The following is a 123,623-nucleotide window of genomic DNA, read 5'->3' on the forward strand; positions in this document are numbered from 1 at the left end:
AGAGATGCTGCTCAAAGCTACATGAGGCGGCTGACAGCTATGTATTTAGATTCCTGCTTAGTACATTGCTTTTAACAGGCGCTGCAGTTTAAACCTACCTCAGCTCTGAACAGAGTTGGCTCACAGGCTCTTTCAGTGGTGAATAGACTAAATCTGTTCTTACAGGCTAATTGGCATATGTTTTGAATGACCTGTTTGGCTTTACCTGGATGGGGTCCTAACCTCTGCTAGGACCCTGCTTCTGCCTCCACACCCACCCTGGGTGCCCGACAGTAGATTGCACTCTGGGATCAGAGGTGAACGATTACAGCCAATGTCCCCGAGGCAGGCGCAGCCACGTCTCCATCAAGGTGAAACATTCCTTGGTGTGGGGGGAAAAAAATTCAAATGCAATTTCACTGATCAGATCCCACGTTTTCTCCCTGCCTCTGATACAATATTGCAATAGTCTCTTAGAAACTTCAGCCCAATGTTCAGCACAGTGGATGAGACTAACCCGTGTGTGAGAGGAGCTGCTCAGTTTTAGCTACGTTTAACTCCATGACCATTCTGCAGAGGATAATCCCTTTGCTCCACTCACTGAAGAACAGGGGGCAGGGAGCTCTGTTCCCCATCTCCTCTCACTTCGCAGGAAGAAATAGTTTCAAGTTACCATGGGAACTTTAATGGTCATTGCTACCTACAGATGAAAAGTCATATTAATAGAAATAAATGAGCTTAGAAGCAGACTAATGCAGCTATAGCCAAGAAACTGATGGGAAGCAAAAAAGGGGAAAAAGTAGCAAGAATAATTCTTTATATTGCTCAGATACATTTCCCTACACTCTGGAAGTCTGACCAAAGTTTTTACTGAATCCAAAGTGAACTCTTCTGTCATCTTGGGAGGGATTTGGTTTCTGGCAGGCAATTTAACATCCCTGCAATCCTAACCTCAGATACAGGCAATAGTTCTGTCCTCCTCCAACAGCTAGTTGTGGGCTGTGTAGCTCACATTCCGTAACTGTCAGGGAAAGAAATGATACACTGATGGGTTTATTTACATTTTTGTTGCTATTGATGTTAATTACCTGTATGACATCCCTTTTTCACCTCAGGAAATAACTAGTCCCCCGACTCAAATACCTTCTTCCTAAATTTGTTTATACTGGGGAGGGCAGGGCTGTGTGTATTCAGCCTGGATTTGCAACCAAGTGACACTGTAACAAAAACATGTAGTTGGGGCTGTTATCACTGCAGTTATTTCCTACAGTGAAATAGGAGGTAAAAAACATTGCTGAGACTCCACCTGAAAAACTCAGTACAGCATTTAGGGAAGAGGAGTTCAAACTGGAACAGACCCACAAAAGGGTTACTGGGAGGACTGGGGAGTGGTGAATATTACCAAGCAAGAGCAGACTAGAAAAGTTCAGTTTGTTTAGTCTAGCAAAATGAAGACTGAGAGGGGATATGGCTGTTTATGCTTCCTTTTGGACAAATTAAAAGCATGGTGCTGCTCAAGTTCAAGGAAAACACTAGCGCAAGAACAAATGGGTGTAAACTGTCTTTCATGCAGCCCTTTTATTCTGGGCTGCGTAGGAGGAGAGCTGCCAGCAAGCCGAGGGATGTGGCCCTTCCCCTCTACTCAGCACTGGTGAGGCCCCCTCTGCAGTACTGTGTCCAGTTCTGGGCTCCCCAGTAGAAGAAAGACTTGGGCTTACTGGAGTGACACCAGTGCAGGGCGACGAAGATGATTAAGGGACAGGAACATCTCTCCTATGAAGAAAGGCTGAGAGAGGAGGGGCTGTTCAGCCTGGAGAAGAGAAGGCTCGGGGGGGATCTCATCAATGTATATAAATACCTGAAGGGAGGGTGCAAAGAGGACGGAGACAGGCTCTTTTCAGTGGTGTCCAGTAACAGGGCCAGAGGCAGTGGGCGCAAACTGGAAGACAGCAGGTTCCCTCTGAACATCAGGAAACACTTTTTCACTGTGAGGGTGACCAAGCACTGGCACAGCTTGCCTGGGGAGGTGGTGGAGGCTCCAACCTCAGAGATACATAAAAGCCACATGGACATGGTCCTGGGCAACTGGCTCTAGGTAGCCCTGCTTGAGCAGGGGGGTTGGACCAGATGACCTCCAGAGGTCCCTGCCAACCTCAGCCCTTCTGTGACTCTGTCTTGGAACACACTCAGGCTGGAAATGAGTTGACTTCTACCCCCAGAGGAATGAATGGCCTTTTACACAGAAGGCCAGAGGACTAAACCTAGCTAATTTTAAGAGTGAGCTTGATTGTATTAGATACCATGACAGCAGGGAGCCTGTCCTGCTGACCCTACCAAACACATGCCACCATACAGTTTTTAAACATCATGGTGATAATAATAGTTTATGTTAGTGGAAAGCGAAGGAAAAGGAAACAAGTTTTGTACTGTTAAAAAAGTAAGATCTCAGGGTCCCAAAGGAGCTGACATCACCTACCTGTGGTTAATATAACTATTAAGTTATGAAAAGGGATTGATGTTAAATTGGTAGAGATTTATAATTTTTCTTTTTTTTTCCCCCTTTTCTACTATATATTAGTAGAAATCAGATGCTTCTCCTAAGAAATAACAAACTGCCGCAGCTGGTTTGTAACATTATTTACAATTTAAATCACTAGGCAGGCCCCAGCAAACTGAAGGAAAGGACAACCCTCCCATTATTCCCCCCACCCGGAAAGCTCTCACCCCTCTTCATCTTTATGATAAGGAATGTCTGGCATGCGAGCGTCAGTCCAGCACACATCCCTGCAGTTCTCTTGTGACTATGAGTCCCAAATCGAGACTAAGGGTACTTGTGAGTGAGCAGGGAGCCAGTTCACAAACACTGTCCAGAGCATCACTAATTATTAAGTATTTGCTAAGGGCAGGTGTGTGCCTTACCACAGGTAGAAAAAGTGAGTCTGCGGCCTCTTTGGTTAGCAATCAGATACTACATGCAGTCTGTCTAACACAAAGCAATGCTCAGGCTCTGTTTTCAGAGGCGTGCTTTTTGCTCAGTAGGGATGAATGGGAAAGCTGTAAATATAAACAGCCTGATTAGAGGCAGCAGCCTCTTGGAACAAAAGTGCAGCATTCCTACTAACCCTTTTGCACGCAGTCACAGTCCCCTTGTTGGTTTACTTGCTGCTTTCAGAGAGAAGCTGAACTTTACTGGATAGCTTGCGTGAGACTTGGAACTTGGGCTCTGCCCCTGGGAGGAGGAGGAGGGTGGGGAGGGAGGAGTGCATCCACCAAGCTTGCTAACTAAGTAAGCTGAGCTAGTAACCATGCTGGCCAAGCCAAAATTTCTTCTTACGCAATTATTTTTTAGTGATGCCTGCAAATACGTGCTCTAGCCAAACATGCATTATCTTTCTGAAGTGTGGAGAAGAAAAGAAGTTCTTGCTTGAAATAGGTCAGAAAGGAGAACAGTACACACTGGGAGGTCAGCATGTAATGAAGCTGCGTGAGACAAAGCCTTGAGAGAGGAGGTGGAATTGTGTTTGTTAAAACATATGGAAGTCAGCTCAGCACAGATCTTGGGTCCGTCTGCTGCTTATTGAAGTCAACAGGAAGATTCGCATTAAGTTCAACAGGTTTCATCAGTTCCTGTATAAGGCAGAAACCTGAAGGTGCTAATTAAGGTGCATAACAAGACTCGTGATCTTTTATTTAGAAAACAAAACACCCAATAATTCCCCCTCCCAGTTCTTCCCAGCCTGAAGAAGACATGCCAAATATAATCATGTCATAATCAACAACAAAATTATCAGCAACGGATCATACTCTCATTTTCAGATTGAAGACTGTAAAATAGTGCAGCCACTGGGTATCCTTTGTTGTCATGTCACTTCAAGTTTCACCCTCTTTGATTCATGGCAAAAAGGCTTGCTCTTTACCCGTGAAAAAATTAGAGGAACAGATGACCGGTGCATGATTCCAAGCTTCTTGTAGTTTGTCTACACCAGCATTTGACAGGGAAACTCAGACCAGTTATAGGAGTCATCCACAAAATTCAATACAGGAGGACCTTTGGATCACTGGGACCAGTCTGCTGCTATTGCAGAGAACCACAAAAAAAGCCAGTGACTTGTAAGTTAGTGACTTCTGATTTAATTTTTTCCCACAGTCACTATTACAAACAGAGCTGCACAGGGGGAGCTGGAGTAGAAGGTTCCTAGAACTGTTAGTCCACACACAGTTCAAATTGTACAGTCCTTCACCCTTTTCTCTCCTGTAATAAAGCTTGCATGCCTGTCTCCCAGCGCATTCCCTGCATGACTTAAGTCCTTTCCCACCATTCATATTATGATCTGAGGCTTCCTCCCTTTAATCTGACAGTAAAGATGAAAGGCTGCTTTAGAAAAGAAACACGACAACACCAAAACATGGACAGAACCTCTGGGGGAATTAATCCTTCTTCTGAAACAAAAGCGGAGTGAACACACATACACACCACACAGTGTGACTAAACAATGGCTACTGAGAAATATAGCTCTGGAAGGCACTTCAAGGGACCAACCCACCAACTGGGATGAATGGGTGAGGGCTGTGCAAAAGGCACAAATTGGAACAACATGGTTGAATCTCAGAAATCAAAAATGTAGGCTTATCGTCAAGAAAAAAGACTTGAGATTCAAGTTCAACACAAGTGAGAGGGTGAAAGTCCACTGCTCGATACAGATGTTTGAAAATAATTCAGTTGCATGGCTTTTATTTCTCCAGTGAAAGAGATACAAGAAAGAGAAGATTTCTTCTGCCTTCAAGGTACACTTTTTCTAAGTGGGTATTTTTGGTTTTTATCTCAGTAACACTGACACTGTGGAAATATGAGAAGAATAATATCAGCTGCATTTTAATGATAACACCATCCAAATACTGAACAGCTTTATGAACATCACAAAATAAATGATATATAGGCCCGCAGCTCTAATCCTGGGCCTGGGGCAACTTCAATTTCACTTTGCCATACCAGGGAAAAATTGATGCACTTTTCACCTGGTCTTTGAAAGCCAGCATTCCTCCATCTGAAATGAAACAAGAAGTGGCTAACTACCCTGCAAGCTTAGAAATCCTTTTGCATAGTCTTCTTGGGACCTAGAACCTACAGTGAGTCTCTACCACAATGAAAACCTCATAACTTTCCTAAACTGCTAGCTAAGACCAATAACCTCCTCTTCAGGATCTGCAAGAGCTATTCAGGTATAAGGTCTCCACTGATGCCAGTCCAGAGTGAGTCTTGCCCCATATTGCTGCTTACTGAGCAACTGCACGTCCCAAAAGGGAGGTGTGATACCGATCCACTTAGTCTGTTGGACTGTTAGGAACCAGGCAAGAGTTCGGTATGTTACGAAGAAATAAATAAGAAAAGAAAATAATAAATGTTTTTCACAAAAGATTTCTGACATTGAAAGAAAGTCATAATTATTTACAATATATTCTAAACATGGGTAGGGCTTTCAGCACATAAAAAAAACCAAAGCAGCATTCCCAGAAACTGTCATAATAAACTCTGCTGCAAAGACTTCTCCAGGGCAAACCTCTGCACTAGCCTGAATCTACCTGACTTCAAGCCCAGTCCTGCAGCATTTATTTATGTGGACAATTCCATTTGCAGTACTCATGACTGCACAGATCAACTATTTATGACAGAGCAAGCCTCAACTCAAACAAGTCACTTTAAGGAATAATAAGAATAGAAAAAGACTAATATACGTATTTGAAATACTTCTGGCTCCATAATGTCATGCTGTAAGTTGAGTGGAAGTTGGTGCAGAACTCACTGAAGAGCCCTATTTCCTACTTAATTGAGGACAATGACAAATAAGGGAGCCAGGGACATCCTTTTCATATGAAGATGATTATAAATTTTTAATACTTAATCTGTCTGACTCTTTTTGATAGATTTCTTACAAGGCATATCTTTAATGACATTATATTTCTTTTCATGTTAGCTCCTTAGTCTGTGATAGTAAAAGACACATTGTTCTTTGTTTCTTACTTTCAGTACAGGTCAGTAGTTACCAAGTACTGGTTAATACTGGTTAAATTCCATAGTCCATATTATTCAGGAAATCATGCTAGGTAAGCATTAATACTTTCATATGGGTTTTATCTTTTATCTATTTATATTTGGAACAAAAAACAGTAAATAAGTTACTTCCTGTGATTACGTGTGATGGTTCTTTCAAGATCATCTTCTTTGTATTAGAAGTTTTAAAAGCAAGCTTTGGTAAAAGGCCATCTTTTTTCTTTTTTTTTTTTTTTTCATCTTCACAGTTTTCTCCAAATAAATTATTTCATTTTCCCAGCTACAGTTTTATCTCTCTAATCCTATATCCTCCTTAAAATTGCCTACCCTTTATTCATTATGAAGCATATAACTAGAGTATTTAAAATGGTTTACAGAATCTTCTGACTAGCAATATTTTTCTGATTTAAAAACCAATACATTCCATGAAAGCAGGATTTGTTCTCACCTCAACTCACTGCCCATATAGTGCTCACCTGTGAACAAAGAACGAAAATTGCCTACATTAAGAAGAATCTTTAGAAAAATGCTATATATGTATTTATTCAATTATAGGGAACATGCTTCCCTAAAATGCTTAGTTTGCTCCAAATCTTCATTTCCCACTGATTTTTGCTACAAACACAGAGCCGAAAGTAAGAGATAGCTCTCCTAAGGATTACTGTCTGAAAAGTGCCCATTGTGGCTGGGAAATCTGTTCAAATGTAGATTATTCCCCTGCCAGAGGTCAACACGAATCAAGAGGCAACAATTCTTATCGTCTTGCCCATTTCCCAGGCTGAAATGCTTCACCTCTTAAGAATGCACTCCCTTTACTGCAACGATGGGTGTGCTCTGTGCTCTGCCTTGGTGGAGTTCGCCCTCTGCTTAAACCACAGACACCTTCCATTATTTTTTTCTACTTTTCAGAGTCAATCTCTTCTCCTCCTTTCTATCCTCAACATGAAATAACTTGATCACTGCAGTGGGGCTTTGCAGCAGTACACCTCCTTACAGAGCATTTCAAAACTCTGAAACCACACACCTTTGTGGAGCACGCTGGAAGCAATTATCTAGGAATACATTGTGGTTTAGAAAAGTATTAATTTCCATGATTTGTAGGAAACACCAAAGGAATTAGTAACAAGAAGATCATCAGTAAAATGTCAAAACTTCTTCCAAAATCAGGAAGGCAACTCCCAGACAAGAGGATAATTAAACACAGACTCTCCCTGCTTTATTAAGGCACCAACCTTGTAGCAGGAAGTCCGAGATCTAGTCTCCAGTCTGCCAAAGGCTTCCCTTGATTCCCAGCTCTCCTGTCTGCAGCTGTACGGCCAGGACATTTATATCGTGTTTGCCTCAAAGAGAGGTTGGATCGCCAAGTTAAAAAATAGCTGTAAATCTCCTGGAAAGCAGTGGTGAGAAAAAGGTGTAAGTGCAATGTATTACCTGCTCACTGAGATCCTCTCCAGTATTAGATAGCTTTAAAGCTGTCCAGGAGAATCAGACAGGTTATACTATGGAAGCACTCTAGAGAAAGCCTCTACGTTTATGTAACAGTATCAAATATAAAACTGTTATTATTAGCAGATTTAGTTGAGATAATGAAGTTGAAAATGCAGTGTGGAATGGAGGCATGGTCAATGCCCACTTCAACAGAGAAACACAGAACTGGTTAAGTATTCCTTCCCCCTGGACTGATGTATGACCCGCAGCAGTATATGGCGAAGGGGAAAATGCTGAGTGGGTCTTTGGTTTAATGTATTTCAAGTTTAAAGATACAGGTTTTGTACATTTGGAATTTTTATATGCAGGTAATGATAATAATACCCCATCACATTCAGTAGCATAAAGAATTTGCTGAAGAGGACTCAAGCAGACAGTACATGCTCTCAGCTCGTCTCCAGTGGGGCTGAGCCAACCTTCTGCCCAGCGATAGTTGGGCATTGCATAGAGAGGCGGACCGATACCTTATTTCAGGTCTGCCTGGCCTGTTCCTCTTTACAGTCAGTGACTGCCTATGTGATATGATGAACTTTGAATTCTTTTGGTGATTTCGAACTCTGTACATACCTATTTCAGATGGTAATCTCTGCTTTGTTTCCAGAGCCACGTTTGTGCCTTTGTGCTGGCTCTGCAGCCTTCACATGAAGTTAAAACAAGTAGGCAAGGTCAGGAGAAAGCCCCCCTATTTCTGGGGGCTATACATTCCATCTGGAAGATCCTCCGTTCAGATGGAAGCACTTTTGGACAGAGGCAGCCAAACCAAGAGGGCCTGCTGCATCAGATGAGCTGGCAACTCAAACAGCAATTGTTGGGACTGGGGCTGGACAGGGTTGATGAAGACACTGCATGATAGACCTGACAAGAAGGTTACAAAAGTCAATGTCTTATGAGCCATTTCCCACCAGACTTTTCTAGAGCAGGACAGTGGATTCTATATAGAGGCTTCTGGTGTACTCATAGGGGAACTGAAGGTAACAAGGGGAGAAAATTCTATTATCAGTAAATTTAAACTGTCTACACAGGGGCTAGGCCTCAGGCACCTGCTGCTCTCTGAATGATCTGTCACTTCTCCTGAGATGTCTGAACAAAGTCTGAGGTTTAGAACTCATTTGCAAATTCTGTATATTTTTGCTTTCGTTATATTATACTCCTATGGAGGCAAGTTGTGACTCACAGGTGACTTGTAAACTGTAAGGATGGGCTTCTGAGAAGAGTCAGAAAAAAACCCCAAATGTTGAAGAGAAAGAAATGAAGGCAAATTTCTCCTGTGCAGGGTGCAACAGCACCATGGTCCCTGGGGAGAAAACTGCTTTTTTACCTCTGTAAATCCTCCCAGAAAGGAAAGGTCTCCTGTATTCAAGGCCATCATTTTGATGGACCCTGCTCTATAAAACGCTTAGTGGTTTGGGGGCTGGACACTACAGGAGGTCCCTTCTTCACCTGAAATCAGTCCATGTTAAAAAAATGCTATGGTGGTGGTACATCTACACTTTGTGAAAATATAAACCTCAAACTGATGTGCACAGCAACGTGGCTGGAGGGAACGGACAGATGGTCAGACGGACAATGGCCAAAATGAAGTAAATTTTACCTTTTTTTTTTTTTTCTGTATTTCTTCTTTTTATTCATCAATCTGGAAAATTGATTACATTCTTTATCTAAAATTATTTTGTTCACAGGCAAACAAAAAAAAATATATATGTTACAGAACACAATTTTAATACACATTTCTGAAACTCCCCTGCCTCCTTTACTTCTGAACACTGTAAACATATCCTGGTATGTTTATATGCAACGATAGCAACCTGACATCAGTGCTTAAAAATAAACCAAATAGGAATGGCAGTGTATGTGTGTGCAACAGACATACTAATCTATAGTAGGGGCTGAAGAGGTGATATTAGGGGACTACTGTCCATTATATTTGTTTGGTTTCAACCCAAATCGTTAAAGCATGAGGTGCAGAGGGTTAGGCAAAGTTTAGTTCAGGTTGTTGTTTTTTTTTTTAAATAAATGTAACAGTAATCATCGCTGAAGCGACTAGATACAGTCCCACGTCACTTTCTAGATGAAATGGCCACTGCTCTTTTCCAAAGGTAAGCACACCTCTAGCTATCGCCATTTTGAGCACATCCAGTCAGATCCCAAAAGCATCACCTACCTAATGATATCTGTTCAAGTATGGGCCCCTCGCCCTCTGCCATCCCTCTCTCAGAACACAAGTTTCTGTTCTGTTGAGATCTGTGACTAAATTGTAACAGATTTGCAGATGGACGGGGCAGTACACGTCCCCTGGGCCTTTGAAAAGCAGATGGCATAAAAGTATCATCCTGAAGGCAACAGATATCTACAGTAGCTATAGGGGAAATGTGCATATATGCATAAAGGAAGAGGCAAGAGTAAGTAAAAATGTCAATGGCTTTGTAGTTTGTTGTCAGCGTAGTGGTTGATCTCTGTCTTCCGTTCTCTCTTAAAATCTCTTGCATGACAAAAGAAAGATGTCAGGTTTACTGCTGCATTTTCCCTTACATGATAAAGAACTCGTAATTTTTAACATGTGGTTTTATACAGTTCTTTATGGCTTCTCAGTTTAGGCACCTGTATCAAGTGAATTAAGACAGAATGTAATGGTTTCTTTGATGCAGTGTTGTACAACACTAAGCACCAAGCTTTATAGTAAAAGGAAAACAGATGCATTGTTCACAGAAAAAGGCTACATTTGCTTTCAGTAGGTAGGAAAAGCAGAGACTGCAGGAGATGGCAAACAGCAAACCAGGCAGAATAAAGGCACAAAGTTTATTTTGCTTACAAACCTGAACATCAGGTGATTTCTAGTCATATACCAAAGGAGATAGGAGCAGAGTGGGCAACAATGGGAGTTTTTGTAGATTTTAAAACAGCATGAGTCAAATACTTAAAAATCCCAGCGTTTCAGCTGCTGGGAAGTTGCCTACATGGCAGTAGGCACTAGGAAATCTGCCTGTCCATGAGTTCAGTAGCAAAACCAAGCTCCTGGTACACACGAAGGTTTGAGGAGATAAAAGCTTGCAGCCCACGGTTCACAGGAAGTGCTATTGCGATAAACTATTAATTATGTATGAATACAGCATTGATGGTACTGCATGCATTTTGAAACATAGCAGCTCCCCAGAGAAGTGTCATCTAATGGTTTTTATATCCCTCAAAGACAGATGTCTCCTTGGCACCCCGAAAAGGAATATATAATCCAGGGGGCTGCTCCTCTGAGTAAATTCCATTCCTGAGCCCTCAAGATGGCCCCTGCTCAGGGCCATACAACTCCTACAGCAGAATAGCAAGGGAGTACTTCTGGTCCCACCAAAGGCACTTACTGTGTGGCCTGGCAGTAGAGAAGGCTGGAAAAGACCAAATGTGCAGGTCCACATATTTTTCAATAGAAACAAATGACTCTACAACAACTTTAGCAGGGTATCTCCAAATAAAACAAGAAACCATCTACAGGGCAACCATGACAGACAAATTGGGATTGTAACTGAAAAACCCACGATGACAAGATAGAAGGAGTTTTCACTAAATTATTTCATATAAGAGTAAGCAAATCACACTTTATTGGCAGGTCACTGTTCAATTAACCTTTACAAATGGCTGCATTTAATAGATTTGTTTTGTTTATATAAATGTTAACATAAGGCAGATTAATACACTGTCTGAATTAAGAGGGCTAAACTGCTCCAGCTTAAAGTAAGTATTTGGTAAATCACTGGTGCAGCAATACATGCAGTTATTAAATGCCCTAAAGTCAAACTAAAAGCCAGATTAAAAATTTACCAATAGAAAGATCGCCTGTGAATTTCAAATTACATTAGGTAATATTAATGATTTCAGTGACAAAAAAAAGAAATGACCCCAAAAGTTTTATGCTATTTTAACCTACTTGTCTCTAACTTTGATAGCATTTACATTTATATCTAACTTCCTTTGAATGCTGAACTGCCTAAGTAATCATTTTAGCAGCAGGTAAATGTCTAAAAATGCAGCACTGACTTCTAGTGGGGATGTTAAATCCTTCTCAAAATAATTCAGATATACCTTAACTTCCACTGTGCAATAAGGCAACAGAACTCATGTCCCCAGTGAAACTGTCTTCAAGAAAATATAAACTGATCTATACCTGCTGTGTATTCACAATCAACAAAACCCCATTAGGAAGCTAGGAAAAACCAATGAGCCTTACAGCCCCCTTTCTCTATTATTTCTCACCAACATTTTAATTTTCAGTTGAATCTTGGGAGTTTGGGGTGCAAAAGTACCATATTAATGACAAGACAGAGGCAGGCAGTATTGGAAACCTCCCAGGCATAGCTGTGTTAGCAGCACAGCCAACTCAATTTTATATATGCAGAAGTATTTGTGGTCTGAACACAAATACTTAAAGGAACTTTTAGGGAAAGCTGCCCATGCTGGTAACCACATCCCAAATTATCTCTAGGTAAACACAGAGACTCGTACGTTATACAGAAAGACCAGGTGCTCTAGTACAGCCCTAATAAAGGTGGGAATAAACTAGTACAGAGAAGAGTGCTCCCAGAAGTGCGTTTCCCCGGTATGGAAAGAATAGGCTTTGAGCATCAATTCACTTCACATAACTCACTCATCAGTGGTAGCTCCTCCATTGCAATGATCTTAGCTGGATTCAGGTGACCTTGAACTGAAGCTTCCATTTCTCCTATCATTTCATCAAGCCAGTCTCCCTTCTCGTGCCGAAATCCTGGAAACAGAAACTCTGTCACTCTCATGAGTGAATCTGCGCTTAACAAAGAATAATGAAAACTACGCTCTGGGAAATGTAAACAAACGATGCATCACTTTCTCTCCCAGGTGCCAGTCTTTGATTACTCCATTCCAAGGGTCCTTGTTATTACTTGTCAAAAAGCACCAAAAACGTTTGGCTGTCAAGGTATGGAACAGTTCTAAAATGCCAAATTATTTGTTTGGTTGATTCATTGTTTACTATGGCCTGCAACAGCCAGGTCTCCCCCTGCGGATAGGCAAAAAATTCGATGTAAGCTTTCCAGGAAGCACAGCGCATTGCTCAAAGAGGGCAATTTTGCTTAACGTACAGCCCAAACAATGCTTCCTCCCTACACGCCTACTAACAGCAGAACTTTGCGTGCTTTATGGCCAAAAGCAGCTTGAACCTATAGCAGTAAGCATCTAAACTCATTCAGGTGGAGCTATATATTTTTACTGAATGATCACCGCTGTCTAAAACAACGAGGGAATCGTTTGCCGTGTAAGTCAGTCCTACAGGATAAGAAAGCCCGTGGCTAATTAGAGGGTTGAAGATGGGAAACTCCTTGGGATTCCCTAAGCATATCACGGCCTGGCTACAGACATCCGTTACTATAACACGACCCTCTTTGTCAAAGGCCACAGCTGTAGCACATATTCTGGAGGGGAAAACGAGGTTCAGACCGAAGCTATCCACCTGGCCGATGAGATCCATCTCTGCACTGAATATCTTCACTCGAGTGCTGCTGCCGTTCGGCCCCTGAGCTTTCAGGTGCTCTATGACCGCGATAGCACCCGAGGTCTGGCAGACGGCAACCCCTCTTGGGCTGACGAGCTGAGACCGGATCATCCCACACTTCTTTAATCTCCCCATCTTGAAGTCGGCCGTCAAGCGGTAGAGAGCACCTGCCTCCGAGTCCGTCAGGATTACTTCGCCCTCGGGGGTGGCATCCAGGCCCCAGGGCAAACAGAAGCCTTCTCGGACAGCCAGGACCCCCCTTCCCTCAAAATCAAAGGCCTTCACGGAGCGGTCCCCACCGTCGGTGACCACCACGTGCCCGTCCGACGTGACCGTCACGTCAAGCGGGTACTTGATGTCGTTGCCGGCGTCCCCCCGTTCCCCGAACCGCCACAGGCATCCCCCGCTCGGCCCGAAGACGTGGATCCTCTTCTTGCCGTCGTGAGCCACCGCCAGACGCCCCGACCTCCTGCAGGCCGCTACCCCGGTGGGGTTCACCAACGACCCCCAGCCCCCCAGGGCCAGCCGGAGCCCCAGGCCCGCGGGGAGCGGCCCTTCTGCCCCTCCGCTCCTCCCCAAGGCCGAGGGGACGCCACCGCCGGCGGCTGGGCCCAGCACCTCCAGCAGCTGCAGCAGCGGCAGGCAGTCGCTGGTCTCGGCGGCGCGGCAGGCCCGCCGGCAGAAAGGACACTCCAGCCCCCGGCTCCCCGAACCGCTCAGGGCCCCAACGCAAGCCTGGCAGAGGACGTGACCGCAGGGCAGGTTCCGAGGCCGCCGTTGCCCTCCGGGCCCGTACCGCTCGAAGCACACCCGGCACTCTAAAAGGCTCAGCTCCGCCTCGTTCTCCGCCGCCATTCCCCGTCGCGCTGAGGCGGGCTGAGGCGAACCGGGGGCGGAGCGGTGCTGCCGGGCGGGCGGGTGCTGGCGGACGCCAGCACCCGCCCGCCCGGCAGCACCGCTCCGCCCCCGGTTCGCCCTCCCGGTTAAAACATCCCCCCCCCACAGACCCTTCCGAAACATCCAGCCACCGAGCTGCCATCGCCCAGCCAGGGTCCCGTTCTGCCGGGTGTACTCACCGGGTCTTCTCGGAGACACCGCGCGGCCTAAAATGGCTCCTCCGGCATCGCCCTCGCCGGGTTGTCACGTACCTGGGAAGGTCGCTGAAAAAAATTTCTGGACGGAGAGGAAGGATGTGCTTTCGCCTGGTAGATGCAGTACCGGCCAGAAGTTAAAATATAGGAAAAGAGCTGCTCCCTGCTTGCGCCGGCCCACGGGCTGCAGCCTTTCTTCTGTCAACCCGCGCCTGTAGCTACAAGCAGTATCGAGAGTTGCAATGGGCTGTAGCTTGCTGGGCTAAAATCACCAGACCCTCTTGCCGCTCTAGGACTGCGGCAGTCTAAAAAGCCCCAACGGCTTTTACTCGCCTTCAGGTCTCGGTGAATTGTAATACACTACATTGCGATCGTACCTTTCCAGCGTTTTTTTAAAATAAGCTCCCAGGGGGAGGAGGACAGGGCAAGAAAGGGCTTTGAGAGCCCCAGATCTTGTTAACTGTTAAAAACTGCCCTAGTGTCCATAAGGGAATGGCAGAAGACCCGCAAAGGAAGGTTTGTGTTGGGATGAACGCGCAGCAGCTCCGCAGGCTTTCTTCGAACCCTCTCCCCCTGCAAGCCCTGTGCCGGTTTGCCTGCTGGTAGCTGCGCTCTTGAGGGAGGGAGCAACACGCTCGCAAGCAACCGCGGGGACCTTTTCTCCCCGTACTCTCTTCTTTATTGTCATCCGGTTCGCTTCCCTCTTCTCTTTCCTGCTCAATGGTAGTTCCCCCTTGGTGGCCGCTGCCAAGCGTTCTTCTTGCCCGCTCACCGCCAGCTCGTCACTTGACTTGTAATCATGACTGAGAAGGATGGAGAGAAGCAACTTGTGCCAGCTTCCCACCTCTCTCGCCCAGCTGCCCGGTCTGGCGCAAGGCCCGTGTCGCAGGAAACAGTATTTGAACAGCAGCTGCCATTGCTCCCAGGGCTGCCAGCCGACAAGGCTGACCTGCGAAGCACCAGGCAGACAGCATCTAATGGCAACGGCCAAAAAGAAACAGGAACGTTTCTTCTTCCCATCTCTGATGATTTGAATTGATATAGAAGAAAAAGACACACTTTAAAAATGCTTGCTTGTGCGTGGAGTTTAAGGTATGCGCATCTGAAGATAGTGCAGGCAGTTATGAAGGAGAGCTGACTTGGTAAGCAAAATGGACAAAAATGTTCCACAGGCATTTTTCTGTATGCTGAAGCTTGCTTTAAGAGTGTCCCATTTTAAAAGATGAGATAAAAATAAAAGCAAGATGGGAGGTAAGTTATTTTAATTAATTCGAATCAAGCTACAAACTTTAGTATATATAGCACCTCCAGAAAATAATCTAGTCCCCATTGTCTGTGTCTGTCTGAGAAGTCATCAACTTTTTGAAGACACTTAATCTCACAGTGGTTGCCTGAAAAGGAAGAAAGAGTAACAAATTACTGAATGATCAGTCACTGAAAAATGCAAACTGTCAAGAAAGAAAAAAAAATAAAAATCTTACCCACAGGTTTCCTCACAGTCCCTAATGCAGTGACACAAATGCACTGGGGAAAACCCACCTGTCTCTTTTGCATTGGGATACAACTGTCCATGCCAGTGACTCACTGCACACAGACATTGCAGGGATCTCAGAAAGTTGTAAATTTAAAAGAAGTGCAATATCAAAGCATATTGGCAGGATCTTTTAAAATCAAGTCCCTGCCATAATTCCGAGTTTCATTATTTTGATGGATTTGAGTTGTACGTTTAGCATTTTCTTTGTGTGGCATGTTACTTTTCTTCTTTGGCTACAGAAGTACAGAAGAAACTGTAGAACTGGTATGCAAAGGCCTTGTATTAAAACCAGGGTAGCTGGTGACGAGGTCCAGAGAAAGACAGAATGGTCAAATTGGACTAAGACTGCAGCTACGAGATCACTGAGTGCAGTATGAATCCTGGGAGAAAGAGAAGATGCCAAGGGGAGGAAAGAGACAGTATCTGTCTCTTGGGTTTTCTTCCTATCTTTTGAAGAGCTGAGAATTTTCCTTGACAGCAAAATCCCTCTGGCTAAATGGTATTTATTTTCCCTGTTACTTTTCCATGACTCCACCCCTTAGATAAGAAGCAAATGACTCTCTATCACTTGTCACAGGGTGAGGCAGAAGCATACAAACATATTTATGTGTTTTGGAAAAAAATCCAAAGGGTTAGCTGAAATATTACTTACCAAACAAGCTTTTAATTTCAGATTCAGGAACATAAAACGGTGGGCCTGAAAGAAAATGGGTGAAGCTAATCAGAGAGAAGACAGGGGAGGGAGACAAACATTTACACTGCAGCAGGAAAGCCAGCCCCATCACTCTCAGCACCCTGCCGGCAATCGGGCCCCAGTGTGTAGCACCATCTGCAGGAACCAGAAAACACCACGTCCAAGAACTGGTGGCACCTTGGGTGGGCCACCAGACAGCTTCAGGTGTTGCTGCTGCATCATCTGCAGGCCGCAGCCAGGGTAGCCACGTTGTCAGAAGTCACAAACATGCCGTGGATCCAACCGCTCTCAGTGCGCTGTGTGAATCTGGCCTACAATCTCTTTATACTATAATGGCAGAGTTAAAGCTAAAAGCCAAATAATGTGAGAGGGAGAACAAAGAATTAAACTATTGTTGCTTAGCGTAACAAGACCTATTTTTTCAAGGATAATTATGCTGAAGAGCCCAAAAGCAGCAAGAAATCTCCTTCTTTGGAGTGTTAATGATTAACAACAACAAAAAATCTTTTAAAATACCTCAGACTTCGGTATGTAACAAAAGTCATAAAAGGAAAAAACACTTTATGATTTTACAGAATTTCACCCCTTCCAAGCATAGTCAGACCATGGTAGTGCCTGGGAGAGAGGCACAAGATGGGCAACACATTGGGTTGCAAGTACTGGGTAAACAATGCGAAGCCAATATTCTTGGGAGTGCTTCAAGCTCCCTAGGCCAGACAGGATGTTAGTCTAAGCATTCACTCTTCCAGCTTCATTGTCATAGCCACACTTCCAGTTTAATTTCATTGTTAATATACCATGTCTGTCCTCCACTTACCCTTAGCATGTCTGAATGCTAGAGAGAAAGCAAATTTAGTCTCAAGCTTGGTCAACATCTAAAATTTTTAACACACAGTTGTATTGGTGTGACCAGCTGACAAAGCTATGCTGATAAAACCCTGGGGAAGATGCTAATGTATCTACCACATCAATATACGATTTGTATTAAAGTGTGCAAAATCAAAACATGATCAGTGCAAAGTTCTCACCTTTGTGTTTGTTTGGATCATATGAAACGGTCACGAGGAGATAAGAAGAATTTTTCTCCATTAGGGTGATCATCAAACTGACATAGCTAAAAGGAGAAAGTTATACTTTATTATTTTGGAACTGTACAAATATTTGAGCATAGCATTCAAAATACTCAGCGAAAGTGGTAATATATTTCTCTGCAGAGACAACTTGAACTGAACTGCGCAGAAACTAAGCAAAGCTTAGGCTGAATTTCATGAGCATGAAATTCATGCTACACGTGAAACACCTCAAAGGTTACTGTTTACTCCTCATAAACTAGCATTTATTTTTTTTGCATATTCATCTCAACACTAACAGACAAAACATAGTATTCATCTGCCACAGTCTAGAATACAGCACACAATACAGTACTGGCCTTTTAAAATTATTGTGAATTCAAGATTATGTATCTAATTAAAAATCCTGTGGGTAGGGTCAAACTACATTTGGGTTAGCTATAGGCAAGAACGAAAAATTGGAGTAAAGGGAAGTGAGGGAAAAAAGAACAGAGAGGAGAAGCAGATGGGGTGAAAAGGGAATAATAAAATTCAGATGAGACTTGCAGCTCTGCTTCTGCTGGGTTGGAACAAACCACATATTTTCCCACCAAGAGGCAGGGCGGCTTCCTGAAGGAAGCTCACAAATGTAGAATACAGCACTCTGTGACTGCAGCTGATGCTTGCGGTAGAGAAGAACTTGTGTAGGTTAATCTTTTAAATGAAAGACGACTCATCGACAAGTGGCAGGAGGAAAAACCTGTCACTGCATACATGAGAGAAAAGACAGTAACAAAACAGATTTACTAACCGTTGTCTGTCGCATGGATTCACAGCTACTAGAGCTCCTCTGTCCCAAACCCCATCAAACTTGCCAACTATTGAGCTAAAGGGAGATGAGCAAAAAGCTTAAAAATACTAAAAAGGCACCTTCATCTTTATTCAGATACTTCTGTGAAGTCACAAGGATTCTACAGCTAGCTCCGCAGATTCCCCACTACCTTTTTGTTACAGTCCAGCATTTTCATGATCCAAAATGATATCACCTGGAATCCAAGAAACCTCCCCGGTACATGGGTCCACCGTGATAGCAAAGAAGTGCTGGAACTGCTCAGCATTTCCCCATCATTAGGGGATGCTGAGACAAGGCGTGGAAGAAGGAAAGCAGCTTAAACACATTTGGGCTGCATTAAAATAAGGGCTGCAAGTCTCAGTTTTCAGCAATCGTACGCGGCAGTGACCCTTGAGGCAGCACTAACATGCACTCAGCACGTCAATAGTTCTTGGCCACCTTCTAAAACCCACACATGATTTCACATGCGGGTTAAGGAAGGTGCCTTGTTGCTTTACTATCATTACACTATCGGTACACCCAGTAATTTTTAGACACCTCAACTCCCAGCTACATGCCCAGGACAGTTAGCTTCAGCTTGCAATTTGTTCAATGTTAGAAAAGCTAAGTTACACTGCCGCTTGCCTCAGTCTAACACTACCACAGACATTATTTTTGCTCCTGGATATGCTGGCAGATGGCTTCAGTGACCTCCCAAAACCTGCAAATGGCCAGACTATTGGGAAGTGCCTTTGTGGTAAGAGCAGTCAGGGTGATACTAGAGATGAGGATATGTGAGGGGGAAGGAAGAGCCTTGTTTCTGGTAATTATTAAAACAGGAGTTTAGAGAATAAGGTAGTAGTAATATAAATTGCATAATTTTAAAGAAAGTCTGAAATAAGTTCACTTAGCAAGAAAAATATGGTATGGAATTGTGCAATACCTTTCTGCCTACTGGGAGGGTGTCAGAGTCCAATTGCATCATCTCTTTCTTCACTTCTGTACTGGTTTTGGCTGGGGTAGAGTTGTATTTCTTCACAGTAGCTAGTATGGGGCTATGTTTTGGATTTGTGCCGAAAATAGTGTTGAGAACACACTGATGTTTTCGTTACTGCTGAGCAGTGCTTACACGGTGTCAAGGCCTTTTCTGCTTCTCATGCCCTGCAACCAGTGAGGAGGCTGGTGGTGGTGGTGGTGGGGGGCACAAGGAGTTGGGAGGGGACACAGCTGGGACAGCTGATCCTGGCTGACCTAAGGGATATTCCAGACCATATGATGTCATGCTCAGCAATAAAATTGGGTTGGAGGTTGGGGGGGGGGGGGGGGGCTGCTGCCTGGGGACTTGCTGGGAATCAGTTGGCTGGTGGTGAGCAATTGTTTTCATTTTCATCACTTGTCTTTCTTGGGTTTTATTTTCCTCTCTCTTTTGTTGTTTTATTTTTCCTTACAATTTTTTAAAATTTCTTTTTAATTATTAAGCTGTTTTTATCTCAACCTACAAGTTTCTTTCTCACTTTTACCCTTCTGATTGCTCCCACCATCCCATGGGGTGGGGGGTGGGGGTGAGGAGTGGATGAGCAGCTGTGTGGTGTTTAGTTGCCAGCTGGGGTTAAACCACAATTTCTTCTGCCTGCTCACTGCTCATTTCATTGTAACAGCATGGCTAAGCCTCTGGCATCTAACCTAGAAACTCATCCTATATTTCCCACTCTACTGTGATGAGACATGATAACACTTCTAAGTCCTGACTTCTTTTAAAGTTTGCCAAGACCAAGCATCTAATTTAAATAACCAGGCTCTTAAATGAAAGGAGATTTTTAAAGAGACAGTTAAATGTGCAGTGGGCACGAGGGGGTGCAAAGTCTAGCAGGGCAGGTAACAAACTTGATCTTCTGAGGCTTTGAGGCTGTTCTCTCTGCATAGCTGAGTCTGCTGCGTGACCTTAGGCAAGCCCCTCAAGTTTTCTGCGCTTGTTTCTTCCTCCCAATTTTAATCTGGTCTAACTGGAATGGTGGCGGTGGCTCCATACAGGCATTTCATGTATTTTACTGCCCACCAATTTCATCAGGGCCTACAGACATCGCAGGCTGCAGGCAGCTTCATGCTGTGGCCTTCCCCCAGTCCCGGTCTCCTGGTTGCGCAGACCTCAGGACCTGCCGAGTGTCTGGGTGCTCCCTGCCCGTCTGCACATCCAATTTCCTTCTGAGGAGAACCAAGCCATAAGGAAAATGTCAAAAAAGGTACACAGCTGTCTTTCATCCTGATGTGGAGTCAGGATGAAGCTAAGGTGTTAGGAAGTGCTCCTGTTGGTGTACCTTTCACTGTATCACTCACTACCCAACCTTTTAGCCCTACATTATCTCCTGCTATGTGTTTATATGGCATGTAGCATGAGAGATCACAATCTAAGTACCACTACAACTAATAAAAATTGAAGTGTCAAGCAGAAATTCACATATCTGCAGAAATCCCACTGGATTTAAGCAGTAAAGCTTTGAATTTCTATCTCTGCACATGTTTAGTAGTTTCAGTTAATGCAACTGTAGGGTTTTTTTTTTAAAGTCTTACAGCCGTAACTGTATTAGGAGGTACAATGGTTGTATAATGTAACTGTTTTACATATGTCCCAGAGTTCCCACAAAGAGCAGTAATTCCTGTTACTCTTTAACTAGCAAGAGTCTTTGAAATATCTCATTCTGACAAAGGTCAGGAGTACATTTGAGTTCTCCTCTAATGACTGCTAGGCTAATGGAGATCAAAAGGATTTGTTAGCAGGCCAGCCTCAGCAAGAGAGAAATAAGTTTTACTTCCATAATTACTGGGTAATTAATCAAATTGTCTGTACATAGAAACTAGAAGAGTGTGTGCATTTTTCTAGTCATAGGTATCTGCTGACTGCCGTAGGGAATGCAGTTCACACTTTCACAATTACTGCACCAGTACAGAACCATGCATCCAGAACATGTATCTGCCAATTTATTTTGTGGATGACAAACTAGGTAGTGGACCCAGTAATATGCACTGAAAATGTCATTATTTACCTATTTTGGGTTTATTTCATAGTATTATTCCACCATGTTATGACAGAAGTTACAGGTTTCACCATGCTACTTGCTACACAACTTAGAGCAGAATTTTTAAAAAATTGCTGACAAGAAGCTTAAGCAATCCCTGGGCAACTTGTCAACTCACAGCAAGAAGGATTTATAGGGATCTACACAGCAAGTAGCTACACTGCAGGGGCAAGGCGGGGAAGAAACGAGGCAGTATCTACAAAGTCACGTTCATATACAGCCCATCTGTTCCAAGGCACTCACGCTGCAGGACTAGTTATATATACACTATTCAAACTAACCGGAGTCAGCTGCACCAGCAGAAGTCTTCACAACGGTCTATTGTCTAAAAGACTTTAGACTCTAGTAATGAATATTCTTTTTTTTTCCCAGTTTACGCAGATTAAAAAAAAAAAAAAAAAATGGATCATATAGTGAACACCTCATTCTGGTGTCCTTAGCTATTGCATCTGTATATGTAGTAGCTCTGAAAAGCCCATCCAAGTAAACATTAAGACTTGCCCTCCTTCTTCTTACTGAACAGCCACGGAACAAATTCTTGTTCCTGATAGTTGTTTCTAAGAAAAGCAAACACACACACAAAGCTTCACCAAAACCTTATAATCTAGGGAAAATCATGTCTGAGTAAGAACTGCAACAGGAGGGAACTATAGTGCAGGATTCTGGGCACCTTCAGCTTCCTACAAGACACAAAACCAGAAACACCACCACTTTCTTGCTCCAGCTACCTCGGCACCAGTGTAGGCGTGAGGACATTTTAGGACAGATTTAAATATGCTTATTGCCAACACCACTAGGAAACTTCTGAGGACAAATAAATATACCAGATGCATTACTGTCCAAGACAGAGTCTTCTATGCTAGAGGCTGGAGAGAGCGCTAAGTCCTCCTGTAGTCTCTGAACAACTCAGTGATTTTCAAAATTCCCCTACCAGCTGATACTTGAGCTGAAGGTCAGGTGCAAAGCCACCACAAAATATGAGAAGCAATGCTTGAGGCCACAGAGCACGCTGGGTTGAAATATTTTTCAGGAGACAATAGAGCAGACTGTATTGAAGTATTTTGCATTTTCTGTTGTGTCTTTTAACTAAGAAATAAGGGCATTTTAGCACTAAAAATCCTTCAGAATACATTAGTAAGTTGAGCCATGCTTGTCAAGACACTTGCAGAGTCAGTGTTTGACAACATATTATGTGGTCACATACACTGGAGTGATGTAATGTACTTTAAGTCCATCGAGAAAAGTATGTTAAATAAAGCATGGGACATATATGATGAATGGGTACAGCTTACCTATGCATATGTTAATCGATAGTTTGGGGAAAAAAATATATTTAGTACTTAGTTAAATGAAAAGCTGACTAAGAAGACACCTCTGGGTATATTCTCTTTACTTTTACTGAGCTACTCTGAGTAAGGGATTATGCTAAGGTTTGGCTTTGTAGAAGCCATCAATAATGTTAATTTGTTTTTACTGTAAAAGCAAACATGTTTTTCTATAAATTTCATGGGATGGCTTAGAACAAGAAGCCAATTTAAAGATACTTAGTTGGCATCTTTATCTAATGGTCAACTACACAGTTTTTGTTGGATATTGGTTATTCACATTTCTCATACAAGTTAATAAGAGTTTTCTTGGGAGGACCCATTCCAAATCTTTATGGCTGATTCAAATAAAATAATATGACAGTATTATGACAGAATTAATACATGTTTGATCATAGAGAATTGTAAAACACACTGTGTATTCCTACCTGGACAAATCATAAATACTGCAGCAGTACAGAGAAATGTTCCCAGAGGCACTCTACAGTAAAAAGCAAAGGAAACAACACTCATCAGCAAACTATCTTTAAATATGCTCTTGTAAGTGTATATTTATACTTTATACCCCTAAATATAGACATATACTATTTTTAAATATACACTTAGGTGTAACAGGGAAAAACTGTGAGAAACACTTTTAGTTTTAATTTACTGAGGTACCTCTCCTGATCCCCTCCAGAGAGGTTCTGATCTATCAAGGCATGCAAGTGTCCATTTTTAAAATACATTGACTTTACATTCAGGTGCTTCAATATCATAAGAAAAGAAGGTCAAAGTAATAAGCTCAAACGAAGAATTTCTTGGTCCAAAATTACAACTCAGAGCTTCCTTTCAGACCTCTTCAGGAGAGGTGAACCATTACCAGTAAGACAGAGGCATAAAAGCAGAATGACTCGTTTGCTCAGTTATTACCTGCACTGCATGATTAACCACACCATTTGACAACACAGTAAACATACCTGCAACTTTTTTGCTCCCGAAATCTCTGGGACTGGCTCCTCGCAATAAGGCAGATTGTGTTCTGCAAAAAATTCCTTCAGCGCTTGCTCACTGACTTCCACACCAACCACGCTGTGTCCCATATCCGCCAGCCTGCACACAGCAGAGAGAGGTCCCAAGTTCACACGAGGCCCGCAGGTTGGGCCATTACCAAACGTGTATCTCCCATGCAGCATTTATTCATTAGGGAAACCCCGGTTTTATGACGCACTGGTACATCTACTCCTGACTTTCTGGAGCACCCACATTTTATTGAACACCTCCCCTCCGTGATCTGAGCTTAAATTAGCACCACTCAGCATACAGTTGACAAGGACTTACAGGCTTTATTTGGATTCAATGGATTATTCATTTATTTCTAGGGACTTGATGAAAACAAAGGTGATTACACTGAGTAACTGTCCATTTCAGTTTACAGAAATATGTTCTGCTCTGGGCTGCAGCGCCTGAGGCACGCTGGCCACCCAGCTGCCCCTGCAGCTTGGCAGTTAGCAGGCAGCAGGGTGCAGTAACCTCTTCACTGCGGCAGCTCAGTAAGCAGTTACCATGATAAAACCTGGGTTCCTGGAGGATGCAGTTCAGTCAGGGTTTTTTGGGTGGTGTCCCCTGCCTCCAAAAAAAAACCACTGGCTTGTACAGCCCCTAATTATAAATACAATCCACCCAAAAAAGTAAAAGTAAAATAACAAATGTAAAAAAGAGGAAGTTGTATTTAGCCCAAATCATTTAAGTTCCCAGTGTGACATGCCACACAATCCCTTGAAAATGTGCTCCGGCGCAACCAACCTCATTGTGGGCACTTTAAGCTGGCATTGCCACCACAAATTCAGCATTCCCCAAGCTGAACTCGGGACAGTCAGGAGGACTTTCAGGTTTGTCCTTATCCATCCCATTTACGCTACTATACAAAATGCCAGCAAGCGACACCAAACTTCCTCCTCCCTTCAGCCTCCAGTGACGCTGCTTTCCTACCAGCGGAGATGCGGCATGTTTCCATTGGCCCATGTAAGGTTCAGAATTCCCCCTCTCTCTCCCTCCCTCCCCACATCAAATAAGATTTTTGCTCTTATAATCTCTACTTTACCATTTCATCTCTACTGCTTTACCACAAAGTGGGAAAAATACCCTCAGTCCACTCCTGCCATTTAAAAGAACATCCAGATACTTCTGGAAGAGCCTGCAGATGAAGAACAGACATGTTTTACTTAACACTGCAAGTATTTGTGCCGGCATATTAGAAGCCAAGTGCTACACACTATGCCAGGTAGCACACAAACTCCATGATGGAACATAGGTTCTTAGTTCAACCTGATTCACAGCATTAGAAATAAAAACATAAAATAAAAACATTCACCTTCCATTTACTTAGCAAGAAAGTAAATTTAATTTCTGTTAGAAATGAACACATTTCTGTTTGTTCTGTTTTCTCTTTGCCTTTTCAAGTAAACAAACAAACCAACCAACCCACTTCTAAGAGGGCCACAACAGACAGCTTAAACAGAACGATTATTAAACTTCTGTACCAATCAAATCACTTCTACTCATCTTAAATCTAAGTTTCCTTGGTTGAAAGACTTCATAATCAGGTTTGGTCTCTCAGGTCCCTGTTTTCCGGTGCACAATAACTGCTCCGATGCCATCGGCATTATTTTTTGAGGCCTCAGTTTCATAGCTTGGGAGCAGCAAGACAGAGCTTCTGCATCAGAAAATTTAAGAGTTTTTAGCCAAGCTATCCAGGCTTGACAGTTTAAAACCTGATTCATCAGTAGAAGTTCTAAGTTCACTTCAATGCTTTCTTTTCTCTGCCTTTCTTTGACAAATGTAGGTCACAAAAATACGTATATTTATTTTAGTTTCAAGCTGTGCCTGTGTAAAATAACTTTCCTTTTGCAAATGCTCCATTTTCTATCAAGAGCTTTTTGAATGAGTCAAGTCATTCATCTCACGGTGTTTCTTTAAGCAGCTAAGGCAGAAGAGTGAAGTCACGTACGGATGCCCTTGCTCCTTGTGAAACCCGATGTTACCCGTTTCCCATTTTTGCAGCCATTCCTCCTCGGTCACCACTCTGTCTTTCTGTGACCCAATATCAGAGCCTTCCAGCACCCCATCTGCCGAGCGCTCCATCGTCCCCAGGGAGTGCTAGGAGCTGTGAAAAATTAAAAGAGAAAAAAATTCCCCCCACCCGATGAGTAGTTTGGAAGCGGCTCTTGCTTCCTAGAACGGCATAAAAATTCAGCGCAGTTTAGGAGATTGTTCATTTGGCGGCTGCTGAGGCGTAGCTGTACCGAAGGCGACCGAGCCTACTCTTGCTGTCGGCTAGGCTTCTCCCCCCGGAGGGAAGCCGCCTCAAACGCGCCCCGTTCCGCACCCGGCTGGAAGCCACCCCCGGGGGGGTGGGAAACGGCGGACCCAGGCCCGGGGCCGGGAACCGAGCAGGTAGATGCCGACACTTCTCTCTCTCTCCCCCACGCGAAACCCGTGGGCAAACCGGGGTGGGGGCGAGAAGCGGCTGGTTGCGAAGGGGACCCGTAAGGAGCCGTCGGTGCTCGGCGCCCCTCTCCCCGTTCCCACCCGCCCCCCGCCCGGCTGGCGGCGGGTACCTGCACGGCGGCGGCGGCGGCGGCGGCTCCGGCGGGGGCTGCGGGGCCGGGGCGGCTCCTCCCCGCCCTCCCCCTCGCTACGCACCGCGGAGAGCGGAAGCGGCGGCAGGAGGAGGCGGGCTGAGGGTGCACGGCACCGGGGAGGAGGAGGAGGATGGCGGTGGGGATGGCGGCGGCGGCGGTGGTGAGTGACCCCCTTTCCCTCAGCTGCAGCGCCCGCCGCGGCTGGGGGGGCGCCTGCTCCCTCCTCCCGGGGCGGCGGGGCAGGTGCGAGCGCTGCCCCCGTCCTCACCTCCCCGCTTCTCCCTTCCTTCCCTCTCCCTTCTCCTCCCTTTTCTCCCCCCCCCCCCGCTGCAGCTCTAGCAGGAGGCGGCGCGGACACGCGTGAATGTGGTCTCCGGCCCCCCAGTGACCCGGCCCCGAGGTGAGTGCCAGGCGCCTCCGCCCCGAGGGAACCTCCCTCCGGTAACATCCCCTCCGGGGGGACACACACACGACACAGCCTTTCCCCGGGGAACCCACCCCCCCCCACCCCAGCTCCGGGGACCCCACTGCCGGCCGCCAGCTGTCACGGCCGCGGCGCTGCCGAGCGCCGGCCCGGGGCCGGGGCGGGGGCGGGCGGCTGTCAGCCTGGGCCGGGTTGGGGGGGGGGGGGGGGGACGAGTTTTAAAGCTGGGAGCACTTCGTGGTCCTACCTCCCCTTGTTTGTCAGGCTGCGCTCGTTTCCTTCTTTCTCTCTGTCGGTGTGTGCGTGTGGTTTCTTTCTTTTATTTTTTTTTTTTTTATTCTCCCCCGCCCCCCGCAAGACAAACTTGCTGTCAGCTGCACAGGTAAACCCTACAGACGGATGAAATGTTATAGAAGGTGACAGTGTGTTAGGCATCTCTCTCTCCCCCCTTTTAAAGGGCTTGTTTTCTCAGCCAGTAAGATAATGTTTATAGGATGCAGAGTCATATAAAGCTTAGGAAAGTAAGTGATGTTTGCTTGTTCTTTAAAAATTTGTGGGGTTTTGGGAGGGTGTTGCTTGTTTGGGGAGGGGAAGTGGGGACAAAGTGGCATACAACTGAAAGCAATGGCCTTGCTTACAGTTACATGCATAAGCCGATCTATTTTTCTTTCTCTTTCTTCCCACCTCCCTCCTCCCCCTCCCGTAGTGCTTACAGCAAAAATGTTTATGATTCTCTATGCCTGGCCTTGGCCTTTCAAAACAGGAGGCCTCTCTGAATCTTAAATATTTTCACCAACCTTCTCAGTGAATGATAACTGCTGCCTTTTATTTTCTAACCCCGTACACGCAATGGAACAGATGTGTGTCCTTTTACCTTCACGGATAAAGGGCCTTGCAGCAGCAGCAGACTGTGATCACCTGGTAGTCACCAAAATGAGTCGCCCGGTGCCTTGCTCACCACCAAGGTAGTTCGTAGCCTCCGCCTGTAAGGGCAACACCACAATGATTATCTGGCGTCAGAAGTTAAGGTGACAGAAAGAGATACTGTTGTGTCGCTGATCCAGAAGGAAAGCTCCTGGGGAAAAAAGCCACCATTTCCTGGGGGGTTACACAGTAGTTAGGGAAATCTCATGTAAACGAAACTGGTTGGTTTTCTTTTCTCTACTCTGCAACCTTACCCACCCCCATGCATTGGTAAGTTATGGTGGAGTCATGCTTTTGTTTTTTAGGTAATAAAGACTGACTTAATTATTTTTTTCCTCTAATTAGTTATAATTGGGGGGGCGCATATGAAAAAGAAAGTTATTTTTTTGTATTGGGTTATCTGAACTAGTTTTTCACTTACGTGGATATCATGTGACTTCCCTTCCCCTCCCAAATCAATTTCTTCTATCTTTAGAGGAGAATAAAGCACCAGTTTACTTGATTTGCATCAGCTTCGTTTGAAACTTTGTAAAAATGTCCATTCTGTCTTCCTGTTACCTTTACTTTTAGCAGAATTCCTGAACGAAGCTACTGCTGCCATGTCCATCACTGTCAGCTTGAACAAGGAAGATGCAGCCTGGAACAGAGATAATTGAGAAGTCTCAAATATTAAAAAATAAATAAATTACAAACTGATCCCTACTACAACAGGATAACATTCATGATGCAGTGCTGTTGTATAAGGGTTTTATTTCCACTTCCTTTCTGTGTGTGGTGGAGCACGTTTAGATTTAATTCTTCCTCTAGGCTCTCTTTATTTGTGTTTTACTCCCTGTGAAAAGAATGCCTTTGATAATACCATTTTAAATATGCTTTCATATTTCTGTGGCATACTTTCTCACACTCCATGCTTTCCAGCTTACATGATAAAACTGTGGTCTCTTCCATGTTCCCACCGATGTAGTCAAGGACAGCTATAGAGCTCTCTTATGGCATAAACCTTTTCTTCTATCCTGTAGTATGCTTAACAACAAAGTCTGTAATATTCTGATCACCTATAATTGCAGTGCAACTGCAGTTTAGACTTTAAATTCTGATGTACTTTCATAGGAGGGTGTGCAAGTCTTGGAACGGGTTGTTCACCTGGTATTAAACATCTCTTCAGTACGCTGCTTGGAATGGTGCTTTATAGTGCAAATCTCTTGCTACCAATAAATCAGTAGTTAGCAGGACGAGCGTTACGCAGAGTGGTATTTCAGTGGTTGCATTATGAGCTGATATCTGTTCACTTTGCCAAGCCAAACTCCAGTCCAGGTCTTCACGTAATGCAAATCAGATTATTGAAATCCAGGGTATGCTGATCTGGAACAGCCTGTCAAGATGTACTCAAGGATCTAATCTTAACTCCGAACTTGGTTTAAAATAGTAGTATTGTTCCTTTCCTGTAATGCCTCTTTCTCTGATTTCCTCCTGAATTGATAGTCAAGCTAAACAGATTCTTACCTAGGTAACTCTGACAAAAGTAGTGGCTGTACTGCCCAGGTGATTAGACGGCTCTACAAAGTCAAGCAATTTAATTTTTTTTCTTAACTACTGCCTACCTTTTTTTGCAGATCCAATAATACAATGTCAACTGGAAGGGTACGAACGAAAAAAAAGGCATGTTCTTCAGACCAGTCTCCAGACAACCTTCCTCTGAGGAGTTCTGGAAGACAGGTATTTATAATAATTTAAAAACACTGGGTTTGTACTCTGGTGTTTTTTATTTTCTGTCAACATTTATAAAGAAAGCAGGCTTCATTGTTGGTAGGTTAGGACTTAAGAGTATTTAGCCAGAGAGAGGGAGATTTAGTTAATTCCATGAATAAGTAGGCAAAGTGTCTCATTTGTGAACAATGTTCAGAAAAGATAAATGCTCTATATAACCTGTAAATACTTGATGTGTTAAAAATACAATCACAGATTTCTGCCCATCCAGACAAAGCTGTCTGCCCATCCAGACAGAGGCCTAAACCAACATAATACACAGTGCCTTTGAGGCCCAGAAGAGACATTTGGTATACAGCTTTGTATGTGGAGTCCAAAAAAAGCCCCAAGCTTATCCTAATATTTTATTTGAGACGCAGATAAGGTTGCCACTAATTAGTATCAGTAAGTATGTGAAGAAGAGAATTTCTTTTTCTGAAGAAATAGAATGAATGCATGAAGCTTGACTCATTAGCATGTGATGGAGCTTAAAATATGATTTAAACTGGAAGCTCTGCTTATAGTTTCTTCAATGGCATCAGTTAGACTAAGGCAAGACATTTTTAGCTTTAAATGATATTTCCAGCCTTACTGTTGGTTTTCTTTTTTTTGTTTGGTTTTTTTTTTAGAAAAACTGACCTACTTTGACAGCTGTTTCATGCTGCAGCTATTTCACAATGGGTACAAAAATTTTCATTAGTACCATTTTAACCATTTGATGCTACCCACAAGCTGCAGAACTGTTTGAATGCCATTTTGTAGAAGATGCATTTGTGTCATTTCTGGTCAGATTTCAGCTATTCTTTATTAGGTGAAGAAGAAAGCAGCTGAAGCAGCAGATGATGATGATGAAGCATCAGAGAAGAAATACAGAAAATGTGAAAAAGCTGGATGCACTGCAACGTGTCCCGTTTGCTTTGCCAGTGCAGCTGAAAGGTTTGTTTCTTTTTATTTGCATTTTCCATGGACTTCTCTAATCTTGCAGTTGAAGTTTATGATCCTAACTATATTCTGCAAAATCCCTTCATTTCTAAATGTAGAGGGAGAATCGAAAGGTACTAACACAAGTCTTAAGATGCCAGGAAAGTGTCACAAGTTATTCCTGTTGTGAATACCTTTCTACTGTGCAAGTTGCTAATTCAGGTATAGAATATCTTTAGAATACACTTATTTATGTTATTAATGGTGTCTTCTGGAACACGCCTTGCTTCTGTGAAACTGAGAGCATATTAGTGTAATATGAGGAAGCTAAACTTGCTTTCAAGATAGAAAAATGAAACCGTCATTTACTGCAGAAAGTATCACACTTTTGTTGGCACACTTTGCAGTCCGAGGTGAGATTCTGACCTTGAAATTTTAGGTCTTGGGAGACAGTTGTACTTATTTGAACTCTTTGTTGTCAGCTTTCTGCGTACTTGCACAAGTCCTTTTGCATTCTGACCCTGGCGGTACTGAATGCATGATACTGGCCAGGTGTATCTATAATAAGCAACACATTAGACCTCATTATGCAGCAGGCAGACTGTAATTATATACCATGCCTACCTCCCTGGTTAACTGAGACAAACTTCCCTTGTTTTATTTTTTTTCCAATGATATAAAATAATTCAGTGCTTCATTTAGTTACCTGTGTGGATTGTTCTTTGGTGGCAGGAGGTCAATGTGTTCTGGATGTTGCCATAGGAAAACCAGGTGTTTTGGCAGTTGCGCAAGAGACTCATAGGGGAAATGAGCACCTGAGAGATCAGCATTGGTGATGCTATGTTTTTTATTTAGGAAACAATAGATAGTGCTTAGTCATCTTTTCGAATTGTTATTTTAGTATTTTGATTTCCACCCCTCCCACCCCCCCAAGTACATACTTTCAACATTATTTGTTTGAGATGAGATCATTTAATGGCTAGCTATTTCAGTTAGTAGCTTAGGTTACTGCTTTTCTCTTGTGCTTTTTACCTCATGCATTTATCTTGAACCATTTCATTGAGTTTAATGAGAGTTTTCTAAGTGAAGAGCAGTTGCTTTGATGAATATAATCTTTGCTAATGGATATTTCTTTCTGAGAGTAATAAAGAATAAATATCCAGAATGTGTAACTGCTTCCTCAAGGTTTTCTCTCATTGGGTTAAAATCGCAGCCAACTCGGTCATGTGAAAAAAATAGGCAACATCTGTTTTGTGTTCAGATTTGCCTTTATAGCTTTGTCAGTTGTTCTGGGGACGAGATGTTGTAATGATTTATGAATCAACTGATCACACATACAAGAAAAATACTGATTTAAATGAACCCTCCCACCCTTGCACTAATATCAGAACAAAATGGAACAAAGTAAAAGGAACTGTAAGTTCCTATGGAGAGGACTTTGCCTTCTTATACATTTGCAGAACGCTTAGTGGGTCACAGCACATATTGTAAGAGCAAATCTATTTCATGTTCAGGAAACGTCCGCTTAAAGGGTACTAAAGACAGGCTCAGTTGACCATTGTTAGTGGGAGGTTGCTGGAAGCCAGACCAACTATAAAACTGCACATTGTGTGCATTTTGCCTCCTTTGCATCTGGTGTTGCTTAGTTTGGAAACTGGAAATGTTTGAGACAATTGAAATGATCTTATTGTTATTTGTATGACTGTAACGCCTTGTGCAAGTCAGCCTTCGTGAATGTAACGTAAAGCCCTGGCTTGTCCTGAATGTTTTGTTCACGTTCTAGAATGTGCTACTGTCAACAGAAAGATTTTTTCTAAATGTATCTTAAAACTATTTCTATGTCTCCTGCATTACAGATGTGCTAAAAATGGGTATACGTCTAGATGGTATCATCTTTCCTGTGGGGAACACTTCTGCAATGAATGTTTTGACCACTATTACCGAAGGTAGATTTGCCAGTCAAGGTTGTGCTTTTTCAGTGCTTATTAAAATTTGGCAGACGTTACAACTGTTGAAACATCATGGACATAAACATGACACAAAGACTTGTCCTCTGTGCTTGCTTTGTTCAAAGCGAGGCTTAGATATTGGTGCCAAAACTGCAGGTGTTGTATGGACTAATCATCAGCCTAAACACAGCAGTGTGAACAAAACTGGTTACTTCGGGCAGGCTGGTTTGTGTGTACAGTTATTCTGAAGCTTTTGTCTTTTTTAAAACAACAACAGAGAATTTTAAATGATGAGAACAGTTTTAAGTAAATCCATTTTCCTCTATAAAGCAAATTCACTTTACAATGTGAGTTCAGGAGACCTTGCCTCTCTGTAATATTGAATCAGTGAGCAGATTTAACTCTTGTGGTTCAGTGACTCTGAAGACTCTGGTCAGGCTCACAGAGTGCTTTCAGCTCCAAGCTCCTTCCCGTTTCAGTGAGAGCTGAATCCAGTCAGCTCTACTAAGACTTCTGGGTGCTTATGTGCTCAGCAATACCTGTGACTCAGTCCAGGCCTTAGCTACTGGGAAGTGTGCTCATGATCAAGAGGACATAGCGGTCAGGGTGCAATTTATTGTTATTGTAATAACCGTGATGTTCTCCTTTCTTAATACGAAAAATACAGTACTCTCTACAGCCTTATTTCTCTGTCCTTGTATAAAATGTTTAATTTTAGAATAACTGCTGTTGCTTGAAATGAACTAGATATTCAATTTTCTGACTGCTTGCTGTTTTCTTTTCTCTCTCTTCTTAGCCATAAAGATGGTTATGAGAAATATACTGCCTGGAAAAGGATTTGGACAAGTAATGGTAAAAGTGAGCCCAGTCCAAAAGCCTTCATGGCTGATCAACAGCTTCCTTACTGGGTAAGATGGAGAGTGATTCATTTAATAGGGTATATTTCAATGTGATATTTTGATGTGAGTTTCTGGTATTATATGTTTAAGAAGCAGGTCAGCTGAGGTTTTTTGGAGGGGTTCTAGTATTAGAGGACTGTGGAAAAGCTCAAGATAATAATTCTGATGAGCTTCTCCATTGTTGGAGACCTTCTCCACGCCTCACAAAGAACAACCTTCTGTTGATTTTTCAGTGAAGTAGCAGCTAAGATGTGTGATGTTCAGGTAGAATAAGACTTTTTAGGGAAAAGGCAGCATGCAAGGGAAAGGCAGGGAAAAGGCAAGTATGAATGTGAAAGACTTCCAAAACAGATTTTGTATTTCCCTGGTAAAGAGAGCAAAAGAAGAGAGACTGGAATGGAAGGAAGTTTATTGTTAGTGGTGGTGGTTTTGTTTTGTTGTTGGTTTTGAAGTGGTGAACAATATGTTTTTGCAGTAATGCTTGCAAAACCCACTAAGACCATAGTAACGGGGTGTTGAATTGATTTTGAAGTTAGGTTCTGTGGAGAAATTCAGTCTTACAGGAGATGGGCAAAGGGTTTCTGTATACCAAATGTCTGAGGATTACATGAGAATGAATTTAACTATTATATTTGACAAGTTCCTCACATCTCCCTGCTTTCTAATTGGTTAGTTATGCTTCATTAATCTTATCTGTAACCAGACAGCAACAAGTAAAAACATGTTTGTTTTTTGACTTGTAGGTGCAGTGCACAAAGCCAGACTGTGGTAAGTGGCGTCAGCTGACAAAGGAAATCCAGCTGACACCACAAATAGCTAAAACTTACAGATGTGGTATGAAACTGAACAATTCCACCAAGGTAACACAGAAGAGTTTTGCTCATATTGAAACTAACAACAACTTGGTATTTCTTGTTTGCAGACATTAATTTCTTCTTGTTTGCTGCTTAATGTTTCTAATGTCAAAATGATTGTCTGATGGCCTGGAGAGCTGCACAGTGACAGGCCTACATGCTGTTTGGACTTCTTGTTTCCCGACTGGAAACATCAATACAGAAGTATCTGGAATGTCTTTGCCCAGCCAATTGTGAAATCCTTCATTCTGAAGCTATGGAAAGGTTATCAGCATGTACAAAATAGACATACACCAAAATGTTTATTTTGGTTTTGTTCGGCCATACTTTGTTATTGAGGAAAGCATCTGGAAAGCTCAATGAGCTTTTATTAATTTCTAGCAAGTCTGTCATGGGGCTTTACAGCAAAACTTTCAGCTTTGGCATGAAGACAACTCCTGAAATTTGGAAGAGTACTTATACTGCCATAGAATCTATATAGTTAAAAACATAACATGAAAATACTGACCATATGAAAATCAGAAGGGTCAGCATTTAATCTTGAAAGTTTATGATGAAGATACTCTTAAAATACACGAGAAACTTTCTTTCATAGTGGACTGGAAGAGTCTTTCTGGAAAATGTGGGATATTTCCAGAATTTTTCTACAAAATTCCGTTGTTTTTTTTCTTAATTTGTTTGTTCCAGTGTTCCACTCCACTTCTTGGAATAGAATGTATATTTTAATATCTGATCAGCAGAAACTAACTTAACAAATGAGAAACATTTTCTGGGGTGTTTTTACTTTATGATGTGTTATGGTTTTTAACTATGCATTACTCTGCTATTTATTTTTACTAACATAATCGTCTCTGCTACAGAAGGCTAACACTAACACATTTTTGGCTTGTTTTTTAAGTTTAAAGAGCTATGCCATAGACAAATTACTTTGTATTATATTCAATTTTTGTTGTACAGCTTAAGAATAGCTCTGATACCATTCACTTTTCTTTCAGACTGAGGGCTCAGACCAGTGTTCCATGCCTGAGGACTTGGTGAGTAGTGGCTGTTCCTCCTCATTTGTCCTAGAATATGAAAACAGTCTTAAAGCACAGCATATTTCTTTTCTTTTCTTGGTCCTTTGGCCAATTATGGCGGTATTTATGCGTTTTGCTCAGGAAACTCAGACACTATTTGCAACAGAGCCTAAGGCCTTCTACTTTTTCATCTTTTTCCTCTTTTCCCTCTTTTGCCTTACCATACCAATTAGCTTTCAGGTGGTTCATGGTGTCTTTGAATTGTGGCCTGTGATTCAAGGTTTACTCCTAATTCTTATTTTTGATCAGGCAAAACAGCATTCAGTTGCCACCTTTCAAACAGAATTCCCCATCCTAAAATTTCCCTGTCTTTCAGGTGGTTTCTATCTTTAGTCAAGCTAGTCTCCTCTTTCTGAAGACTGCAGGAGAACATCAAAACATGTTTTCTCTCTCCTCTCCCTCGTAATACAGAACTAGACTTGATGTATGTTGGTGTTTCAATGGGTTTATGATCATGTAACCCTGTATTTCAGATTTAGTATGATCTGATGTTCAGTAAGCCAATGTTGACAAGTGTACCTGAGGTACCTCTGTCCCAGGAAACATGCTCAAGCTTATTGTTGACTCTTGTAGAAGCTTTGTGGTTTTGTTTCCTTAATGCATGTTTGATTTGTAAAATAAGGCTGAATCACCAGTGTTTGAGGGTCATAGAAGGTCTTTGATGGGGACAGCAGAATCTAAATTAAATTGATCAGTTAGTGTAGACTTTTCTAAGTTCAGATTTCTGGATGCATAAATGACTGTAAATGTTTTATAAAGGGCCTGATAAGGCATAGATGTGTTGTCATGGCATGTTTCATCTGTTTGCTTTCCACATGGGTGTGGAGTTTGTGAAGTTTCAGCTCCATTTCTCAGGAAGAGATGAATGCTACAGGTTTTCTGTGTCAGGCTGAGGTAGGGGAAAGAGGGAGAGAAAATGTCTTTATGACTTGCAATTCTGAGATTGGTACTTCTAGTGCTCTTTGGTCTCAGTTTTGGAGGGAGGGGGGGAATTGGTTCATTTTCCAACGTTTTCAAAGTACTGACGTGTTCTCTTCTCCCCTCTTTCCTTCACTTTCCGCTTGGCCAGAGAGTGGCTGAAGTTTCAGACCATTGGTGGTACTCCATGCTCATACTCCCTCCTTTGCTGAAAGACAGTGTGGCAGCTCCCTTTCTAGCTGCATATTATCCAGACTGCGTGGGCATGAGTCCATCCTGTACCAGCACTAATCGGTTACCTGGTGAATCCAACCTTGTGAAGTTAGAGCACTTAAAGAGCGTGCCTAATTTGACTGGTAAGGGCCATCTGCAGGGCTCTGTTGCTTAAATAGGTGTGATAAATTTTGTCTTACGAGTTTATAAGGCACATAATGCTCCTGATTCAGAAATACCGGTCCTGTTCTCAGCACTAATACGCATTCTCTGTGTGACTGCCTCTGTACTTCTTTGATGCAATTTATTCGTTTGTAAGATAAAGGTAATATGTTTTGTATGGCATTTTTTTAGGGAGTAAGCACAGACTGCATAGGCTTTTTGTTTACCACCTGTCATTTGTTTATAGAAATGGGAAATTAACATGCAGGTACTGAAAGATTGCATTTTTGAGGAAATGAAGTTTCATCAAAACAAAACATGATTCTGCTAGTTTCAATACTGTGGATCTCTGGGGCTTTGGAGAAAAGGATTTGATTTCTTAAGGCACTCGGATTCTGTTTAGATTAATTTTTTTGCTAATGACAGCTCTGATGCTGACAGCCTGGGAGTGTGCATCTGCAGAATAAGTCAGGTATGGAGAAAGGTAATTCAGGATTCCCATACTCATCTCAGAGAGAACACTTTGAGAAAAGTTCAGCTTCTGTGTTGTCTTAGCAGGCTTTGCGCTCCTTAGGTGCTGAAAATAAATCTGTTCATCTATTCAACAGATGTTTATCTGCTTAACAAATAGAAAACTTCATTACACAGAGCTACCAATACTGCACGTGGAAGATGATTACTTTTAGTTACTACCCACTCTGGGCAGTATTGGGAGTTGAAGATGAAAGGGGTTCAGAGTACTGCATGAGTCTGCACAGTGATGCTAGACCTTAGACTTGAGTTTAGATCCTGTTCCTTGTTGGACTCATTGTGGCATCTGAGGGCACATACTGTTTCTCTGACAAACTTAAGCTCCGATAGGTCCAAGATGTACCCATCAGGTGGCAGGACAGTAATTATTAATATTGCACAGCCTAGAGAGTAGGAGAGGGGAGAGCAAAAAAACTGAAATCATTCTGAGGGTGGCTAGAGGCTGCAAAGCTTCGTTACTTGTTTATCTGTGTGAGGTCAATGGATCGTCTTAGAGGGAAAAGGACGTGATGAAGATGTGATGGAATACGACTAGTTCTTCGTGTGTCTTTATTCAGTTGCAGGCATGAACAAGTATTTCCAGCCTTTTTACCAGCCCAATGAATGTGGGAAAGCACTTTGCGTGAGGCCAGATGTCATGGAACTGGATGAACTCTATGAGTTCCCAGAATATTCACGAGACCCTACCATGTACTTGGCTTTGAGAAACCTGATTTTGGCTCTGTGGTACACGAACTGCAAGGTAAGAGATGCTAATAGCCAATTTGTTTATTTACAAATAAGAGCTACTTTTTGGGGATGTGGATTCTCTTCTTAAGTATTGGACTCTTAGACATCTCCTTATGCACCAGAAAAATTGCTCCCAACCTTTTGAAAATCACTTCTAAGTTTGGCTGTTTTTTTGTTTTTTTTGTTGGGGGCGGGGCAGTGTTGAGTTTTAATGCCTACGAGCTTCTTTTGCAGTAAAATACAAAAGTTTTAAAAGTATTAAAACTCTACTGAGTCTCCCCAGCTATTAACTTCTAAAGTGATGCTTGAACATTTCTAAACAGTGTTTGTGGGTGCTTTATGATATTTTTTTTTCATATGACTGTTGGACAGGGAAGTGATTTTCTTTTTACTTATGCTAACTCTATGGCACTGCCTTCAGTGGAATTGCTGGAATTTCACATACTGGAAGCTTTCAGATACTGATGTCTGTATTTATGTGAAGGTTTTGGATATTAATCTATTTTTTATTTGGAATGCCATTTTGGAATGGATTTTACTGGAATGTCATTGTGAGCATTGCTACCAGGTACATTCATTTTGCAATCAGGGATGCATTTCAATACCATTCCTGTACTAATGGAGCACACCATGGAGTTTGCAAGAGTATCTTGTAGACTTATTTGCGTTTATTCCATGTTAATCTAGTTTAATAAATTGTTACCTTGCTGTGTAAAGCTGGCTAGCAAGAAACTTCCAGAAGAAGAAACTTGCTTTTAAACTTCCAAGAAACTTGCTTTTAAACTTCCAAGAAACTTGCTTTTAAAATGCTCTCAGAAGCCTAATTCGTGATTAATTTTACCATCTAGTTTAAAGTTTAAATATGATGTAAATGCATGAAAAAATTGAATATTAGAAAATCAACACTTTCTATTCTTTGTTTCTCCTTTGCAGGAGGCTCTTACCCCTCAAAAATGTATCCATCACATCATTGTTCGGGGGCTTGTGCGTATTCGCTGTGTACAGGAAATGGAGAGGATACTTTATTTTATGACAAGGAAAGGGCTAATTAATACAGGGATTTTATCAGTTAGTCCTGACCAGTATCTTCTTCCTAAAGAATACCACAATGTAAGTTGCTGTAATAATCCCTATGTTATTAGTACTATAAAACTGCATGGCACATGTAAATTTTTTTTGGTTCTGGATTTTTTGCTCATTATCTATCATTGCAACCATTTATGTAAAAATTACATCTAAAAGCAAACACATTGCATGTTTTTCACATGGTTCTCATCTGCCTTCAATGGCTATGGAAACTACAGACACGGGACTCTTCCCAGCAAGGTTTTTGTTCCCACTAAAATCTATGGACTTCAGTTCTATGGATTCATGCTTCTTATGAGCTCTTCAGATGGATGGGAACTGTGTGAAAAAATACACAATACACTTAGGTTCTTCTCATGGCTTAACCTTGTAATACAACTCTGCTTTCATAGGTGAGGAAACTTCTATTCCATATTGGTTTGCCAGATTAAAGGGTACATATTTATGACTAGCAATCTGCTTGACAGCATGCAGAAACTTATCAAATTAATGTATTCTGTAATGGAATATCTCCTAGAAATTGTAAGTTGATTTATGTTTGGAAAGTGTATTTGTACATGTTTTTAATTATTAACTAGTTTTTACTGATCAACCCAATCTGTGATTGAAATCATTACAAGGTAAGTGTGTTTCTTGTCTGATAACTTCTGTTAGATTTTGTTACTTGACTGATAACTTCAGCTGGTTCCATTAAAATAAACTGAAACACTGAACCATCTGCTTTTAAAGTCCTTAAAAATCGTAACTATTTTAAAAGCTACAGTTGATCTCTTCTTTATATTAAATGCACTATCATCTTTAAAAGTTATCACTGATTACCTTAGAGGACAAGAGAGCCTAGACTTCTGAAACCTACAGGTATTTTTAACTTGAGCAAGAAGAAAAATAAGTGTGTGATGATAATTTCTATTTTGGTGCAAACTATTTTTATTTATTTAAATCTTTTATCTTTTTTTTTTAATTTTTTTTTTTTTTTTTTAGAAATCTGTCATTATTGTTGGGGCTGGTGCAGCAGGATTAGCAGCAGCCAGACAACTGCACAACTTTGGAATTAAGGTAAGAAACTATAGAGTACCTTACTTAAAAAAATCAGACACTCTCTGCGTTGTAAGTGTTCTTCATCCAAATGAAAAAAATTACATTCTTGTTACAAACTTTTATGTATAGGGCACCCTAATTCATTTGTAAAATCTGGGGTTTTACTGAGTGAATCTGCTGTTTAAAAACAGCACTTATTTGTATCTAAAATTCAGCAAAGGATGCAGTGAATATTTTACATAGACTTGGGTTGGGAGGATAGGGGAGACATGGATATTCATGTCCGAATAATGGGACTGTAGATGATGGCTGTTTAAATGAGGTGAAATTTTCTTTCATTTGTGCACTCTACTGTACTTGTTGCTTATTAAAAACAAGCAAATCACATGTATTTCCCTTTTCCCTCATATTTATCATTGACAGTGAAATCTATGGGACTTTACCCATGAAGTGTTTGCAGGGCTGACGTTTAAGGAAATGAAAAAGCATCTGACTTTCTGGATTTATATTTTCATATATGTGTATATTTATATAAAACCCTGAATGCTATATGCCCATTTTCTCATTCTTTGGTGGTTAAATAGTATATTGCAGTGCAGCCTTTCTGTACATCAAGTCCTGTGGAAAGCTGTTCTGCAGTAAAATACCAACTGGCAGGAAGGTTTTTTTTAATATATAAAATATATTATATATATTTTTATATATAGACACTGTTGCTTTCTACTGTTCTGGAGAGATGGAGTTTCTCTAAAAAGACTTTCTCTAAAAATAAAAAGATAACGTAAGTAAGTAAGGGTAAACATATTCAGTCAGATATCCGTCTCGTCCTCCAATATCCTGTGTCTGTCTGTGACAAGTAGTGGATGCTGAAGGAGGTATGTATGAATGGTGGAAATACATGAGAAAGGAGTTTTCTTGGAACATCCCAGGAATAAATTTCTCCAAAAGGTATATGGACTTTCTTAGATGGACACTGCACCCAGATCATTGTGTTCAATAGCCTGTAGCATGCCTTAAACTCCAATTTTGAGATTTCCTGAATAGGTCTTCAGCTTTTTTAAAAAGAAGGCTTACTTTTGTTAGGGTTGTTTCTTAAAGCAACATCTATTTTATAGGTGTATACCCCAAAAGGTAACCTTTAAAAGACAATTTAAATGCATAAATGAACTATATCCACAAACAAAAATAAAGTGTTAAGATTGTTAGCATTGCTGGATTGTTTGGGGGTTTTTTTGTGTGTTTTGTTTTCTCCTTTGCTCTGGAGTTGAACAGATATGTTTAATATAATCAAACCTTACAATTTACTAAGCTGCATTGTGTCACAGGTCATTGTCTTAGAAGCTAAAGACAGAATTGGTGGCCGAGTTTGGGACGATAAGACCTTCAAAGGAGTCACTGTTGGAAGAGGTGCACAAATCGTCAATGGATGTGTCAACAACCCAATGGCACTAATGTGTGAGCAAGTGGGTTCCCTGCAGTGGTCATGCGTTATCACGACTGAAAAACTGTCATTAAAGCCAGGTTCAGGTGGCTGGGGAAGGGTGGGGTTCCTTTTTCATGACATGATTAAAACACCACTGTGTTGCTATTCTATCTTTGGTAATGGCTGGGGACAGAGAAGGGCTGTACAATCATTTCGGAGACATTATATAAAGAAAAAGAAGGCAGCTCCACCTTCAGAACCAGAAGAAACCCCCTTTTTTTCTGGAGACAGTAATGTAAAAGGTCCCCAGTAGACTTCCTCAGAGTTAAGAAAGGCTTTACTGTGGGAAGCTATGCTATGTTTTCATAATACATACTTCTGTGACTCACCTGGCTTTGCTCAGCCTCTATATTTCTAGTTCAATTCCGCACAAGTTACGATGAATGTGTCTAACAACTACTGATGCAAACACACTGCATTTCAATTTTTTTTTTTTTTTTTTTTTTTTTATCTGTTGGGTTGGTTTGGGGTTTTATGGGTGGGAAGCTGAATTTCTCTCAAGTGGAACCCGAGTATGGATTTGGTTCAGAGAGGCATGCAAATCCAGCCCATGCTATTTTAACTGTTTAGTGCTCTATAGTGTCATGAGGAAACTTTTTTTTAATCATGTTTTAGTTATGAGGTGAGGAGTAATGACTTCTTAATACACCTTGAGTGCCCATCCCTTTGTAGTCATTTGATGTCATCTTTCATTCAAAGTACAACTCTATCTTGAGAAAAGATCTGCAGTGGTGACCAGCAGCCTAGAGAGATGTGAGGATATGTGAAAAACACCAGAGCACACCCTAAGTAACAAGGCCCTGGGAAGAAATTAGCGCTGTATTTGTGCTACTTTCTCTAGACTGACTGTAGAACATAGAAACATCTTTATTCTGATTTAGGTCTGTTGCATGTTCGATACAAGATGGACAAGCAGAGGAACATACTAGGTTTAATTCCAAACAATTTCTTTGCTTGTTTCTTAATAAAATTGGTGGTAATTGGCAAGCAACATCCTGTCAATTCCTGAACGCAGCAAACCGTTTGGGCATCAGGCACCAGAAAGTTGTAGAAAAGAACTAATTTTAATGGCAATTCAGAGAATAAGGTGAGGTAGAAAAGAAGAGGAGATTGGTTCATCATGTTTAATTACCAGACCCAACAACTCTGTACTAGGCCCTGGCCTCACAGGACAGTTGGAGATAAGGTTTCTGGGAATCCCCCATAAAGATGGAAGAGTGGGTTAAAACACTTTGTGGACAATTAACAGATAGAAGGATTGTTGGTATTCCAGTTTTAGGATAACAAGTGTTTATCTGACTAATTATTTAAAGTCATGGATGTTTTTTAAGTGGCATTACTTTAAATAACTTTGAGCAGGCTAGGCACTGTAGTTTTTCCATACTTAAAAAGCAATAAAATGTCTTTTTCTTAAGCTTGGCATTAAAATGCACAAACTAGGGGAGAAATGTGACTTGATCCAGGAAGGTGGAAGGATAACAGATCCCACTATTGATAAACGTATGGACTTTCATTTCAATGCCATCCTAGATGTCGTCTCTGAGTGGAGAAAAGATAAAACCCAACATCAAGATGTTCCTCTTGGTGGTAAGTGGGAGATGTATTGCAAAGCAAAGATGTTGGCTGTGTTCATAGAGTTTTATATTAAATTGGCTTTTACATCAGACATTTTTAGAAGTGTATGGCTGTACATCTGACCTTAAATCCAACAGTGATAACCTGTCTCTAAGCAAGACAAAGGGAGATTGACTATCGTATACACACAGACCAAAATGTCACTTGTAACTTTTAAGGAAGCCTAATTTGATGGCTTTTGTAATACTGTACAACTCCTGATGTAGTATCTTGTTTTCATGAGGTAGCTTTTTCAGTATAACTAGTGGCACTAGCAGTTCAAAGCTTCTTGCTGAAGCAGGCCATAGCTAGCCATAACTTTTACACTTTTTGACTAATTGTCTAAAAAAGAGCCGATCAAAGCCTTCTGCTGGCAAGAATAGTCCCATCTCCATTGGTAATGCCTCCCACCACACTTACAGCATGCAAGCACATTCAACAACAAAAAATAAACTTGCTTAGAAATGTTTGCCTCCCAAATCTTTTCAACATGGATTCTGTAAGGCAGAATTAGCAACTCCTATGTTCTTCAGTGAACTCTGGATCATATTTCTCAGCTCTTTTGGTTTTGTAAAAATTAAGCGGGGTTTATTTGCAAGGATTCTCCCATTATCTTAAAGTGTATTTATTTTCCTTGAAGTATCTTCAACTATATATTGATGATAGCTAAACAATTAATTTCTCTTCTGTGTCAGTTGGCTAGCCCAGCTGTGCTGTTGCACGGTGTGGGTTTTTTTTTTTTATTTGAAATGATTGTAACTTCTTTTTTTCCTGAAGCTATGTATGTTTCCTTTTTTGAAGAAGATTTTACTAGGGAAACCTATGATTAGGTTAAATACAATGGATAAATACAATTAGGATAAAATACAATGAAGTTGTATTTTATCACCTGAGAGATCTTGCGTTTTTTTCTATGAGAAGAAAAACATCGTAGTGCAAATCAGCAATAAGCTTGAAAATCTTGTGATCCAGAGAATAGCATGTTGAAATGCAGTAAGACTTCTGATGAGTTGCGATATATTCTTATTTTAAACATGTTCTTTCACAGAAAAAATACAAGAGATCTATAAAGCCTTTATTCAGGAGTCTGGTATCCAGTTCAGTGAGCTGGAAGAAAAAGTACTACAGTTCCATCTCAGTAATTTGGAGTATGCCTGTGGCAGCAATCTCTCTCAGGTGAGTTTTGACAGCTGTGTTCTGAAGTGGTTGAGCTTTGTAGAAAATAGGGTTGGAAGTAACATTGAGAAGTCATCTGATCCATCCCATGGCCCCAAAGGAAGAATCAGCTATCCCTAAACTGTTCCTACATCCCTAACCTGTTCTTTGAAAGCACTGAGACACAGACTCCAGCACTGCCTTAGGTAATCTGATGGGAGTTCATGACATGCCTCCAGGAAGATCCTCTTTAATGTAGAAGTTGAGAATAGATGGTGCAGTGGAGTAGGGCATTTTGCCGAGATGCTGGGTGGTAGGATTCACAGGAGAGTTACTTTTCCTCAGATGTTGTGTGTGACTTCTGCTTCTCAGTTCTGTGTTTAAAAACTGAGGTATTTCTCTACCTTGCTAGGTATCTTGAGAATAAATGCATTTAACTTCTGAAGTGTTCCAACACCCTGATGGTGGGCCCCAGTTCACCACTCCTAGGTATTCTGTTGACTATGTGATACTTGGTTTTCCTTGTGACTTCAGTTTTAACTAAGCAGGTTCAGGAAATACCAAAGTACAATGTTGTTTGCAGTGCATTACTTACTCAGCCCTGTTACTTGGGTTAAAGATGTTTAGGGTCAATTGGACTACAGTAGTGGGACAGCTGATTGATATGTGCAGATGCACAAATCTGATCTGAACTGAGAAGCACATAAGAACATAACAAAAATCTGCAAGACAATGCTATACCAGGGCAGTCAATGGAAAATATCTTGATATGTCAAGCTTTCACACTTCATGACCACCCAGGGGAAGTAAGAAAGATGTTAAAATCTATCTTGCCTTCTATTTAAAGATCAAAATATGAAGTAAATGTAACTGCAGTGATAGGAACTTGCATGTGAATAGCAGTTTGAGAAGTGCTTCAGATTTTTCACTGGTAAGTGGTGATTGTTTAGTACAACTATCACTGTTGTACTAACTATGAGTTTGCAGGGGTTGGGGGAGAAGGTTAATGAAAGATATCATGAAAGAACCTCCAAGGTGACAGAAAAATTCCATTGAGATTTTTTTGTATCTTATCTTCCCCTTCATATTGGGAAATAAAATATTTCCATTTCTATTTGAAGTCTTAAGGCTGTAAAATCTGATTTCTTTGCTAGAGACAAGAAACTGAAATAAATACACTGCAATCCACCTGGATTTTTGTACTACTTTCCTTGTTTTCTTTACCAAGCAGAAGTATAAATTACCTGCTAGTGACCAGCCCATACTACAACATTTCTTAATCTAGCAATTCATATGTTGTATGGTGGCCTTAGGTAAATAAGCTGTCTGCTTTTCTCAGCATTGCCATACATTCTGGTGATACACTTTTTTTCTCCAGTTGTGACAGGAACTAGGGTGGCTTCCTCTAAACTGTGGGACTTTTGCTAGTACCCATGTCACCTCACCAGTAGAGACGGCTAGTTATGTTCTGTCCACAGGTATCTGCACGCTCATGGGACCACAATGAATTTTTTGCCCAGTTTGCTGGAGATCACACTCTTCTAACTGTGGGATATTCTACTGTGATTGATAAATTGGCAGAAGGGCTGGACATCCGGCTGAATTTCCCAGTGAGTCTGGAAAATGTTGATGCAGTGCCTGTCTTGGATTGCTCTGAAGCTCCCAATCATCTCTTTGTATTCTTTTGGACCAGGCAAATCTGTGCCTGTGATTATATCGACTTGTCTTTAAGAAAAGAGAGGACGATTTCAGTATTTCTGGAAATCCTCTTTGAGGAGTATCAGTACTTAAATATTATAATATGATAAGCGTATATGTTAGACTCATGATCTTTCTTTTTCAGCTTCCATGGAGGCTTTTTTTTATCTTTCACTATTTCTCTGGAAACTTGTGTTCTTCAATTTCTGGTTTGCAGACTGGTGCTATATTAGCTATTCTTGTCTGAACTTGCATTGCATATGTAGATTTTGTAGTATAATATTCTTCAATTTGACTTTCAATAGGTACAGAGTATTGACTATTCTGGTGAAGAAGTACAGGTCACTACTGCAGATGGAACAGTATGGACAACACAAAAGGTACCTACCTAATATGCTTCAGGATTAAGGATTTTAGGGTACACAAGAACAATACTGACCACAGTACATGTCCTTTTTGTCTCTCTTTTTTTTTCTTCCCCCACACAAAGATGAAAACTCATATATTCTAGTGACCTGTATTTGGATGTCCTAGAGTCATCCTGAGCATGCTTGAGTTTTGAGTACTAGTTGATTTGAAGAACTAAGCACTATAAAGGTAGTAATAAAAACATGAAGCAAATAGATTTTTATCTGGTCTTTGAAGTGACAGTTATGTTTCCTGGTTCCATTCCCTGCTCAGCTTTACCCCATTTAGCATGTGAATCTGCCCTGTTAAAATTTTTCCCTTTGGTATGCAGGGCTTGACAACCCATATTTCTCAGTCTCCCTTAATCCCTGTATCACCACCTGCTTCATGCTGTATAATTTAGCTTTTAGTAATTTTTAAAATGATACGTAAACTTGGCCAAGATTGGATTTTTAAAGAGAAAGGTTCTGTGAAGGAAATAAAACCAAACCAAACCAGCGACCATCTTCTCTCCTTTCAAAACGACAGTTTTGTTAATCTGAGAGCCATTGACTATAATTTACAGGAGGTATTAAAATTAGTAGCATGGTTAGCCGCTCTGATACAAGCAATTCAACAGACTACAACTTAAAACCAGTGAACTGCAGGATCTGTTCTCACCTGAACGTAAGGCATGTGTCTCCCATTAACAGGGAATAAAACCAGACACTAATCTAGAGATGTCTGGTGAGTATTATGCTGCATCCTACAAGAATAATCCAAGATAGTTAAGAGGATGCTGTGAGGCTTAAGTGCAGTACTGAGCTTTTTCTACTGTTGTGACTATAATTATTTTTCAGGTATTAGTGACTGTACCACTGGCCCTTCTTCAGAAAAATGCCATTCAGTTTAATCCTCCATTGTCAGAAAAAAAAATTAAAGCCATTAATAGTTTGGGAGCAGGAGTCATCGAGAAGGTAAGTAATTTCAGATTTCATTTTCTTTTCATAGAAACATTGGCTGCTTTGTCCCTGTTGCTTTTGGTGTGCATTTCTCAGGATTTATTATGCATTTACTTTTACTTGTATACAGTAGCCCAGAAGAGCAAAATGCTATCGGGGATCACATGTATTTCTGTTTCTTAGATTTCCCAACTTAATGGTGTTTTTAAAGAAATTGTTTGCAGAATCACTTCACAGTTTAAGTTCTGTGCCTAATTTTGAGCAAGCCTTCATGATGGTCTTAGATCTTCCAAAATTCTAATAATATTCTTATTCTAGGTCCTTTCAACCTAATAAATACATAAACTATTTCAGAATATTGAAAGTTGTGTATTTGACCAGTGTAAAATCTCCTACCCTTTCCCAGTGCAAAAAGACAGCCTCTCCTGAAAAGATCCCTAGTAAGATCTGCTTAGAACAAAACAGTAACAGAAGTAATGCCAGAAACGGGATTATAACAGTGTTGAAATTTAAAGGCAAGATTCAGACACCACCACCCCCACCCCCCAACATGGAGATCACTAACTTCTATGTTAGGTTTGTAAAAATACTGCTCAATTTCTTGAGTGTTTTCTATAGTGAATTCCATTGTGAATTTGATAATCTGTGCATTTGCAATTTTTGAGACTAGCATTTTTTTTCTTTCCCTGTCCCCCTTGGGAGAACAGGCCCATATATTCTCTGTTGACACCCTCTCATAGAACTGGGTGTCTCTAATTGAGTAGAAAAGGGAAAAAGGATTAGAAGAACAACATATACCATATCCAGTTATGAGTTTTGTGGTATGAAATGCTTTAATTCCATATCTCTCTCTTACTCTCTCTCTAGATTGCCTTGCAGTTTCCTTACAGATTTTGGGACAGTAAAATTCAAGGAGCTGATTTTTTTGGTCATGTTCCACCCAATTCCAGCCAACGTGGGCTCTTCAGTGTTTTCTATGACATGGATCCAGAGGTATCATATGCTAGCTGTATTTTCTGTTGGCCCTTCAGAAATTCAGTTTGGAATCTAGGTGCAATAATTACTGAACAATGAAAGTTTTCTTCTTCTCCCTACCCCCGCAACTGTTAAAAGAAGTGGAAGCAGTGTTATTTATCAAGAAAAAGCTGATTGATACTTCATTGTAATAAATGGGAATGTTTTCCTACACTTGGATACAAAATAATATACAAGCAAGTTAATGCTTTTATTCTCAAACTATCCTGAAAATGAGTCTGTAATACCTGACTATAGATCTACTAATGTGGGAAAAAGTCTACCAGTCACTTCCAGTTTAGGATTTCTTTTCCCTTATTTATATCAGCTAAAAATCCTGTTAAAAAGATCATGCTGGCTTATTAACACTTAATGGCTTGCACTAGCCTCAATAGCTATGTGGAATGGCAGAAGAAAAGAAAACCACTAGGTTTTCTATGAAACTGAGGTCTGTAGGGTCAGTCCCAAACTCATGAATTTCAAAAGAAATTCAAACTAGTGCATTGACATCATGTTTCTCTTCTCCACCAGTTCCAAGCACACACACTACACATTTATATCTTACCTTTTCATGCTTTTACAACAACTGCTGCTTATTACTTGGCAGCAATTAAAAGGCCGTTTTGTAACCTTATGGCTTACTCCAAAAGGAAACCATCCTGTGAAGACTGTGCTGTGTTACTACACTATCTGTACCTGTATATGACTTTCTTTAAACAAGGTTTCTCTTCAATACTTTTAAGCTCATTCTACATAAGGTTCAGTGTGCTCATGCTGTCCAGAGACACTAGATGTAATTCTTAATTTGCTTGATAGCTATTCTCTGCTAGCTATCAAGTTTAATAACAGAAGAATTGCCTTATCTAAACAAGAGAGGGAGAGTTCTTTAAAGTAGTTGAGAGCCTGTGTGCTGTTCTCTAGTTACCACTTCATCTTTGAAACTTCTGTATGGTAGCAGATTTCTTGAAGTGGAAGGGAACATCAGCAGAACTGAGCTTTCATTTCTTGAGACAAAATCTGCTGGTAAGAACTTAGTATTGGCCTAATCCAAACCATAAGTATTTAAATAGATTCTCTTTGTTACCGCCTTTTGAAATTGGAGTACAGTTGAGGTGGAATTTTGGTACGGAACTGGAGCTTAAGAAGTCTGTCACAAAGAATAACACTATAAACGTCAAATCTTTTGGTGTAGCCTTTAAATAGGTAGATAGAAAGTTTTCAGCTAATTCAGCAAGTTGTAGAAGGGGCTGACTGTAACACAGATCTGTGAACAAGACATCAGGGCATGGTAGTAATTTGAGCATAAATACTGTAGAATTTGCATCCTTTATTCTAAGGAATCAAACCCACTTTCCTCTAGAATAAAAGTTGCTTTGCAGCTGAAAATCTCTTTGTCAATGCCAATTAAAAGGCACTCTTCAAGAAATACTTAATAACCTAATAATTTCTAAATGATCTTATATGGTAATGCCTTGTTTTTAGGGCAAACAAAGCATTTTAATGTCAGTAGTCACTGGAGATGCTGTGACAACCATTAAGAATTTAGATGATAAACAAGTACTGCAACAGTGTATGACTGTACTTCGAGAGCTATTTAAGGAGCAGGTAAGAGAAGCCGCTTCTACTAAAAGATGAATTAACCTGCCAACAAATGTAAAGCTTTTGATTGTATTATTTCATGGTGTATAAAAAAACCTTTGACATATAAAACTTTTTCTTTTCTTGTCAGTTTGAGGGAATGTGCTTCCTTTGAGAGACACTAAAACCACGTTTGGTCTTGTGTGAAAAATGTGAATTATCTTAGATCTGTCTGAAGGAAAATGGTAATGAATTGAAAAACACAAATGAACAATCATCCTTTAAAGTGCTTTTAGAAAGGAAAATTAATTAAAAGCAGTACTTTAGGCAGGTAACACAAATACACTTCTTACTTAGCTGTCACTTTTTCCAAAGTTTTTTTTTTTTTTTGGTCATCACTGCTTCCAATACATGATCAAAGCTTTAAGCTAGATGAATTTGATTATGATCATCCCCCTCCCCGTAAAAAGCAACTGAAATTACAACACTCCCAAACCAAACCAATCTCTTAACTCTTCTAATAAGAAACAACCCTTCCTGAACTGTCTTGGGATGGAGGTACAGCCAAAATGAGGTATCAAGGGCCCTATATCCTGACCGTAAAAAAAATTAGATAAAAATTTCTACCTTTTTCCTTCCCCCAGCTCATTGTTAGGATAAAAACTGATAGGAAGATCAGAGAAATCTGGGGCAAGCAGAAAACGATCACTTAGCAATGTTATTTGCATTCCACTCTATAGACAGTAATGCCTTAGTTAAAAATTCCTTAGAGCAGGTAGATCCCAAGGAATGCTTGCATTACTGTTCATGGGTGATCTCTCAAGTTTTAGTGATGGTTCAGATGTTAGGATTAATGATCTTGGAAAAACTTTGGCATCTGAAAGCTTGACTTTTCCTAGAAAACATACTTTTAGGAATGGCTTTATAGATATCAGTCATGTGCAATGTAAGTCCACATACCTGCTATTTTGATCTCATGAGAATGTAGAGGTAGCAAACAGGTCTTTGGTTTTGGTGCCACTCTAGTCTAGAAGAGTGATTTTCGTGCCTGTCTCCATGGTTTATAGCAGTTGTGAATTTCAGTCATCTGTCCACAATGCAGCAGGAGTTTCAAAGACAAGACAGCTTCCAGGGGTGTACCAGAACTTCTTCTGGGATGTCCATGAAACTTGCCATACTTCACTAGCCACTGTCTTGATTGCATGAGCTTTAGTCTCTCACGTGCTACCTGAATGGAATAGTCTATTTGTGGATACCAGATGACGTGTAAGAAGCAACCAGGGGTGCTTCTGTTTACTTGTCACAAGCTCCTCAAGAGTAAGACACAGCTGTAGTTGACTAAGCCTTCATACAGTTGATATCCAGACTCTTTTTGGTAGATTGTGTGGAATTTGCATGCTGCAATGTGACAAAGAATACACAGTATTACTGTCATGGCTTAGCTACAGACACTCTGACTTCCTGGTTTTTGTTTTCTCCCTGAACCCGGTTTTCAAGCCAGCTCATTTTCTGATCTTAGACAAGTAATGTTATTTATCCATTGGAATAAAATTATCTCCAAAACGAAGATTACAGTTGAGATTTAACAAGCTAGAAGTAGCAAAGCATCATGCCTTACCACAATAAAAAGTGCTTACGTTATACATACAAACATGTTGAATGATGTTGATATTGGTATTTTATCTGTTTGCAAGAGTATCTATGTATTTTGAAGGGAATTTTTTTTCCCTCATGTGTAGTTCTAGGTATATTACAATATCCAGATTTGTTGCATTCAAAACGGTGCAGGTGTGATATTTCAGGCATCAGGCAAGTCTAGCAAACAAAGTCATCATTGTGGTCAGTAGTATAATAAAGAAAATTGCAATTTAATTCTGGAATGTAATCAAATCTGTATTTTAATACTACTACATACTCTAAAGATTACAAGAAACTGTTTATGAGAAAAAGCTATGCAATTAGGAGCTTTTCTTCACAGTGCATAACTTTTATTTTGATTTACAGGAGGTTCCTGACCCAGTGAAGTTTTTTGTTACTCGATGGAGCAAAGACCCTTGGCTCCAGATGGCATATAGTTTTGTGAAAACAGGGGGCAGTGGTGAAGCTTATGACATTATAGCTGAAGACATACAAGGGAAAATTTTCTTTGCTGGTGAGGTAAGTATCTTTGTTACTGTTGACTGGGGAACTATTTCTTATGAAAGATCATTTTTTGCTAACCAACACCATTAATCTAGAGATGGCATATAAATACTGTTACACAAATATGCTAATGTTTCTTGATTTTTGACACAGAACCCTTTTTATTCATATTATTATTGGGCATGGAGAGTCTGCTAGATATTTCAGGTCAGGAGTGAACTGCATAACCAATAAGTGCAGAACATGACAAGACTATACAATCCACTTTTATTTTTAGCCAAATTGTCTGCCTGTTACTCCATTTGTGGGTAACATAACAAAAGCACGCTGCTGATGGTACAGGTGCATTCTATACTGGAACAGAACTTACCTGCCCCACTAAAGTGCAGATGGCAAAACAGACTACTAATTTTGCTAGTTGACTTGCTTGCAAATTTTGAAGTTGCTAAAAATCTTAAATATTTCCTCCTAAATTCTTTCTAAGTTTTCCATGGCTTTTAAAAATGTTGGTATATACTTAAAGAAAACAAAAAGGATCTTACTGAAATTCTATCTGTTCTAATAGTTTTAGAAACAATTCACTTCTTTTTTTTCTCCTTTCTTTTTTTTTCTTTTTTTTAAATACAGGCCACAAATAGGCACTTTCCTCAGACCGTTACAGGAGCTTACTTGAGTGGGGTTCGAGAAGCGAGCAAAATAGCAGCATTTTAAGTACTGAAAGTTTGTGTTTATAGATATATTTTTAATTGTTTTCTGTGGGTAAAACTATCTTCAAGTTTCCTATTGCTGCCTTTTTCTTAAGTGGTACTTAAATAGTATATGGTACCTGGAGATAAAATCTTCATCTTCTTTTTCTTCTTTCTCCCCTACCCTCCTTTTAAGCCCTGATGATACACATTGTTGGGGTTTTTTTTCCAGCTAAGATATTATTAGCAAGAGTGACATTAGAGTCCCTGACCACAGCTTAACTAATGGAACTTTTTTTGAGAGTCCTCTTCTGTATGGCTCAAGTCATGCTATTGTAAACCTTCATTTCAGAAGGTCAGATTAAAGCAAGACTAAGTTAACATACAGCATTAAAAATGCTGGCAGTTAGTAGTAACGATGGGAATTTTCCACTAACTGTGTTTCTCAGGTTGATTATGCTTATAGGAGTTCAAACTTGCTCCCAAAAGCCTGAATAGCCTAGACAAATTCTAGAATTATTGTAGGAAGGAACTCAACTATCATTCTTTCCACTTGCAATCAATAACCTTTTCTATAATATTTTTCATATTCTTAGCCTCCACTAAGTGGGCTTTGGAATATCAAGTTTGTTCCTTTAAATCAGATGGCTGGAACAGTTTACAGTGCAATCATAGAAAGGTTATTGTAGATAATAAAAACTTGAAAAAAGTAACTTTTACATTACTTTAAGAAACTTTGGAATATTCTCTCTGCTACTTATTCAGAGAAATTCTTGTTACAATAATAGGCTAAGTTTAGATTTGCTTACTGCTTGTGATCATGGAGAAACAGGACAGCTTAAAAATACTATATTTCTATGAATATTTTGAAAACAACTTCCAAATTCATTTGGGCTGAGTAGAGGCACTATCTACTGATATGAGTATTCAGTGGGGAGGTGAAGGACTGTAAGTTCCTAATGGCTCATTCAGCTTTTATATTTAAAAAAATAAGTGAAGATGAATGAGGAAAAATATTAACACTTTTATGAAGGGCTGAAACAAGGTGGCTTGCACTTTGACTTGAAGTTTTTTATTTCTTTTACTATTAAAGTATTATTAAAAACAACTTGAGGGAGTAATTCAGTAAGGGCTAAGCGTCTATCTAATAGCTTTTCTGTGGGACAGGGAAGAAAATGAAATACTTTTCAACACACAACAACAAGTGTATCTGTTGTAATACTGTTCCACTAAAATGGTATTAATGAAAAAAAAACTAAAACCAACTTTTAGATTTCTTCCCCCACACCTTCCCTATAACTTTACTGCATAGACCTCATGATTTCTGGAAGGAAAGTAAGCACTTACTCTTTTACCCCCTGCATTCTCATGTATAGGCTCTTTTCTTTTTTTAATCTCTTCATTTTAAAAATGACGCAGCAAACTTTTTTTGAGTTACAGTGCTTATTTCCATAAAGCTGTATCCTTGGAAAAAAAAAAAAAACAACAAGCAACTTTAAGAAAAATCCTACTGAATAAATGCAATTCTTCTTTTTAAATACCTAATATTTTGTTTTTAGAGTAGCTATGATATTGTTAAATACCTTTATTTAATCTCTAATTTACAAGGTGAAGATGTTTATATAACTAGATGTTTTTCAGATATATATTCTGTTCTGCTTCTTAAAGCTGAATTATATGGATTAACAGGAAAAGTGTAACTTCATAATTTTCCTCCACATAAATGCTATTATGTACAGTTTTAAAGTATTTCCAAGTATTAAATTGTAATTTAAAGGCTATAAGAAGCAAGACAAAATCCTCTGATGATAAAAGATAATCAGACATCAGATTTTGCTTTTGGTGATCATTTGCACTTTGTTAATTTCATGTAGTAATTTCAGGTCAACTTAGAGCATAACTAGGAAAGATTAAGCAGTGCATACGTTTCAGTTCCAAGTTTCTTTCCCAGTTGATCATATATGACAAAATTATTAGGAGAGGAGCTTCTGAAGGTGGGAAAAAAAGCTTATTACTACAAGCCCAAAACATTATATTCAATAGCTGCTTCAGCTGACCTTGGTCAAAACTTAAGTCAGCTTAATAACAACATATAAACACATTACAATTTAGGTAGGAACTGTCTGGGAAGTTGAGCTCAGCATCCATTTCTGCAGTCGAAAGTTTGTGTGAACATGCTTGATTTTAAGCATATGCTTCCATCATGTTAATTTGTACTTGGGGTTTTAAATTTATCTACAACTTTGCAGATAGATAAATGCTGTATTCTAAAGAATAGAGATGGACATGAAAAAAATACTGTCACGTTTGGCTTTAGCTGCTGCACACTTCTTATAGCATTAAAAAAAGTATAACAAATGATAAATTTACCAATGGTCTAGTCTATTAATTATTTGTATATTATTTTGGTGCCAAGGCACTTAAACTGTGTTGTGCTGCACTTAAGTTTGAGAAGTAAATAAAATAAGTATGTTCCATTTTAATTTACGTTCATTTGAAATGTATAAGAACATCAGGCTGGTTCTGAGACTTCATTCTTTAATTAATGTTCCCCCAAATTTTTTTTAATATCTATGTTAAAATTTATTTCAAGCATGTATGTGTTATTTCTTTTGTGTTTAATTTATTCCCTGCAAATAAAGAACTGGGGAATGTTTTCTTTGAGTATATTTGTTTAAATGTTATAAAAAATATTTGAATGCAGAGCATGATCTGTTACACTTCAACTCTTCTGTGTGACTATGTTATGGCAGCAGAATAAAACTGGAAAGTATCCACAGGATGCTCATGTTTTGTTTTTGGTTTTTCCCCTTTAACTAGTAACTAAGCCTACTTTTTTGTTACATTCGATATTGATTTAAGATTTCATTTTAGTTTATTCCTACAGCTAGACAATTCCTCAGAAGAGCTGCTCTACAGCCTTCTCTGTACTATAAGTACTAACTTTGCTGTTATTTGGACAATACCATACATAATAGCCAGTGTCTTTTGCCTCAAAAGTTTACAAAGCAATTCATAAACTTGTGTCAGATTACTTTCCTTAGCCAGAGGATATTTAAGCTAAAATTGTAATTGTTTAGAAGCACTGCCCATAATTTTAAAATAGCCAGAAAAATCACCAGAGAACCACTTAGTGCTTTTCACTGAATAATTGTAGTATGAACACTTTGTAGGATCATGTTCCTGAAAGGTTCCTCCTAGCACAGATCATTATAAGGATGTGCAAGCCGGACTACATACCCAAAACATTTAAAATACGAACAGTGACAAATTCTGATAACACTTATCTACATTGTTCTTCTTGAATGGGACGCTAGATGTTCATTTAGTGCAAGTCTGACTGCAGGTAACTTACTTAAAAAAAATACTCCTAGTCCCTTTGAAAGTTTATTTAAACCAGTAACACATGTAGGTCTGAACCAGTGAAAGCATTACCATGTAGAAGATTCACCGCTTGCCCCTTCAAAGTTTGCATCCTGACGACATGCTTTGTTCACCTAATGCTAACTCGCTGCAGGAAATTATTTTTGTTACATCTGACACTGGTCTTGAAAAATGTTAACTTCATTCTGAGAATAATGATCTTTAAAATGGAAATAAAATACTAATGCTGCTTTTAAAATAAAGTACAAATCAGTAGATTTCATCACACTCCCCCAAAGAATGACAGTCCTTCAGAAAATAGTTGGTGTGAGGGAATTTTTTAGCCCAGCTGTCTAAAACTTAGATCAGAAATAAAAGTGAAGTAGCAAGTCTGCAACTGAGTGCAGTCCAGTGAACAAGGTCAGGTGAAAAGGCAGGGAAAGTTACATAATATTGCCATCCCCTTATCCCCAGGACCTCTGGAGATCATCTGGTTTAAGCCGCTACACAGAACAGGGCCAACGTGGAGCTGGTCGCTTGGGGCCCTGCCAGGTTGAGTTCTGAACAGCTCCAACAACGGGGATTCCACAACTCCTCCAGGCCCCGTTTCTGTGACCATCCTCACGGTGAAGCTTTTCTTCCCCTAACGTGTAATTGCAACCTCCCTGGCGTCAGCTTGTGCCTGTTGCCTCCCGTCCTCTCACTGTGCACCTCCAAGCAGAGCGTGGCCCTGCCTTCCCCATCCTCTCTCATTTGGTAGTTGCAGACTGCAGTATGATCCCCCTTTACCTGTCTCTTCTTAAGGCTGAACAAGCCCAGCTCTCTCTGCCTCCCCTCCTACATCGTGTGCTCCAGCCCCCTGGCCACACTGGTGACCCTCCACTGCATTCGCTCCGGTATGTCCTCAGCTGTCTTGCACCAGGGAACCCAACGCTGGACATGGCACTCCCGAGGCAGGCTCACAAGTGCGGAATAGGGGGTCCTAATCACTTCCCTCAACCTGCTGGTTACACGCTTGCAGAAAGAACGCAGAGTGCCATCAGTGTTCCTTATCACAAGGGCACACTGCTGAACTGGGTTCAACTCATTGTCTGTGAGAAACATCTGCTCCTGCTCAGGTCCTTCTCTGCAAAGCTGCTTAGAAAGAAGCCACTGTCCCCACCCACGCTGTTGTACAGGGTTATTCCATCCCAGAAGCAGGATGATGCATTTGCTTTTGTTGACCTTTATGAGGTTCCTGTCAGCCCATTCCTCCTAAAAGTCAAGGACCATCTGAATAAACTGTTAGACCTACAACTTCCAGCTACTTGCTTTAATAAATATTTCTGAAATCAAATGCAGGAGAGACATTTTTTTCCAGAAGGAAAATAACACATTTTTCAGCATTCAAGATGTTTCCTAACTTTTTTCAGCAAGTGAAACACTGATTTTACTAATTTTCTTACTACAAGTTTTCAGATGGTATTCTGGTGCCTTACAGACTTTCCCACTGTTCTCCCTAAATAATGGGAACTAAAATAACAACCACCACCACCACAAGTCATTTCAGGAATGCTTTCATCTAGCTTAGTCGAAGCTACTTGATTATAGTCAACTTTCTGATTTGGAAACAGGAATAATTAGATCTACCCAAGTGGTCACGAGCCACCCTCTCTCTGTAATAACAAGAGCTGATAAACCTTTTTGGTATCACCATGCTGACCACCAGGGGCATTATCTGGCCAGATGAAGCACTGGCCTCCAGAAGGGTTATTTTTAAGTCCAGCTTAGTGGTGGCTAATCTAAACCCAGACATTCATAGATCTTACTTTGTCATGTGCCTTGTAACAGGATAATGCAGAAAGAACACAGATGCTGTAAGCAGCCTGCTCAGGTCCAAGAAGGGTATTAGAGCTTCCGGAAAAAAGTGGGAGGGCACTTAAAAGCTGTGTCTTCCTAATTTCATCTTGGTTAGACATGCCTGAGCAGTATTCCATGGGCTACCACATAAGTCCAACTCAGCTGTTTTCCTAAAGACATGTAACCTCTCTTCATTCAAAATTTCTACTCTTCCCTTTCCCCACCTAGCCCTCTCCACCTTTTTTCTCCTACAGGGCCCATACACTGTTACCTCAAGTGCCAAGCTCACTCATAACAATAGCTGTTTATATAAGCATGTAATTCAGGTTAATTTGTGTGGTTTTGCAGGTCCCTGACCAAAATACTGAATACCAAAGACTTAACAGAGGAACCAATACATTGGACTGTAGGAATTATGCTCTAAGCGGTCAAATCAAGATGTTAGGACTTTTTTTCTAGAATACAATGGTCAGGACATAATCTTAAGTATCTGGAAGGTATATGCCTGAGCACTTTATTCAGTTACCTTTTATCCAGTTAGCCAGCTTCTGTTTTTTATGAGCATCTCGATACAGGATTTAGAGCCCTGATCAGCTGTGGTTTTAATCCAATAGCATCAGGATAAGCAGGTCATTTTATTTACCTTTTAGTATTGTCTTGCAGCTTTTCCCCCAGTTGTAGAAAGAACTGGAATCTTTTATCAGCTGCAGCCAGACTGGTACGGATTAGCAGGGAAACAGCTCAGACATTTCTTCTCTGTTGAGGACTGCACTGAGTTGTAGTTAAGACATTTAAACAGAGTACTTGAAGGATGCTGAGTTCATTTCCATTCCATCTGTGCAATTCCAAAGTGGCAAGTAATAGATATATACAATAAATAGAAGTACACTATCCTTTTGTAAGTTTTCATTAGAATTTACACTATTAAAAATGTTTATACTTGGGAGTCACTCATCTTTAAAAACACTTCTCGGCCCACATAATAAAAGCCAACGGGTATATTTACATAAAAATCACAAGGCAGTTCAAGTATTTGTAGAATATCCATCCAAAACCCCAACAAAACTTGACACAGGTAACTTTCTGCTTTTAAGCAGGACTTGGAAACTTTCAATGTTTTAATTGCAAATTAAAATGCTAATCTAGTTCGGAGGGGGGAAAAAAACCAAACCCAAAACCAAACCAACCTTACAGAAGACACATAATCTTATCGTGGTGCAAGGACATAAATTTTCAGCAACAGTATCTTTAAATCAGAGAAGACTGCTGAATCAGGCTTGAATAGTTTCTACCAGATAAGATAAAGACAACAACCTTGTTTCTGTATAGATATTTTTTTTACTATACATTTAAGCAAATGTTAGATCATCAAAACTGATTTACATTTTTGTGAAAGACATTTATTGAATACAAAAAACCCCCATTACATTCAGCCTTATTATAAATGATTACACGCAAAGAAATTCAAAGTGTGTGAAGATTAATAGTCTAACTGGCTGAACATTTTCAGAATTTAGATCATTTATGAACCCTTATTTCTCAACTGTACAATAATAAAATTCAAAAAATATGCTTTGTCTTTCCAGCAATACTACAGTCAGAGGGATTCTGTGCTCATGGCGTTAATGGCAGCCCACACTTTGGCAACTATTAGTTTAATGATTTGAAGTGTAGGACTTCCCATATTAGCAACAAGGTGTACCAAGAACAGGAACCTAAACAACAAAAATTTATGCAAAGAGTTCACTTTGATCCGAAAAGCTGTGGGCCAAAGTTCAAGACTGCAGGCTTAAAAGTACCATTGTCCATGTTGAGGCACCAAGGCTCAGGTTCAGAAGAGCTTTCCCATACAGAAGACAGCTTAACCACTCACATCAGTGCTGCCCGATTCAGAGGCCCCACTGTGGATTTCCAAAGCTATCGAGCCTCCCAGCTGTACATCTTGGCTACCCACTTCTGAGATGCTAGGCCATCAAGTCAAGACACTAAAAGATTTTCTGCAAAGTGAACTTCAGAAATTTTCCTATAGCCTTTGGAGGGATTTTATTTACTGTCAAGCCATTGAAACAAATGTATCTGTAGTCTTTTGTACAAAGTTAAATGCTGAAAAGCTTAAGTATAAAAACTACAGTTTAGTTTCTGTACAACGTTAAGATGGGACAAACATCGTAAAACCTCAACTCATTTGTAGTTTCATTAAACTTCTGCATACCATCATCACAGCCTCACTGCTGAACACTGACATTTCATGTCCTAAAACCTAAGATAACAAGATTAAAAAACTGATTTGCACAAAAGAAATCTGAAATAACTTTATATACACAACAGAAAGCCTTTTAAAAGTACAAAAATAACATCTATATGCCAATTAGTTACCATGCTTTGACAGTTCTCTCAGTGCCTACACATGCAAGACAGTAATCTAGATTTAGAATAATTCTGCATCTGTAGAATGTATCAGAATATAAAAGACATTAACATATGACTAACTCTTTGTTATTTTCAGAATGGATATGTATTCAAAATATCTTTATAACCAATACTGCAATATTCCAGTCTCTGCATGTATATGTGCAGATAAGCAGCTTTCATCTTACTTGATTTTAAAACCTCCTGCAAGCTAGTAATCCACACTAAAAAGCTACGATGGTTCTAATGAATCTAGTTATACAAAGCAATTCAAAATGTACAAAAACTATAAAAAAGGGAACATTTATTGCCATGCACGAAACTTATGTTCAACTAAAACCTGCATCAAATGCAGTTTTGTTTTGTTTTTTTTTTTTTTAAAAAAAAAAGATACACAAAGCAATTTACATCAACATTCTTAACATTAGATCAGCAGAATCAGCTCTGACTAAATACCACAAGGGTAAGACACATCCCTTTTGCTGGTGCCTATCAGATCTTCAAATCCATGGGAACATAAAACCAGGAATCTTCATTTCCCACAGTCAAATCAGATCATGAAATCAACTGAAAAGAGAAGCGTATTAGTTTTCTCCTTTCTCTCAATCCAATTACATACAGCCTCTCCTCTTGCATCAGACTATCAAGAAAATACACTCTACTTTTGCTATCACAAAAAACCAAGAACATCCCTACAGCAGACAAATTGCTCTCTTATGCCTTTGCTGATAGAGACACATGTATGCACAGGACAGACACAACTATTTCTAGATAGCCATATATCAACATCTGCAAATGCAGCCACAAGAGAAAGAAAAGTTACTTTATTAACTCCACTAAGTGAACCTCACTTCTCTAGTTCCATTTTTAGTTTTGGGGCAAGCAAAAGTAGTTGAACTTGAAATTTTTTTTACAAATTACCAACCGCAGACTGGACAATAAACCCTTTGTCATGAGTACATTAGATTAGGCCTAATCTTCAGTGCAGCAAACTCAAAGGCAACATTGTAACTGTGCTATAAGGAGCGCATACAGAGAAAAGCTATCCATCTCTGTCCTCTTTCCCTTCTTTCGTTGCCAGAGCTTGCAGGTCTGCAGAGCTTATACAACCTCATGCGTTGTTACCTATGAATGTATGTGGTCAGTGCATCAATTACAGTGCACCTTGCAGCCAACGCTGTAATTTAAAGCCAATGCACAGCTTTCAGAGACTAAAAGTCATCATAAATGATGATAGCTTTAATTTTAGTTTTGCTTACCAAAGAAATTCATAAGAGTAGTAGTGGCATGCTAAAAAATAAGAGTCTGAAGCAGTTATTTTTGAAAGAGGTATACAAAAGACAAAAAAAATTCAGAGCCAGAGTTCAGGTTTATCAGAAAACTAAACTTCCAATATACAGGAGTCTATTAAAACTAGTGTAAGAAGATGCCATGCCACTTTCTAATAGGCTGCAGGAAAAAAAAACCCAACCCAGAATGTTTTCTAAATGATAAAGTCTTTACCTCTTTGACTGTTTTTTTAATGAAGTCTTTCCTGTCAGATAAATCATAACTAGGATAGTTTTCATACACCTAAAAAAAAAAAAAAGAAAAAAAAAAGTAAAAAACCAAACCAAAACAAACCTCAAATTATTTTCATTCAATGTATTGTATGAATAGGAGGAGCTTAAATGAAGTTAGGGCAAGAATTGGTGTGGTACTTTGTATTCAAAACAGTCAGTATTACAACTGCCAAAATGCCCTCTGTTAATTATGGAAAGTGACAATCTTATTTTCCTGTCCTTATTTTGACCACGTAAATATTTAAATACATGTACTTTTTAATGTTTGGTCACTGACTAAACTGGTACTATAATTTTTCACATCAACAAATTGGAATGTCTATCTTGGCATGTCCAGCAAATAAGAATTCTCCCATCTTTGTCTTATGTGCTCTCTAAGTAGTCAGATACCCCTGCACTAGTGTAGGAAACTAAACAAATATCAAATCCCAAGGCTTATTTATTTTTTGGTAATATGTACAATTGTGATCCTTTCAAGTGACTAATAGGGGAGTCAACATATTTGAGTGCTATTCTACAACTGTTCTTTGGTTAACTGGGTGGGAGAGGACCAAACAAACAAAAAACAGATGCCAACACTGACAACCAATGCAAGAGTATTTTATTTCAGTATACCAAATTTCAGACTTCTAGGATGACTAAACACGTGACAAAAAGTTTGTACAGAATATAAACGTGCATTTTTCTCATAAGAATAACTTCTGGTTTAATTTTCTCAAGACAACTTCTTGGAAGTACCAGGAAAACAAACATGAGTTAACTGACAATAGAAAATACCAAGGTAACAGTATTGTCTGTGTTTTGGTCACTTTTCCATTTTCCAGCCACATAGTCCCTTCCTGGCACCTGTCCTGACAATTAATGGATTCCTTGCTGAATTGATTCAACTCACTAACTCAGCTGAGTCCTATTCATTTTTTGCTGATAGAATAGAGTTGAATGGACTCCTAAAGAGAACATATGAAGAGTGAGAGCAAGGTGAGCCGGAAAATGTACAGACACCAGGATACAGCCCTTTTGATAACAGCAAGCTGCTGCACCGACTCAACATCTCAAATATTTTCACTTCAAGACATGGCAGTTGTTTTGGAGGTATTACTGCTACTTTCCATGTAGCTGATTTTTCTTTGGAGATTTCCCTTCTAATATTGGGTATCGTTGTTGCATATCTTAAGATTAAAGCTCTCCTTGTTACAGCTATTAGCAAGTAAATAAATCAATGCAAAACTACTTTGTTTCTGAACCACTGTGCAGAGTGCAAGCCTCTGTTTCTGAAATGAAGACAAAAGTCAGTTCACAGAAAAAACACTGCCTAAAGAGACTGCAAAATCATATTTGCTTACCTCCTTGCAAATTTGTTTCATTGTGACCTCCTCCAAGTTTGCATTGGCCAACAAGTTCTTGACAGTTTCCTTAAGTTCTTCATCTGTGGGTGGTTTCTTCAGCTTTTTAATTAAAGGTTCATCATCCGAACTATCCTCAGACTCACTTTCTAAATATGAAGAATAATTTGAATTGTAATAAAAGATTTTCTATTTGTCTGCTTTCTTCCTCCAAAACAGAAGCCATCAGAACCTTCCCCAAACATCTGATACAGATGTTCTCACTTAAAATAGACATCTTGCCAGACCTTCCATTTAAAAACAAAGCTAATGCTATCAGTACCACATTTGTTTATGAATCTGCATCACTGTTGATGAACCATCAGTTTACAAATCAATATGTACCCTAGAAACTATGGGACAGATTAATCTATCAAACTAAAAAAAAGGCTTATTACAACAATTCTAAATTGAGGTATTATGGCCCTAAAAAAAGTACTTATCTGCTTTTTAAAAGGAGTTCAGAATTTTTTTTCCCCCAGCAGCGCTGTGCACTAGGATCTTGTAATTTTGCAGTGCTGTATTAATGAACATGCTATCAGAACACCATGACAGCAAATAAGAGAATCATAAAGGAAGTTAAGTGAAGAGGCACAGGACACTCCTACAGTCTTTTCCAGCAGCAAAAAAATTAGTCTGAATGACTCCAACATCCACTCAGTACCTCTACTGCCGACAAGACAAAATTCAGAGCAGATGCCAAACAATCTAGATGATGAACTTGCAGAAAGACCTACTTAACATTTTGATTTGTGTACTGTGAACATACACTCAAAACAGAAATGCAGGAGGGGTAAATTATGAACATATTACATAACATATATGCAAAACACATAGGTAATTTTTTTTTTATATATATATGTTGATGACAAAATAAAGCATACACACACACACACACACACACACACAGTGTCAGCCACATCAGTACTGCCAGCAGCCAACCTGAAAATACACTGAGTTCAGCACAGGTGAGTTTACTCTGCTGAGAAATAAGGATATGAAAGAAGTTTAGCATAATTCCATGCCTAAGAGTTTAACCATTCCTTTTCTTAATATGCTGACAAGCAGAGTAATTAATCTGATGTCTGTGCTATAGTATACGTGTGCCAATGCTGGCATTAAGTGAAGTATGTTTACAGCATGGATACATGCTGCATTAATAACTGATACTGCAATTGTAACAGAGACATGGCTGTTAGAGAGTGCCAGAGAATTTAAGGTGGGAAAGGACCTCTGGAGATCATCTGGTTTAAGCCACTACAGAACAGGGCCAACGTGGAGCTGGTCACTCGGGGCCCTGCCAGGTTGAGTTCTGAACAGCTTCAACAACGGGGATTCCACAACTCCTCCAGGCCCCGTTTCTGTGACCATCCTCACGGTGAAGCTTTTCTTCCCCTAACGTGTAATTGCAACCTCCCTGGCGTCAGCTTGTGCCTGTTGCCTCCCGTCCTCTCACTGTGCACCTCCAAGCAGAGCGTGGCCCTGCCTTCCCCATCCTCTCTCATTTGGTAGTTGCAGACTGCAGTATGATCCCCCTTTACCTGTCTCTTCTTAAGGCTGAACAAGCCCAGCTCTCTCTGCCTCCCCTCCTACATCGTGTGCTCCAGCCCCCTGGCCACACTGGTGACCCTCCACTGTATTTGCTCCGGTATGTCCTCATCTGTCTTGTACCAGGGAGCCCAACGCTGGACATGGCACTCCCGAGGCAGGCTCACAAGTGCGGAATAGGGGGTCCTAATCACTTCCCTCAACCTGCTGGTTACACGCTTGCAGAAAGAACGCAGAGTGCCATCAGTGTTCCTTATCACAAGGGCACACTGCTGAATTGGGTTCAACTCATTGTCTGTGAGAACCCCTACTCGGGTCCTTCTCTGCAAAGCTGCTTAGAAAGAAACTACTGTCCCCACCTGCACTGCTGTGATCTTTGCACAGGTAATAAGAAACTCATTGTATGTATACTTTTATGCATATCGTCAGATATGAGAAAACCAATAGCAACAGGATGCATGTAGAACCCATATCTATGTTAACAAAAACCACATTAAGCTGCTGAACAAAGATACACAGTATGATATATACTACCGGATCAATTGTAAGATTCACATGAAATCACTACAGAGGCACCAACAGAATTTTGCTAACGTTCTTCCAGCAGAATGAAGAACTAGGCTGATACTTTCAGTTTATATGCAAATATATGTAGACAATAGAAATTACATAAACTATACCCAAACTAAGAACTTTTTTTTTTTTTAATTACTGTTGCAAGGAAAGAAATAGTAAGCCAACAATTCAACAAATTCTATTTTCTTTCACAATTAGGTGCAAAAGCTTCCTTTCTAATAAGCATGCCAGTTAAGCTACAAGACAATGTATGATGAAAGATTTAAGGCATTTACCTTTTCTAGAACTGTTCTGATTTTTTTTAGTAGTGCTGCTATCTGCCTTCTTGACATTCGCACCCTTCACAGCTTTCTTGGTTTTGGAAGTCACCTTTTTAGATTTTTCTCTTTTAGATGCTTTTCTAGGGGGCTATAAAGAAGAAAAACAGAAGATTAAAATGATGATTTCTATCCTAACAGTCCATACATCTTTTCCACAATGGAAATTATCCCTTCTGTCAATACAAACTAAATCAGCAAATTTAATTACTATATATTACTAGCAATTTCTACTCCTATACCATAGGGGGAATATGTCCACAAAGAGTATTCCTACATTCTTTTAAATTTCACATTGTCCTTCTACATGGACTCTTAAGCTCAAACAGCTAGAACTTTTTGATTATACCAGTAGTTTGGTTGTGCTACAACTTTCCATTCATAATTACTTATAATTAGCTTATAAAGTCACTTTAAAGATGTTCCTTTAAACAAGGACATGGTATGTTGTATTCAATTACTTCTAGATGCTATAGCTCTCTAAGACTACACATGGCTAATTCTTTTTGCACTAGCTGAGGAGAACTACATTAGCTAATCCATAATTTGGCCAATTATTGTGACTAGTAAACCCCCAAAATCATTGCATTAAGTTAACATCAACAGAAGAAATTGGGAACATAAATACATACAGTATACACATATCAGTGCACTGCATTTTTGGCACAATTAAATGTGTCCTCAACACGCAGAATCTTTAGACAGTACTTCTGACAAGGCTGAAAACTTTCCTCACAGAAGCAAACATGGAACATTGACCAGGAATAAACCATACTTCAGAGAAAAACCATCATGAAACAAAAGAAATTAATTAACAGTAGTTACTAAATTCATAATTCTAATTTATATTTTAAATGGCAGTGTAGTCAACTGAGCAAACTATCAACATCTAAACACTTAAGATTAGCTCATATAACTTTTAACTGCTTCTGCCATTAGTACCTGGTGCAACTCATGAAACTAATATTTAATAAATCAGATTATATTTATTTATATTGGCTTGCTCAGTTACAGTTGCACTTGCTCTGCAGTGTTAAATGAAGGATGAAGACTTTCACTATTGAAATTCAGAAAATACACTCAAGATGGCTCCATTTCTCAATAAATGTTTGTAGTTTGTAACTTTTCAGCTTTCAATTTTCTGCTAAAGCTTCACCACCAGCTACAAAGTCAGAAATTAAACCTGGCACTCACGTTTCAGTTTTTTATAAAATTACACTCCCCCAGCACACAAAAATATTTCAGGTATCATTTGCTTCCAGGTAACTGTAAGATTTTTTTTCTTTGTTTGTATTGTTTAAGGAAAGAGTTGCAATTAAGAGAGACATGCAACTCTGAGGACAATCTACTCCAGCCACTCCATACCTAAGATTCCAACGGAGCTGGGGCAACAAACTAGATTTGCTGCCTATGTCCTTCCACCTGTAGTACGTTAAAGAGTGTCATAAACCTTACTTTTTTTTTTAAATACTGCAATCTTAAAGCTGTGCAAATGCAGACATTTTCCATTTCACCATTTCCTAAAATTCAAACTAATTTGACATACTAGTGTTTTTGTAATAATTAAGCTTTTACTCCATGCAAGTCAACTTCAGTTTCCAAAGACTGCAGACTACTCAACTATTGCCTGGCAGACATATCTAACTCCTACCTTCTGAAAGAAGGCAAAGAAAACCCAGTTAGATCAATGGGGTTTACTATGAGGTTTTTCTGTTTGTTGGATTTTTTTTGTTTCTTTGGGGGGGGTTAGGTTTGGGTTTTTTTAGATAACCAAGTTCTTGAAAAATTTTCTAAAAGACAACTCCTGCCTCTGAAAGTGACAGGAGTCCTCTCCCTCCTCTCCTCACAGTAGGGAGACTGTTCTGCTGAAGAGATGAACAAATATAAAATTAACTTTTAGTATTTCAGCCCTCTTTCAATTTGCCTTCTGTGGGGAAAGAAAAAGGCAAACCAAGAATTAAGTTTGTTTCATGGAGGCATAGGGAATTTCCTTGAACCATCTTTTAAAATTAAAACCAGCACCTATCAAAATGACAGTGACAAAACAAACTGTTAAAGTTACATAAATTGGCTTTTCAACAGAAGATTTTTGTTACTATTTTCTATAGTTCAGACTATTTACTTAACAGCCTGTCACACTTCCACTGCATACACAGAATTTAACCCAAGTAAATAATGGTCTTACATTACAGCCAAAGGTTCCATAATTTATATAAAGAATTTCCACTGACACCATCAGTCAACTAACCGCTGTTTGTTGCAGTGGTCTGATTAAGGCTAAGGTGGCAGTACCATCTATATCAAAATATAGGATAAGATGGAGCCTGTAGCTCCTTTTAATTTCTTTTTTCCAGGCTTCAGGCATATGGACAAATCTGTATATGCTTTGTACACAAATCACCTGTACACTTGTACTGGCCCTCCATGTTTTGTGTCTATTCTGTGACAAAGTACAGGGCTGAAAGTGAATGCACAGGGAAAGGTATTTTGCATTTATTTAAATATAAAGATCATCTAATTTCTCTCCTACTATGCAAGGCTAAAAGAAGCTTCAAAGAAAACAGAAGAACAGAAAACACAGCGAGATGAGAACACTTTGGAGATTGCAGAGATCTCTGTAAGGCTGCTTACTATGTTGCTCACTTTATCTTTGCGATCCAAGACACAGAACCCTAAAAGAGCGATTAGGACATAAAATCCAGGAGAAATATGGAACCAAGATCCAAACACAATGCAGCCAGGTAGGTCAGGGACCTCTACTGAATTCAACGTTAAGCCCTAGGCATCCAATCAAACCCTACAGAGAAAAAAAAAATATAGATATTGGGAGTTTTTATGAAATTACAATAAAGTCACCACAAGACGTTTGAAATCCTGGCTGCCCCAAAATGACATATAGCAAATGGTTTTATAAGGTGCATATATGCATCCAAGAATCAGAATCTTTGCCTTTTAGCTTACTGATTCTCTAACTTTAATGCACTAAGAAATTATGAAAATCTCTTATAAATTGCAGAGGTTTCCCTTTTCTTTCAAACCATTCATTCAGTTAAACATCACTAACCCCCAGCTCCGCGTGTTCCAAGAATTACCAATCAATAACAACCACATAATGACAAATTACAGACAAATGTTTTTAGCCCTATGTTGAAAAACAAACAAAACCCCTCATTACCTCATCTTCACTTTCTTTTTCTTCTGAAGAGTCATCTTTTTCCTTCTTCTCATCTTCTTCGCTACTGGATTCATCCGACAAGATCTCTGGGCACTTGGTGCGTTTTGCTTTTCTTGTTGTTCCAGTGCTACTGCGTTCCTTTTTGCCACCTTTGCTTGGTGTTTTTTTGGACTTTGGCAATGGCTGAGAGACAGGGATCCAAGTAGGAATACAAAAGTGAATTTAAAAAATATCCTTCAAATCACATGAAAGAACAGTAAACAAATATAGAGGTCTCTAAGTCTTGATAACAAAACCCAGGACTATTTTATGTACTACACTTAAGCCCTAACATTTTGCAGTAAGCAGAAATTAATTCCAGAGATGGAGCTGAGTAAAATGAAATTTCAGTCTAAGCCAAGCACCCCTTCCACTCCCCTAACCAAATAAAATTTCAAGGCTTGTGGGTTAAGGAAGGAAGCAAGAAAGGACAATCTAGAAGGAACCTTTACCTGCCTATGCCCTCCCAACTCATAAAAGCAAGCTTTTTCTTCTGATAACAAATTAGCTGACAACTCTTCAGAAGACTTAAAGGTAGGAATTCTGTCACGTCTTATGCAAAACTGCATTTTGTTGTCACTCAGTGCCAGTGTCCCTAAGATAACATGCAGACTCCTTCTTTACATCACCTACCAGTGTTTGCTGGGAATAAATTTAATTTCCTGAGCAACAGTCCAACTATTTAAGTATTGCTTTTAGATCAAAAATGGAAGGTCCAAGATTAGTAATAGAGTTTAGCAGTCTTGGCAGCTTCATCTAGCGTACTAGCATATACTAGTTAAAGCAAGTTTTCCTAGCCTTGCAACAAATTCTGTTTTGTGATGACCAAGTGTGATCACACTTGCCAACTTGTAGCATACCCACATAACATCTGACAGCTTATTTTCCTGTTCTTTCATGTTTTATTTCCTTGCTCTGACACCTTTTTTTCTTCTTTTTCTTTCCTGCTCACATACTATGTCTCCTCCCCTCCATTCACCCACAAAGCAGAAGCTACTTAGGGTATTTGGGTATGGATACCTCTAATTGGCTTCATGTATTCACCTCACTTTTGTGTGCTAACAGTGTGTAACAGGTGCACTTATGTGTAAGCATATAGTCTAAGTCCTCACTGCATTATGGATGTCTGCAGAAGTAGAACTACTCTCTTTCAAGAAGCCATTGCTACTTCACTAAGTTAGAACGGTAACTCTATCACCACTGATAACAAGCAAATAATAAGCAATACAGACAGCTGCATAACAGAGCTATAAAAACAAGGATAACAACCTGCATCTCACCTTGCCTGAAGATTTTGGGTGCATTAAGAAGTTTAAGATTCTGGTTACCAGCTCACTATTAACTCCTGATCTTTCCAAGTCGAGAACTTCACAGATACTTTTCAACATTGCATTTCTAAATCTGGAGAGAAAAATAAAAGAAAAAAAGATTCAGTATCATATCCTAAACAATCAGTCAACATTTGACTGATAGAAGCTGCTATCTGGTTTGCATTTTCAACCTGACAATAGGCATGAATATATACACTTAGCTATGTTTCCAGTCTTATCCATAGTTAAGCAAAGAACCACCACCACATTACATAAAGCAAAATAAAACAAAATTCCCAAATCCACATGTGTGTAAAGTAGGATATATATAAAAAAGTTATAGAATCTTAATAAAAAATATTCCCCAGAATCTCTCCCAATTTACCACACTGGAAAGAATCAATCTTGGAAAATAAACCTAGTGGGTACAAGACTTGAACTCAAAGGGGGCAGGGGGCCTCCCTTTTTTTTCTCTGGTTCCTTACCCCTTTATGGAAGTACCTCTGATGAAGATAGAAGGTTAAGAGAAACTCTGACATCCACCCCCTTTACTCCACTTTAACATTTGTCCCACCGGTATTGAAAAAAGTGGAAAGAAAGAGTCAAATCCTGTGAAGGTACGACATCAGAATGCAAGCTTCATGAGAGTTTAAAAACAGAACAAAAAGCCCCCTACTTATTCTACCTGTTACCTCCCTTTGCATGCTTATGCTTTCCTCTTCATTCATTTTGTACGATGTTGCCCGAAAACTGGATTTCATTGTCCAACCACTTTTCACAAGTTTAATAGCTATTCCTGGTAATCAACGTCAAAGGAAACTTATTCTTCATTGTTCATTTAAAAGTCAGTGCAACTATTTCATGGTGGCCTACAACTTCTCTAAAGTAGCATTTAATTTCAGACTGTCCCTTTAGACCTACAGACTTTCCAAGGGGCAGAACAACTTTGTTCTCCCATGTTTTAGGGCATGGGAACAAAAAATCCTAACTGGTTTGGCGCATCTCCCTGCCTCAAAGTATAGTTCATCTACCATCCTTCCAACAATGAACTAAAATCTTTCAATCATTTTTCTAGACAAGGTTATAAAAAAATCTGTACAATCTTAACATGCATAAGGCCTTCCTGTTTAGCTTTTGGGGATACACTGAATACTTGTAAGGTACTCCTGCAAAATCAAAAGTCAGTCTCTTGCATTTTAAGAGACAATAATACTATAGAGTTAAAACTCACCTAACTTGTTAATGGATTTAAAAACTACATAGCATCAAAGTTAGTTTCAGACTTTCAAGACCTTATATACCGAATTAAGGATTTTATGGTTCTGTTGCTGCTTTAACTAAAATTCCTTATGATTTATCTTACACATGGCATTTGTCCTTGTATTTTAACTTAAGTTAGAACTGGTATATATAAAGAATAAGTACCACTCCCCAAATCCTTTCTTACTTTTAATGCTTTGAAGGTACATCTGCAGGTAACAGCAAACATAATGTACCAAGTATTAAAATGCAGTTCAAGTGTGGAATAAACACGTGCACACAAGTTTTGAGTCAATAACTTCCATAGCAAGTAGTTTCAACTTAGAAAATCCATGAACTCTAATCCACACAGCAACCTCAAACCTCATTCTTTGTAGTTTATAACCTGAGCAGTAAGATTCTGCAAAGTAAATTTTGTCCTTTATCTTGTTCAATGCTGTTAAAACATGATGACATGCAAGTGTACAGTGTGGGCAGAAATCAACCACGCAGTCAGAGTAAATTAATAATCTAATCAGCAGTGTTTCGTACATAGCTATGAACAGCAGCAGAACTTGCCACAGTAACACAAGTACACAGCACCTAGTACCTTGATACAAGAGCGACAATGCAACCAGTTTTCAGAATATTTGCTGAAGACTGAAGGGTAACAAAACTTAACCAGCAGTTCTTTCATATGGAAAATATGAAAAAAATGTGCAAAAATACTTCATTTTGTCACGTTTTGCAGATAAGGGGAAACATTATCCCATTAAATCAGTGGGAAGCGGTCAAAACTCCCATCCTGAGAGAGTTTGTCTCGTAGACTTGTGTATTTGACAAAGCCTACTCCTAGAAAAGTGCGTATCTGAGGAAGATTTGCAAATTCCAGATTCTGGAAGCCTTTCTACTATCAACAAACTGACACTAAAAAAACCAATTTAGAATCAATTGTGTAGAAGTTATTAGCTCTTTCATTTGTTACAACTAGCTACATAAATATGCAAGGACATTTTTAAACCCTTTCAGTCCAGTCAAAACCAAGCTAAAAAAAAAAAAAAATTGCTAGACTAGTTGCTAGACCAATTTTAGGAATAAGACTGTATGTTTAACATACAATAAGCAGAAGTGGCTTTGATTGTGAAGGAGGTTTTGAGGGATAGAAGGATGCAAGTTTGCACCATGAATAGAGCACGATATATTCCCAACACTATGCTTGCCCTGGAGAAATAACATCTTCCTCTCACTTGGCAGAAGAATCTGATAGTTAGCATGCAACAGTTAAAGCCAGGACTGTAGGAATTGTGAATAAAGTGTTCACAATTTAACTCTTTTTAACACATTTCAAGTTGTCTTAAGAGACCAATTTGTGTGATTAAAATGAGCTCAGAAACAGATCATAGAGCTCCAGGAAACAGCCACTCAGCTTAAAGTTTAAATTTAATCTGAAGTAAAATTTTGAAAATAAAAGGAGTGTATAGCATGAGTCAAGCTATGTTAAGTAGCAATAAAGATCATTACTTTTTTAACATTTCTTCCTTCTTTTTGTATTGGTCACTTCCTTTTTCAAATGGGAACCCGCTGAACTGACCCACATTCTTCTTTAGGGAAGCAACCTAGAACAGAACACACAGATTACTTTCCATTGCAAGAAGTTTAAAAGATTTCATCCAATTACATTTGTTAACTTTTCATACAATAAAAATCTATTCTAGCATTTAGCTTTCTGTTGACAAAAAGTCATACCCTTTAAGTTATAACCTACATGGATTATGCCTTTATTTATCTCATGACAGCATAACTACAACAACGAAGTTCTTGTCATCTTGATACTTTTAATTCCTTCTAATAACTTGCTAGGTAAAATCACCTGCCATTTCAAGCTTGTTTAGAACATACTGCATGATTATTTACAGGTTTACACAACTGTGATCATATGAAGCCTGTTGCATGCTTTGTACCATGTGAATTGTTATAGAACAGTGAATTTTATTTTTACTATATAATCTGCTAAAGCACATTTGCTTTACTTGCTTTTCTAAAGTCTTACACAAGATCATGATTGTACTTTTGAACCTTTTATTTAGCATGATCGATTTTTGCATTTATATACCACCCAATTTACAACTTTTGCCATTATACCTGCAGTCTGAACAGGGTTGAACTTTCATTGCAACAGCCGCTATAATGGGAAAATTGCTCCCATCAAGATCCCAAATATATTCTTTGTTTTTGCTCCATCTCCTTTTACAAAAATAAAAGTTAAAAACCATCCCCAAATCTTTCGTTCTTCTGAATTCTTTTTAACACTAGCAAGAATAATTTGAACTCACTTTCTAGTTCTACAAATTTTGTTCCTGGTCTTTCTCCGTTAGTTTATAATTTTACCAAAGCTAAGCTCCTTTTCCAAAGAGAATTATCTTTGTCCAGCACCTAGAGAAAATTTGCAGATGGTATTGGCATGTTTTATTAAAAATGTTAACTACGATCCAAAGCACATACAGAATGTGCATACAAGACAACATCTGATCTTCACTATATTAAACAGCATTCTGAGTTCCCTACAATTCTGATTAAGTATAGTTTTGGATGAAACCATATCAATATATATGTCCAAGCAAATAAACATATTGTCGTATCTTTGCACTCAAACCACTGGGACACTGCAGCAATCCAGCTGGACTTTCCAACAAGTCTATGTCCAAAAGACTAAATGTGGGAGGACAAAGTGGGGGTAGAATTGCAACGAAGTAAGTGGTGTAGGAGGGAAGGGCAAGAGCTTTATTTCAACAGCAGTTGTGTCTAGTTAGTATTATTTAGGAGTGTTAAGTATCAATTTACAATTACATCATGTGCACGTAATTATGAAACTGTGAATAGTTATGTGTCTATTAGTTTATTAGATTATTTATTATTGATCACTAAATCAATTATTAAAAGCAGTGTAATTGAGTTGTTAGTTTCTTAGTAGTGTGTTGCATAATCAATAAACAATACAGTCTCTTAATCAGTTATGTCTCAGATCTCCAATCTAAAGTGGGAAAGATGGATTCTGAGGTAATGATATCCCAGTACCTCCACCCAAATACAGTAGTAAAGCATTACCAGTTTCATGAAGGGTAAATGGATGCAGTTTGACGACTTTCACAGTAAAGCCAGTTAAATCAGAAAGTTACATGGTTCTGGTTTTGTACCTTTCCTATCCAACAATTAAATTCTACGTCAGGACAATCCAAAAGTTTGCAAAACTCTGCATGCACCGAGTCAGAAATTCTCTAGTCTGGTTTATTGCCATACTGAAAAAAATAGCATAATTCACAGAAGTAAGTTTTAATGAATATATACTGTTCTTTTTCTGAATACTGGAGGCAACAGATCTTCCTCTGCCATTTAAACAACCATTGCATTTGCAGCAGTGGTCTGAGATGTTACAGCTAGCATGCATCTGCACTAGTACTATTCGGTTCCTGGTTTCTGTGCTAGTTGTTCAAGTTTCCAAATACACAAAGAGACTAAAAACAAATTCCTATAAATATGGTAAGTGTATTGAAATAGTAAAATTTAATATGCCTTATTTCCTCTACATCTGTTTTACCTCTATTAGCAAGGAAAATGGGTCATATTTACTCTGAAATCTAAGGCACAATCACTGATACATAAAGGGCTCCAAGAAAGACTTGCTATTATATTTTCTTCAAGTTTCATTCTTAAATACAAAAGCGAGCATACCAGTTTTTAACTAATATTTTAATTGTCTTAGATAAATGTGACAAAAATCACTATTAAGATTTTACATATAATGTAGTTTTACTTTTTACTGCTTAGTGCAAACTAAAGGAGAAAGCAACTAGGTAAGTAGCAATGTATTAAAACCCAATATGTTTCAAACATAAAAGAAACAGAAGGACTAAGAAAAAGCTATGTTGAACAAAATAACTACATGGAGTATTTTGACTATAATCCACATGTCAGCAGCTTTTAGCACCTCAACCATAAATTATTTCCAACTCATCCTCATAAGTTAAACTATCCCTCTCTCCCATTAAAAGAACAAACAAACAAATCTATATTCAAGCAGACTTACAATTCACCTTTCCATAGGATTTTTACAGGGAGAGTAGTTTACAGGAGTTAGAAAAATTATGAGCTTGCTTAATTGGTCCTGTAATATTCATTTTTTTTAAGTAGCTTGTAATAAATGACACTTGAAATAGATCCACATGTGCAAATGTAAAAAAACTATACTACGAACATTTTCACTATGCATGAGAACTAGTAGATATACAAGTTTGATTTTAAATTCTTACAGTGCCTGGCCTGTTGTAGAGGAGTTTGTGCAGGTTCCTAAGTTCATCTGTCTTCTTTTTACTCAGAAAGAATTGTATCCTTTCAATTTCACAGAGTTTTTGTCCTTTTCCTGAAACAGTTAAAATGAATTACGCTATTTATCACATTCATATTTACCGATGTTTGTAACTTCAAAACATCTAGTGGTTTTTAAAAAAGCAAAAAAGTTATTTCAGAATAGCATCAGACATTATAATATATCAAACATTAAGCAGGCCTTTTCCTATCAATTAGGCATCCTGACAGTCTCTTTATCTTCCTTACTCGATACCACCTAGACCAGGGTACATTTCTTTTTATTCTAGCTGCTTCTGCCTTTTTTAGTGGTGGCTAGGTACTGAAGATCCTATTCCAGGAAAGTTTAAACATTATAGAACTTTTATGATTTAAATTGATGCTACAGAATAAAAGAGGGTTTTCATATAATTAAATAGCCTTACTATTTAAAAATGGATCACAACTCTTAAATGAGGTCTTATCTACAACAAATTAATAATTTGATCTTTTAAGAGGTTTAATTATCATTCCCGACAGTCAAAATTCTTACATGAGAGTACAAGCTTACCCGGTGTAATTGTAAAAGGTTCCTTTTGCAATGAGGACACCTGCATGGTCAGTCGGTCTACCTTCTTCTTCTCTCTTTTTCCTTCAACAATGAGACTCTTTTCTGCAAAAGACAGCTTCCTTAAAAACAGTATTTTTTCATTATACGAGCAGATTCAACTGTAATGACATGCAATACAACACTGAATCTTTGAATTGCAAACCAAAAATGGGTGATGATATAACCAGGTACTATGACATTTTCAAACCTTTGGCTAATAGGTCAACGGGATTCTATGGAGCTGTATATATATAACTAGGAGTCTAGTTCTTAACCACAATCCTGTACCCAACTTAACCCTGAAGACAAGACTGGGCATTTCCTAAAGAGGACTTTACCCCACAATGGAGCACTATGCATTTTCAGAAACCCATCCTTCTCTCCCTTCACTGCCTTTCTGAGGTACAGAACTGACATTGTTTGTGTAGTCTCTTTCCTGGACGCTGCAGCCCCTACACGCACAGCTCCACTTGAGCTCTCTCAGGGAGAATACTACCCCCAGATGGGCAAAAGAAGAGTCCAGCATGCCTGCAGATGTTTTCTTTTCCCACTACTGGACTGGAGGACCCACACTTATCAGCAGGAAAGGCAGAAGCACAAGCACAGTGGGACTGTACTACACCTCCCAGGGCTACGGAGTGTGGCACTCTGCAGGGCACAATACGAGTGTCACAAATACTACAACAGCATTCCCAGTAATTCTGGTACTGCTTAGTAATGAATACGTTTAAATTGTTTTATGTATACATTGCACATCACTACTTTAATGATACCACATCTCCTGGTTTCAGCTGGGACAGAGTTAATTTCTTTCTAGTAGCTGATATAGTGTTGTGTTTTGGGTTCAGTATAAGAAGAATGTTGATAACATACTGATGTTTTCAGTTGTGGTGTGCAGTGTTTATACTAAGTCAAGGATTTTTCATCTTCTCATGCTCAGCTAGCAAGAAGGCTGGAGGGGCTCAAGAGGTTGGAAGGGGACACAGCCAGGCCAGCTGACCCAAACTGGCCAAAGGGGTATGCCATACCATGTGATGTCATGCCCAGTATATAAACTGGGGGGAGTTGGCCCAGGGGGTGGATTGCTGCTTGGGAACTAACTGGGCATCAGTCAGCAAGTGGTGAGCAACTGCATTGTGCGTCACTTGTCTTGTATATTCCAATTCTTTTATTATTATTATTGTCATTTTATTATTGTTGTTATTATCATTATTATTTTCTTCCTTTCTGTTCTCTTAAACTGTTCTTATCTCAACCTACAAGTTTTACTTCTTTTTCCCCCGATTCTCTCCCCCATCCCACTGGGTGGGGGGGAAGTGAGTGAGCAGCTGCGTGGTGCTTAATTGCTGGCTGGGGTTAAACATGACACCATGTCAGAAGGAAAACCCAAACCTTCACCTAAACACTTCATACTAAAACACTTGACCTCAAATCAAGCTATCCTTAGCGCTAAACAGATGGGCTATCCTGGCTTTAACATACGAAAGCACCTTCAAAATCTGTATGAACATAATCAAAACTTGACATGTATCTGCTGAAAACAGAGCAAACCATACTTGTGTGTGCTCAAGAAAGTTATTTCTAAAAATCTAATTCTAATTGCTCTATTGTTTCCCAAACAGCATAATCTCTTTTCTTTCTACTACCTTTTCTAAAGACAGACTTCAGCTCTTTTAAGAATCCAAGACCATCAGTGACTTGGTTTTCGCTGTGCCATACTGCAGCTCTACTTCCATGGATGCTTTCATTTGCAAAACCAGTGCCTAGAGACTTCAGGATGGCAATTAACATTTTTGTATAGTAGTTCCTTCATCACACCTTGTATACCTTGGCTACCCTCTTCAATTACATGCCACAACATAGAACCTGCCTTGCTTGCTCATCCTATGATATCGCCATGATTTTTGACAAAATTAGTGAGACAGAATATCCCTCCTCCAATATAATTAAATTCTGGTACCCAGTAATTTAGTTCACAGTAGTTAAGCAAAGACATCTGTATTGTTTCCAAAGCTACAGCACAGATTTCTCAAGTTTCTCTCTTTTGCAAACATGGATCACTTCAGAGTGTTACTGGCAAAAAAGGATTCTCTTTTGGATATGCTTTTTTATACAAATAATTTGATAAAGGATGCTATCTCTTATAATCATCTAGAAGTTTATACAACACCACCAACAACACCACCCTAGCATAGGAATCCAAGATGCCAGAAATTCCTTCAATCTTTCCTGAGGAACACCATCATCGCTGTTTCTAGTGTTGTCTATTATAGACTACTGGGAAGCGATTTATGACCTATGAGATAGATGTACCATGGAATCTCCTAAACAATAATTGTACAATTAGCTGAGATTACAGGAGACTGCATTCAGTAAGCTTGGCATTTTTTAAAGGACAACTTATTCAGTGGGAAAACAAGTACCCTTTTCTTCCTCCTCCTCCTCCTCCTCTTCTTCATCTTCATCACTTTCCTCAGCTTTGTTTTCAGTTTCAGGTTTTTTCTCATCTGCTTTTTCAGATGACATTGTGTCTTCTTTTGATGAAACAACAGAAGACATGGTGTAGAGTTCTGTAAAAAGCAGTCAGGGAAACCATCATCAATATAGCATTATACATGAAAAACTGAGGATTCTTGCTTTTTAAAAAATCTTCTTGTATGGTAGAATTAATGTCACAGTGCTCATATTGTGATTATTCACATTCTTTAAGACACTAATGTATTTTGCATACACACAATACATAATATTTTTCAGGAGGAGTTGCCATCCATTCTGCAACTAGCCTGGTTAAAAAGAGTTTAAAAGGTTATAAATTCTTTCCACACACAAGCCTTCAAGCTTGCTTTGTGAAGTATTTGGAAACACCCGCTCAAAGCAGCTGATGCTGCTATCCATTAAGAACTGTAATGTTTAAAGATATCACAACTTTAGTGCACCATATTATAAACTGAATAGTTATTTCTGATCATGGTTAACCATGCATACAAGTTTCCTAGTAAGTTAAACAAGCTACATATTTAGATGGGAAATAGGAACAGAAAAATGAAAAATAAAAGTTATGAGCAATTTGGAAAAAATTAACACTGCTTCCAGAATTCAAATAGTTGTGACATCTTAGGGCTTGAAAATGCTTTTTGGTTTTAATCTGCAGACCTACAACAAAAAAAAGGAATAAATGGTTCATACTTAGCATATTTAAGAGGAGTCTTTTCTTAGCATTTGAAGCGGCTTAAATGTTAGCTTGAGAATATCTCACTTTGGCGAGTACCACTTCCCTACTGACAGAGAATGTCTATCTAACAAAGGAAGATAGCCATATCTGTTCACTTTAGAAAAATTCTAGCTTTCAAAATCTTTCACTGTTTACAGATCCGGAACAAAATACAGCTGCAGTTGTATAAGCCCTTGTGGAAAAAAAAAATAATCACATGATTAACCACTTTCTTTTTCTGATATTAAAGCTAACATTATCTGCAAGAGGTCAGACTCAATAAACAAAATGAAATCAACTGCTTATATGCAACATTAGCAGGTGCCAGAGAACAGCAGCACTCCAAATGACAGAAAACACGAGTTACATTACCAAGAGTCAGGGAAAAAAGAAAGTTTACTCCTCTTTGCTAAATCACCGGGGGAAAAAAAATTTTGCCCTCAGGGTATTACTAACAGTATTGCACTTGACACAGAAAAGTAGTCCGGCTTTTTCACGATACTACTCTCTGAATTTTCCTTGTCTGCACAAGTGAAAAAGCAAGCAAAGTACTTCCCCTTTCAGCAGGAGCAGAAGTGGAATAGGAAAGTAAGAGACTTTTTTAGCTTTTCAACAACCAGGTCCGTGAGAATGACTTGCTTCGAGAAAGAGGGTACTGGGACCCACCTTTAGGAAGGCTGAAGCCGGGGGTATTTTCGGCCAGGAGAAATATCTCGCAAGCCGCCCCGAGGAGGGTACTGTGCACAACAGCACCTCCCACCCTCGCCCAGGACTTTTCCGACACGGACTCGCCACCTGTCCCCTTCCCGGCTTAGCGAGCCGAAGGCCGGGGAAAGGGACGACGCCGGGTAGCGCCCGGAGGAGCCGGCGGCCAAGGAGAAGGGCGGCGGGGGCAGCGGCGAGCGCTGTCCCCCTCCCCGAACTAACAGGCGGCCAGACCGTTCCGCCCGCCTGCCGCCGCAGGGCAGGACGGAGCGCCCAGGAAACACCTCGGGCGGAAAACGCAGCCCGCCGCCCGGCGGAGGCCTGAGAGGGAAAGAGGGAAGGAGGGAGGGAAGGAGGGAGGGAGGGAGGGAGGGAGGGAGGCGGCCCCCCGCGGCCGCCGGTGGGTCGGCCGGCGACAAGCGCTCCCGGCACACTGCGTGTGTCCCCCCCGCCCCCCCTTCATCTCGCCTCGTCACCCGCCGGCCCGGCCCGAGGGCGGCGGGGCGGGAAGGCGCTCTCGGGCGCCGTTAACGGCCATGGCGGCAGGACCCACCTCAGCTCGAACCCCGGCTTCTGGCTCCTTCCTCGGGCGCGGCTGCGGCAGCAACGGCAGCCGGAGGCGACAGTTACCGGAGGAAGGAGAGGGCGGGGGGAGGGGGCGGGGCCGGGCGCCCTGGCGCACAGCGACACGCGCGCGCTCCGCGTCCCGCCGTCCGTCGGTCGGTCGGTCGGTCACTCTCTCTCTCTCTCTCCCGGAATCAACAAGGTTTTCAAAATGGCGGGTTCTCGGACGGGGAGAAGGAAGCGGGAAGGCGGCGGCCAATCAGCGCCCGCAGCCCGGCCGGCGCGGGGAGGCGGCCGCCGGGGCGGGGCGGGTGCGCGCGCAGGGAGGGGTTGTTGTGGCGGGGTGTGTGGATGTGCGTGACGTGCGCTCGGCCGGCCGGGTCCGCCCCTGCCGGGTGACGTCGGGGGGGCGCCCGCGGCGGGTAGGCGGGGCCGCCGCCTCCGCTGAGGAGGGGAAAGGGAGGGGCGGGGCCGCCCCGCCCCGCCTCGCGCCGTTCCCGCCGGTTGGTTGCGCTCCGCGGGTGCTGCCTCAAAGCGCCGTTTCCCGCCTCGTCCTGAGGGCCGCGTTTCCCTCCGGCTGCGGGGGCCGGGGAAGCGCAGGGCGGCGGTGGCGCTGACAGGCCGAGGCCGGCCGAGGAGAAGTGGCCGTAGAAACAGGAGCCGGGGCTGAAAGAGCGAGGTCTCCTCCTTAACCCCTGTGAAATGTGGGGGTCGCAGGCGGCCCCTGAAAGGGCAAAGGCCCGCTCCCCGTGCTGTGGCCTGCTAGAGTTGAAGACATCATCCTCAAACCAGAGAGGAGGCCCGGCTGGCCTTAACATGCCTTCGACAAATAGGTTGGAGAAGAAGGTACCCCGAAGTAGCCAGTGCCGGCGGCTGCCTCGAAGCCACACGGTACTGAGGGCAGCTTTTTGGCTAGTGTGAGTAGCTTCGGTAGGTCGCCCTTACTTTGGGAAGGACCAGGTAAAGGGGTGAGAAGAGAGAGGGAATGAGAAGAATGTCACGCTGATGCAAATGGTTAATCTTAGGCACGTGTGAAGCACAGTCCTGTAGAATTGGTAATGAAGTTAGAAAACACGTGTAGTATAAGTACTACAAAATAGTAGAATATGGAATAGCAAAATACTTAGGAAGTACTACAATTTGTATACTGTGTACAAAAGGAAAGTCTGGGGAGTGTATGTTAATCACTGCCCAATTTAGGCAACGGAGATGCAGATTCCCTTTTTTGAAGTTTTTAAGGCTGGTGCAGCCACAGATGGTGGTGGTCTTAAAAGGGAAAATGTAAATTATTTACCAACAATACATAATTAGACAAGCCTGAAGTTAACACACAATAAGGAGACAAAAATATCTCATCATAAAGCCATGGGCTACACAAATGGCACAAGACAGATGTTTGAAGACAACAGACTACTTGCTCTAAGATGAATAGGTTTGGATTAGTTCAGAATTGCGACAGAAGACGTCCAAAGGCTGTGCTTCAGGTTGTGATGATAAATTGGACCATCATTTTGTACAGAGGGACGTGTTTGCCCAATGGAGATGATTTACTTAATTATACTACTCCTGTTAATGTCCTACACATATCATGTTAGTGCTGCATCCTGAGGAGAAATAGAAGATAACAGCTTCATTGATCCTTTCAGTGAGAGTGTATCACGTTAGTAGCAGGCAGACCCTTAAATGTAGGCTGAAGCTGGTATTTTGGGAACTGATAGTGCAGGTAAAGTGTGTTTTGTCACAGGTTTCTTCTGGCAGAACTTCAACAGCTATGATAACTAGCTTTTCTTGATTCTATTTTTTGAAAGCTTCTCTGCCCTTCATAGTATTTTTTTGATTTATAAGTCTATGGAGTAGTTTCAGTGTGCTGTTAACAGTTTAATAATTGGTTGGTGCATCTCCCAGACAAGTTTGAGACAATATGGATTAAAAAGACTTAGAAAAAATTGGCGAAGCTAGAATTTGGGAGAAAAAGGGCGAATTTGAGAAAATTTTAGATACGTGTTAAAGGGAAACTGTTAAACCAGTTTTGGTCTCTTTTCTAGAATTTATCTTCTCATTTTTAATATGAGTAAAAATGCTCATTCTCAATATAATGCTTTGGGATGCCTCACTGTATTGACACTTCTATATTGCTGCCTTTTCTCCACCCAACCTGATGAAGTTAGCTTGATACAGTTTCAGCTGAGAGTTGAAAGACCTATGTGAGATGATTATATTGGTATAAAATGTTTGCATTGTCATCTAAGGTGTTTACACAGTGTAGTGAAAGGTACTAAATGCAACTTAAAAGCCTTTGTTCTGGAAGAAGGCTACATTGGAAAGGGATAAGTGATTCTAAGAGGGTTTTTGAATTAATGCAAGAGCTGCTTACTACAGCCTGCTCCTCTTCCATCACAGAGAGGCTGCTCTTCTGCTATAGTCCCAACGTTAAGGACACTCTCCTAGTTTTGATGGCTAGCTCCACCTGCAAACACCTGTTCCATGCAACATAGTTATCTCGGAGGTACCTTGGGCTCACTTTTAGATATCAAAGGGTATGTTTCTTGGACATCGTAACTCAGTAGAATTAAATGGTGAAAAATGGTTTGAAGGTGCTTTAAAAAGCACCTTTCTTCTTTAAAAAGAAGAAGCTGGTGGGTCTGAAGATATACTACAAGCTTGTATTGTATGCTGGAGTGCACCAGGCAGTGCAATTTTAAACAAGGTTACCAGTCTCTGTTAATTAATATAAATAGCTCTTTTCAGTTAGTTCAGAGCAGCTTGTATAAGCAAGCAATGTTGATTGGCTTTCAGTATAGAGCATACAGCAGATTTTGAGAAAATTTTGGGAATAGCAGTGTAAGCTTCACAGAGTATTCAAAGTCCCCCAGGAGTGTGTTTGTTTTGTTTCCAAAGTGACTGGTTACTGCGGTGTCATGCCATTAACCTAGAAACTAGGAGATCTGCTGCAGGTGAAATTACAGAAAAGGTCATCTATAGATTGCAGAGAAAGTGCCCTGCATCAGAGTAAGTACTCAGGAACTCCCATTAGGAATTTTATCCATAGAGTAAAATACCACAGCAACAAATTATGGGATGCTACTTTTTAATAATGTAGGTACTGTTGCTTTGTATTCTTGTATGAGTCATACAAATATATGTACACACTTCAGTTTCTCTGTAACAGTCATGTGACTAAATGCTTTGTAGAAATGTCAAAAGTGGCTTGTCTATGAAATGCTGAGAAAAGTCCTGTATAAATGCCAAGTACATCTTTATTAACGTTAGAGGCATGATATGGCTTTTGGATCTAAGGGTTATATGATTGCTACTGAAAGCAGGAATCTAAATGTGAACTGATCATTGAGCTAATTAACACAATTTACAAGACAAGAGAAACTTGAAAACTATTTGAGCAGTATGTAGTTAAGTTATGGTGTGATTAATAACATATGCATATGCAGAGTATCTCCAAGTGTACACTGCATAATTGTGCAAGGTATTTCACATTTGCTGACTGATAAGAATACCCAATTTGCAAAGTGTTTCCTAAGGGAGTCCTGCTCACTTCTGACATCCTGCATTCCCCTTTTCAAGTGTTTCAGGATTAGCAGACTATTGCATCATCCACACTTGTCAGCTGTTTCTTACCCTTAAGAAGCTTAAAGAGTTGTCCTTGTAAATACTAATTTTCGCAAACATGAAATGAGTAGTTGATATGAATCGATCTAAGCAGTTTCACTATATTTTAGAAATCTCTGTATGGGTCATGTTCCAGGGTAAGTATATGCAAATATTCAACAGAATTATAATGAGAAACATCAGAAACAGTGAATCAAAATAGTACATAATGAGTGACAACACTGTATGCTGTCAGATGGAGCTCTGTGTTGGGATTTCTGTTAACCGTCCAGTTACCGTGAAGTTAAATCTTACTCTTCTGGGTTTGAAAGTTACTGCTTTGTGTGTGTTTAGTAACATCTACAAGTATATGTTCAATCAAAGCACGCATGGCTGTTACGTGTTCTAGGAAGTATTTAGATCTAGTACTAGATCTAGTGTTTAGATCTACAGGTAGAGCCTGGGAACTCTGAACAGACAACACGTAGCTCTTGCAGGCGATAGCCCTGTAAGCTCTCCTGTGTCCATCTGCTGATGCCGAGGACAGGGGTGGTAACAGGGCTTTCACCTTGAGGTCCCACATGCTGCTCACTGATCGAGAACTGTTAGCCGGATGGTTTCCCTAGAGAAGTACCGCGAGGACAGTATCTGACCTGCGGTGAATGCGCTCACTCAGTTACCGGCCTCCTGCTACTTTTGAGAGAGTTTTGCAATGAATAGTGTGTGTATGTGCCAGTTCACTATGTAAATGTTATGTAACTCACACTTCAGAAAAAGAAACACTGTCAATTCATTTAGGGTTTGAGACTGTACATTTCTACTGGGCAGCTCTATAGGTTTTGGTACAGTTGGTAACTTAGTTGCACGTTTTTAAACTCATTGTAAATGGAAAGCGTTTCCAGGGGTATTATAGCATTGCACTAGGACAAGTTTGCATTTAGCTCATCGCCAACTTGGGCTACAAAGCAAAACTGGTGGTTTTCCACGTGCATCGCGTGTAGTTGGTGGGAACCTGCGTTTAAAAAAAAGCCAACACTCAAACACCCAGAAACGAGAAAAAGGAAAACTCTGTCGCTTTCTAATAATTTAAGGTGATCTTGGTAATTCGTCAACGTGCCGTGGTGTAATTTGATGTTTTCCAGAAGACGAGAAGCTTTCCTTTTCAGAGTGAGATCCCCTGACCGCCCGGTAGCTGTGGGACTCCGCCGGCTCCCAGCTCTTCCACCGCTGCGCTGGGGAAACGTAACATGAATTTACCCTTTGTAAGAGGCGGCGGCGGCGCCTGGAGTTACGCGCCCGGGCGCGCCGCCGGCGGCGGGGACACCCCCCCCGCCCCCCCTCCCCGGCTCGGCCCGGGGCCGCCGGTTCACTCCGCTCTCCGCCCGCAGCGGCGGGGGGGGTCACCGGTCCCCAGCTGGCCGGCAGCCTCCTCGGCCAGGAGGCAGGTGCGTGAAGGACGGGGAGGGAAGAAGAACCCCGAGGGAAGGAGGACGCCGGCGCGGACCGGGGCTTCAGAGCGGCCGTACCGCCCGTTGTGTGTGTCCCGTCCCCCGTTCCCCCCCCCCCCCGCCGCTGCGACGCGTCCAGGAGAAAACCGCTGCCAGGCTCAAGGCGTCGCGGCCCCGTGGGCGGCGAGGGGCAAAGGTAGGGAACGGCGGGGGCTGTGGAGGCTGCCCTGAGCCCCCCGCCCTGGTCGGCACCGACGGGCACCTGCGCTAGCGAGGGGAGCGAGCTGAGCCCCCTTCCGTCCTCGCTCGAAGCCGGGCAGGCGGGCCTCTCCACCCCCCCTTTTCAGGTGAACAGGCGGTGATTGCTGGCTCGGGGCATGCGTGTTAATTGCGTTATCTTCTGCAAAAGAGGCGAACTTTTCTCGGCTTGGGGGGGCTTTAGTGCGATTCCTCTCGATTCTGGGAGCTTGCGAGGGGCAGGTGTGCTCGACGGTTCGCTCCAGGGCTCGCGGAGTGTGGCGATGGTATTCAGTGGGGGCTTTCATTTTATGTACTTAGAAGTAATATTCTGAAGCTTAATTAAGATTTTAATTTTTTTAGATAACCTTCATTTAAGCCTCTATTCCCTGTAACTTTAACAGGCTTTTAAAGGTATTTTCCACCTACCTGTTCTCTAGGTACGCTTTGCCACATGTGAGGTGGGAGTGCAACCCTACAAAAGCTTTTAAGCCTCGAAGAGGCTACTACTTTGAACAACCTTCTCGCTTTCCAGATTTGAGCCCTTAGTATTTATTCTGAAACACATAAACTAGATAGAGAAACAAATATTAAAGTCTCCAACTATTCACAGTCCATAGTTGAAATTATTATGTAGAAAAAGAAAGCCCACCTAAAGTTGCTCACAGATTTATATGTCTGCCTGTTATATTCAAGCTACTTTAAAAAGCCAGGGCATGCCATGTGAATTCTGTATGAATCACGTCTTATTTTAAATGAATGGAATTTCACACTGAAAATATTCATTGCGTATTAAAGCAATATCCATGGCCTGGCTTAGACTAACAAAATCCAAAAAGTTCAGCATGGAAGCATAGCGTTTATCCTCATTTCACCTCCGTATCCTGGGTTTCTAGGCATTTCTTCTCACAAATTATGTAGTTATTCATTGTTTGACCCTTCCAGGGCTTTAGGTTTAGTGAAGTGAGTAAATGCCAGGTGGCCAAGTTCTGCTCCTGATTACTTCAGACTTTACACCATGGTAACTCTGTTTGTTTCAGAGCTGTTACTCTAGATTTACCTGACTGTAACCGGATACTGAATTTGTTCAATAGCTTCTGTCATATTTTGTGACTTTAGCCAGCTCAAGCCTAGCTTTTAATACAGGATATGTATGTAAATTGGATAATGCACAATTTAACCAATTCTCCTCTTAAACAGGCAGGACTTGCAGAATTGGAAATATAGATGTAGCACGTGTTTTCAGGAGGGGCAAGAAACCACAGTGCTGTTTTGTGTGCCTAAAAGCTGTAAGCGTTCAGTTCTGACAACCTTTTTAGTGGAAATTCTCTTATGACAGAAGTAAAAGCTTTAGGGAAACTATTTTATGTGTACACACATAAATAGCCTTGCAAAGTCAAGATGAGAAGGACTTTTAAAGTTAAAAAAAGTCTGAAAGAATTCCAGTAATGACATTCTGAAATAGAGACAACTTAAATATAGGAAGCTCATATTTTCCTCTCTGATGGCTAGACCTCAGAGGCTTCACAGATTTCTGCATCTAGCTTCCTCTTAGTGTGAGGTGGGCTCCACCACCGTCTAGGACCCCAAGGAAAGTTGCAGGAGGACTGTAGAGAGCTGCAGAGATTTAGCACAGGACAGACGATTTACAGTTTTCTAAGTCAGGTTCTTGGTTTCATCCTGTTCTATGTTAATGCATCTTTAGGGGGTATTGAGGTAAAGTTTTTTTACAGTGTGAGAACCTAGAAAGACATATTTCAAATTATTAACTTCTATAAAGGGAAAATGCCCATCTTTTTTATTATACAGAAATTTGATGTCTATAAGCGAATAGAAACAGATTGGCAAAAACTTACTTAAATATTGTAACAATACTTTTAAGTGGAAACAAATTTGATAATGCTTATTTGAAGTATCACTTTTGATAGCAGTATCCCTGTTTTGGAGGAGACATATGGTTTAAGGCCTGATTTTGAATGCAAGACTCAGAGAACTGTTTGTCATATGAAGGGGAAAGGTAAGGTAAATATTCTGAAGTCTCTGCTGAGCTGCAGCCTAATCTAAACATTATACAAAGGTAAAAAGTCTGTAATTGTGAATTCTGTCACTACGTTTCATCACCATGTTGCTGCTTCATTTATAATTTTTCTAAGTAAATTTCAATTGATGCCTCTCATTTAAAGTTTGGAGCATGGTAGATTTGCACTGACATGCATGCATTACATAATTCCAGGAGGTATCCATATGCAATAACGATTAAGAAAAAGCATAAAAGGGAGAGTTCATTTAGGCTGAGAGGACTGAATCACTCTCCACTTCTTCCAATGGATGTAGCTGGCTCAAGAAGCCTGTCATTTTGAAATGTGCCATTGTATGGTGCATTCAAATGACGTGGAAAGGTTTGAAAGCTGTGAAACTAATCATTCCTGACTAGCAACTGTGGACACGGTGATAAAAATTCATTCCTTACAAGAAGTTAAAATAAAGATTGCACCTTGGTAATTACAAGATAAAGCAATCTGGCTTGCAGGCATTATAATAGGTAAGAGTCCACCTGATGTTGTAACATGAGGAAGATTTTGCTCACAAGCAGGAGTGAAATTCAAGGGCATTCATTACTTTGATACAGTATAAATGGATGAAGATGCTGGCATAGAAGTGATTAGAGATGCTGCCATGCAAAAGGGAAGGCTGAGTATTTACTGGGAAGGCTGCAGTCGTCAGTTCTGCAGAATTTGAGTTCTCCCTAATTTTATTCCTAGGACTTCAGCCATTCTTTGTGGAGGAAGACACTGATTTAAAGTCGCTGATCTTGAACAGCTGCTCAACTTTTTTTAGTTTTCTGTACAGAAGAGAAGCTTGTAGTTGTAAGTTTTATTGCTCCTTTAAACAGAAAGACTTTTTCATATTTCAGTCTTTTTCTCATGACCATAACAGAAATAGATTCTGAAATCTTCCTAGTACAAAGTAGTGTATTTACATGTGTTGATGGATTTTAGAAAACATTTGCTCAAGAATTAAGTGTATTTTACCAAATATTGCTTGAATTTTCATGTTTGAAAAAGTGGAAAGACTTTTTGAGTATGGAATTAGAAGACACGTTTCCAGTCCTGTGTGTATGAATCTAATAGTCACCTCCTGTGTCATCAAAGACAAATTAGTGAAGGTTTCTGTACCTGGGTTTTTTAGGTACAATCTGGAGGAAATAATTACAGGGATATTCTGAAGCTTGCTCAAAGAAATGAAACACAGTGTGATGCCTAGTGAATGGAAGCTATATAAGTTCTCAAAATGTTTAGTGGAATTGTATATAGTTTTTAAAGTTAATTCCTATAAAGTTGGGTTAAGCCTTCCAGGTAAAAATACCCAAACATGAGAGTATCCACTTATATGAAAATCAGTACTTTAGTTATCCTATTTATTTTGCAGACAGTATTAAGGCACTATTTTACTTGATGTAATTCTAAAAATTAGATTGCTCTGTAAAATACTTTGGTTACAGCAATCCCAGTAGATGTCAAAATTATTGCAAGGATGTCACAGAAGGCAGAATTTGAGTACTCAGTTGCCTGAGGATGAGTGATACCACTTCTGAAATGTGGACATTACAAATAGACTTTCCAGGAATAACATCACATCACTACCCACATGCATCTGTGGGTAGTTGGTTGAGCTTTTTCAGAAAATTCACAGGCTAGCTAGTTAATATTCATCCCTCAATTACATATATAACAGTCTAAATGCTTGGTGACAGAAGGGCTCATAAACTAGTTGGAAGGTTTTTTTCTTCTTTGTCTTACCTTTTCCTCTATCCCATCCTCTTCTGTCCCATATACATATGTTGTAAATAAATAAATTTCTATTAATGGAATACTGGGTTTACCAATTAGTCTCTCTAAGTGAAATAACCTCTGAGATGCCAAATTTGGATTGGCTGCTCAGGTAAAGTCATTTGTTGTCTTTTTTTTTTTTTTTTTGTCGTTGGTTTGATTTGGGGTTGTTTTTTTTTTTTTTGTTTGTTTCATTTTATGACTTGGTAAAATGAGGAATAACATAGTATGAATATCATTTAATAACAGAACTGGAAATGGCTACAAATCTTCTGATTCCCATCCATACAGCATGGACAGTGGAAAAAAAGTGGAAATTTACAACAGCTTTCCTCAAAGTCAGTAGAAGAGAGCGGAGTAAGCTGATTAAACTGTATAGTCCCACCAGAGCTTTAATCGCTAACAGGGATAGCTTATATGGAAATGGTTATGATACCCATTCTGTCTTCTTCAGTGGTTTTGCCATCTATGGAACAGCAGCCTCTCTGTGCTTTACAGCTGGACGTGTTAAGGTGAAACATCAGGTTGTGATCTGTGGCAGACAGCTGTAGGGCAGAAAACCAAACGTATGTTGTACAAACTTATATCCAGTATAAGCTATCTCACTGATGACTTTTCACTTCCAAATATTCTATGTTTGAGAACATATATGTGTTTTATTATGCATATTGTGCTGGCATGAAAAATGTGACAAAATTATTTGCTTCAATTTCTGAAGAATGACTTTAGAACTTGCACTGTTTGTGCTTTTCAGGATTTCAGCAAAAAACCAACCAAACAACTGTTACTGTAGGTGCCCTATTGTCAGGGCAAAGAGGTGTTAGTGAGAGTGAAGTATCCACAGGTCTGACATGTCCTGTATCCTCACTCCACACTTTTAGGTACTTTGTAAGCAGATTTTAAGGCAGACCTTGAAATGCAAAATTAACTTTAAAACTGGTATTTTTTTTTCAATGTGTTGGTTAATATGATGCTTTTTTTTAGGCTTATGTTGAACAACTGTCTCGCATCTTATTAATGATCCAGAATACACAGGGAGTTGTATTATTCCCAGTAATTTTAGATGATTTAAGAATTGGTAAAATAGATCTTGGGCTTGTTCATATTCTACAAAAGTTTCTGGAGTGTTTCAGATATTACTCTTCCCAGCTTTTATAAAAATAATTTCACAAGATACTTCAAACTCTTTTTCTGGTTACAGAACCATTGTTGTTGCAGGTATTTGTTGTACTTCTTCAGCTTACAAGAAGGTGGTAGAGCATATGAAATATCAAAATAAATAACCTAGCTTCTCCAAGTAATTATTTTATAAATAAACTGAAACTCTTTAATTTTGGCAAAAATCTTAACTGTCAAACTTGGCAAAATCCTGTGATTCCATGAAATTATCTACTGCTTTTTGGAACAAAACATGCATAGTTATGTGGACAAAAGTGTCTTTGTGGAACAGAACACATTCTCATGCTTTTTAAGCATTTGTTCCTGATACTGAAGATTAATATATGAAAATCAGACAGAAGTAGAGAGCACACGATATAATGTCTGTGAATTCAGCTGAGGGGTTTTTTAAATAAATTGTTATGTTATGTTCTTGTTACAATAGGTAGTCTGCAGTAGCCTGCTAAATTGAAAGTTACATAAGAATTTTCACCATAGTTTTGTGTCTGAATGTTGCCTTTGCATATTCATAACATAATGAAATATTCTCCTTTCCTGCTGAAATTTTTATGTTGGGTTTCAGTCCAGAGGTTGACTTCCCTGGAAAGCTTATGGGAAAATCCTTTGCCTGGTTTTGATTAAAAATAAATAAATAAATAATTACATACTTTTCCCATTTGAAATGTAGCTGGGGAAGGAGGCTGCTGTTATATAAACACAACTATATAATTCGACAGTTTTAGCCTGGCCATTTCTCATTGAGTATTTAATTACTTTGGAAATAAAAGATTGAACAAATATTTTAAAAATCTGGTGTCTGTTTCTAGTTTATTCTTAGTTGCTATATGCTATTTGTTTTTTGAGAAACTTGTACCCTGGTTGCTACCATGTGGTGAGGCTTGTACTGCTGTGCTTTTAAACTGCTGTGAATTAGCATGAATTAACACATGCTACACTTGCTGCTACCTTTGGTGGAATTGGGCTTCCCTGAATGCTTAGTTAGGCCTTAAGGGAAATACTTACACCCACTATGTAAAGCAGCTTTTATTATTGATGAGAATTAGTCTTTTTGGTGGTGGATTGCAGCATTGATTACAAGATCCTTGATCACACATGAGCTCTGTAACCTGAACATGCTGGCAAATTGGAAGAAGTAGTTGCCTCTCACCTCTCAGAAATAGGTCCTGTAATCCCAATGCTATAAATACCTATGAGAGTGGTTACCTGATTTGCCTACCCAAATAAAGATGGAATATTCACATACCTAAAGGTTGTGTGCAGGATTGTAGACTTTAATAATGTAACATAGCTGCTGTCTCGGTTAAGAGGTTTTAAAGCTTTATAGAAAATTCTAATACGTAATATTTTTAGATCTGCTTGTTCTAGAAAACTTCCTGGTTTAGTCTCGAAAAGTAAACATGTCCTAAACATTAAAAATTTGCTTAATTTTTATTGAAGTTGGGTATAAGATCTGTCATGTCCTAAAGCCTGCTAAAGTCCTTCCACTGTTTTAAAGGAGTCCTGGATGAAGCTACTCTGAGAAAAGTCTTTTTGCCCACAGTAAATACTGACCTGATGTATCCCACTATGGAAGCCAGCTGGGCAAGTATGCAGGTTGAGTGATTCAATTGCAGAGAGTTTCTGTGTGTCACTTCTGACATATAAATGTCAGTTTAGTTTATAAATTTAAGCCTCTGTCTAATCCGCTCTGGGCTTTGCTAGGAGGGAATACAGGTACTGAAAAGTAAAGCAGGATCTAGCATTAACTATGGAAGTTAAGACTTACTAAAAACAAATGCCACGGCTCTCAGAGTAGGAATTCAGTTATGTCATGGCTATTTCTCCTTTAAAATGTGTAGGTATGTAATTTTCTTTTTTTCTGGTGTGCTTAAGAGGTGACTTACCAAGGAAGAATTTGGCCTGCAGTATGCATTAGAATGATCAGTAATACAGGGGAGGTATAATACATGTTTTTTCTCAGAAATCTGAGTGCTGTTAGATTACATCTCTTTTGCGTGTCTAATTGCCTATGCAGTTATCTTTTAGAAAATGCGTTCACCTTATGTTTTCACCAAAAGTTTTGCTTGTCTTTTCAGAGTAGTTTCTACTTTTAAACTCTATTTAAAAAAAAAACAAAAAAAAAAAAAACCAAAAAAAAATGAAGAAAAGATATGTGACCTTACTTGGCACAGAAGGTCACATATCTTGGCTTTCCATCTGGTTAAGTAATTCAGTTGAAAAATGAGCTAAGCAACAGAGCCATTTTTGTCATTTTTGTGAGTGCCTTGCAAAAATACTTGCTTGAAACGCTTTCACTTCACACTTCTTCACAGCTACCTTCCTGCCCAGTGCTAAACACAGCCCTCTGTCTTACTGTGTTTTGTGCCTCAGAAAAAATGAATAGCAGTCTCTGGGCTTGCATACATAGAAACATTCAGAAAAAATATTCCAAATTACCTGCATGGACATCCTGGAATATGAATTTGAGCTAACTTCAAAAGTCTATTAATTAAATCACATTCAAATCTGTTATGGATACTTTTATTTGGAAGTGACTTTTGTTGGTTTAGCTGACTTCTAAAGTATATTAAACAAAAGCATTTTACAGCCACTTTTAGGCTCTATTTATGATATAACTAATGCATTTTAAAAGCTTATTCAAATTAATCTTCCTGAAGGTTCTAGCTAATAAACGCTGCTAAGTTTTGGTAGGGTGAATGATAAGGTTATGTCTAGTTCTCTGTTCTGCTTCTCTCCTTAGGCTGCTGCCAGAGTAGCAGAACAACACGTATGCTCGCTGTGCAGCCGGGGTAATTTGTGAATGGTACATAGTACAAATTTATGTTGAGAGAAAGCAAATAGAATGGACTGTGGACTGGGAGTCACGAGGCAAGGACACATTGCTTACTGTGCTGCAGCAATGGCCGTCTTTGGCAGAAGGTGAGACAGGCAGCGAAAAGGGGTAACATCTTCAGTGTTCCTGAACATCTTTGCTTGCAGGATTTGGCAGGACTTGCGCCAGTAGCATGAGGGTCTCTGTGTAAACAAGCTTTTTGTCTACAAACTGTGAAGTGGGAGTGTGCTCTCTCTTGGCAATCTGCAAAAAGTGAAGGTGTTAAGTTATACTGTTTAGTTGTATGTTTGTTTTTTTTTAAGTTTCTGTTTTACTGATACTGGAGGTGTGTCTTCCAAGAGAAGTTGCTGTGGAATAAGTCAGGATGTACACAACACCCATTGCTCCACGCTGGAGGCTGTTTTGGGTATTATTGAATATTCTTGTTGAATGTGAAGTAGTTAATTATCCTGGAGTGTTCAACTCATTGCATGTGGAAGGAGTTGTAGAGCATTTGAATTTGCTCTGTAAATTCATACCCTCAATTAATACAGAGTAGCTTCTTTGTGTAGATAAGCTGTAAGAGTCCTTTTTCATTCACGCAAGGCCATGTATCCTGGAGTATCTTTCCACACTCTCTCAGCAGTACGAAAGTCTGCTTCTCATGTTGTGGACATCCCTGATGCCAAAGATACTCATGCAGTGAGACCATCCGGCAGAAACTGTGTGCAAGAGGAAATTTTGAATGCAGTTAGTGGTGGGAGAAGGCACTCTTCCTTCTCTGTAATTATGATTAAATTCTGTACAGATTGATTTGGATGAACATATGGAATCTTTTTCGTTTATGTGGTTCTGGCTAGGAACACTGACTACTTTTCAAACTTAGTGTGTAGTAATGCATATTAAACTCCTTTTTAGCCTTTAAGTAGTTACACATCACTTTCTTCTCCTGTAATTTAGCCCCAATAAGCTGGAATTTTCCTGGTAGTAACCTGCAAAAAACACCCAAATATGCCCCCTTAAACATTCCTGATGCTTCCCAAACTAAATACTCCCTTTTGACTAATAAAACAGATCACATTCTTTGGCATAGGCTCTGCTCCTGACCTCAGAAAAACAGTCTTGAAAATGAATTCAAACAGTCCAGAGCAGCTGGAAGCAGCTTTTTTGTAAGTGCTACTAGGTGTTGGCTTCTACTTTCTTCTGAGGATACCTGGTTTTGTGCCTGGCGTTCTTCTGTCAAGGCTAGTACAAGTATTGTTCATAGACTTGTAATCATTTATATTCTGTCTCTGCCTTTGTGGAGCTGAGAACTGGCCCATTTTTGGGTTTCTGTGTTGCTTTTTATTCTGGCAAATACTGTGTAATATGTAAGCTTGTATATATTGTTTATGCCAATTGGCATTTTCACATACATTTGAAAAAGTCCAAGAATACTCAAGTGTTTTGGGGTATTTTAAAATGCACATGTTTATTTATAGCTGATGAGGAGTGAAAGGACAAACGTTGCATGTACAGTTATTGTACATTCATATGGCATTAGATTTCCAGATGCTTCCAGTGTACAATAAGATGTTTGGTTTTATTTAGTAAACAGTAATGGACTAGGAAGAAAACTCATTTCTTTACTGCAAAAGTGGTGCTGCTTTAGTGGGACCACTCTGCTATATAATTCATTAAACTCTCAGAAGAAAAATAGTAATACCAGGGAGTGGAAGGGTGTGGAAACCATAAACCCCACTACAACACAGGAAGTTTCATGTCTGCCTGGGTGTTCATCCATTGCAACGGGGACTGGTTAAGGTTTACAGAGAGTGAACGTGCCAGTCTGTGTTCTCCTCACGAGGTGGATGTCCCCTCCTTCCTTACTTCCACGTTGGGCCCTTGGAAGAATCGTACTTGTCCTCGGTTTTGCATTGAAGTCTGTAAGTCTGTGCTTCTGCTGGAGGGGGTATCCCTGTCCTCCCCCTGCCCACCCACCGCATGTTGCTGCCCTCTTTTATGCTAGCATTCATTAACAGCATGATTAACTGGATAATAGACATGGTCCAGTGGGAAAGGGATTGGGTTTTTTGCATTGTAGGATGAAGTATCTGATCAGCTCCCAGACCTTGCAGGTCATATACCTACACCAGTGCTAATCTGGCACAAGTGAGAAGCGAGGACGATCTTTTTTTTTTTTTTTTTGGGGGGGGGGGGGGCGGAAAGGGCAACATAAAATTAGGTCAGTTTTAGCTTAGAATTACACCCTGAGCATGTGGCTGGACATGATGCTGTCTGGTAGAACTGCAGCTGCCACAGAAAGAAATGGATTGCTATTATGTTTCTGTACTTGTACACTTCCCTGTTCCAGGGGGAGGAGAAGTCCACTAAACTGGTCTGATGTAAAACTGTGCTTTCTTTTTTGGAGCCTGGCAGAAGACTATGTTTTCTGTCAGATGAGCTTGCTGGACTGTCTTTCTGGCCACAGAGTTATTAGATCTGGTGGAGTAGAAGCTAAGGGAGAGAGGGGTGAGGGAAAAGAGGCAAACAGGAGCTCTTTTTTCAGGGGAAGCCTGCAGTTGCACCAGATTGGAATGCGCTGGAGACATTATATTACATCACATCTAAATATTTAAAGTAATAAATTACAGTATGGGTAAAGTTTCAGTTCAGGGGTGTGCTTCTTTCTTCCCTCACAGTTCTAATTACTTGCTTTTGAATCAACAAGTTTTCTTTTGACATAAAGGGAAAATGTAATAAGAATCAGAGATACTTTGTCATTAACAAAGCAAAACAAAATACTGTGTTTGAATCTTTAAATTCTTTTGAATACTTCTGGTTTTTTAGCTCTGTTATGAAATGTTTCTCTGTGTGTCTATAAAGTCAATCTTAATCATGGGATTTTGCAGTATCCACAGAGATTAGCTGACTTTGTGGGCTTAAAACCAAACGTAAAGTAGTATGAATAATAGTTCTACATTTTATTTATTGAATAAAATGTTAGATTTTGACATAGTAAAAGTGGACATATTAGAATTGCTAATAATTTTGCTATTAAAAATGTGTCCTAAAAATTGGAACTCATACTTAGTTTTGACATTTGAATACATTTATTTTATGTCATAGATGACTCAGAATCCCACCAGCCTGCTGAGTGTGTTAATTTGCAAAAACTGTAAAAGGCAGGCATTAAAAAAAGCAATAGACTGTGCAGTGTGCCCTTCAGCACTGATTACATGCTCATTACCTCCTAGTCCCCTCATTTGGTTTGTATCCTGGTTCCTTGTCCTCAGAAGACTCATGCATGTGCTACTTTGTCCTGAGATGCTGCCTAGGAATTAAGGGAGCTCTGATGGTCCCCTTGTCTTCTTCCATCAACTCAGGAGATCCCATGAGTGTATGAGGGCGCACAGGAATGAATTGAAGTGCAGGTTGCAGGGAGAAGCTGGGATGGTAAACTGTATAGAGTGACTGAGAACATGCATGTGGCGATACCCTTGGGATGGCAGGAGGGAATTTGTGGTCCCTGAGGGCCCCTGGCCCCATCCAGAATATTGGTGTCGGTGGGTTTGCTGAGCTCCTGCCTGTCCCTGTCAATCTCCTGGGTGAGTATCACTCAGCAGTGACTTACCATTTGCCAATTCATTATCCATTCTTGGCCCTTTGATAGAAGACCTTGGGCTACGAAGCTCTTCAAGCTCAACTCAGACAACTGGATAACATCAACAAGTAGCGAAAGGGGAAAGTGTTCTGAGAAAACAGTGGAGTGTTCACTAATATTACTTTGGGTTTCAGACTACTATTTGTACTTGAGTGCACCCCTCAGCAAGTTTGCAGATAGCACCAAGCTGAGTGGTGCGGTTGGTACTCTAGAGGGAAGGGATGCCATCGAAAGGGGTGACCTTGACAGGCCTGAGAGCTGGGCCCCTGTGAACCTCATGAAGTTCAACAAGGCCAAGTGCGAGGTCCTGCATGTGGGTGGGGGCAATCCCGAACACGCATACAGGTTGGGCAATGAGTGGATTGAGAGCAGCCCTGAGGAGAAGGACTTGGGGGTGTTGGTTCATGAAAAACTGAGTATGACCCAGCAATGTGTGCTCACAGCCCAGAAAGCCAGTTGCATCTTGGGCTGCATCAAAAGAATCGTGGCCAGCAGGTTGAGGAAAGTGATTTTCCCCCTTTAACTCTGCTCTCGTGAGACCTCCACCTGGAGTACTATGTCCAGCACTGGGGTCCCCGACATCAGAAGGACATGGACCTCTTGGAGCGGGTCCAGAGGAAGGCCACAGAGATGATCAGGGGCTGGAACACCTCTCCTATGAGGAAAGGCTGAGAGAGTTGGGGTTGTTCAGCCTGGAGAACAGAAGGCTCCAGGGAGACCTTATAGCAGCCTTCCAGTACCTAAAGGGGGCCTACAAGAAAGACGGGGAGGGACTCTATCAGGGAGTGAGTGTTGTGATAGGAGGAGGGGTAATGGTTTTAAACTGAAAGAGGGTAGATTTAGATTAGATATAAGGAAGAAGCTCTTTACAGTGAGGGTGGTGAGGCACTGGAGCAGGTTGCCCAGAGAGGCTGTGGATGCCCCATCCCTGGCAGTGTTCAAGGCCAGGTTGGATGGGGCTTTGGGCAACCTGGTCTAGTGGAAGGTGTCCCTGCCCATGGCAGGGAGGTTGGAACTAGATGATCCTTAATGTCCCTTCCAACCCAAACCATTCTATGATTCTATATACTAATATCAGTATAGAAAGAACCAATATACCCTTTCCTTTTGTACCTCTTTTTAGCATGGTATTCCTGTAGTACCGAAGGTGAAACAAGCACTGATTTTTCCCAGTGTATGGTTTCTATCAGAAGCTGAGGCGTCTCAGCCAGGGTACAGTGAAAAGGGAACTGCTAGAAGGAAAGAAAACTCTTATGCCATGTTAGCCAGAGATACTGAAGTACACAGTGAAGCACTGTGAAGCTGGACAACTTTCCAGAGCAGTTGCTTTTTCTCTCTATCTTTTAATTAAAAACTATGAGCAAATAGTTGAATGTATATCATGAATGCTATAAAGAACACTTTTAAAAGCTCCCAAATCCTATTGCTCTCCCATTTATGTTTATTTTAAAAGAGAAAACTTGTTGGTTTTAATGTATGGAACTTTGAGTTCTAGCACATTTTTTTTCTTTTTTTTATTATGTCACTGTTGGTAAATGTGTGCTTTGAAGGCATGAACATACAGGTTCAAGTATATTTTTGTAAGAGGGACAAGTATAGATACAAGACTGTGATTAATAACTGAATAAAACTGGGCTTCATAATGTTATTTAAAGATTAGAGATTCTGTGCCAAATATTACTTATCATGTCATGTATTGCCATGAGGGACAGCGCTCTAAATGCAAGGAATTAAAACTGCGCTTGTCTGAAGTCTGTGAAGAGCTTCAGGCAGCCCCTGGAACAGCACTGCTGGACCAGGAGAGCAGCCGCCGCTTAGAGGTGGGCACTCCATCTGTCTCTGGAGGTCCAAGATTTTTGCTGCCAGTTTTCTGGTGTGTAACTATTATTATTTGCTCTGAAGTGCTGAATTTTAATGTCACTTACACCACTCTAGTTCTGTACTGTCCCACCAGTTTGCTGTGTGAGGTCTGTGAAGGACTATTGACTGCTGTCTTTCAAGCCTCCTTACCTAGAAGCGAACGTTGTGTACCAGGGCTACAAACTGGTTTTGCCAGGCAGGATGATGGCAGTAGCATATACTGCCATTGTGCAGCAGATCCCTGCTTTGCTCTGGGTTACACAGAATTTGAAGTAGCTTTAATTTCAACTGGGAGTTCAGTTCATACCTGCTCTTATAAAAAGACTTGACTTTACATGAAAGGGTCATAAAATTTTTAATGACTGACTTTTACTTCACCTGAAATGGGTTGAGAGAATCTTGGGCAAGTATTTAAATCTCCTCCTCTATTGGCATGTAAGGTTTAGGCACATTTGAAGAGATCAGTGTAAAATCTTATGAGATCCATAAACCTTTTTGATTGCAGAAGGAAAATGCATTGATTTCTGAAATCTCTCTTGAGGAGTGGAAAAGAAAAATAGGTTATTAATCAAAGATTGGTGTATGAAATAGAAAGTATGAAGTTACATCTTGCAAATGATTTCTCTTCAATGTACTTTTAAAAGATAAAGGGAGAAGCACTTGTGAGAAGCCTTTGTAATGACAGAGTTACAGTTCTCTTTAAAGCATTTGCAGAAGATGCATATTCATATTATGGTTTTCAGTTTTCAGAGGAAGAAAATACATTTCTTTACTTGAGTTGCCCTCTGCAGAGTCACCTACCAAAGGGGTTCTGTAGTGCATGTATTTTTCCTTACCTTGACCTTTTTTTAAGGAGGAGAGGAAAGAATATTGAATAAATTGGGATATAATATTGTGTCTTTCTCAGGGAATAGACTAGTTGATAGTTTCAGGTTATGTCAGGATGAAAATGAAACCTTGGGTTTGTCACAATTGACTTGATGGTAGCTGTCAAACATGTTTGCAAGTCATAGGAAGTATTTGAAAATGTTCCTGTCAAATAATGCCATGCTCAGTTCATTCCTGACCTTGGAAATTATTCCTTAACAAAATATTCTTCTGGCATCTATAGTCTCTCTGAAGTAGGACCAGTAGGGTTCTTTAAAATTAATCTACATTATGGTTAATATAATAAAACAATCCAATCCCCCGTGTCAGAGCACCATAATTAATTTGTTCTAGTGTCAGTCTGCTTTCTTTCATGCTGCTTTTTCATTTTCTAATAGAGGTTACAGGAAGAGGGAAATCATAACAGGACACTGAGAATGTAACTCTAATTTACATGGGAAAATATAATAATAGTAAAGTAGCAGTGAATTTCCTCTGGGAACACCAGGTTTTCTTCTTTGGTACTGTTGTTCTGCATAAAATCGTATGTGCTTTGACCTTGTGGTTAATGACCTCAATAGAGTCATTTCATAGACTTAAAATCACTACAGGAGTTTATGTATTTTCCTTTTGCTTATTATCCCATGATAATTTTATTGATACTGATGGGAAACATAAATTTCATTTACATTTAGATAACCAACTTGTGCTAATGCTAGGAAGTTATAAACAGTTCTAAAGCTTTTGTACAAACACTTTATAACTGAGGTCAGTGAATTGACATTTTCGTTCCATATTTAAAGTAATTCACACTTTTTGTCCTTACAGTAACTGCAACACAAAAATATCCTATCAAATCCCTGAAGTAAGAATCCTGTAAATAAACATGTGGGAGTTAAGTGTCACATGTTTTATATTCTTCCTAATGGAAGAGTAAGCAAGTAGTTACTACTTAATAGAGCTCAGACAAAGGCTGATGTTATGCTTCCTAATCCCATTAATTTAGCAGTGTTTTGGATTGTATGTAATATATCGTTAGACTACAGCAAATCTAAAGAGACTCTGGAATGACAGTCTAGCACATCTCGAGGACAAATATCAGTCTTGTCAGAGGGGATGTCTTTGCTATCAAACTTTATTCTCAAAAGTTTTGCACAGGCTTTCTAAAAATCAAGAAGTTACAGAAATCTAATGTTATTTATACAAGTATTTAGTATATTTGCTTTTATTTCACTGCAGGGTTACATTTCTTGCTCTTTTTCAATTGCAACCATGCAGTGGATATAAAAAGCTACTATGGATTATGAAAGAAGCAGGAATAAAATGTCACAATACTTTGGTATTTATTGCATTATCTCCCTAAAGAAAAAGCTTTGGTGTAGATGAAGAATTGCCTCTCTTGCTGAGAGCAAGTATCTCACAGGAAAAAAATCATTGAGAATCTTGGTTAAATTCACCTTAAAGAGCTGTATCAAAGCTAATTAAACCGATGTGGAAGTACCAGTGTAACCACTCGGTCTATACAAGTTATGCTTTTATAGGTTAACGAACATAGAAGTTTTGTCTTTGCTGTCACATTATCCTCTAGACACATACATTCCATAATCCTGGCACAGGTGTTACAGGTGCCATGTCCTGGACAATTTTAAATGCATGGTGGTGCCTAGAGTTACAAGAGCTGAAGTAAACTCATAAACTCCTGAGAAAGTTTCATGTCTCCAGTGTTATATCCAACACTTTGCCAAGGCCAAAGGCTCAGTCTGTGCTTCTGTAAACACAAGATAGATAGATAGATCAGTCCATCGATCTATCTTCAGATAAACTATGTGTTTGGGGTTTTTTGGGGGTGGGGAGGTGTTTTGGGGTTTGGATTTTTTTTTTTGAAAGGTGCTTGAAGAGGCTAGGTATGGAATTTCGGGTGATACTGGTTGGACAGTGTGAAGAACAACTCTCTGGCATGTGTTTGTAAGTAGACAAGTAGTTTCTTAAATGCTAATGCAGAGAATGTATTTTTCTTTCACGTCTGGATCATGACTACAGTCGATGAAGTAGAGTTTCTAAGGAGTAACCAACAGTAGCTTGCTGATGTTAGGATGAGAAAAGGAAGAAGTTAGTTACAATTTTGTACTATCTTCATTCTGATATTACAGCTGCTTGGATGAGAAACAGTTTCCCTTTGAAAAAGGGAATGGTATTCATTCTGTGATAGCTGGCAACCACCCTTCACTGGTAAGTCCATAGTGCTTGTTACTGGTGTGGGCTGGAAGATTCAATAACAAGTACTGTACTGCTAAACATTTTTAGGAACATGTACTCAAGGTGTTGGAGATTACAGAGTAGATCAAATCAAACTGCTTTATCTATGGAAAGCTATACTCACCCTGCATTGTCTAATTCTTGGGAGCCCATTGACAGGAAGGATTGTTAATCCATGCAAAGGCAACGAAGAGGCAGTTGTCTTACATTGTCATCATGGAGGTATGTCTCTGTAGGGTTGTGGACTGTTCCATGTTCTGATAGGCACTGTACCTTTCTTTAGCTCAGACAAGGCCATTCCAGCGAGGAAAGTAAGCGTAGAGCTTAAGGGGCAGGACTTATTCATAAAGCTGAAAGCTTTAGGTCAAGATTTTCTGGTAACTCAGTTCGTTCTTAGGTGTCCATTTAAATAAGGTGTTTACCTGGACCCATCAGTTCACTCAAAAAAACCTGTGAGGATTGAATGCTTCTGAAAAGCTGGTTCACCTCCTCAACTTAGTGCCCTTAGATGAAATGCTGCTGCTTCTGTGTGAATTTCACAAAAGAAGATATAGTACAAGCCTGCCTAGCTCCTGCTGCTTGTATGGGGTACCAAGCACCCTGAAGGTCCACCTTCATAAACTCTTCCATACTTAACACCTTGGGATGGGTGTTTCATGGCTGTGGGAGGAGAAAGCGCTAAAGAGACAGGAAAGAGGTATCTGTGACTGTTGTGTTTGCAAGCAGTTGGTCTGGTCCTATCCTTTCTTCCTTCATCCTCTGGCCCACCCTCCTTAAAGGGGCAATCAGGCCACGTCTAAGAGAGTCACTATTAATCATCTGCACGCTCCTATCTAAGCCAAATGCTATTTTGTGGCTTGAAATCATAGAATCATAGAATAGTTTGGGTTGGAAAGGCCCTTTAAAGGTCATCTAGTCCACCCACCCTACAATGAGCAGGGACATCTTCAACTTGATCAGGTTGCTCAGAGCCCCGTCCAGCCTGACCTTGAATGTTTCCAGGGATGGGGCAGGTAGATACCACTAGGGTGGAGACAGAGATGGAGCTTGGAGAGCTGTGCATTGTATTTTAAGATGTTTCTAGCTGTCCAGAGAGAAATGATGACCTGGAAGTGTCATTTCGTGAGAAACAGCAGCAGGGACTTCTGTATTACCTATGAGGTGCCAGGCGAGGAGAGGAGCCGTGATCAGCTGTCAGGACACTGGTGGTGGAGCCTGTGGTGGGACAGTGTGCCATCAAATGAGATCATTAAGCCCTTTCTCCTTACCCATGAGTTCTGGCTTCTGCTTTGTGCCAGCACTGGCCCTCATGTGGCCACATGATAGACTATGGTCCTGATCTGACAGGTAGTTAATTTTCAGCAGGAAAATTCCCTGATCTCATTGGCCTCATGGACAGTGTCTGTAGCAGCAGGCAAGAGCAGGAGGACCCAGATGTTCAGTAACTAAGGCAGTATACCCACCAGAGAGAGACTTATAATGGGGAAAATAGCTCATGTGGGAGGTTTGATATGTTTTAGTGTCTCTGAATGACCAGTAACACCATACTTCAGGAAGTATGTCTGTGGCATGGAGATGCAACAAGGATAGATGATGCCGATTATTATAACCCAACTTAAGGCACTGCTCTGATGAGGTGTATATCTGAGATTGTCCTTTCTTTGTGTCCAGAATATATGTCACCTTACAGGTACACATGGTGTGTGTCTATCAGTAGACTCCCTCTGGACAAAATGTAAGAGTATTTTGCGCTATTTTATGGATTGCACACATCTCTGTCTTACAGCATTTTTCAATGGAGGAATGGGTCAAAATCTTTTCTTGGATGGTGGATGGGGAACTCAAAGGCATAGTCTCTCTATATGCTGCTTCTACAGCCTGTGGTAGTGCTGGGCCATGTTGTGGTGTGGTTCATAGCTTATCTCCACAGGCAATTTTGTTGACCCAGATGAGGGAGTGGGGCATGTGAATGGGTAAGAAATCTTAAGTTAGTGCTGCCTTTTTTCCACAACATGGTCTGAAGTTTTTTGCAATTCATTGCTTAAACTGGAACGGGGTGGTCCTTTAAGAACTGAACTGAACAGAATCTCTATAGAAAAATACCTCTCTGGCAATAATTGCAGCATGACCCATTAGTCACTGACTTTCAGTAGCAGTGACTGAACGAGAGAGCCAGTTTGTTGTGAAGACTGAAGGCTCTTTTTCTATCTATAAATAAGTATATATCCATGAACATTATTAACGGTTGGCTGAAATGTTGTTTAAACCCATGAGTCCTTTAAAATTATACAGAAAGTAATATAGAAATATTATCCTGACAAACAATTTTAACTATGGAATTTAATTTATTTTCTTCATGCAGATCTGTCACTTAGTGCCTAAAATTTGGTTTCCACTAGTTAGAGGTGTTTGGTAGAGCTAACAGGTAGAGGTTTGCAAGGAAGTTCCTTAGTCATTTGAAATAATTTATTATGCCTGCGGTAGGTGAACACTAGAGGGCTCTTTAGACTAATGCAAAATAATACAATGTCATGTTTATAATTGAGGACGAGTCTGAGGCATTTTGTTATCTTGAATTAAATAATCAAAACTACTGTTTTCATTAGACTAGTGTAAGGCTTTCCTTTTCAAGAAAACGTAAATCAGTGTCTTTGAAAGAAGAGAAGTATAGCCTGTTGTTATGTGGCAAGCATTTGAGTTTTTGAGAAGTGGGGCCTTTATATGAAGTCATCTAACTGGTTTAAATTTTTACACATTTTTCTGATTAGCAGTCAAGATTTTTTTCATGTTTTTATTCCAAGTGGTTTATGTTAAGATAACTACATGGTTTATACTTCTTTCTGCTTGTCTGTCCACCTTTAAATTTCTTTCCTTACATGGTAGTTAATTTATAGTAGCCCTTGTATTATGAAGCCCAAATCTGCATTGCATTGTACTGTACATGATCACTGCATGCAGAGGTGAATGTAAAATGTAGCTATGCTTGTTTGGAAGTGTTTTTCAATTGCTTTATAGTTGTTTTTCAAAAATGGATCAAACATCATACATTTCATGGATGTCAGGAAGGACTCTTAGCTGATGTGCAGCCTGGAAAGGCTTTGTCATCTTACACTGAAATTTGGACCCAGTGTGTTTATTCCAGTGTTAACTGATACCATTTGGGGGGGGGGGGGGGGGGGCGCGAAGCTGCAAAACCTGCTCTGTGTTGATGGGAAAAACCATAAAATAGGACCACTATAAGCTGTAGGGGAACAGTGATCTCATTGTCTCAGTTTTCACAGTCTTTGTAATCAGATACATATTTTTTTTTTTAGACATCCTCTTGATTTTTCCTTGTAAAGTGGTTCTTGTGCATAATTTGTTCTAGTGTTTTTCAATGACACTGTGGTGTTGTAGAAGATAATTGATATTAGAGAAAGGGAGAGACATTACAAATTGAATTAGTTATTATGGTACCCAATTTATATCACTCTAGGCAGCATAATTTTATATTGTCAGAGGGAAGCCTGAAATTACGCACCAAAATTAATACAACTGTGCTTTGAAATTTAAAGCTTTTACATACACACAAATGTACACACTTGTTTTGAGAAGAGTTTGTGGAGAACAATGCATAGGTTGCTTGTTTAAAAAAATGAAGGGCATTTTTTTCCTTGTGGCAAGTCAATCATTGAAGAAGCAAATGAGACTTGAAGGTAGGTTGGAAGATAGTTGGTTCATGGGACCAATGTCCTAGAAACCAGTGGAGATTTTTCTGTGTTAAATAATATTGGCAGCAGCAGAGTAATTTTACTTCAGAGGCTTTCTTTGGCTGTCAAACACTCCCCATTTTCTTGGATATTCCTGGCCCTGTTGTACTGTTTCCAGTCACAGGTATATGCAACTTATTTTTAGCCCTTGGTGTGGTTGTTCTGTATGAAACATTCAGCCTCCAAGTGGAATTTTTGGAAGTAAAGAGATGTAATGGTGTAGCGGGCACAAGAGTAGGAGATCTATTTGTACTGTTTAAAGATGGGAGAGGGATATTTCCATTTGGTTTTTCTTTCAGATTCCTGAGAATTGGTGACTCAAAATATCCATTATCCAAAAGGAGGCTATGAGTTTACACGGAAGAATTAAACTGGCCAGGGAAGATTCTGGCTGATGGTGAGTGAAGTGTTAACTGACCAGAACAGCCTGCAAAGAGAGCAGGGAAAGAACATCGTTGGTCCATTTTGTAATTCTCCCTCCTCCAATTCCCATCAAGCTCACATTATTTTTCTCACATGCCAGAAGCTCCTGAGGGAAGTGGGAGAAAAGGAATGTGTGGAGAAAGGTATCTTAAGGGTAATAGGAGGGGAATTAGGGTGCTTTGCGTGCCAGGGGGAGAGATGGGGAAGGAGGTTGCAGTGTTGAAAAGCAACAGGCAGAGGGGTCCACTGTACTGAGGCCAGGGTGGGAGGATAGGAGGGAAGGAGGAGAAGAAAACCTGCTATGGGCTCAAATCGTCCCTCAGGGCTCCTAAACCTTATCGCCCGCTCAGAAGCCTGTAACTCCTTGCTGGTACCCACTCCCTAGGGATATTTGGGAATCCCTCCAGACCTCTTTCAGGTCCTTGCTCTTACTCACCTGCAGTCCAGTAACTTCACCACCCACCATAACCCCCCTCCTAGCACCTCCACCCCACCTATACCCCTGCTCTGCTGCTGTTCCCAAATTGCATATTGCTGGCCCAAGGATGAGGACAAAATTACTTAATTTCTTCTGATCCTCAGGGCAGTAATGTTTAGTTTTGCCTGTCTGGCTGGGAAGCCTTGAAGTGATTCCATGGAGGATAGCATGGCTCTCTTTCCCTAAACACTGCTGATGTTATACCGGACAATTAGGAGAATCAACGTAATTTCAGTTTTCTTTGAGAATGAATGCATGGTCTGTGTTGAGCGTGTATGTGTAGTTGAGTTTGCGCTACACAAAGTGAATTAGAGCGATGGACATTAGACTTCATTAAAATGTCTTCTGGACACTATATAGCTGAAGACATGCCCGGCTGCTATATTTCTACTTTTCATCACTGATGAAGCATGATGCATGTGGTGACTTAGATTAGAAAATGACAGGCTTGGATCTGTCTCAGCTGCTGCTTCTAGCTATCATAGAACCAAAATAGCATGGGCTGCAGCACAGTTCGTAAAGCTTGCAAAACACACTCGGCTAGTGAAAATGCCGGACAGGTATCAGATACTTCGGCAAGGAGAAGGTTCCTTTGCTATAATCAGCAGTTTATCCCATGAATGCAGTCTAGGATTTAAGGAGAGCCTGTGTTGGCACTAAGCTGAACAGACTGAATGCTCAGTGAAAAGAACATAATATCTTTAAAAATTATTTCAGTCTTCTGTGTCATGGTAAGTCATATTTGACTAGGCTTTTTTTGAATACAAAATAGAATACAAAATACTGTGATTTTGGAAAGCTTGAGCTCATTTGTTAACTTGCTCAGTTCTTGCTAGTGTGAATTAATATATATACTTCCTACTTGAAAAAGCGTATTTTAATATTTTTAGCTTTTGCAATTCTAGATCCCAAGATCTAGAGTTTGATCTAGCAAGAGTCAAATAATTGCTGAGAATTACAACATTTCAGGAGGAAGCTAAATTGTGCCAAATAGAGTCAGGAAAGATTAATGTATTTCACATTATTAGAAGATAAAGGCTTATGTTTAGAAGAGTCAAGTAATTTTAAAATGCTGACTTGTCTGAGGATAAATGATAAACTACTACCATTAGTTATTGTTAAGATTGATACAGAACTCTGTGAAGGAGAGTATTTTTGTTCTGCAGTACATAACTTCTGAAACAAAAAGTGCTTGTAGACAAGGAACATTCAACAATGTTTCTGTTAAAAACATTTTGAAAAAATAATTAAATGTATCATTTTGACATTTTGTAAATAATAAAAAAAATTATGCCACGCTTAATCGTCAACAAGCCAAAAATTAAAAGCACATTCAGGTCTCTGTCTTTCTGATGAAAGTAATTCATTGGGGACCTTAACAAATGTGGGGAGTCCTCTTTCATGTACAGCATTATTTGCCTTAATGCCTCTTTTCATTTAGAACAAGTTATGTTAATGGTGTCCTCCAAAGGCATGGCTTTTTCTAGAGGAAAAGGTAATGTGTTCCTGGGTTGTAGAGAGGGGATGAAAGAAAAGGAAGGGAAGAAAGCACTGTGCAGGCAGTGTGTTTGTGTTAGGCCCTGACTTCTGAGGCCAGAAGAAACTGGTGGTAACAGTCCAAACCCAATTCCCGTAACTTTGTGTACCAATAAGGGTGGAAATGCTGAAGAGGTCTGTGGTTCTGTGGTTTTGATTAAGTTTATGAAATCCACAGATATCTACTAAGTCATATAAACAACAGTAATTAGTGCTAATCCCTTTTCATAGAAATGCAGCTTTTTGATAATCTAAGAAAGTAGGTGTTGGCCACTATAATCACAACTAAACACTTTTTGATGACAGATATATAGATATGTTTCTTTCTTTCCATTATCTAAAGTTGATGGCTCCCAGTTTTCAGCTGAGTAGTTTAGCTGGAAGTGGGAAATTTTATGTGAGTGGTGGTAAACAATAACCTTTAGTCCAATGCAAGACATACAGGCACACTCTCTAAACCCAGCATTTCCACGACTGTGTCCCCATTTTTCTGCTCCTGCCTTTTATTTAATTTTCAATGGACAGCCTGTCCAAAGATTCCCAAAGACAGACTAGATCCTGTAGGCTTGCCCCCACCTATCCACGTTGGTTTTGCCGAGAGTCCATACTTTTTTGGATTGCGTGTTTCCTCCACAGAGCAAATTTTGCTTTAGGCTCCATGACGCAATTTAAAAACACAAATGCAAAAACTGTTTGAGTGGTATTGAGCACTCTGTCATAACACAGCAGCCAAAACCATGTTAAATCTCTTGCTGATATCACTGTGATCTCTCGCAGCTAGAGGAAATCAAAAAACTTGCCACAAGCCCATCTTTTTTTGAGGAATAGCATAATACATCCTGTTCTGTCATGCCGAGGCCTTTGTGTAGGTGGAAGATAGGGCTGAGGACATCAGTCTTAGGCAGCAGCACTAATATTTTTAGATGGCTTCTTAAAGGCTTCAATAAAATGCATAAAACTCAGCGACACACTTACTGGCTATTTTCTTCCCTCTGAGTTAACTGTGTAACTAAGCTTCCAAAAGCAGAAGTTGTGCAATGAAAAATAATTATACCAGGACATTTTTGAAAGATGAATTTTCTGATAACTTTCTCCTGCTGCCGCCAAGCAGCATCCCAATAGCCTTTGGAGAAGACTAGATTTGTAGCTTCCAAAGAAAACATAGTGTGTACAACCACCCTGTCTATTCCTTTGTCCATCCATCTTCCTTCTAATGATGTTGGGACTCACTGCCCAACTTACAGTGGTTTCTGCCAGACTGGAGGAGACAGAGCTCAGGTCTAATTCATTCTCTTCAGCTGTCACTGTCACCCATCAGTGCAGATGTAGCACTAGGCTGGCAGTAGCTGGGTGGAAGAGGGAGGATGAGGGTGGTGACGTTGTGAAGAGGAGGTTGTAGAATGATGTGAGAGGACACTTGGAAGGAGAGAGCTGCGTGTGTGATGGAGAAGTTCAGGTATTGTGTGAGTAACAACTGTGACTGCTGTGAGGGAGCTTAGGGAATACAGCTGTGTTTCACTAGAGGGCTCAGGGACTACGTTACACTGTGGGTGCTAGACGTGGGACATAATTCCATAGGAAACCAGGCTTCATTAGTCCTACTGCTCCCAGGGTGACTTACAGAATGGTAGGCATGTTTCAACATACGGTTGTATTCTTAAGATACTAACAAAACTTCCAATGAACGGCTCAATGACTGAGTGTTTTCTTTTGTTCCAAAGATACGTTTTCATTTCCACAGAAAATGGAATTATTGAGGGCCTGCTTGTATAGAAAGCCTGTAATTTATCGGGGAGCTGCACTGGTAGGCATATCTAATCCATTGGCATTAGCATTGAATAGACAAAATGTTGAAAGCATACCTAAGCCCACTGGTGATATAAAAGCACCTACAGCTATAGATTTTTTTGTTTCTTGAGATTTATAGCTCACATATGTTTGCTATACAACAAACTAAATTCAACTGAATAATATCACTGTAACTTAGTTAAAGCTTTCTATTCACAGTATAAATCATGAGGCAAAGCTAGATTCCCTTTTATGTGCCTCTAGAATATTGATATAAAAATATAGCCTTCTGTGTTTATATTTCTTCACAATAGTTTAAAAGAAAGCACAGGCAGTAGTTTTACTGAAAGGGAGCTTTAAAATCAAGACTGGTAGGTAGTTGCATCAAAAGGGAATTTCAGAATCAAGCCTGGTATGCACCTGTGAAGAGCCACATTTCAGAGGGGATGGAGAGAATCATCTTTGGTCCTTGTATGCAAGTCCTCTGCTGGTTCCCACCAAATGAATTCAAAAGGATAATTTTCTCTAACATTCACAAATGTAGTTGTTCAACAACATTATACAGCATGTTGTAATATAGGGGAAAAAAGGAAGCTAAATAAAAGGAAGGCAGAAGGAGGGGTGAATGAGGCTTAGTGAGCAAGCTACAATCAGTCTGGCAAAAAAAGGTAAACTGGAGTTCGGTGCACTGTTTGGTGCTCTGGATCTCAAAGGCATTTATCCCGCAAGTGAGCAGTTGGGAATGCCAGTAACTTCCTCCTCCAGCAATGGCTATCTGATTTCAGTCAACAAAGATCCTCATGAACCTGTTTGGTGGAGTCTGAAGAGGCAATGTGTTAAACCCTGTGATATCTGGTCCTAATTGCCCATCTTTTCAGACATTATACCCCTTTTACACAGCAGCGTCTTTTTTCTTCAGTCTCCTGATGCCAGACACTATCTAGTTATCACAACAGCTCTTAATTTGCACTTTCTCTTTAATGTTTTCTGGTTCTTTACTGTGATAGCTTTGACTAGGTAGTCTCCTATTTTATTGACTATTCCCCTTTTAAGTTAGGGTAAATATTAAATATGAACAGTGTTCTAAAGTATTCAGTATTTATTTTGTTCTTGAAGAGGCACTGAATAACTGGTCAAAGCTGCTTTTCAGGTGACATGTTCATTTAGCACTTTGGTCAGCAGCTTTTTGAAGGAGATGGGGTGCAGGAGCAAAGGGCTCTTTATCGCTCCCCCCCCGCCCTTGGAAAGCCTATTGAAAATTCCCACATACTGCTAGCGTGCATTAGCAATTTTGCCTTTACAGAAGTTGAAAAGCTCATTAGCAACCATCAGATTTGTTTTGCGCCTGATAGCAAGACGAATAATGCAATTTTATAATCACAGTACATAGCATATGTACTTGACTAAAGGTTGTCTAATAATCCAAATGTTGATAACATGCTGTGTGAGCCTTTTGACTTTCAGGCTAGACCCTGCAGTCAGCTGTTGCTAGTTTTACTCTAGTTTTATCCAACATGGGGCAGTTTTCCTGAGAGGAAGTCTACAAATGTAGCACAGCCCAGAAAAGGCTGCAAAGCTGCAGGGAGCGCAAGCGGACTGATCCAGTGTTCTTGTAGTGGGTGTCAAGTATGGTGGGGAAAAAAAAGAAAAAAGAGGAGCGCTTGTTCAGTTGGGGCTGGCTGTGAAAAAGATAAATTGTTCTAACTTGGAAAGAGGAGGTGGAACTGGAGGGGGGCTCTGGAGCCTGTGACGCTTATCAAAGGCAAAAAGCTTTCCTGGGTTCTAAAAACATGGCAAGACAATGCTCTAGAGGAGATCTGAGCTTTGGAGGAGTGGAGCACCCTTCTGCACACCTTAGGTTTCAGTTGCTCTGCCAGGTGGTACTGAGAATCTGCCACTTGACTGAAGGCAGGCTTGATAAAGGCAGTGTTCATGATGATTAAATGGCTCAAATGGACTTTGAAAAGGAGAAACGTATCTAGCCAAAGACTGGAGTATTTGCTGATTGAGTTAGCAGGGTTTGGGGCTTTGTATCTGTGGAAAGGTGGAGCTTTGTGTGACTCTGTAAGGGGGCTGAATTAGGGGATCGGTAACCTGTCTGCCTGGCCACTGCCAACCCCAGCGACAGACAGACAGGCAGACAGATGGAAGCTTTCTAGAGCCTGGTCTCTGCATCTTTCCATGTCTGTGTTTCAGGAAGCTGATCCACGCAGAGCTGCTCTTTCAGAATGGTCTGTGGAGCGCTGCTTGATTTCATGGCATTTAAACACTCTGCTTTGTTTCTAGCTCCTAACCAAGAGCTAATCCCTCCTAGCATAGTTTCTTCATGTAATTTTTCAGGACAATCAGTTACCAAAGCTCCAATTACAAATGCCAGGGAAAGTTCCTCTCGGTTGTGAGTGTCATCAGAAAGGTTTCTTTTATTAAGGTGGCTTGCATTGTGGAGGAAGGCTAAACGGCAAAATACAAACCCTGCCAGAAACACCTCCGCAGCGAGGTGTTGGCAATACCTGTGTCACGATTAAGCAAGTGGAGCACCCTGCTGATTACTAAAACAGGTTCTTCACAGACCTGTCTGAAAAAGTGAGGATTTTTGAGGGGGAGAGGGCAAGTGGGGAAGGGGTCAGTGGCTGAACGGATAAAAGGTGAAAAAGGGGGAAAAAAAATCTCCCAATAATTATGTTTTAGTTAATGCCATGCAGGAGCTGTCAGCTTTGTGGTAAAACAAGGTGACTGAAAAACATTTGAGATCAACTGATGCTGAAGTGTTTCATGGGGCTCTTGGGTCCAGAAAAGCGCTCTGCCCAATTCATAAAATCTGCTTGAAAAAGCTTTTTTTTTTTTTTCCTTAAAGTGACAAAATGAGCAATTCTGGAAACAGTGAAAGGAAATGTGTGGTTTTGGTTGTTAGTGTTTCTCGGGCATTAGGTGTTACCATCAACCACCCCGTGGCGGTGGCTGTGGCTGTTCAGCTGTGGCTGCCCAGTTCCTACGCTGGCCTGTAGCTCATGGCAAGCACCCTCTCTCCCATAGCCCTCCACAGGGAGGGTTGCTGCTTCTCCTCTCTACCTTCCAGGTCCTCCACAACTCATTGGTGCTCCCTTGTCTTCTGCCAACGTCAGCCTTGCTCATGTTGTTACGATCTTTTATGTGGCCCCTTCTGTAAAAAAAGCACCTTGGCTTATTATTCATAAGGGAAATATTTTCTCTTCCTTCATCTTCTTCACTTCCTCTATGACTTCTACCTGTGGCTAGCCAACAGCGATGACTAGTTAATATTCATCAAGAATTGCAGTTATTTATTTTCTTGATGAGGGGGAAAGGAGGCTGAAAAAGAAATGTCAAGTGTTTTGAATCATTTCATTGTGTACAAAGGTAGCTTGTATCTTCTTCCAGTCACACCTTTCCTGCCTTACTTTTCTTGTTTCACAACTCTTCCTTGTTCTCTCTGATTGCAGCTCAGGCTATGAGCTCTTTCTGACAGTGCAGCTTCCTGCGTGTTTGGGTGATGCCTTGCAGGGAGACCACGATTTGAAGCAGGGTACAGAAAATCCATGAGATAAAATGTAATGGTACTGGGCTGCTTACTTTAATTTAGCACATAGTCTCACAAAATACGGTCTCTTACCATTACTTCCGTTTTAATAGTAGAAATGTTAGCAGTTAGGAATTGTCAAATACGTGTTAGCTAAAGGAGTTACCTTCTGATAATCCTATGCACACATTAATGACAAGCATAAAAATATCACGATCGTGCATATTACATTTCCAGTAAAACAGGAACTCAGGTGTGTATACTAACAGAAAAACTGTTGGTTCAACGCGTTTCACAAAGAAAGCCTTTAAGGCAAAAACAAAATCAAACACACTGGAGCGTGTTATATATTTCTACAGATACAAAAAATCATAAACTACTGCCATATTCACAGTGGGATATTTGGGATTTTGCTGACTGAATGAAATAACTATTCTGAAGAAAAGGTGAAAAGAGTTAGACTTTTAGGGCAGATTTAGCCAGGTTTCAGACAGGTAGCACAGGGATGACCAGTCAGGTTTTAGGAACTGCCTGCCAAAGTCTTTGTGTGGCTGAGATAATAAGACATACATGGTATATGTTGAAGAGTCAAAGGGAAGACAGTGGGAAGTTGGAAGGCAGAATTCCGGGAGAAATTCAGAAATGAGAGGCATCAGTGGCCCCTCGTGATCCCATGACTCCTCTGCAGGCATTTAGTATTAATCCTGTATTAGCATCTGGTATTCAAGTGGTTAGAATGAGTGGGGCATTTACCTATTCTACTTTAGCTAAGGCAAGATTGATTGAAATAAACCATACGTAGATATTTTGTATTGTTTGAATGATCATTTATATTATCTTCCAAACAAATATAATCTAGTTCATCAGATCAGTGATGTTCACTAGAAAACTTTTTTGGTAGTGAATTAACTTTTCATTCTATTAATTCACTTCATGTTTCCCTGTTGAACTTTTGTGTTTCTCTGCTTTGTGCTTGAATCCATCTAGCCTGGAAATGCAAGACACTTTACAGTCTGTAATGAAGTATACAAGACACCTGCAGCACAAGTCAGTAAGGGGTTTTTTGTGGTGCTACAGATGATAAAATTAGTTTACTTTTCCAAGGTCAGAGGATGTTTGTGGCAAAGCCTAGAAAAAAAATCTAAATCTTGTATCTGTGCTGCAGGTATATTTTGTGAAGGAGGTGGAAAGCCTGTTGCAGAAGTCCTGAAGTTGGCTTTCCTTGGTCAAAACCAGAACATCAAATGAAATCTTTTCCTCTTTGCTTCTTATTGTGTATAATGAAACTGAAAGGTAACCACAAAACATAAATGTTGTACTTAGTCACAAGTCTGAAGAGTACCCAGTAGAGTGCACTGACTTTTGCTACGATTTTGTGAAATGGTCAGTCAATCCTTAAAGCTTTTAGCTGAGTTAAGTCTTCTGCTTAACTGAATTTCTTAGGGAAATAGAGCTCATGTGGATTACACTATTTGTCTGCTGGTACACTTGGCAACTTTTTGAACCATTGATGTATAAAGGCAGGCAGCACTCTACTGTTGTACGTTTTCTGGTAGCATCCAGTCACAAAACTAGCATCAAATATGAAGCTTACTAATCAGCATGCATATGGGTCAACGCAAGACACAACTTGTGTTGCCCTTGGTCCAGGGGCACATTGTAAACAATATCAGGGAGCTGGGGGCATTGAGGCACACAAATCCTCAAAAACCAGGCTTCATTAGCTTTGCCGCTCACCTATTTCTTCACATGAAAGTTTGGAGCATAAAATCTACCTAATTAATAAATCTGCATTCCTGAGGAAAACCATAGTTTCTGAATGAGGAAAGTAATTTTCTCATTGACTTTTTTTCCAGCAATGTGCCTGGAAACACTTGTACAACAATCAAACCCTTCATTATTTTAAATTCATCAGCATTTTGTAATCTTCCCATAGAATTTTCAATTGAAAAATAAAATTGTTTGGCAATTGATGGTACAGAGACAGCAGAGACCTTCGTCATCAGTTTGGGGCCACTCTAGAATGAGGGAATCTGAAACCTTGGTACAATGCCAGTAACACACTTTGCGGGTCTGGACAGGGTGATTGATGGGCCTCTTGGCCCATAATAGTATCGAAACTCAAAACATCATGGTACGTGGAGTGTTGCACATTTGGGTTATTAAATGACAAAAGTTTTATTGTGCACTTGTTGCCAGTTGAAGGAAGCTAAAGTAACATCAGTGTTTCCTGGACAGACAATCAAAGAACTAAAGCTGATTCTCAGAATTTTTCCTTCACCATCACTATCCTCATTCATGCCATACTCTGCTGTGTTTAGTGGAAATTAACTGCAGCAGAACATCCATCTAATTTCCTATAAAACATTAATTTTATTTGTTCTTCTTACACGTTTTTCAGTTCCCTCCTCTCCCTCCTAATCCCATTGACAACAGAAGAAATGACACAAAAGATCAACTGTTGGCTTTATGTAAAATGTTGCATCAAAATAGTGAGTCACCAGAAAAAGATTTCCCACAGTCAACACACACACAAATATCCACTCAGGTCACAGACAAAAATGTTATCAATAAGGACAAAGGAAGTTGTTATTTTAGTTTTTAAACAGTCTTGATTCATGCTTCCTGTCATTTTGCTTGGGGGGAGAGAAATGACTACTCCTAAAAATAACAATTAAACAGAACTGCCAGAAACTGTTCAAATCCTTAAACCAATATGATCAGAAATAAAACCGTAGTGGAAATAAGTTATCTTATCCTGTTGTCCAAATTCTGTTTCCATGGACAGAGTTTGGGTGCTACATATCACATGATCTGATAATTTTTTTAATGCAAAGACAAGAACCCATTATTGTAAACCCTGTTTCTGTGGCATATTCTGATGATCACCATATTTCAAAAGGGTCTCAGGCGGAACTCCTTGGTACTTACCAAGCTGTGCTGGATAATTTTTCTGAGGTTTGCTCAGTAGGAAGCAGTGTATTTGTTTCAGTTTTGACAGCCCAGAGAGGTGCTTCCTGGTGAGATGTTTGTGATCACCAAGAGGAATGCTGGAGATGTTACATGTCTGGATTCCACCACTGAGTTTGCTCTCTGTGAGGCTACTGGGACATGCTGTTTGTCATCTTTTTGGTTATGTTGCTCAAAAAGCCATGAAGTTATACAAAGCTAAAAGCTTATTTTGAGAGCTGGTCTTAGAACTGAAAAAAAATCAATTAGCAGAATTGAAATAGCTTTTCCTTTTTTTGTATGTTTTTCATGCAGTGTTAGAAATATTCTGTAAATGTGTCTGATTTTTCTTCCTTTTCACTTGCTGCTTTGTCAGTATAGCAAAGGTACTCTCTGTATGAACCAAAAGCAGGGAGAGAGACAGGAGAGTGTTATGCTCAGTCTTTTCATGCTGTCAATTTCATATGCAAGAGACTCAAACAGTTTCCCTGCCTTTGGCCCCTGTTCCTCCTTAAACTTCATGTTCTCTCATACCTCCTTGGCAGACTTCAAGATCCTAGAAGTTTCTTCCCATCTGCCTCCTGCAAGTGGGAGCTGACCTAACTTTGGTCATCTGGCAAGTGAGAGAGATGTCAGGACTTTTTCCATGCAAGTAGGCCAGTTGTTTCTACTCTTGTCTAAAGCTTCTTTTTCTTCTTCCACAATGCAGTATTTCCACTCCCTGTGACTTGGGAAATTGCCTTTTCTCCAGATTTGTATAAATTGCAATCATGTAGACAGTTATCCTAAGGATAATGTAAGGAGCAATTCAGTTATTTACTCCTAGGCAGAGTTCACTGGGCACGTTTTCTTGACCTCGAATTCATATACACTGGTCACAGAAAGATAGAACTCATGGAATCTATACAGGTTCAGAATTCACACTTCAAAGTTTGTTTATATCATACAATGCAAAGTGGTTCTCTGTAGGAACAAATTTATTGATAAATTTTGCCCCTGACTAGTTTGTTTTGTCATATCCCAGGAAATGCACATGTATGTATAAAATAAAAAGTTGGAGGTTATGCGTAAATCTGTTTAAGTTTCTTCCTGACAAGTATAGGGTAGTTAAGTGGAGCCAGTGGATTTTCACAGATCAAGTCAAGCTTAACAAAAAGATGAGTTCACTTGTTATTTCTTCAATGACCGCAGATAGTAGTGAAGCAGAAAACACTATTTGCTTGGATTTTTAGCAGTGTTTGGGAAAGCAAATGTTTTGGTATGCCTCTTGCCCTTCTGCCCCTGCTCAGTCTCATAAAACTCATGTTTCTTTTCCTAGAGATTGTCTCTGCCCAAATGGGTATACCTAGTTTTATAAGAGACTTTTAAAAAATTACTAGGTTAAAAGCATGTATTTTTAATAAACTTAACTGGCACTTGAATGTAGCACACAAAAGTAAACAACATGAACTTAAAAATCCCCAAATTATTTCAGCACAACGAAATAAATCCTTACGTCACTTGCAGCAAGCAAGCAATCTGCTTGGTTTTGAGCTTCCACTATGCTAATTTTGGGATTGTTGAATTTAACAACTGCTTGCTAAGTGGTGTGTGTTAAATATGTCCTTTCAAGCAGATTATTGTAATAGCTGTCTTCTCCGCTCTGAGCAGAGGAGGGGAAAAAAGTTTTATTGCTACCCTAACAAGGGACCGAATGTGGAGCAATCCTGAATTTTGCTACTACAGCTGTGATATGATAAGATGACTGCCAGCAAACAGTTGCATGCATTTTAATATGTTGCTTCTTCTCATCTGGGAAGTGGTACTGTGTCCTTGTTGGATGGTGCCATTGCAAAGGTGGCCAGCCTGAAACAGCAGGGAGAAGGTAGGCTTGCTCAAACAGCCCTGCTGTGGCACGCCGAGAGGCTGACATCCTTAAAAGCTCTATTAGTTGAGGTTATCTAACCACATAAAAAAATTCCATGGGGAGAAAAGTGAATCTGGACAAACCTTTTCATATCTAATCTCACCATAAATGGGTGAGATGTAAACTAGGATAGAGAAAGGAGAATATAAAGATGAGGGGAACGGTGTGGGGAACCGTCCCTGGAAGTCGAGTGAGGAGAGGGGTGCAGGGAGAGAGGGGCAAGTTCTTAGTTTTCCTATATGGGTGTGTTTCAGTTCCAGCATTTCCCTGCATAACCAGTCCATTGGAGTAACCCATCTCGACTTGGAAACCATTTCTCATCCTAAATTAATCAAAGGGTAAGACTGTGTCATACCTAAATACTAAAGAAAAGGTATGAATCAAAGGTATGCTTTAGCTCCATACCTTGGTCCTGCCTGTCAGAGGTCTGTGGAAGTCCTGTTGTTGGGTTTTAGAGCCATAAAATTAGGTGCCTCAATTCTATCTCATCTCTGACCTGCCCATCCCCAACTCCAGAAGGAACAGTTAAAAGAATAAGGTCTGGGCTGAAATGTATTATTAAGCGCCCCCCCCCCCCCCCTTCTACTGTCTTTTAAGCCTGTAGATGGAGCCTCACCAGGCTAAGGCAAAGCCATCACCTAGGAGACTGGCTTGGGTTGGAAGGAATAAAGCTGTCTCTTAATATTACCAAAAAAGGGCAGTTAAGTGCTTGAGGCAGGACAGAAAAAGCAGTAGAAATGGAGAAGTGAAAACAGCATACACATTTTTTTCTCATGACAAGGACAGGTTGGTGACCTCCTCTGTTACAGAGGAAGCTTCCTGTGTTGGCTGCCAGGATGGTTTTGTCCTCTCAGTTTTTTAACTGATGGTGATTCCGATGTCTGGAATCACTGCAATTCTAGGTACATTACCAAAACACTTGGTTAAAAGTCAACAGATTGTGTCACTTTGGGCACACAGTCAAAAGGAAAAAAAAATCTGTGCATAATTGAAAGTCTGTGCCATGCTCTGAAGCTAGCTGTGAGCACAGTTAATAGAAAATAAATTCATTTAACCAGGCCTTAAGTTTTCCCCATGCAATCTTTCTACACTCTTGTTAAAAATGTGTGCTTCATTTTGGAGAGAGCAGGAGAGGAAGACAACTTCAGTGTCTCCTTTTTCATGTGTATGTAATATGTTCCCCTCAACGCTACTTTGTAAATTACTCGTTTCACAGCAAGAAATTCTCACCTGTTACCCGATCCTCAGAAGAACTGAGCAACTCCACATCTGTACGTGTTACACATGAACGTGAGAGCGAGGCAAGCTGTCTGGTTTTATTTTATTTTTTTTCCAGCAGTTCGCGAGGGGGTGCTGGTTTGGGGGAAGCTACGTGTGCTGCCCAGCCGGGGAACTGGACCTGCTTGCACGGGGTGGCCTCTGAGCCCGAGAGGTGCCCTGCATCCCCTGCTGCCCTGTCACTAGAAGCAGTGCCGGTGTCCCGTCCTTGATGTTCCAGCCCTTCTTGCCATCCAGAGGGTTTGTGTCTGTGCTCGCTGTGTGCGCGGGGAGGGATGTGACTGCTCGGTGAAGGGATGACCGACACGTCTCATGTCACAGGAGAAGGTCAAGGGGAAGGGTGACAGTAACCTGGCTCTTCCCTGCGTCTGAGCGCAAAGAGGTGGCTGAGGATGGGTCCTAGGCTGAGGACGTGGCGCTGGCTGCCCCTGGGCTGGATGTTTGTCGTTCAGTGGCAATTCGTCAGCGTTTTACTTATGGCAGACTCATATAAACTCAGCTTGTTTTTCTTTTTGCAGGCTGGTTCTTCACACACTTGGTGAACAGGCAGGAGTTAGCAGAAGTTAAAAACTGATGTAGAGCTGTTGCAGAGCTCTTCAGTTGCTGGTGGCAAAATGCCTGCTCCTGGTGGCATTACCAAGAGAGCTCTGCCACCAGCAGGGTTTCCTATGGGGGCAAATAAACTTTCTCTTAATGCTTCTAGGTCCCAAGAAGACAAGTTGCACTGGAACTCCAGTAATGTGCTGTCAAAGCCATCGGCCTTGATCTTTAAGCTGAGATTTCTAAGCACCCCAAACCCAGCTACCCCACTGGGCTAGCAGGCTGTCTTCTCACTGTTTCCTGGTGAGGCTGTATGTTTTCTTCCTCTAGCAGTGTTCTGTATGGATGAAATACCAAAAGCTAGTTTCCAGTATGTCAGGAAGTACTTCAGAGTATAAACACAGGAAAAAATATCTATGGAGACGAAATACAGAGCTTTATGGAAGCCATATGATCATGTTTTGTTTGGAGATGGTCTGCTGTGCCAACAAATTTTAATGAATATTGCATTTTGCCTTGTTCATAGAGCAGGATGAGTGTAAGTCACCTACCACTTTTCCTTGTGTCTGAGACAAATCTACGCACTTTGAGATCATAATGATTATAAATGTTCAGTAGACACTGTGCCACCACACTCACTTTTTTCCTGTAAAATAAAAAGCTCTTTAGATTTGTACCTACTATTCTTTCAAAATAATGTAACTTGATTTATTTTACTCCAGTGCAAAACACCTTATAATAAAGTTTTACTTTATAATAATGTTTTAGCTAAAGGGAATAATGAAGATTTCAAGCCTGATTTGTCAGCGAGTGACTTGCATACCAAGTCAGAATTGTAGAACAATAGGGTTATTTAAACAGGAAAAGATGTGATCCTGATTTTCTTGTAGCTATTCTGAGTAAAGCTTGTCTGCATGCAAAATAGTACATAGCTCTATATTTTTTGCACTTACATCTGATTTCTAGTGTTGTGTGATTATATAAATCACACATATATTGAACAGAGATTCCTTTTTTAAAATATTAGGTTTATGAAGGTACCACAAATGACTTTTGATGGTGTAGTCCCCCTTTAAAATAGTTCCCATTGAAGAAAACTATTCTTAGCCCATGACATCAGGGGCATCATACTTGCCACTTCAGATAATATATGTATACTCACTGTACAAAAACCCTTCCTGTTTTGTTTTCAGCATTGGTTATGTTACACATACACATTAGTATCTATTTTTGTTGTGAAACTGTCTCTCTTGCATATACAAATACTTCTTTCTTTTTTTTTTTTTTTGCATAGGAAAAGGGATAATTTGCATGTACAGTAAGTAAAGGGGATAAAGACACATTTTTCTTACTTAGCTCTGGTTTTAGAAAGCCTGTTACAAAACCTGCAGTTATTTTGCAACTATGGATAGCAATTATTTCTCAGGATGTTTGTGTTTTATTAGTTGAAAACTGTGAATCAGGGTAGTGAAAATTTCTTTTCTTTCTTCACAAGCTAATCCTGGTTCTTTCTGTAGAATTATAATGAAACTGTTTGTTAGTTATACACTAACTCCGTGTTTTCATTTGCTGTTAATGGTATTCTGTTTGTGGGATGTGAGAGATCTTTTCAGTGGTCGTGCTGTTACCTTTTTACCCACCTACGTCATAAATTAATTAGTAATTTTAGTTAATGCCAGAGTGGCTTAGTCACTTTGTATTTCAAGTAGCTGCAAGGATGACACAGCAATGTTAGTAATTAGCTATGCCAACCTTTATTCTTATTCTGTCTAGTAACTCAACTAAAAATTCACGGTGGTGTTGCATTTTGGCATGTATCATCACAGAGGCTCAGACATTCCCCCCAGCCCTAGAGTTATAAATGCGTCAGTTAAGAGTGTCCAAAAAATTAATTGGACCCTCTCAGTTTCGTGCTTTATATCACTGTTATGGAAGAAGAAAGCAAATGGGGAGGGCTTAGCTTGTGCCTTGAACGGTATTGCGTGACATTCTGAACTTGTATTTTTTATTTATTTGTTGGCTTAAAAAGGAAATCAATCAATCTGGGTTAAGAGATTCAGGGATTTGAGCTGGGTAGCAATTTTAGCATGACTCATAACACTTCACAGAATTAGCTTGCCAAGAAGGTGTGCTTCTGTGAAAGTATGAAGTACCTGGGCTCAAGGTATAGCTGGGAGCGAAATCATTTTGACAGAAGAGCTCGAAACAGTCCAGCTCATGCCTTTCGGTGATGGCAATGGAAAGAATCATCAGTATTGATCATCTCAAGTCCTTATAGCCTGTGCTCTTGCACAGTGCCACGTCACCTTCAGCTCCTCTTTGCTGCGGAGATCCTGGATAAGCACAGAAGTAGGAGCAGATACAGAAGTGAAGACAGAAGCAGGGGAATAGCCAGCTGTCCACAGAGCATCATTAAGTGATTGTCCTGCATGTAAATCCAGGGACCACAGTTTGGGATTTGATACTCTAGAAGTGGAGTGCTTGGAATGAGTACATCTTAACATTTTCCAGAAAATTAAGTGTCTTGAGAAAAATTCATGATGTTTCTCAGCAATTTTGTGATGTTTAAGGGAAATTAATTTTGCTGTAAGCAGTTTTGCACGTTTGTGCAGTCACATTATAACTTTCATGCATAGAGATGCATAGTAGGAAACCAGATAAAAGCATCACGTGATGTTTGCAGCTGAAGTTTCCAGAATTTATCTGCATTTTAATGGCCTAATCTAGTTTTCTTAATTCAAAAGAACAGCCCCCCTAGATACAAGCTGGCCTCATCATTTATCTGAAGGAAAGATGATTAGCCTTTATTTGCAGTTGTTTCTCTTGACTGGTGGAGGCTACGGCAGTGAAGCTTGTTATTGTTTTATTGTGCCAGCAAGGAGTAAGTACCAAACCAGATGCTACTTTTGCTGCTTTGCTGTTGGCAGCTACCCTGCTCTACTTCTGGACTTATTGCCTTGCCATTTTCCCTACACCTGCATGAATTACTTGATTTCCTTCATCCTCCCTCTCTCACCACTCTCCTCCTTGAGATCATTGTCCTTTTGCTGTTCAAGTGCTGTGGTGCTGATCACAGGAGC

At 40.2% G+C, this 123,623-nt stretch overlaps 4 protein-coding genes across 17 annotated transcripts; 1 reads left to right on the forward strand and 3 right to left on the reverse strand.

The window, feature by feature from the left end:
* Nucleotides 1-3,636: 3,636 nt before the first annotated feature.
* On the reverse strand, nucleotides 3,637-13,900 carry NHLRC1 (NHL repeat containing E3 ubiquitin protein ligase 1). Of its 10 annotated transcripts, none has more exons than XM_049824174.1 (5): nucleotides 12,147-13,900; nucleotides 8,084-8,371; nucleotides 7,261-7,415; nucleotides 6,477-6,504; nucleotides 3,637-4,054 (listed from the first exon to the last, which is right to left on the reverse strand). In XM_049824174.1, exon 1 carries the CDS (start codon nucleotides 13,878-13,880, stop codon nucleotides 12,720-12,722), a length of 1,161 nt encoding a protein of 386 aa, XP_049680131.1. In that variant the 5' UTR covers nucleotides 13,881-13,900; the 3' UTR covers nucleotides 3,637-4,054; nucleotides 6,477-6,504; nucleotides 7,261-7,415; nucleotides 8,084-8,371; nucleotides 12,147-12,719. The 10 variants fall into 10 exon arrangements, with proteins under 10 accessions (XP_049680131.1, XP_049680128.1, XP_049680132.1 ...); XM_049824171.1 differs by having other exon boundaries at nucleotides 3,637-4,816; XM_049824175.1 differs by lacking the exon at nucleotides 7,261-7,415 and having other exon boundaries at nucleotides 3,637-4,816.
* Nucleotides 3,637-29,289, reverse strand: TPMT (thiopurine S-methyltransferase). Of its 5 annotated transcripts, XM_049824180.1 has the most exons (15): nucleotides 29,197-29,289; nucleotides 27,546-28,232; nucleotides 26,919-27,060; nucleotides 25,614-25,769; nucleotides 24,708-24,800; nucleotides 23,584-23,716; nucleotides 23,053-23,105; nucleotides 18,205-18,279; nucleotides 17,373-17,458; nucleotides 16,303-16,347; nucleotides 14,494-15,507; nucleotides 14,102-14,334; nucleotides 12,147-12,263; nucleotides 8,084-8,371; nucleotides 3,637-7,415 (listed from the first exon to the last, which is right to left on the reverse strand). In XM_049824180.1, the coding sequence occupies exons 4-11, from the start codon at nucleotides 25,745-25,747 to the stop codon at nucleotides 15,392-15,394; spliced, it is 735 nt and encodes a 244-aa protein (XP_049680137.1). In that variant the 5' UTR covers nucleotides 25,748-25,769; nucleotides 26,919-27,060; nucleotides 27,546-28,232; nucleotides 29,197-29,289; the 3' UTR covers nucleotides 3,637-7,415; nucleotides 8,084-8,371; nucleotides 12,147-12,263; nucleotides 14,102-14,334; nucleotides 14,494-15,391. The 5 variants fall into 5 exon arrangements, with proteins under 5 accessions (XP_049680137.1, XP_049680134.1, XP_049680135.1 ...); XM_049824177.1 differs by having other exon boundaries at nucleotides 14,102-15,507; XM_049824178.1 differs by lacking the exon at nucleotides 26,919-27,060 and having other exon boundaries at nucleotides 14,102-15,507.
* KDM1B (lysine demethylase 1B) lies at nucleotides 29,213-55,213 on the forward strand. The gene is made up of 20 exons (XM_049824165.1): nucleotides 29,213-29,311; nucleotides 30,153-30,277; nucleotides 32,119-32,208; nucleotides 33,008-33,119; nucleotides 33,854-33,970; nucleotides 34,960-34,998; nucleotides 36,110-36,314; nucleotides 37,422-37,606; nucleotides 38,527-38,703; nucleotides 39,661-39,735; nucleotides 41,043-41,180; nucleotides 42,616-42,787; nucleotides 43,863-43,990; nucleotides 45,448-45,579; nucleotides 45,973-46,047; nucleotides 46,915-47,031; nucleotides 47,884-48,009; nucleotides 49,513-49,635; nucleotides 51,613-51,765; nucleotides 52,378-55,213. The coding sequence occupies exons 1-20, from the start codon at nucleotides 29,222-29,224 to the stop codon at nucleotides 52,459-52,461; spliced, it is 2,463 nt and encodes an 820-aa protein (XP_049680122.1). The 5' UTR covers nucleotides 29,213-29,221; the 3' UTR covers nucleotides 52,462-55,213.
* Nucleotides 55,214-59,936: 4,723 nt separating this feature from the next.
* DEK (DEK proto-oncogene) lies at nucleotides 59,937-80,837 on the reverse strand. Its single transcript, XM_049824176.1, has 11 exons — nucleotides 80,616-80,837; nucleotides 78,570-78,716; nucleotides 76,108-76,209; nucleotides 75,503-75,612; nucleotides 72,717-72,811; nucleotides 69,927-70,047; nucleotides 68,608-68,790; nucleotides 65,391-65,523; nucleotides 62,953-63,101; nucleotides 61,551-61,619; nucleotides 59,937-60,614 (listed from the first exon to the last, which is right to left on the reverse strand). Exons 2-11 carry the CDS (start codon nucleotides 78,703-78,705, stop codon nucleotides 60,603-60,605), a joined length of 1,110 nt encoding a protein of 369 aa, XP_049680133.1. The 5' UTR covers nucleotides 78,706-78,716; nucleotides 80,616-80,837; the 3' UTR covers nucleotides 59,937-60,602.
* Nucleotides 80,838-123,623: the final 42,786 nt, after the last annotated feature.

The sequence above is a fragment of the Accipiter gentilis genome, chromosome 20, assembly GCF_929443795.1.
Source record: "Accipiter gentilis chromosome 20, bAccGen1.1, whole genome shotgun sequence".
NCBI classification, from domain to species: Eukaryota; Metazoa; Chordata; class Aves; order Accipitriformes; family Accipitridae; genus Astur; species Astur gentilis.

Excerpts from the sequence above, each read along its gene's own strand:
- NHLRC1 (XM_049824175.1), bottom strand. The coding sequence starts at position 13,880 with ATGGCGGCGGAGAACGAGGCGGAGCTGAGCCTTTTAGAGTGCCGGGTG.
- TPMT (XM_049824178.1), bottom strand. The coding sequence starts at position 25,747 with ATGGAGCGCTCGGCAGATGGGGTGCTGGAAGGCTCTGATATTGGGTCA. Across the intron at positions 17,459-18,204 it reads AATCCATGCGACAGACAACG|CTATGTCAGTTTGATGATCA; the intron begins GTTAGTAAATCT and ends TTCTCCTTTTAG. Across the intron at positions 15,508-16,302 it reads TGAAATTAAAAGCTTGTTTG|GCAACCACTGTGAGATTAAG; the intron begins GTAAGTAATATT and ends CTTCCTTTTCAG.
- KDM1B (XM_049824165.1), top strand. The coding sequence starts at position 29,222 with ATGTCAACTGGAAGGGTACGAACGAAAAAAAAGGCATGTTCTTCAGAC. Across the intron at positions 36,315-37,421 it reads GAGCGTGCCTAATTTGACTG|TTGCAGGCATGAACAAGTAT; the intron begins GTAAGGGCCATC and ends GTCTTTATTCAG. Across the intron at positions 45,580-45,972 it reads ACATCCGGCTGAATTTCCCA|GTACAGAGTATTGACTATTC; the intron begins GTGAGTCTGGAA and ends GACTTTCAATAG.
- DEK (XM_049824176.1), bottom strand. The coding sequence starts at position 78,705 with ATGTCTTCTGTTGTTTCATCAAAAGAAGACACAATGTCATCTGAAAAA. Across the intron at positions 63,102-65,390 it reads TCAGAACAGTTCTAGAAAAG|AAAGTGAGTCTGAGGATAGT; the intron begins GTAAATGCCTTA and ends CTTCATATTTAG. Across the intron at positions 61,620-62,952 it reads TGAAACAAATTTGCAAGGAG|GTGTATGAAAACTATCCTAG; the intron begins GTAAGCAAATAT and ends TTTTTTTTTTAG.